Genomic DNA, 144,179 nt, shown 5'->3' on the forward strand with positions numbered 1-144,179 from the left:
ATCCCCCCCCCTCGCCCCCCAGCTGCATCTCTTTTGGTGTCTGTCAGCGGCGCCCCCTTCCCCTCCCCTCTATTTTTCTGGGATGTCTTTTTCTCGCATCCCCCTTTACCCCCCTTCCCCCCCTCTCGCCCCCCAGCTGCATCTCTTTTGGTGTCTGTCAGCGGCGCCCCCCTCCCCTCTATTTTTCTGGGATGTCTTTTTCTCGCATCCCCCTGTACCCCCCCCCCCCCAGCTGCATCTCTTTTGGCGTCTGTCAGCGGCGCCCCCTTCCCCTCCCCTCTATTTTTATGGGATGTCTTTTTCTCGCATCCCCCTTTACCCCCCTTCCCCCCCCTCGCCCCCCAGCTGCATCTCTTTTGGTGTCTGTCAGCGGCGCCCCCTTCCCCTCCCCTCTATTTTTCTGGGATGTCTTTTTCTCGCATCCCCCTGTACCCCCCGCCCCAGCTGCATCTCTTTTGGCGTCTGTCAGCGGCGCCCCCTTCCCCTCCCCTCTATTTTTCTGGGATGTCTTTTCTCTCGCATCCCCCTGTACCCCCCCCCCCCCCAGCTGCATCTCTTTTGGCGTCTGTCAGCGGCGCCCCCTTCCCCTCCCCTCTATTTTTCTGGGATGTCTTTTTCTCGCATCCCCCTTTACCCCCCTTCCCCCCCCTCGCCCCCCAGCTGCATCTCTTTTGGTGTCTGTCAGCGGCGCCCCCTTCCCCTCCCCTCTATTTTTCTGGGATGTCTTTTTCTCGCATCCCCCTGTACCCCCCGCCCCAGCTGCATCTCTTTTGGCGTCTGTCAGCGGCGCCCCCTTCCCCTCCCCTCTATTTTTCTGGGATGTCTTTTTCTCGCATCCCCCTGTACCCCCCCCCCCCCAGCTGCATCTCTTTTGGTGTCTGTCAGCGGCGCCCCCTTCCCCTCCCCTCTATTTTTCTGGGATGTCTTTTTCTCGCATCCCCCTGTACCCCCCCCCCCCCCAGCTGCATCTCTTTTGGTGTCTGTCAGCGGCGCCCCCTTCCCCTCCCCTCTATTTTTCTGGGATGTCTTTTTCTCGCATCCCCCTGTACCCCCCCCCCCCAGCTGCATCTCTTTTGGTGTCTGTCAGCGGCGCCCCCTTCCCCTCCCCTCTATTTTTCTGGGATGTCTTTTTCTCGCATCCCCCTGTACCCCCCCCCCCCAGCTGCATCTCTTTTGGTGTCTGTCAGCGGCGCCCCCTTCCCCTCCCCTCTATTTTTCTGGGATGTCTTTTTCTCGCATCCCCCTTTACCCCCCCCCCCCAGCTGCATCTCTTTTGGTGTCTGTCAGCGGCGCCCCCTTCCCCTCCCCTCTATTTTTCTGGGATGTCTTTTTCTCGCATCCCCCTGTACCCCCCCCCCCCCCCCAGCTGCATCTCTTTTGGCGTCTGTCAGCTTCCCCCCCTCCCCTCAGCTCTGGTCTCCGCTTTCCCGCTGCACAGGGAGCCGGGAGTCGCATTCCTGCTGCTTTCAGAATAAATATTTTGAGTTAAGCTGATTTAATATCAGTTTATCGCTTTCCTGGCACCAGAGAGGGGTGAAATAATTGGAGAAGCCGCGGGCTCTGAGGTCACCGGCACGCACCTGCCCTCTGACCCGCTGAATAAGCCCACGGGCGGGGAGCCAGGACCGCAGCCAGCGGGCCCTCTCCTTCCCACGCCTGCCCTGCATCACTGCCCCCTTCCTCTCCCTCCCCCGGTGTGCCCAGGCTTCCTCCCCATCACCGACCCCCCGCCGCCGTCATCATCGCGGGAGTGCCCACCCCGCAGCGCGGCCCCTCCCAGGCAGCACCAGCGCTTAAGATGGACTGATGGGCAGAGCCGAGTCAGAGGCGCTCAGGACAGGGGCCCCGACGGAACCCAGGAGACCGCGGCTGCAGGCACCACACGGGGGCGCTCCCGAGAGACATCCACACACACAGAGCCCGGCTGATGCCAAGGGAACCTTCAGGGGGACTTCAGCATCTCGCGTGAGACATCCAGAGAGGCCAGCCACGCTCCAGCAGAGGCGCCGGGACCCCCACTGGGACGCCAGAGAGACACCCGGATACTAGCCACACCCCGAGAGACACTCAAGAGACCAGAGCAATCCAGCCACATTCAAGGACACACCGAGGGCGTCTTCAGGGAGCCCAGAGACACCCACGGGCGAGCTAGGACCACGGAGAGGTAAGTGCCCCGCAGAAGCGGTTCTCTGCCCAGAGCGCCCTCGTTAGATATTCACACTTGCCCTGAGACCTCGTCCAGTGGAGTAACTGCTGAAAATACTAGGGGGGGGGGGGGGGGGGGGGGGGAGATGGAATCTAAAGAAAAGATTCCCCAGCCAAATGAATGGGGACAAAATGGTGTGCCATGAAAGTTGGGGAGGGGACAAACACCCCTGTCCCCCCTAGAATTATGCCCATGACCTCGTCTCTGGCTCTCGGTGCTCCTCCTGGCTGGATACACACCTGCGCCAGAGGGCAACCCTCTGCCAGTTACAGGCCTGCCCAGGAGAGCTCGCCTCTGCCCATCAGACACCTGCCCCGGACATCTCGCTCCCGACACGTTCACACCTCCCCTGAGAGTTACCACTTACCAGAGGCCGTGCCAGGATTGCCTAGCAAGTGGGGCCTGGAGCTAAGGTGGCGGGGCCCACCGCAGTGACACTGGCATCTGTAAATGCCCACACAGTGCTGCTGAGTGGCACCTTACAGATTATGGGTGGGCCTAACCCGCTCAGGCCCGACCCTGTCTACGCCTCTGCCACTTACCTGCCTCTGAGGCACCGCTCCGGTACGTATGCACCAGAGATTTCTGCCAACATACCTCTGATATTCCTCCCGGCCCATGAGATTGCTCCTTTTACACCCCCCTCCCAACTGCCCACCCCCATCTCCCCGCAGGAAGAGCTTGCTTCTTCCAGTCACCCGCTGGTTCTAGAGCGCACCATTTGCCAAGGGCTCCCTATGACATTAACCTTCCTGCCCCGGAGACCTCCCCTCTTACGGTGACACACCTGCCCCCAAGATCTCTCCTCTAACAGTCACACAATGGCCCTTGTGATTTGAGGGCGAGGTTGGCTACATTCATTGGGTAGGCCCTGGAGCACGCGTGTGCTGCCCTCCATGAGCAATTCATACATGGCGCTGATGCCTTGGCAGGGAGGGAATGCGCCCTGCGCTTGCTTTCAGTCTGATCTGGAAGATGGTGCTGTCAGGTATCTAGTGGCGTTGCTGTACGGCCACAGAATGAGCCCTACTAGGGAGGGAACGCGCCCTGCGCTTGCTTTCAGTCTGATCTGGCGGATGGTACTGTCAGGTATCTAGTGGCGTTGCTATACGGCCACAGAATGAGCCCTACCAGGGAGGGAACGCGTCCTGCGCTTGCTTTCAGTCTGATCTGGAGGATGGTGCTGTCAGGTATCTAGTGGCATTGCTGTACGGCCACAGAATGAGCCCTACTAGGGAGGGAACGCGCCCTGCGGTTGCTTTCAGTCTGATCTGGAAGATGGTGCTGTCAGGTATCTAGTGGCGTTGCTGTACGGCCACAGAATGAGCCCTACTAGGGAGGGAACACGCCCTGCGCTTGCTTTCGGTCTGATCTGGAGGATGGTGCTGTCAGGTATCTAGTGGCGTTGCTGTACGGCCACAGAATGAGCCCTACTAGGGAGGGAACGCGCCCTGCGGTTGCTTTCGGTCTAATCTGGAGGATGGTACTGTCAGGTATCTAGTGGCGTTGCTATACGGCCACAGAATGAGCCCTAGTAGGGAGGGAACGCGTCCTGCGCTTGCTTTCAGTCTGATCTGGAGGATGGTGCTGTCAGGTATCTTGTGGCATTGCTGTACGGCCACAGAATGAGCCCTACTAGGGAGGGAACGCGCCCTGCGGTTGCTTTCGGTCTGATCTGGAATATGGTGCTGTCAGGTATCTAGTGGCGTTGCTGTACGGCCACAGAACGAGCCCTACTAGGGAGGGAACGCGCCCTGCGGTTGCTTTCGGTCTGATCTGGAAGATGGTGCTGTCAGGTATCTAGTGGCGTTGCCGTACGGCCACAGAATGAGCCCTTCTAGGGCGGGAACGCGCCCTGCGGTTGCTTTCAGTCTGATCTGGAGGATGGTACTGTCAGGTATCTAGTGGCGCTGCTGTACGGCCACAGAATGAGCCCTACTAGGGAGGGAACGCGCCCTGCGCTTGCTTTCAGTCTGATCTGGAGGATGGTGTTGTCAGGTATCTAGTGGCGTTGCTGTACGGTCCACAGAATGAGCCCTACTAGGGTGGGAACACGCTCTGCGGTTGCTTTCTGTCTGATCTGGAGGACGGTGCTGTCGGGTATCTAGTGGCATTGCTATATGGCCACAGAATGATACCTACTAGGGAGGGAACACGCCCTGCGGTTGCTTTCTGTCTGATCTGGAGGACGGTGCTGTCGGGTATCTAGTGGCATTGCTATATGGCCACAGAATGAGACCTACTAGGGAGGGAACACGCCCTGCGGTTGCTTTCGGTCTGAACTGGAGGACGGTGCTGTCGGGTATCTAGTGGCATTGCTATATGGCCACAGAATGAGACCTACTAGGGAGGGAACACGCCCTGCGGTTGCTTTCGGTCTGATCTGGAGGACGGTGCTGTCAGGTATCTAGTGGCATTGCTATATGGCCACAGAATGAGACCTACTAGGGAGGGAACACGCCCTGCGGTTGCTTTCGGTCTGATCTGGAGGACGGTGCTGTCAGGTATCTAGTGGCATTGCTATATGGCCACAGAATGATACCTACTAGGGAGGGAACACGCCCTGCGGTTGCTTTCGGTCTGATCTGGAGGACGGTGCTGTCAGGTATCTAGTGGCATTGCTATATGGCCACAGAATGAGACCTACTAGGGAGGGAACACGCCCTGCGGTTGCTTTCGGTCTGATCTGGAGGACGCTGCTGTCGGGTATCTAGTGGCATTGCTATATGGCCACAGAATGAGACCTACTAGGGAGGGAACACGCCCTGCGGTTGCTTTCGGTCTGATCTGGAGGACGGTGCTGTCAGGTATCTAGTGGCATTGCTATATGGCCACAGAATGAGACCTACTAGGGAGGGAACACGCCCTGCGGTTGCTTTCGGTCTGATCTGGAGGACGCTGCTGTCGGGTATCTAGTGTGTCTTGAAAGAGGCTACCAAGGTTCCTCTAATGCCTATAATCTTCCTGGCTCGAGTAGCGGGTCCCAGGAGCTTCTTTGTAATGAATGTTATTTGTATTCCCAGCTCATAGCTTACCTCTTACCCCATGCTCCCCCTACGCTTAGGTATGTACACATCCAACTCTTGACAGTGACACTTCTGTCCGCTGGCTTGCCAAATCCACCGCTGTCGCTTGATACAGGGCTTGTTTCTTACTAATCTGGTGAAATCCTCCACAGTACTAAGGTCCGCTTGAGCACCTCTCAAGTCCATCACGCAACCACTCATCAGCTAACTACATCTGGTGTGCAGTCTGGTGGGTGTCCCCCCACCAGACAGACTGCACACATTCAACTGATATCTTCACCACCACACCTAATGCTAGGATGCAGCTACCATCCGGCAATTACATCAGCGGCACACATACTGGTGCACCCACGCACCCTACGACACTTACTCTCTCTACTGACCTGGACTGCGGTCCCCGAGGGCGTTCAACCTACCAGCGCTTTGCGCTATATAAATGCCAAATGACATAACACAACATTACCGTGCTTCGTCAAGTCACGACAAAACCACCACAACAAATCTTTGCTCTAACCTGAGCTCTAGTCTCCTGAGTCCTTCTCGTATGTTCACGGAAAACTAGCTAGAGTTCAAAAAAACACAGATCTACTGCCATACAACCACATGCCTTCCCCATAAATCTAATCGTTTTTTCCCCCTCTGAATTTGTTGTTTTCTTATCTAATTTCTCCTTCCTATAACCCGCTCCCCCAACCCTCCTCTTCATTTCCCCAGACTAAGGCCTGACAACACCCCTGACAGGGTCACAATACGCCATCTTTCGGACAAGGCCAGGCACCGTCAGACCACTGTAGAGGTGATGGGTGCCGTAGAAATATTCTATAACATAACACATACACACCTGGGTTGAGCTCCCTCATCATCTGACATCAGGGCAGGGGTTTGTGGGTAGTCTTGCAGGACAAGACTCTTCTAAGCTTAGTGTGTTCCTGGGACGGGGTCTCGGGATAGGGGTCAGTGTGTGCCACATCTTTGCACGTTAATTTCAAGTGCAGGGAGACTTTTCCTAAGACCTCTCTTCTTGAGGTCTAGCCTTTGTGTGCTCTGAAAGGTGTCTCTCAGGTACTGAGGAGTGATCATGTTGAGTCCATATTGACTTTGTATCTTTGGCCAGCGGGCGACTGCGGGGGAGTGGGCTCTTGGCACCTATACCTGTCTATACAGGGAGACTATCTGTCAGTGCCGAATATTTTTGGCCAAAAAAACGAATGGAAATGTTTTTATTTTTATTTGGGGGGTTCCCCCAACCCCCTTCCCTATTATCTAGGACCTAGTCCCCAAACCCACCTGCCCCTTATATCCCCTTACCCACCCATATTTTTCTAGGAGTTTTTTCAGCCAAAAATGTTCAGCTATAAACTTTGTGAAAAAAAAGCCTGGCGATGTAACTACATCATACCCTAAAATCAGAGCAGATACTGATTAAAGGCCTGTCCCGCACATACCTTTTTTGAATTTCATTAATACCACATCCGTCTCCAATTGGACAGCACCATTGCTCAATTACATTTGTAGAGCCCATGTTTCTTCTCCCTTTTACACCCACAATTGGATTTTGCCCCTCCAGCAATAATTTCTGCTCTACCAATGGAATCCAGGATTATACATTATAATAAAATCGCTCAGCGGGTTGAGCGCTTGCTGCTGCGATCTGCAGGTTACAGGTTCGAATCCTGGCAAGGCCAACTCAGCCTTTCATCCTTCTGAGGGTGATAAATGAGTACCAATTTCAGTTGGGTGATATTGTATGTAAATATGGGCTCTGTAAAGCGCTTTGGATTAAGGCGCTATATAAATAACACATCATTATCATTAAAAGGCGTATGGATGGGAGTCCTGGGGGTATGTCCTTATGTGAGCCATCCTCGTAGCGAACGTTTGCTTTTAGCCATGATGACGTGAGCGCCGCGCTTAAGCGCACTTAAGCGCAGGAAGGCCTGTTCACATGCTCAGAAGGGATTGATTCACGCAGAATTTAATGCACTCTCATGTCTCCACGGGGGTCTGAAAAACATTAATGACTGTGTATGGTCGCTTCATGTGCAGCTCACCTCGGGCACGTGAACAGGATGCGGTGCCATGTCTTCCATGCGCTGAACATGGACACATGAAAGATTAATGAAGGCCGCTAAATGATACCAAAGTGCACACCAGGCCTCACCTCTTGCTTGACCCCCACATGACCCTAGGGATTGGAGTAATGAGGATTGCCATATGTAAACAAGGTGTTACCACCACCTCCCTCTTTGTGCCTAACTGGGGCAAACCTGGCACGCCATTATTGACAAGGCCATGACAGGTTTCGGACGGCCGGAAGGATAGCTCAGGGGCAATGCGCTTTTCTTGGAAGCAAGACAACGCAATATAAAATCCTGGTCCAGTGCTTAGAGACTGGTCCCCAGTATTAAGTGTGTTATAAACGATTCATTAATTTAATTACATAAAAAAACTGACAGGTTAATCGGAACAGCACACTGTTGAAATTGGCATGGCAATATCTGATTCACAGAAACATTTTATGATGGCGCAATCCCATAGGAAGACACTCTGTGAACCAGGCCCTCTATGGTTGGCAACGTGGGAATAGCCATAGGAATGTTTAAAACCTGAGGCTTGGCACATTGGGCGCCCTCGGGTATGGCAGGGCATTGAGCGCCCTTTGATTGGCAGCACCATGGAGTAACTGAGCAACGCCCTGACACGGCTGAAAGCACCCTGGGTCATTTGAGAGACCCTGGCAGCGTCTTGCACAATATTCAAAGGAGGTATCATGTAAAGTGAGGGAGGATAGCTCAGGGGCAAAGCACTCGCCTTGGGAGCAAGACGACGAGGTGTAACACAGGTTCAATCCCCGGGACCGTGCTTAGCAACCTCTGGGTTATAAATAACCAATTACAATTAGTAAAATGACTGTGGGGTAGTGGGTTCCTGGCACCTATTCCTGCCTATACAGAGAGACTGTCAGTGCCAAATATGTTTGGCCAAAAAACGAATGGAAATATTTTTATTTTTATTTGGGGGGGGTTCCCCAACCCCTTCCCTATTATGTAGGACCTAGTCCCCACAACCACGCCCCTTATATACCCTTACACACCCCATATCTTTTTCTATGAGTTTTTTTCAGCCGAAAATGTTCGCCTTAAAACTTTGCGAAAAAAAAGCCTGATGGATTTGGTTCCCAGGTGGTATCTGTGCCATGGAGGTGTACGGGCATTCCTGCCTGGTATGTTCTTATCAGACCCGACAGCCATCGCGGTGGGATATGGCACACGCCCCCATTCTGAACCACCTGTAAACCGTGCCCCCGAGTTTCTACGTGTTCTTTCAAATTCTGCCATAAACTCGACCTGTGTTCGGACCGTTATTTCATTGATGTTCTTGGGGCAAACCCCCCCAAAAGTCATTGGCAGAGGGGTCTGGGGATGCCCACATTCAGGATGAAGACACAGACCCTTGCCTGTTTCATAATTCAGCAGCCGCCCCTGCCATCAAGCGCTTGCCACTGCACCTGCGGGCACCCGTCCCTGCACACTGGGCTGCTTGGACAGCGCCAGGGGGCATATGAGGAAACTTGGCATCAGTGGACAAGGGATTAGCGCCAGTGCAAAAAGCAAGGCGTGCTTGCATCTGGGCAATGTGTGCCCGTTTCCCCATCAGTAGGGCACCTTTGCCCTGCTGCAAACATGCATTCAAGGACTGCCATTTTTCACGAGGGTCCTTTTTGCCCTGGGGGCAATTGCACTTCTACTGATGCACATTCTCTGCAATATGGCCCTAGAGTGACCAGTATCGGGGCTGTCCTGGGAAACGCTTTGGTTGCCAAAGACAAACCAGTTATTTGTATAAGGTCAACAGGCCTCGCCTCTCGGCAAATGAAATGATAGGTTATTTATAACGCGCTTAATACCCAGAGGTTTCTAACTGCGGCACCTGTGTTGCCCCGTGTCGTCTTGCTTCCAAGGCGAGCGCGTTGCCCCTGAGCTATCCTCCCGAGTAGCGGGTGTTTTCTCTACAAACACACGTGTAAAATTCTGCAGCCGTTGACTTTCTGAATTGGGGGCGCTTGATCTCTGGCCAGGACAGCTCCGCCCCACCCCCACAGCAAGTAGGCACGAGGCAAGGGCTGGATTTCAGGGGATGCAGCCAGAGCTCACGCAGATGGATGCAGCCGCAGGGGCGGGCCTCGCCCGGGGCGCAGATGAAGCCTGGTGCCCATTTCTGGCCTGCTCACTCTCTGGTGTACCCACGCGCCGGTGCCAGGCCTCTGGTGCCAGGGAGATATGCCCTATCGGGTTATCCATTCGTGCCGTGGACGCGCGTGGTGGGGTGCAGCCCGAGGTGGAACAGCGCTGCCCTCTAGAAGCTTTTATGTACTCTGACAGCTACTTTCACAGCTTTCATCTCCCATCGTCATTCTCGCCACAGGGAGGAGTGAGAGACCGAGGCGGTGTCAAGGGATCAAGGGAAGAGCGACTGTTTAACTTCAGAATAATCCCGTTTTTGTCCTCAGTATTCAAGAAAAGGCGAGTGTCTGTCAGGTGTTCGTGAAGAGTAGCAACGGCGTTTGCTCACCTAGTGAAACTCCTTAAAGTTCCGATTCTTGAGCCTGTGCTGTTGCACATTTATATAAATGCTTTATTTTTAAGTCTACTCTTCCTAAAATAATGTATTTTTATCTTGTAATCCCGCAACCAAGGATATTTGATTGCTTTGCAATTTTATGCTGAACTAGCCCGAGCCACACATGTTTCGCACCTTCAGGCGTTTTATCAAGGCTTCTTAAATGAAGCTTCCGGTAGCATGGTCATGGGCTCTGGCCAGGCTACATGACGTGTCAAACTAACCCCATGGCAACCAGGCCCAGGACAGACTTCTGTCTGCCTGGGCTACTCAGATAACATATTTATCATGTAAATGTGCGAGAAAAATATGTTTTGGATCCAACGATGACGAACGTATGTACTAACTAGAGGGTCTGGTCCCCTGCTTTGCGGGCCTGATTGGTTCATCTGCTCAGCTACGCGGGACGCCAAGGTGGAAGCTATATGATTGGACCTGTGTCTGCGCCTGATTGGTTCATCTGCTCAGCTACTCGGGACGCCAAGGTGGAAGCTATATGATTGGACCTGTGTCTGCGCCTGATTGGTTCATCTGCTCAGCTACTCGGGACGCCAAGGTGGAAGCTATGTGATTGGACCTGTGTCTGCGCCTGATTAGGTCATCTGCTCAGCTACTCGGGACGCCAAGGTGGAAGCTATGTGATTGGACCTGTGTCTGCGCCTGATTGGGTCATCTGCTCATCTACGCAGGACGCCACGATGGAAGCTATATGATTGGACCTGTGTCTGCGCCTGATTGGGTCATCTGCTCAGCTACTCGGGACGCCAAGGTGGAAGCTATATGATTGGACCTGTGTCTGCGCCTGATTGGTTCATCTGCTCAGCTACTCGGGACGCCAAGGTGGAAGCTATGTGATTGGACCTGTGTCTGCGCCTGATTGGGTCATCTGCTCATCTACGCAGGACGCCACGATGGAAGCTATATGATTGGACCTGTGTCTGCGCCTGATTGGGTCATCTGCTCAGCTATGCAGGACGCCATGATTGAAGCTATATGATTGGGCCTGTGTCTGCCTCTGATTGGGTCATCTGCTCAGCTACTCGGGACGCCACGATGGAAGCTATATGATTGGGCCTGTGTCTGCCTCTGATTGGGTCATCTGCTCATCTACGCAGGACGCCACGATGGAAGCTATATGATTGGACCTGTGTCTGCGCCTGATTGGTTCATCTGCTCAGCTACTCGGGACGCCACGATGGAAGCTATATGATTGGACCTGTGTCTGCGTCTGATTAGGTCATCTGCTCAGCTACTCGGGATGCCACGATGGAAGCTATATGATTGGACCTGTGTCTGCGCCTGATTGGTTCATCTGCTCAGCTACGCAGGACGCCATGATTGAAGCTATATGATTGGGCCTGTGTCTGCCTCTGATTGGGTCATCTGCTCATCTACGCAGGACGCCACGATGGAAGCTATATGATTGGGCCTGTGTCTGCCTCTGATTGGGTCAGCTGCTCATCTACGCAGGACGCCACGATGGAAGCTATATGATTGGACCTGTGTCTGCGCCTGATTGGTTCATCTGCTCAGCTACTCGGGACGCCACGATGGAAGCTATATGATTGGACCTGTGTCTGCGCCTGATTGGGTCATCTGCTCAGCTACTCGGGACACTACGATGGAAGCTATATGATTGGACCTGTGTCTGCGCCTGATTGGTTCATCTGCTCAGCTACTCGGGACGCCAAGGTGGAAGCTATGTGATTGGACCTGTGTCTGCGCCTGATTGGGTCATCTGCTCAGCTACTCGGGACGCCACGATGGAAGCTATGTGATTGGACCTGTGTCTGCGCCTGATTGGTTCATCTGCTCAGCTACTCGGGACGCCAAGGTGGAAGCTATGTGATTGGACCTGTGTCTGCGCCTGATTGGGTCATCTGCTCAGCTACTCGGGACGCCACGATGGAAGCTATATGATTGGACCTGTGTCTGCGCCTGATTGGTTCATCTGCTCAGCTACGCAGGACGCCACGATGGAAGCTATATGATTGGGCCTGTGTCTGCCTCTGATTGGGTCATCTGCTCAGCTACTCGGGACGCCACGATGGAAGCTATATGATTGGACCTGTGTCTGCGCCTGATTGGGTCATCTGCTCAGCTATGCAGGACGCCATGATTGAAGCTATATGATTGGGCCTGTGTCTGCCTCTGATTGGGTCATCTGCTCAGCTACTCGGGACGCCACGATGGAAGCTATATGATTGGACCTGTGTCTGCGTCTGATTAGGTCATCTGCTCAGCTACTCGGGATGCCACGATGGAAGCTATATGATTGGACCTGTGTCTGCGCCTGATTGGTTCATCTGCTCAGCTACGCAGGACGCCATGATTGAAGCTATATGATTGGGCCTGTGTCTGCCTCTGATTGGGTCATCTGCTCATCTACGCAGGACGCCACGATGGAAGCTATATGATTGGGCCTGTGTCTGCCTCTGATTGGGTCAGCTGCTCATCTACGCAGGACGCCACGATGGAAGCTATATGATTGGACCTGTGTCTGCGCCTGATTGGTTCATCTGCTCAGCTACTCGGGACGCCACGATGGAAGCTATATGATTGGACCTGTGTCTGCGCCTGATTGGGTCATCTGCTCAGCTACTCGGGACACTACGATGGAAGCTATATGATTGGACCTGTGTCTGCGCCTGATTGGGTCATCTGCTCAGCTACGCAGGACGCCAAGGTGGAAGCTATATGATTGGACCTGTGTCTGCGTCTGATTAGGTCATCTGCTCAACTACTCGGGACGCCACGGTGGAAGCTATATGATTGGACCTGTGTCTGTGTCTGATTAGGTCATCTGCTCAGCTACTCGGGACGCCACAATGGAAGCTATATGATTGGACCCGTGTCTGCGCCTGATTGGTTCATCTGCTCATCTACGCAGGACGCCACGATGGAAGCTATATTATTGGACCTGTGTCTGCGCCTGATTGGTTCATCTGCTCAGCTACTCGGGACGCCACGATGGAAGCTATATGATTGGACCTGTGTCTGCGCCTGATTGGGTCATCTGCTCAGCTACTCGGGACGCCACGATGGAAGCTATATGATTGGACCTGTGTCTGCGCCTGATTGGGTCATCTGCTCATCTACGCAGGACGCCACGATGGAAGCTATATGATTGGACCTGTGTCTGCGCCTGATTAGGTCATCTGCTCAGCTACTCTGGACGCCAAGGTGGAAGCTATATGATTGGACCTGTGTCTGCGTCTGATTAGGTCATCTACTCAGCTACTCGGGACGCCACGGTGGAAGCTATATGATTGGACCTGTGTCTGCGTCTGATTAGGTCATCTGCTCAGCTACTCGGGACGCCACGATGGAAGCTATATTATTGGACCTGTGTCTGCGCCTGATTGGGTCATCTGCTCAGCTACGCAGGACGCCACGATGGAAGTTATATGATTGGGCCTGTGTCTGCCTCTGATTGGGTCATCTGCTCATCTACGCAGGACGCCACGATGGAAGCTATATGATTGGACCTGTGTCTGCGCCTGATTGGTTCATCTGCTCAGCTACTCGGGACGCCACGGTGGAAGCTATATGATTGGACCTGTGTCTGCGCCTGATTGGTTCATCTGCTCAGCTACTCGGGACGCCACGGTGGAAGCTATATGATTGGACCTGTGTCTGCGCCTTATTGGGTCATCTGCTCAGCTACTCGGGACGCCACGATGGAAGCTATATGATTGGACCTGTGTCTGCGCCTGATTGGTTCATCTGCTCAGCTACGCAGGACGCCACGATGGAAGCTATATGATTGGACCTGTGTCTGCGCCTGATTGGGTCATCTGCTCAGGACGCCACGGTGGAAGCTATATGATTGGATCTGTGTCTGATTGGGTCATCCGCTGAGCAACGCAGCACGCCATGATTGAAGCTATATGATTGAACCTGTGGGCTGTGGCTGCTAGTCAGTATTGCTAACCTGTGGTGACTAGGCCTTTATTTGCTGTGTGCCCTGCGGCTTTTTGAGGGCATTCAAGTAGTCTGCCAGTTAAACGTTTGTGTCCAGAGAGCTTCACCATTCCTGCGAAATGGTGAAGCGAGTGCTTCTTTGGGGCCTCTTCTAAGTGCCTCCCCCTTCCCTGCTTTTCTGTTGGGAGGGGTTCAATGGACCCCCTCGCTGCAGCGAAATTGCAAAGTTAGGAGATGTTCCTCTAGTGATTATTCTAAGGGCCTCCACCTGTCGTGGTTTCTTGCTGGGATGGTTTCCGTGGACTACAGCTGCAGTGTAATTGCAAGGCTGTGGGATGGTGCACTAGTGATTATTCTAAGTGCCTCTGTCGTGGTTTCCTGTTTGGGGGGGGGGGCTCTGTGGACCCCTCGCTGCAGTGTAATTGCAAGGCTGTGGGATGGTGCACTAGTGATTTTTCTAAGTGCCTCCACCTGTCGTGGTTTCCTGCTGGGATGGTTTCCGTGGACTACAGCTGCAGTGTAATTGCAAGGCTGTGGGATGGTGCACTAGTGATTATTCTAAGTGCCTCCACCTGTCGGGGTTTCCTGTTGGGGGGAGGGGGAGGGGTCTGTGGACAGTCGCTGCAGTGTAATTGCAAGGCTGTGGGATGGTGCACTAGTGATTATTCTAAGTGCCTCCACCTGTTGGGGTTTCCTGTTGGGGGGAGGAGGAGGGGTCTGTGGACTACAGCTGCAGTGTAATTGCAAGGCTGTGGGATGGTGCTCTAGTGTTTATTCTAAGTGCCTCCACCTGTCGTGGTTTCCTGGTGGGAGGGGCCCCGTGCACTTTCGCTCCAGTGTAATTGCAAGGCTGTAGGATGCTGCACTAGGGATTATTCTAAGTGCCTCCACCTGTCGGGGTTTCCTGTTGGGGGGAGGGGTCTGTGGACAGTCGCTGCAGTGTAATTGCAAGGCTGTGGGATGGTGCACTTGTGATTATTCTAAGTGCCTCCACCTGTTGGGGTTTCCTGTTGGGGGGAGGAGGAGGGGTTTGGGGGCAGTCGCTGCAGTGCAATTGCAAGGCTGTGGGATGGTGCACTAGTGATTATTCTAAGCCCTCCACCTGTCGTGGTTTTCTGCTGGGATGGGGTCCGTGGAGTGCCAGTGCAGTGTAATGCAGTGTAATCGCAAGGCTGTGGGATGGTGCACTGGTGATTATTCTAAGTGCCTCCACCTGTCGTGGTTTCCTGTTGGGAGGGGCTCTGTGGACCCCTCGCTGCAGTGTAATTGCAAGGCTGTGGGATGGTGCACTAGTGATTATTCTAAGTGCCTCCACCTGTCGTGGTTTCCTGTGGGATGGGCTCAGTGGACCCCTCGCTGCAGTGTAATTGCAAGGCTGTGGGATGGTGCACTAGTGATTATTCTAAGTGCCTCCACCTGTCGTGGTTCCTGTTGGGAGGGGCTCCATGGACTGTCGCAGTGTAATTGCAAGGCTGTGGGATGGTGCACTAGTGATTATTCTAAGTGCCTCCACCTGTCGTGGTTTCCTGGTGGGAGGGGCTCTGTGTAGGGTGACCAGATTTAAAAAGTAAAAAACCGGGACAGGGCAACTAACATAAAAGTAGGACTAACTCTTGAAAGTGGCACTGTCAAGGCACTACACTTATGTAGCGTTTGGAGGAGAGGCGGTTTCAGTGTTACTGTTAAAATAAACACATTTTATAATCAATTTCTAACAAACGAACACTATCTTAATTTGTAAAATGCAGCATTTCTTCTTTGCGAGCTATGCCTGCCAGCTATGAAGACACACTACCAAAAACCGGGACCACTGCAGTTTCCAATGGGAACATAATCTTGAGAAAGGGGGACAGAGCAGCAAAAACCGGGACAGTCCCGGAAAAACCGGGACGTCTGGTCACCCTAGCTCTGTGGACCCCTCGCTGCAGTGTAATTGCAAGGCTGTGGGATGGTGCACTAGTGATTATTCCAAGTGCCTCCACCTGTCGTGGTTTCCTGTGGGATGGGCTTGGTGGACCCCTAACTGCAGTGTAATTGCAAGGCTGTGGGATGGTGCACTAGTGATTATTCTAAGTGCCTCCACCTGTCGTGGTTTCCTGTGGGATGGGCTCCGTGGAGTTCCTTTGCAGTGCAATTGCAAGGCTGTGGGATGGTGTGGTAGCAATTGCTGTGCAGTTTGGGCTGCTAGGTTTCTGAGGGTGTGCCACTGGAGGCGTACTTGCCTACATTTGAAAATCAAAAACCCTGAGATGTATGCCCCGCCCACAGCCACACAAGACTGCGACCATTTGCACACGGCCCCGCCCACCTGTTTAAAAAGGAAAACTCGGTTGTTGTAGCTGTCATTAGAAACACGTTTGCAGTTTGCACTTTACAGTGGAATGCAATAAATGTGAATGTCCAAGGACATGCATAACCACCCAAATTGCATAGGACTAATGGCATTCGCCTTCCATAAAAGCAACACACACACAAAACCCAAGAGAGGATGTTTTCTTCAAATAGTCTTTTTGAAAACGTTAACATGTGTCCATGTTTTATACAAAGGTTTTACCTGGGACTTGTAATACCGAAATGGGACATTGCACCTTAGTTGTTATTTTTCCTGAGGTTATATGTCCATTGGTGAGGTGTCCATCTTTCAAACCTGATGGATGTTGTAGCGCTGGCCCTTTAAGGGCGCGCACGCGACGGGGTGACGTTCACTCCGTCGCGTGTCCTGTTAAATAAACGGGGCGTGTCCGGTGGCGTCACAACCACCGGGGAGCCCACACAAGAAACATCTCTGTCTCTGTGTCACGGGGGTTGGGGGGCTCACGGGCGGCAGTGCTTGGACACTGCCAACAGTGGCGACGAGGACCGGACCACTCCCTGGGACAGGCGGAGATTATCGCGTGCAGCGCAGATGATCCCACGTGAGCGCTGCAGCGAAATCTGACCGCAGAGAGGGGAGAGGCACACGCGGCTGGCGGCCATTTTGATGAATAGGCCTCGGATGCTCACTGCTTCGTAACAAAGCCTCTGTGAGCCATCTGGACACCATTTTTGGACCATCCAGTGGCGGATAGCCACTGGAAACAGCACGTGTCAATTTTCAACGGATGAATTGGCATTTTCACTGTTTGTCACCGAGTGAATGGGTGAGACTCCATAGGAAGCCTGCCAAATCCACGTGGAGGCCTGCCCTGCTCAATTTTTGGACTCTTCATTTTCCTGCCTGCTGGCCGGAGCGGTGCATCTACGAGGGGCACATCTGAAGATTGGTGGCATTTGAGACCGCTTCAGGAAACTCCCTGCTGAGGAGAGTACTGGTGGCATCTGGTGGTGAGTTGCCGCCCCATTACTCAAATACTCTGGGGTGCCTGTGGGCTATCCACCATGAGCCAAGCTGCTGCTGCGGCTGCTGCTGCTGCTCCTGCGGTTCAGCCTCCGCCCGCCCTCCTGCCAAGACCTCTGCTTAAGCCACCTGGGTCCCTACAGCCAATGCCTGAGCTTGATATCTCGGGCACACCATCAAGCCTGGGACAGAGGTGGAAGATGTGGATAGACAGGCTCGAGATGTACTTCAGGGCCACGATGGAGACGAGTGATGACAGTAAGATGGCTACTCTCTTGTATTCGGCTGGCCCGGCTGTGCATGAGATTTTTCTGTCCCTGCAACCAGCGGATGGGTCGTTTGCGGCGGCGAAGGATGCACTCCATAATCATTTTCTGCCGATGGCTAATGCTGATTATGAACGCTTTCTCATGGGGACTGCTCGACAGAAGGATGACGAGACTCTTGACTGTTCTATGGGCGGCTGCGCAGACTGGCGGCACCATGTGCATGGAACGACCCGGAAGTCATGATTCGCAATCAGCTCATTCAGGGGTGCGCCTCTGGGAAACTGCGGCGGCAAATACTACGAGAGCCTGGCATCACCCTTCCTCGCATCCTCGAACTTGGAAGATGCCACGAGGTGTCTGAGTTGCGGGCAACTAGAATGGAAGCGAGTGTGCGCCCAGGCAAGGTCGAGGAAGTATGCGCGGTCGCTAGAGGCCGCGGAGCGAGGTGCCCCATGAACACCCAGGGCCTGCGCCCGCCAGGAATGACCTCATCGTGCCCAAAATGCGGGTACGACCTCCCGCACCTGGCTGAATGCCATGCGACGGGGGTGAAGTGTGGCTGGTGTGGAGGCGCGGATCATTTCGCCAGGATGTGCAGAGCTGCAGCTCCGAAGGTAGTGCCCAGGGGGCCTGTTCGAGCCGGTGCATTCCACCCCCAGAGGGCGTCAAACGTTGCCCAGGTTGACCAGGGTGATGAAGGGGCCCCTCAGGAGCGGGAGGAAGAGGAAGAGGATGATGAAAACATTTTCTTTGTGTCCAGTGTGAGCATGCTGAGAACTCGCTCCAAGAGACAGCCCAGATGCGACCTGCTGGTCAATGGGGACTCGATACCAATGCTAGTGGACACCGGTGCATCCGTGAATGTGATGGCCAGACAGCACTATGACACGATGCAGACCCCGCCCACGCTGGCAACGCCAAGGGCACGTATTTTCGCATTTGGAGGCGACCAGCCCATTTCTTTGGACGGTGTGTTCGTGGCAGAGGTTCAGTACGGCGACTCATCCATACGGGCCAGATTCTATGTTATGCTGGTGAGTAACAACACACTGCTGTGCTGTGCTGCGGCTGAAGCCCTGGGCATTGTGACATTCGCTTACTCGGTGTATCTGGACGACATTCAGGTGCTCCTGGCCAAATACAGCTTCCTGTTCGATGGCATTGGACAGTTGGTGGGTGAGCCGGTTCGGCTACACATCGATGAGTCCAGCCAACCACTGGCGCTGAAGCACCGGCGAGTACCTTTTCATCTCAGGGATCTGGTGGATCAAGAGCTGGACAATCTCGTAGGGTTGGACATCATTGAAAAGGTTGAAGGCCCCACCCCATGGGTTTCTCCCATTGTCATCGCACGCAAGTCCAAACAGCCCGACGTAGTGAGGATCTGCGTGGACATGCGACTCCCCAACAAGGCCATAAAGAGAGAATGGCACTTGACCCCTACCATCGATGACATTATAGCGGAGCTGCAAGGGGCGAGATTCTTTTCCAAACTGGATCTCAGAGCAGGCTATCATCAAGTGGTCCTGCACCCCGAGTCCCGCTACATCACAACGTTCACCACTCATCGGGGTCTGTACCGATACAAGAGGTTGAGTTTTGGGGTGTCTTCCGCGGCGGAGGTGTTCCAGAACATCATAAGAGGAGCACTGGCTGATCTGGATGGAGTTCTTAACATCAGCAATGACATCCTGGTGTACGCCAAGTCAGAAACAGAGCATCTGGCACGACTGGCCAAGACCTTTGAGCGCCTTTGCTCGCTGGGACTTACCCTACACAAGACAAGTGTGAGTTTCTGAAGACCACCATCGAATTCTTCGGGTTCGTATTTAAGGCGGATGGAGTGTCGCCTGAACCCCGCAAAGTGGGAGACATAAAAGAGGCGCGTCTGCCAGAATAGTGGCGGAGGTGAGGAGCTTTTTGGGCATGGTCACTTATTGTGGCCGCTTCATCCGGAACCTGGCGTCCCGCTCCGAGCTGCTGAGATCTCTGACAAAGAAAGACACCGTCTGGCAGTGGGGCCCCCTTGAGCAAGCGGCATTCGATGATATAAAGAGTGCCTTGGCGGCGGACGACACCATGGCGTTTTTCGATCCGAGCCTGCAGACGGAGATCGTAGTGGATGCCAGCCCCTATGGCCTGCGGGCAGTGTTGACTCAGGTGGGGAGCGACCAAGAGATTCGGCCCATAGCATACGCCAGCAAGGCGCTCTCTGACAGCGAGCAAAGATACTCTCAGATTGAGAGGGAAGCCTTGGCGGTGTTGTGGGGCTGCAGACATTTTCGCCTCTACATCCTGGGGCGCCCTGTGACCGTCGTCACGGACCACAAACCACTGTTGCCGATCATGGCTGGCTCATCATCCCGACCACCAGTGAGGATAGAGCGCTGGATGCTCGCACTGCTCGAGTATGGCGTATCGCTGATATATCGCCCTGGGGCCAACAATGCGGCAGACTACCTCTCCCGACACCCAAGAGGGGGCTCGCAGGAGGCCACGTCAGCGGATGAAGCCGACGAGTATGTTCGCCTGGTCGTGGAAACGGCCATCCCAAACTCCATGCAGGTGGAAGAGCTGGAGCTGGCGTCTAAGGGCGACGAGTGTTTTGCCATCCTGAGGGAGGCCATGCAGCGGGGTGCCTGGAAGACGGTGCTGGAGGCGGTGGGACGTCGAACATGTGAAGCCAGGGTGGCCCTGGAGCAGTTATGGCGAGTGAGAGACGAGCTGACGTTCTCGGAGTCGGGGCTGTTACTAAGGGGTGAGAGGATGGTATGGTGGCAGGCCGCGGCACCAGCCCAGCGAGAACCGTCCATCGAAACGATGCCAAGAGGGACTAGGCCATGGGAAGTTGTGCACGCGGACTCAGGGTCCACGTCGAGAGGCACTCACTTCCTGGTTGTGGGGGACGAATGGTCTCGGAATCCGGAGGTCGAGTTCATAGAGTCCGTCGCATTTGAGAACGTGGTGGTGGCGCTGGAGAAGATTTTCGCCACCCATGGCCTGCCCTCCGTGCTGTGCTCCGACAATGGGGCACCATTCCAGGGCGAGAGCTTCGCTGAACTCATGAAGGACTATGGTATCCAGCACCGAAGAGTCACCCCACTCTGGCCCCGGGCCAACGTTGAAGCAGAGCGCATGATGCGCACACTTAACAAAGTCTTCAGGATCGCCCAAGGAAAGGGCGAGTGCTTGCAGAGGGCACTGTATGTGTTCCTGCGGGGGTATCGAACCACACCCCACTCGTCAACGGGGGTGGCACCGGCAGAGGCTCTCTTCCAACGATGCCCGAAGGATGTGATACCAGAACTGGGCGACAGGGAGTCCGCCGTGATTGACAATGAACAGGTCGAGGAGGACAGACGAACGAGGACGCAGATGGAAAACATCAGAAGAGGGCTGAGACCCACACACATTGCTCTGGGGGATGAGGTGCTGGTGAAGAATCGCCACCCACAAGGCAAGCTGTCCCTCACGTACGAACCGGCCCCTCTGGAAGTCGTGGCGGTGAAGGGCTCTATGGTGACTGCATCTGATGGAACGTCATCTGTGACGAGAAATGCCTGCTTCTTCAAGAAGATCGGCGAGCCGAGAGTGGTTAGCCCAGACAACCGAGGAGGTGAGGAGGCGCTGGATGAAGGCGGAGGTGAAAGCCCCGCTGTGGACTCCCCTGTTCGGGGCGGGCCAGGGCAAAACACACCAGCCAGAGACGTTGGCAGGAGGTACTCCCTGAGAACAGGGCGTGGGAAACCTGCCCGTCTCACGGACTATGTGACAGACTGAGCTGGGAGGCTGACCTAGAGACATGGTCAGGCCGTGGCAAGCACCCTCGGGGGTTCCAGGGTGGCTGTTAATAAACGGGGGTTCACTGTGTGTGTATTTGGTGTGATGTGTAAACGTTTGATAGTTAGATCCTCTGTTATCCAATTTGTTGTTATGGAAAAGGAGGAGTGTGGCGCTGGCCCTTTAAGGGCGCGCACACGACGGGGTGACGTTCACTCCGTCGCGTGCCCTGTTAAATAAACGGGGCGTGTCCGGTGGCGTCACAACCACCGGGGAGCCCACACGAGAAACATCTCTGTCTCCGTGTCTCTGTGTCACGGGGGGTGGGGGGGCTCACGGACGGCAGTGCTTGGACACTGCCAACAGATGTGATGCAATCCCTGAGGTCGGCTAATTCATCAATTCAAAGAGGACCTTAGATGTTTCTCATTTTATCTGGGGGGATTGAGTCCTCCCTCTGAAAAAAGTGGGTGGACTCTGTCCACCCGCGTGTTCCCTCGACTTGAGCCCTGGCAAACTTGCCAAAAGAATGGAAGATGAAAAAACGCGGAATACTCCTTTCAATCCGGTGTCATCAATGACGTTATTTTTTTGTTGCTTCAGCTTTCATTCTTTCTCGCAAGTTTCCCTTATGTTTTAGTCACCCTTCAATTTGGGGAAACTGAAACATAAGGCGAACTGGCCAAAAAGAACGAAAGCGTAAGCAAAATAAACGCTGTAATACTGCATTTGCGCCGTTTCCGGTCCCGTCCAATCCTCCATCCGATTGGCTGCAAAAGACGGCTGCCGGTAGCCAATCGGATGGAGGATTAGACATGACCGAAAACCCCGAAACTCCAGGGTCTTCCCCAGAGATATGGCTAAAAACCCCGGAGTCTGCAGGGAAAACCCGTGTGAGTGGAGGGCATTTCCTGATGTGGCTCCAGCATTTAAAGATATGCGTTGCAAGTGGTGGAAATACTCCCAACAAAAACGCAATAAGGTGGAAAGGGACTCCCAAAAATGGGAAACAGAACCACGTTTCCCTTTGACATTAGCCCTGCCTCATCAGCTTGAAGTGTTGTCTCTGGGCTGGCTTGGCTTGTTCAGAATGGGTTGCGCATCGGCGCCCCATTACCGATTATGAATTAGCCGCCCTCCTTGGTAATAGGCTGACTAAACATCTACTTGAAACGGCCATTTTCTTTCTGCCTAGGACCTACTGATTGGGATTCGTCCAGGCAGGTGTGTGCATTTTCGGGAAAAAAGGTGCACAAGGGCAGGTTGAGTTTGCGCCCTTCATCTCAGTCCCCTTTTCTGCTTGAGAGACGCCATTTGCATGATGTCTACCTTTTGTTTGACACACCCGAGAGGTGCACATGTTTGCCCCCACTTGGCGTTCTTTGGACACGTGATTTCTCAGGTGATGTCTTTTTTTTGGGGAAGGGTGGTGACATGAGGCCTCAAGTGAAGCTCGGCTTAGAGCGTCGTATGCATACAGTAAAAAGAGTACAGGTTGTTTTAATAGTGTCGAGCGGGCACTGTTTGGGGGTGCTGAACAGCCCAAAGGGTGCAGAGTAAGGACCAACGGTTACTTTAGGCTTTTGCTGGTACCACCTTCTCCAGAAGCGGCTATACGCTTGTGTGGCCACATAACAGTAGATGGAGCCTGTGAGCACACCAGGACTACATTATCAAAAGAGTCAACTGAAACAAAAACAATGTGCTGGTCCCTATTGGGAATGGAGATTCCCGTACAACAATCGCTTCTATACCTGGGGGTATGTGTCAACTCAAGTAAGGTTGACGCAGCCTGCCTTCAAATACTAAAAAAGAAAGTAATAAACTTGACAGGCCTAGGAAAAATCATCTTGAGACATTACTGTGGCTTCAGCTTAATTCCACTAATTAAATTTTATAAAGCAAAGGTGGTTCCAATTCTCACCTACGGTGCCGAAACTTCCTTCAACTTCAAAATCAAAAATTGGGCAGCTTTAGAAGGTCATTTTTGGAAAAACACGCTCCATCTACCCAAAGCCACGCCAATACAAGCAATACACAGAGAGTTGGGTTTAACTTCCATGCTAGTCATGGTAGAGTGGAAAACACTCTCATTCTACAGAAAGTGCATAGAAGAAAACCCCAAAGGTGGCTTTCAATGCATCAAAAAAGCACTTATGGAAGAACAAGATCCGATATTGACCCAATGGCAAACAGAGTGCCGAAGCCTGCTTGCAACTACAGGAGAGCAAGCTGAAACTCTGATTAACAACCCGGATAAGGTTAAAGAAAGCTCTACTCGTGCGATTGGTTTAGAACTGAAAAAGAATGGTTAACATGTAAGACATACGGTAAACCGTGGGAGGACAACAAAAAACCAATTTCTCTGCTTAGCTATTTCAAATTGTTTCCTCATTGGTACTTTAGAGATCAATTTCTCAGATTTCGGCACAACCTAATTAAAACAAGAGAAACAATCTGGTTGTGGAACCATCCAGCTGACTTGCAGATTATGCAAAAATCCTGAGTCAATAGAAAATTTGCATCATTTGATGATGGATTGTCCAACTTTATCAGTGCAAAGGAACACTTTTATGATTCCCATTATTCCAAAATACGGATAAAGATCGCAAGATTTATGGTGGAAGATGCTGCAATCAGGAGAAAAAACGGCAATAACCTTGGCTGTCGTTAAATTCTCCATTGCTATACAGAAGCGACTGTCAGTGTTTGAAGACTTGTCAACTTTGTTTTAACAGAAAAAGCAAACTTTGGAAAAATGTTCTTAAATTGAAGAATGTGATAAAAGGTTGTCAATTGTATAACCATATATCATAAATAAAAAAATAAATAAATACATTTTAAAAAAAGGAAAGGCGCCATAAGTGAGCCTGGGGTGGGGGCTGCTGGAGGGACTTGATTCCAACTGGTAAGGTGGCATTGCCAGTGGAGAAACCCCTAGGCAATCAGCAACGTCACTTTACCAAAATGCTAGGGGTAGCGGAAGTGACATCACACAACCCCTTGACCTCTGATGACATCCCAGGAAGTGATGTAATTTGACCCCACTCTGGATTGACATCACAGGAAGCAATGGGACATGACCTTTCACTCTGTGACAAAACAGGAAGTGGCATCACATAATAATGCCCTAAGTACACTACAAACAATATGGTTACAATATCACTGTAATGTGATATACAGTTCATACAAGGATGCGTCACCATATATATCATTAATATCTGTGTGTATAGGCCCATATTGCCAAATTACTGTGAATACAAGCAGACGTCCAAGGCCAAATGATAATGATGTGTTATTATATAAGACTCGCACACTTTTTATAGAACAAATATACATACAATATCACCCAACCTGTGTTGGTACTCATTTAGCAACCTCAGTAGGATGAAAGGCTGAGTTGGCCTTGCCGGGATTCGAGCCTGCAACCTGCCGCTCACACACACATTGCTGCAGCAAGCACTTAACCCACTGAGCTATAGTAAAATGAGCAATTACACGTCTGAATGTTCACAAAGTCAGAAAGCAAATTACACTCTGTAGTGGATACCATTAAACTGGTAACATATTTGACAGCAGGCCAGTTCATTTGCAGGTCTGGTGCAAAGTTGCTACATGTCAAGCCTGCGTGCGTGGATCTACTTTTCAGGCTTTAGAGGTTGGCCTCACACGGCATCCCGTACTCTGTGCACTTGTTACCTCATACATACATACAAACAAACATCCTGAACAGCGTGCCATGCAGATAGGAAAGATAGACACATTAGAACAAGGCATTCATTGTGGCACAATGAAATCAAGGGCCACTTCATGTGCTATGGTCAAACATTTCTACACTGTACGCAAGCTTTTAGGCACAAGATTGTGTCAAGTGACCGAGCACACTGAGATGGAATGTCTTGTGATGATCGTAACAGAGACAATGGCAGAAAAAACATGCTATAACTGCAACTTTCAAAAAGCAAAATACATAGTCCGAAATGGATGCTTATTCTACTCTAAATGCTTTTTGGAAGCTTTTGTCTGCCAAGTGAATTTGAGGTGTTTAAGAACAGACTAAACCAGTGACTCCCCCCTGAAGTGTGCCTGAAATAAACCTTGAATGAGTCTTCTAGCAATTATTGTATAGAATTCCAGAATGGAAAATTATTCTTTCTCATTTAGGGTCACTGCTCAAAGTGTTACACTTGTGGAACCCCGTTTTTTTAAGAGGCCTGAACAAGAATGCCAGCCACTCCAGAAACAAAGACCCACATGGTGCTGGCCCCAGCCCAGGAGCTTCCATTTAATAAAAAAATGTTTTTTAGGGTTAGCAAGGGAGACCTCAGGGGTCCCATTTGCGACCCCTAAATGACGTCCCTGCTAGGCATCCCCTCAGGTCACCATCATCGTGGTGGCAGGTGTGATGTTTTTAGAGGATAGGTTGCCAACAGGTTGATCCTCTCTTTTAGGGGTCTGCAACCTTCACCTCTCGAGATGCTTTAGACTATAACTCCACCAGCACTCTCCAGCAAAATCAATGGTGACGGATCATGGGAGTTGTAGTCCAAAACATCTGGCGAGCCATAGGTTGTAGACGGCTGCTCTATTTAGTGTGGCACAGATCTGACCCTCCAGTCCGACGTCATTGGATGAACATTTATCTCATGACTATATAGGAAGGATGTTTTGACATTCTGACCAGCTTGCAGTCCTCAAGGACTAGAGTTGTGCACTCCTGTTCTATTTTAATAACTGACTGGTTGCCGCCATTTTGAAGTCCAAGCCGAGATGTGGCGTTATCCTTGTGTGCAGGTCCAGTTGTTTCAGCGTCTTAGTCTCTGAGTGTGGGGATGCATTATGATGGGGTGCAGGTGAGGATGGGGGTTCCCCGACTCTCCACGCAATGGGATTGCTCCAGGATTGTTGGCAAGGCATGGATTAACAGGGTTGAACAACGTTGACTCAGTTCGCACCTTTGCCTCACACCCTGTGTCTGTTTTTCAATGCAACTTTGCATGTTATTTATCTTCACCTTGTGCAGGCTGTGGGTCTGGGAGAGCGGCCAGTTAAGTAAAGTATCAAGCAGTCTCCTGGGGGCAGTGCTAGATGTAGGGGGCCCGAGAAGAACCCATGCCCAGAGTGGAACCAAGTCTCTGGTCCCCACAGTAGGGGCCGCTCTGACTGCTTCTCTGAAATGTCTCTAGGGCCTTTTTATGGGGTAAAGGCAAAACCCAGATGTTCCATGTAAAAAGGCAACATATGCAAAAGAGGTGGGCAAGGGGCAGCAAAGAAATTATATTTCCAAAGAACAGTGACTCAATTGCAGGGAAACGTTAGAGAGGGTGAAGTGCAGAGTAGGTGCATTCTGTGGCCTTTTGCTCCTGGCATGAGAATGTGTCTATACCGCTGTCCCTCCTAGCTCCACCTCCATCCACCACTGTGGTCTCATGCTCCTCTATTCTTTTCCAGTCCTCCCTCCGCCATCTCCCTTGCCCCACTCGCGCCTCCTCGTGCGCAACTTCCCTGTAACCCATCCACTCTCTGCTACTCCTTTATCCACTCCTCATCCTCCATCGCCCCTGGCACGGATCTGCATAGCGTCGGCTGGACTCCCCACCCCACCCCCCAAGGGCGTGCCTAAAGTGCTTGCGTTGCCATGTCCGCCCACATCAGCTTTCTAGCGGGCATCTGTCCTATGCAGGTATTAGTGCAATTATAATAAAGTTTACATGTTAATGTTAAAGGATATTTGTACCGTTCACTGTCACCACCGGAGTGGTCCTCAGGCGCTCTGGCGGATCTGAAAAGGGAAAAGGGTTCAGAAGGTTAGTATGATAGAGCAGGAGAAAAGCAAGAGAGCAGTGATGGGCTGTTGGCAGCCTCAGTTCGTTTTGCACCGTTCGCTAAGCTTAGGTGTGTTTTTTGTCAGTTGGGAGCGTGTCGTGTGCTGTTGTGTGAGGCTATGTTAGTATATTTTGGTGTTGCAATGTGGTGAAATGTGTGCAGTTCGTTGTGCTTTAGAGGTATGGTTGTGATTAGTTAGAGTTTGAGATGTGTATGCAGAGGGGTGAGATTGTTCAGTGGGTTGGTTAGTGGCATCGCTATTTAGAAGTGACGCATGCTAATCTTCACAATAATGTCTAGATGTGACAGAGGCTAATCTTCACAATTCTGCCTTGACGTGACGCAAGATGACATTCACAATTCTGTCTAGATGTGATGAAAGCTAATCTTCACAATTCTGTCTATATGTGATGCAAGCTAATCTTCACAATTCTGTCTAGATGTGACACAATGCTAGTTTTCACAATTCTGTTTAGATGTGGCACGAGCTTGTATTACAATTCTGTCTGGATGTGACAGAGGCTAATCTTCACAATTCTGTCTAGATATGACGCAAGCTAATCTTTACAATCATGTCTAGGTGTGTGCAAGCTGCCATTCACAATTCTCTCTAGATGTGACGCAGGCTGCCATTCACAATTCTCTCTAGATGTGACGCAGGCTGACATTCACAATTCTCTCTAGATGTGACGCAAGCTAATCTTCACAATTCGGTCTAGATATGATGCAAGGTAGTATTACAGTTCTGTCAAGATATGGTTTAATGCTAATCTTCACAATTCTGTCTAGATGTGATGCAAGCTAATCTTCACAATTCTGTCTAGATGCAACACAAGCCAATCTTTACAATCCTATCTAGGTGTGACGCAAGCTGACATTCACTATTCTGTCTAGATATTATGCAAGCTAGTATTACAGTTCTGTCTAGATATGACGTAATGCTAATCTTCACCATTCTGTCTAATTGTGACTGTGGCTAATATATGCATTTTTCTTCTGGACTATCTAGCACAGAGTATAATCTATTTAGTTGTGAGATATTTCTCACTAATAGTTATCTTGATGTGAGAGATGGCTGGGCAACTCAGTGAGTCTATGTGGGGCGACAGTTGCAGAATGGAAGTGGGTACATGCACTTTACCTTCTATTTAAGTAATAAGATAGGAGAGAGGTGGGCCAGTTTTGTGGTTGCAGAGCTAGCTATGCCCCTATTATGTTAAGTTATGTTAATTTATACTGCACCCCCAAACCACCCAACGGCAGTCTCCAGGCACTCAAGTGGATTTGCAAGAAAGAGGACGTGGTTGCTTAGTGAGGGACACAAAACCAACACCGGACGTTGCCGGCCAGTAACCCTGTGCTGCACTCCCAATTGGATATAATCCCAAAAGTGATTTCACAACCTGGTGAGACTCAAACAGTTGGTGCTGTTTAGTTATTCTCAGGCAAAAGTACTTCAGACATTTTACATGTTATCACCAAGTTAATGTTAATAAAGCATACCAATGCTCACACTTTCCTGTCTACCTGCCTAAAAACAGCCGAGTAACACCAGACTGAACGGTGGCAGGTTAGAACAGGTCCAAATAATGCTTATATGTCACACAAACAATTTACACCACACTGTTTAGTGCACAGAGTGGAATACAAATTCAGAAAAGAACATACAATGGTGCATTTCAAAAACAATAGCACAACTGAGCTGACAATGTGCTCAAATTAACCTCAAAGAATATATAATAATCAAGAAAAGATTCAATTATTTCAAATAAGGTTTGTTTTGTTTTGAGCAATATAGTACATTCTGCTCAAAAGGTCAGCAACATAAGAAAACACTCCTATGTGTTTGTAAGTGCCAACGTGTTTCGGATTGTACTAATCCATCTTCAGGGCAGGACGTGTTTAACTTTCATAATGAGTTCAAAAATAATCCTTGTGACTGTCTTTTTTTAATATAATGGTTTTTAGGCGGGTAGACAAGAAAGTGTGAGCATTGATATGCTTTATTAAGATGTGTCCTAAAAACAATAAGAATATACTAATTAGATCTCGGTACGTAACTGGGGAGTGGTTGGAGCTATAGTATGAGTAAAAGATGCACTGACCTCAAAGTCGGAGCAAAATAAATCATTGGTTACTATCCGGTCTGGAGACCACCTGCTATCCCCAAACAATGTAGAAGTCTTGGGTAGTGGCTCCCAACGTGGATATCTGGAATTAGACAAAAAGTCAAGGGAACTCGGGTCAGAATCAAGTAGCGTGTATCTTAGCTGTAGCAAATGATGCTGCCAGGCGTTTAGCTCAGGAGCCTGTAACTAGGTGCGGGAAAGGTTGAGTGCTGATTGCAAAGTTTACGTATGATCGAAGGCCATAGTTACAATAATGTGCAAGGCTACTTAATAATGTGCAAGTCTGTGCCAGTATGTGCTAATATAGGGGTGGAGATGCTGTATCCCCTCGCGGTCACTCACCTTGAGAATCAGACACGGAGCGGGTCTCGAGCAGCCCATCACCAAGACGCACTGCTCGCTTCTGCTCCATGTAAATGGTGCACGTGTGTCCCTGCCATAGACACTATCTTTGTGTGGGACTTATGAAAATTAGCTGTGAATCTGTCTCTCGTGAAGCAGATCACTACTCTGTCAGTGCCTCTATACATAAACTCCTATTCTGTCAGGTTCAGTGTGGCTCTAGTCGGTCATTCATTCAATTCCTTACTTACCTGTAATTGGGAGTGCAGCACAGGGTTACCGGCTGGCAATGTCCGGTGTTTGTTTTGTGTGCTATTTCTTGGATCCTGAGTGGCCTCGAGATCTTCCTAGCTGCACCTGAAGTATCTCCTACTAATTGACAACCGTTACCTATAAACCCCCAATATTACGCCTATTATAAGAGTTCTTGACTTTTTGTTGTGCCTCCCACCTCACAATTTGCTTAGTGAGGGAAGAATGATAGGATAAGTCCAGGACCAGGAGAAACTGGCATCTGTGTGTGCTGACTTGCAGATGTTAGGTCACGTACACTGGCTTGTATCCATATGGGTAAGGTCCCATGCCCTAGGCGTTTTCTGTGTGGCTTTTTGTCATGTTGGGGTGTGTATGTGTGTTTTATGGGTAGATTGGCAGGTGTTTAAGGTTGTGTGCACTGGTTTATTGTGTCTGTACGGATATGGTCCAGTGTTCGGGTTAGGCTGTTGTAAGTGTGTGTTGTGTGTGTTGGCTTTGTGTTACGGTATACGTTTGCTAGATCAGTGGGTATGTATAGTGTTTGCATGGTATGTTTGAGGAGGTAGAAGCGGGTGGATAGTGCTTTGGCTATTCGCTAAGTTTTTCTATGTGGCTAATCTAGACAGTCCTATTTGATGTGGCAAATGATTAATCTCCATAATTCTTATCTGAGTGTGACGCATGGCTAAACTTCACCTGGACTGAGTGTGAACTCCTAAATTGGCGGCACAACAGTAAGTTCAAAACACCTAGATTTGAGATATCTAGATAGAGGGAGGTACACAGAAGTGATAGGGGTACTCTTTACTAGCTGAGTAATTTTGGTATGCTATGCTGTGTAGGTAATATGAGAGGCAGGGATTTTTGGAGTACAGTGATTGCTGTACTCCCCACCCTAACCACTTATCTTGTCAGTCGCTGCTGGTTGACAGCTGGCTACTGGCTTCTCAGACGAACACAGGCAAATGCGGTATGGAGCTGTTTCTTTGGGAGCTGCCCTTTGCCTTGGGACTCTTAGCCGAAGGGGCTGCACGGGCAATGGTCTTCCCTAGCAGGTGTGGTTAAGTACCTACCTCCTGGAAAGAAACAGCCAATCACAGGCACGGGACAGGGGTGGTGAGGGGGCACAGGAGAGGTCACATGTGCAGCAGAAAAATGGGGAAAAACACAGCAAAATAGCCAGCAACGAAGCAGGGGAAGGGATGAAAAAACACCACGAGAAAGCAGGGGAAAGCTAGAAAAAACGAGCATGGGAAAGGATGAAAAAATTAGCATGGGAAAGCATGGGAAGGATGAAAAGAACCAGCATGGGAAAGCAGCCGAAAGGATAAAAAACGAGCATGGGAAAGCAGGGGAATGGATGAAAAAAAATAGCATGGGAAAGGATGAAAAAAACGAGCATGGGAACGCAGGGGAGAGGATGAAAAAACGAGCATGGGAAAGCAGGAAAATGATTAAAGAAAACGAGCATGGGAAAACAGGGAAAGGATGGAAAAAAAAACAGCATAGGAAAGCAGGGGAAAGGGATGAAAAATCAAGCATTGGAACGCAGGGGAAAGGACTGAAAAAACGAGCATGGGAACATGGGGGAAAGGATGAAAAAACAATCATGGGAAAGCAGGGGAAAGGATGAAAAAACAAGCATGGGAAAGCAGGGAAAGGATAGAAAAAAAGAGCATGGGAAAGCAGGGGAAAGGATGAAAAAACAAGCATGGGAAAGAAGGGAAAGGATGAAAAAACAAGCAGGGGAAAGGATGAAAAACAAGCATGGGAAAGCAGGGAAAGGATGAAAAAAAACAAGCATGGGAAAGCAGGGGAGTGGAGGAAAGGAAGGACAAGAAATCAGGGGAAAGATTACAAAATGGAGGATAATACCTGGCAATGGTGAGACCACCTGGGCTTTTGTTGGCAATTACTGGCCCTTACAATTAATACCTGCCATACCATATGATGTGATTACCAGACCTGATGCTGAAACTATCTTCTAAATGATGCTAGTACCTGGGTATATGATAGTAGTACCCGGGAAACTGTGTGAATATCTGGATATGTGATTACAATTCCTGGTAAATTCATATGCAATGCTCACACAAGGGGTGAAACTATTGACTTTGTCAATTTACCCCCTCCTGTTTCTTTTTCTCACTTCTCTGCATGCTCCTGACTGCATCTCCACCTTCTCCTTTTCTCACTCGTGCTTCCCTCTACTCTTTTCCCTACCCCCTATCTCACCACTTCTTTCTTCTATCCCGCCCCCCCCCCCCCCCCACCTCCTCACTCTCTTCTCCGTAGACTACAATACAGTACGAGATAGGCATGCTGTTTTTGGCGTGACTAATGATACAAGTGTTGCCAAAGCTGGGTTGTTCACGGGCCGTGTTTCAGATAGCCCCTCCCCTTTCCCCATACTCCAGCTCTGTGTGGGAGTCTGACTCACGCCTCTGTCACTCACCCCCATCCCTGGACACTCGGCAGCTGCAGCGCTGGTTCTGTTGAGGCAAAGGAGGTTGTCCTCCGCGCAGCAGAGACAGAGGGTGCCAGGGAGATGGGCGAGCGAGCCAGGCTGAGATACTGAGGGGGTACTGGGGGCGCCTGGCACAGCTGGTAAGACCCCTAACGTTACATCCTCCTCTGTTTAGAAAATACCGTTATGTCGCCACTTCCTAAGAGTCTTACATGCTGTGTGCTTGGCCTGCAAGAGTCTGTGTTGGGTCCCACGCCCATGTGGTTAGTTTGGGGGTGCAGCTAGATCTTGCACCTGCCCGTGGCCATATTATCTGGGTGCATGCGCTCATGGAATGTGTTCCTGTTTCACGTGTGTCCAGGACATGATATGATATGATATGATAGTTTATATAGCGCCTATACACAATGTGTTTCATGGCTTCTGGGCGCTCGCGTCTAGGGCATTTATTGGCACTGCACATCCTGGCACATGACTGTGTGCACATGTTCGGGGAATGTCTTCGTACTCAGGCCATGACGTGGGCCGGGGGAGGAGGGGACACATGCCCATGTCTTCTATGTGCATGTCTCTAGTGCATTCCAAGTACACATGTCCGGGGTATGCTTTCAGGGTGCATGTGAGTATCGAACCATTTTAGATGCACATGCCTAGGGCTTATCTTTTGGGCTCGTGTACACATGCCTAGGACTTTTTGGGATCGTGTACCGAGGGCATGTCTTTTGTCTTTACACATGCCTAGGGCTTATCTTTTGGGCTCTTGTACTGAGGGCATGTCCTTGCACGTACCTAGGGCATATCTTTTTGGGGTCGTGTACCGAGGGCGTGTCTTTGCACATGCCTAGGGCTTATCTTTTGGGCTCTTGTACTGAGGGCATGTCCTTGCACGTACCTAGGGCATATCTTTTTGGGATCGTGTACTGAGGGCGTGTCTTTGCACATGCCTAGGGCTTACCTTTTTGGGATCGTGTACCGAGGGCATGTCTTTGCACATGCCTAGGGCTTAACTTTTTGTGATAGTGTACCGAGGGCATGTCTTTGCACATGCCTAGGGCTTATCTTTTGGGCTCTTGTACTGAGGGCATGTCCTTGCACGTGCCTACGGCTTATCTTTTTGGGATCGTGTACCGAGGGCATGTCTTTCCACATGCCTAGGGCTTATCTTTTTGGGCTCCTGTACCGAAGGCATGTCTTTGCACATGCCCAGGGCTTATCTTTTGGGCTCTTGTACTGAGGGCATGTCCTTGCACGTACCTAGGGCTTATCTTTTTGTAATCGTGTACCGAGGGCATGTCTTTGCACATGCCTAGGGCTTATCTTTTGGGCTCTTGTACTGAGGGCATGTCCTTGCACGTACCTAGGGCATATCTTTTTGGGATCGTGTACTGAGGGCGTGTCTTTGCACATGCCTAGGGCTTATCTTTTGGGCTCTTGTACTGAGGGCATGTCCTTGCACGTACCTAGGGCATATCTTTTTGGGATCGTGTACTGAGGGCGTGTCTTTGCACATGCCTAGGGCTTATCTTTTGGGCTCTTGTACTGAGGGCGTGTCTTTGCACATGCCTAGGGCTTACCTTTTTGGGATCATGTACCGAGGGCATGTCTTTGCACATGCCTAGGGCTTATCTTTTTGTAATCGTGTACCGAGGGCATGTCTTTGCACATGCCTAGGGCTTATCTTTTGGGCTCTTGTACTGAGGGCATGTCCTTGCACGTGCCTACGGCTTATCTTTTTGGGATCGTGTACCGAGGGCATGTCTTTCCACATGCCTAGGGCTTATCTTTTTGGGCTCCTGTACCGAAGGCATGTCTTTGCACATGCCCAGGGCTTATCTTTTGGGCTCGTGTACTGAGGGCATGTCTTTGCACATGCCTAGGGCTTATCTTTTTGTAATCATGTACTGAGGTCATGTCTTTGCACATGTCTAGGGCTTATCTTTTGGGCTCGTGTACTGAGGGCATGTCTTTGCACGTGCCTAGGGCTTATCTTTTTGGGATCGTGTACTGAGGGCATGTCTTTGCACATGCCTTGGGCTTATCTTTTTGGGTTTGTGTACCGAGGGCATGTCTTTGCACGTGCCTAGGGCTTATCTTCTTGGGCTCCTGTGCCGAGGGCATGTCTTTGCACATGCCTAGGGCTTATCTCTTTCGGGCTCCTGTACCGAGGGTATGTCTTTGCACATGCCTAGGGCTTATCATTTTGTAATCGTGTACCGAGGGCATGTCTTTGCACATGCCTAGGGCTTATCTTTTTGGGACCGTGTACTGAGGGCATCTCTTTGCACATGCCTAGGGCTTATCTTTTGGGCTATTGTACTGAGGGCATGTCTTTGCACCTGCCTAGGGCTTATCTTTTGGGCTCTTGTACTGAGGGCATGTCTTTGCACATGCCTTGGGCTTATCTTTTTGGGTTTGTGTACCGAGGGCATGTCTTTGCACGTGCCTAGGGCTTATCTTCATGGGCTCCTGTACCGAGGGCATGTCTTTGCACACGCCTAGGGCCTATCTCTTTTGGTCTCCTGTACCGAGGGAATTTCTTTGCACATGCCTAGGGCTTATCTCTTTCGGGCTCCTGTACCAAGGGTATGTCTTTTCACATGCCTAGGGCTTATCTTTTTGTAATCGTGTACCGAGGGCATGTCTTTGCACATGCCTAGGGCTTATCTTTTTGGGATCGTGTACTGAGGGCATCTCTTCGCACATGCCTAGGGCTTATCTTGTCGGCTATTGTACTGAGGGCATGTCTTTGCACGTGCCTAGGGCTTATCTTTTGGTCTCGTGTACTGAGGGCATGTCTTTCCACATGCCTAGCGCTTATCTTTTTGGGCTCATGTACCGAAGGCATCTCTTTGCACATGCCTAGGGCTTATCTTTTAGACTCTTGTACTGAGGGCATGTCTTTGCACATGCCTAGGGCTTATCTTTTGGGCTCGTGTACTGAGGGCAATTCTTTGCACATGCCTAGGGCTTATCATTTGGGCTCTTGTACTGAGGGCATGTCTTTGCACATGCCTAGGGCTTATCTTTTGGGCTCGTGCACTGAGGGCAATTCTTTGCACATGCATAGGGCTTATCTTTTTAGGCTCATGAACCGAGGGCATGCCTTTGCACATGCCTAGGGCATATACTCCTGGGCTCATGTGCTTAGGGCATGTCTTCACACACCCCTAGGGTTTATCGGTTTAAGCTCAAGTAGCGAGAACATGTCTTCGTATTCTATGTGTCAATGACATTTCTCCGAAGCACACATGTCCATGGCATGTCTTTGGGATGCACATACACTCAGGATGTTTTTTATTGCACTTATGACCAGTGCATGTCTTTACAATGCACATGTTCACAATATGTCTTCTTTTTTTTTAACCTTTATTTATCATTTCAGCAGGAAAATACAATAAAATAAACCAACCAAATACCATGAAACAATTAAATAACCAAAACACAACATCAAATATAAAAAACAAGTGGATGAACCTATATACAATCATATAATTAAACCCCTTCCCATCCCCCAACAATAGTAAATACAAATTGCAAAATGAGACCAGTATAAATCAGTAAATGTCCCCCATCTTGCCAGGAGACACCAATTTGGTATTTCTCCTATAAATCACCAGTTCATCCTTTGCAAGTTTGTGCAGCTCATCAATACATTCATCAAGCTATGGGGCAACTTTAGATTTCTAACCCCTCGGGATTAGTCACTTTCCAACTTTATTTCTGGGAAACAGTCAATTCACTTAGCAATTCATCATCTTCCAAAATCGTTGTTTTGAAATCAAGGTCCATGCTCTCACCCAACACATCTACACAAATCTCACAAACTTTCGTCCAAAAACCACCGACTCTAGCACAGCTCCATAACATATGCTCAAGGCTACCGACCTGCTGGAAATAGCCCCAACATTCCTCTGAATCTGAAATACCACGCTTCATCAATCGTTCTGGGCACCAATAAACTCTATTCAAGATCTTAATTTGCCTAGATCTCTCCCCAAAATTTAGTGAGCAGAGCATCACATTCCTGCACATATTTTGCCAAACTGCCGGGGAAATATCGAAGTCAATCCTCCTGCTCCATTCCTCACAGAGGTCATCATTATTCTTGCAATTTGCAACGATCAATTTATATAATGTACTAGCCAACCCTCCTTCCCCCTGTTTCGGTTTAGCCAGAAAAAGATTCAAATCCAAGTTATTTGACCAATCAATTTCACCTATAGATTTCTTCAGACACCTATAATCAGCCTTCAAAAAACCTGAAATGTCCCATTTCTCTTGCACTTCATCTGCAGACATCCACCTTCCATCTCTCTCAAGATCACCGATCCATTTCACTCCACCCAAGAACCATTCTGGCCAAAACAGAATTCTTCCTTTATCTCTTATCTTCGGATTTAACCAAATTGAAGCTTGCAGTGATCTTAGAGCATCAACAACCAACAGTTCCAACAGCTTTCTCCAAGCCTCCCTTAGAAATTCCATAGTAGATAACTTCACCCATCCCAACTTTGAGTAGTCAAGAGTGCTCTCGGAGTCAGTGGGCCAGAAAAACCTGACTCTGCAATAGACCAATCACCTGGATCACCATCCAAAAATGGAACAAACGACTGGGCTGAAAACGCCAAGTGGTAGGCTCGAAAATGTGGCACTCCCAACCCACCAGGATCCACTGGCAACTGAAGCTTACACATTTTAAGCCTGGGAGGCTTGTGATCCCAAATAAACGCTTGAATTGATTGCTCTAATTCCTCCCAATAGTGCGGTTGGATCCCCAGAGGCAACATACTACGAATGTAATTCACCTTTGGGGCTGAAGTCATCTTGAGAGCATTTACCTTACCCCATAACGACAAGTTCATCGATCTTGAAGCTTTTACAAACCTTTTTCAAATTCTCATCAACCATGTCATCCACCAGTGGTGTCAACCAGATAACTGAGTAACGCATTAACATTTCACACCACCTGAAACCCATGGACAAGACCAAAGACTTATCGCATGTAAAGGTGAGAGGCATGACTTCAGATTTCATCAAGTTAATTTTGTAACCAGAGGTTTCATAGAAGCTTGTTAAAAGTCGCATTAAAACAGGAAGTGAATTACTCAAATCTTGTAAGACAAGCAGTAGACCATCTGCATAGAACCACACCTTCTGCATAACTCCCCAACAACTTACACCATGCAACTCCAAATCACTCCTAAGCACAATAGCCAGCGGTTCAATGGAAATGACAAATACAAGTGGCGAAAGCGGACATCCTTGCCTGGTACCCCTTTCTAGTTGAAAAGATTCTGATCTCAAACCGTTAGTTTTCACATCCGCTGTAGGATTTGCACACAACTTAATCCATGAGATATAATCCTTACTTATAGTCATCTCCTGTAGGACCGAATATAAGTACTCCCAATTTACCCGATCAAACGCCTTACATGGAGTAATCTATCAACTTCTTTGGGCCCCAACAGTTGTTCTGAACCTGTTTCTATAAGTCACATCAGTAGGATTGTTTATAGGGTTTGTAGACCACATCTAGAGTTGTATGTCCAGTTCTGGAAGCTGGAGCATTGAGTCTGGTTCTAGAAGACACATTTACAGCATTGCACCCATTCCTTCTCTGCAGTATTGCGTCCAGTTCAGAAAGATGCACCCGGGGGCATTGTGTCTCGTTTTAGAAGACACATTTGCAGAATTGCACCAAGTCTTCATCTGTAGTACTGTGTCCAGTTCAGGAGGCTGTGTCTCCGGCTTTGTGCCTTGTTCTAGTAGACATCCCATTTGCAGTACTGTATCCAATTCAGGAGGCTGTGTCTCGGGCATTGTGCCTTGTTCTAGTAGACACATGTGCAGTAGCGCATACAGTTCTGAAGGCCCCATCTGCAGTACTGTCCCCTATCCAGTTCAGGAGGCTGTGTCTCGGGCATTGTGCCTTGTTCTACTAGACACATGTGCAGTAGTGCAACCAGTTCTGAAGGTTCTGTCTGCAGTACTGCGTCCAGTTCAGGGGGCTGTGTCTGGGGCACTGTGCCTTGTTCTAGTAGACACATGTGCAGTAGCACATCCAGTTCTGAAGGCCCCATCTGCAGTACTCTGTCCAGTTTAGGAGGCCGTGCCTCAGGCATTGTGCCTTGTTCTAGTAGATACATGTGCAGTAGTGCATCCAGTTCAGAAGGTCCTATCTGCAGTATTGTGTCTAGTTCAGGAGGCTTTGTCTTGGACATTGTGCCTTGTTCTAGTAGACACATGTGTAGTAGCGCATCCAGTTCTGAAGGTCCCATCTGCAGTATTGTGTCCAGTTCAGGATGCTGTGTCTCAGGCAAAGCGTCTTGTTCTAGTAGACACATGTGCAGTAGTGCATCCAGTTCTGAAGGCCCCATCTGCAGTACTGTGTCCAGTTCAGGAGGCTGTGTCTCGGGCATTGCACCTTGTTCTAGTAGACACATGTGCAGTACAACATCCAGTTCTAAAGGTCCCAACTGCAGGACTGTGTCCAGTTCAGGAGACTGTCTCGGGAATTGTGCCTTGTTCTAGTAGACACATGTGCAGTAGCCCATTCAGTTCTGAAGGTCCCGTCTGCAGTCCTGTGTCCAGTTCAGGTGGCTGCATCTCGGGCATAGTGTCTTGTTCTAGTAGACACGTGTGGAGTAGCGCATCCCATTCTGACGGTCCCATCTGCAGCACTGTGTCCAGTTCAGGAGGCTGTGTCTCAGGCATTGTGCCTTGTTATAGTAGACACATGTGCAGTAGTGCATCCAGTTCTGAAAGTCCCATCTGCAGTACTGTGTCGAGTTCAGGAGGCTGTGTCTCGGGCCTTGTGCCTTGTTCTAGTAGACACAAGTGCAGTAGCGCATCCAGTTTAGAAGGTCCCACCTGCAGTATTGTGTCCAGGTCACGAGGCTTTGTCTTGGACATTGTGCCTTGTTCTAGTAGACACATGTGCAGTAGCGCATCCAGTTCTGAAGGTCCCAACTGCAGTATTGTGTCCAGTTCAGGATGCTGTGTCTCAGGCAAAGCGTCTTGTTCTAGTAGACACATGTGCAGTAGTGCATCCAGTTCTGAAGGCCCCATCTGCAGTACTGTGTCCAGTTCAGGAGGCTGTGTCTCGGGCATTGCACCTTGTTCTAGTAGACACATGTGCAGTAGCACATCCAGTTCTAAAGTTCCCAACTGCAGGACTGTGTCCAGTTCAGGAGACTGTGGCTCAGGGATTGTGCCTTGTTCTAGTAGACACATGTGCAGTAGCGCATCCAGTTCTGAAGGTCCCATCTGCAGTATTATGTCCAGTTCAGGATGCTGTGTCTCAGGCAAAGCGTCTTGTTCTAGTAGACACATGTGCAGTAGTGCATCCAGTTCTGAAGGCCCCATCTGCAGTACTGTGTCCAGTTCAGGAGGCTGTGTCTCGGGCATTGCACCTTGTTCTAGTAGACACATGTGCAGTAGCACATCCAGTTCTAAAGGTCCCAACTGCAGGACTGTGTCCAGTTCAGGAGACTGTGTCTCGGGGATTGTGCCTTGTTCTAGTAGACACATGTGCAATAGCCCATCCAGTTCTGAAGGTCCCATCTGCAGTCCTGTGTCCAGTTCAGGTGGCTGCATCTCGGGCATAGTGTCTTGTTCTAGTAGACACGTGTGGAGTAGCGCATCCCATTCTGACGGTCCCATCTGCAGCACTGTGTCCAGTTCAGGAGGCTGTGTCTCAGGCATTGTGCCTTGTTATAGTAGACACATGTGCAGTAGTGCATCCAGTTCTGAAAGTCCCATCTGCAGTACTGTGTCGATTTCAGGAGACTGTGTCTCGGGCATTGTGCCTTGTTCTAGTAGACACAAGTGCAGTAGCGCATCCAGTTTAGAAGGTCCCACCTGCAGTATTGTGTCCAGTTCAGGAGGCTTTGTCTTGGACATTGTGCCATGTTCTAGTAGACATATGTGCAGTAGCGCATCCAGTTCTGAAGGTCCCAACTGCAGTACTGTGTCCAGTTCAGGAGACTGTGTCTATGGGAGTGTGCCTTGTTCTAGTAGACACATGTGCAGTAGCACATGCAGTTCTGAAGGTCCCATCTGCAGTACTGTGTCCAGTTCAGGAGGCGGTGTCTCAGGCATTGTGCCTTGTTCTAGTAGACACATGTGCAGTAGCGCATCCAGTTCTGAAGGGCCCTTCTGCAGTACTGTTTCCATGTCAGGAGGCCGTGCCTCGCTATGAGTAATCTATCAACTTCTTTGGGCCCCAACAGTTGTTCTGAACGTGTTTCTATAAGTCACATCAGTAGGATTGTTTGTAGAGTTGTAGACCACATCTGGAGTTGTATGTCCAGTTCTGGAAGCTGGAGAATTGAGTCTGGTTCTAGAAGACACAGTTGCAGCATTGAACTCATTCCTTCTCTGCAGTATTGCGTCCAATTCAGAAAGATGCACCCGGGGGCATTGTGTCTCGTTTTAGAAGACATATTTGCAGAATTGCACCCAGTCTTCATCAGAAGTATTTTGTCCAGTTCAGGTGGTTTCATCTGGAACATTGTGTCTAATTCTAGAAGACACATTTGTAGTATTGCACTCCTTTCGGACGAAGTCCTCTGCGGTATTGCATCATATTCAGAAAGATGCATTCGCGGGCACTGTGTCTCGTTTTAGAAGACACATTTGTAGAATTGCACCCAGTCTTCATCTGAAGTATTGGGTCCAGTTCAGGTGGCTTCATCTGGAGCATTGTGTCTAATTCTGGAAGACACATTTGTAGTATTTCACTCCTTTCTGAAGAAGTCCTCTACAGTATTGCATCATATTCAGAAAGCTGCATCAGGCGCATTGTGTCTCGGTTCTGAAGATACATTTGCAGTATTGCATGCAGTTCTGATAGTCTCATCTGGAGGATTGTGCCCAGTTCAGGATGCTGGACCTGGAACACTGTGTCTAGTTCTAGAAGACACATTTGCAGTAATCCACCCATTTCTGAAGATCTCCTCTACAGCATTGCATTCAGTTTAAAAAGCTGCACCCAGGACCTTGGGTTTTGTTTTAGAAGATATACTTGCAGTATTGCATCCAGTTCTGAAGGTCTCATCTGGAGGATTGTGCCCAGTTCAGGAGATTGCATCTGGAGCATTGTGTCTAGTTCTAGTAGACACATTCGCAGTATTGCATCCAGTTCGGAAGTTGTCATCTAGTATATGCGTCCTGTTCAAGTTGCCAAAGCTGCAGTGCTGTGTCTTCTACGGGAGGACTCCACTGGGTCATGGCCTAATGTGGAGTACTGTGCCCAGTTGCCGTGGGGGTGCATCTGGAGCATTGTATTTAGTTCTAGACGACACATTTACACTATTATGTCTAGTGCTGAAGGTCTTGTCTGAAGTACTGTGTCTAGTTTTCGCAGCTTCATCTCAAGCATTGTGTCCTTTTCTAGATGCCACAGCTGAAGTAGTATGTCTTCTTCTGAGGGCCTAATCCAGGCTATTGCGCCCAGTCCTAGTTCTGGAGACATCATAATCGGGATTACCTCCAGCGGTGGGGGATACATCTTGACTATCGTGTCCATTTCTACAGGTGTCATTTGGAGTATTGCTTAAAGTTCTGGAGACCTCTTCTGGAGCATTGTGTCTAGTTCTAGAAGACACATTCACAGTATTGCATCCAGTCAGAAGTTCTCATCTAGTATATGCATCCTGTTCAAGTTGCAATAGCTGCAGTGTTGTGTCTTCTACTGGAGGACACCTTTGGGCGATGGCCTAATGTGGAGTAGTTCTAGACGACGCATTTACACTATTGTGTCTAGTGCTGAAGGTTTTGTCTGAAATAATGTGTCATGTTTTTACAGCTTTGTCTCGAGAATTGTGTCCTTTTCTAGATCCACAGCTGAAGTAGTATTGTCTTCTTCTGGGGGCCTCCTCCAGGCTATTGTGCAGAGTCCTAGTTCTGGAGACATCATATGGAGTATTGTCTCCAGCGGTTTGGATGCATCTTGACTATTGTGTCCATTTCTACAGGTGTCATCTGGAGTATTGTATGAAGTTCTGGAGGCCTCTTCTGCAGCATTGTGTCTAGTTTTAGAAGACATATTTGCAGTATTGTATCCAGTTCAGAGGTTCTCATCTAGTATATGTGTCCTGTTCAAGTTGCCATAGCTGCAGTGCTGTGTCTTTTACCGGAGGACTCCTCTGGTCGATGGCCCAATGTGGAGTACGGTGTACATATGCAGGGGGTGCATCTAGAGCATTGTGTCTAGTTCTAGATAACGCATTTACACTATTGTGTCTAGTGCTGAAGGTCTTCTCTGAAGTACTGTGTCTAGTTTATGCAGCTTCGTCTCAAGCATTGTGTCCTTTTCTAGATGCCACAGCTGAAGTGGTATGTCTTCTTCTGGGGGCCTCCTCCAGGCAATTGTGCCCAGTCCTAGTTCTGGAGACATCATAACGAGTATTGTCTCCAGCGGTGGGGGATGCATCCTGACTATTGTGTACATTTCTACAGGTGTCATCTGGAGTATTGTGTGAAGTTCTGGGAGCCTCTTCTGGAGCATTGTGTCTAGTTCTTGTGGATACATTGGGAGTGTCATATACAATTCTCAACTTCTCTGGATTTTAGTGCCCATTTCTACAGGCTCCATCTGGAGTAATATTACAGATCTGAGGGCCCCTATCTCTGGTCTGCCCTATAAATCTTCCAAAGAGAGATGAAAGGCTTGGAAACTTCCAAAGTTCTACCTATGAACTTAGAAATGTACAACATTGATACTGTAACATAACATACATCAGGATTAAATATTCTAGAACTAGAGGCGGGTGGCCATTGTTTGCATGACCTATCATAACACATTTTTCAGTGCAATTTGCTTCCCATATAGAAGCCAACGCTTGTAAGTGAAAGGTTCACCATCTGTCGAACATTGAATTACTGTAATTGCGCTCCAATAGAATAGTGAAAGTATGCTCACATGTGGAAGAATAACCACAATAGAAGGCAGCACAGTCAAGGTTTCCTCCCCATATGCTTGCCTTAAAGTGTGCAGTACTACGTCTAGGACACTGCTCTGCCTAACAGCAACATAGTGCAAACAATTAACATCAGGAGAGGGCGAGAAACTACCCCACGAGAAGGCCAAACTCTAGCACTAAGGTAAGGCACAACCCCAGAGGGAAGAGGAGAGATAAACTAGCACCAGGAGAGGAAGAGAATGTAGCACCAGAAGAGGGAGAGAATATAGCACAAGGAGAGGGAGAGAATATAGCACCAGGAGAGGGAGAGAATGTAGCACCAGGATAAGGAAAGAATGTCGCACCAGGAGGGAGAGAATGTAGCACCACGAGAGGGAGAGAATATAACACCAGGAGAAGGAGAGAATGTAGCACCAGGAGAGGGAGAGAATGTAGCACAATGAGAGGGAGAGAATATAGCACCAGGAGAGGGAGATAATGTACCACCAGGAGAGGGAGAGAATATAGCACCAGGAGAGGGAGAGAATGTAGCACCAGGAAAGGGAGAGAATGTAGCACCAGGAGAGGGAGAGAATGTAGCACCAGGTGATGGAGAGAATGTAGCAGCAGGAGAGGGAGACAATATAGCACTGGGAGAGGGAGAGAATGTAGCACCGGGAGAGGGCGAGAATGTAGCACCGGGAGAGGGAGAGAATGTAGCACCAGGAGAGGGAGAGAATGTAGCACCAAGAGAGGGAGAGAATATAGCACCAGGAGAGGGAGAGAATGTAGCACCAGGAGAGGGAGAGAATGTAGTACCCAGTGATGGAGAGAATGTAGCAGCAGCAGAGGGAGATAATATAGCTCCAGGAGAGGGAAAGAATGTAGCACCGGGAGAGGGAGAGAATGTAGCACCAGGTGGGAGAGAATATAGCAGGAGGCGAGGGAGAGAATGTAGCACCAGGAGAAGAAGAGAATATAGTACCAAGAGAGGGGGAGAGAGAGGGAGAGAATGTAGCAGCAGGAGAGGTAGAGAATATTGCACCAGGAGAGGGAGCGAATGGAGCACTAGCAGATAATGTAGCACCAGGACAGGGAGAGAATGTAGCACCCAGTGATGGAGAGTATTTAGCAGCAGGAGAGGGAGAGAATATAGCACTGGGAGAGGGAAAGAATGTAGCACGAGGAGAGGGAGAGAATGTAGCACCAGGAGAGGGAAAGAATATAGCGCCAGGAGAGGGGGAGAATGTAGCACCAGGAGAGGGATAGAATATAGCACCAGGAGAGGGAGAGAATGTAGCACTAGGAGATAATGTAGTGCCAGGAGGGGGAGAGAATATAGCACCAGGAGAGGGAGAGAATGTAGCACTGGGAGAGCGGGAGAATTTAGCAACAGGAGACAATATAGCACCAAGAGAGGGAAAGAATGTAGCACCAGGAGAGGGAGAGAATATAGCGCCAGGAGAGGGAGAGAATATAGCACTGGGAGATACTGTAACACCTGGAGAGTGAGAGAATGTAGTACCAGGAGAGGGAGAGAATGTAGCACCAGGAGAGGGAGCGAATATAGCACCAGCAGAGGGAGAGAATGTAGCACACGAAGACAGAGATGATATAGCACCAGAAGAGGGAGATAACATAGCACCAGGAAAGGGAGAGAATATAGCACCAGGAGAGGCAGAGAATGTACCACCAGGAGAGGGAGAGAATATAGCACCAGGAGAGTGAGAGGATATAGCACCAGGAGAAGAAAAGAATGTAGCACTGGGAAGGGGACAACATCTAGCACTAAGGTCAAGCAAAACAAAAGCCCCATTAGAGGGCATAAAACTAGCACCAGGAGACTGGTGAGAACATAGGCCCAGGAAAAGATAAAACCTGGTACTAAGACAAGCCGAAAAACCTAGCACCAGGAGATAAAAGAACAATTATCAGCAGGAGAGGGCAAACATTCTAGGCAAACAATCTGGCACCAGGAGAGGGGAGATGTTTTTATTTAAATTTCTAAAATTTCATGAAAGATACAAACAACAGCACAATGCAATTATTTATTCCATTCAAGAATTCAATTCATTTAACCCATAAAACACATTCAATCCATCCATGTACACAGTTGAGCTTTACATTCAATAGAACTGTATACAACCATTATAACAGAGGAAAATTGTAAATAAAGCCATGGATTCAAAATTGGAAAAACCAGTGTTTGCTTTCAAGAAAAGACGTAACTTGAAACAGAGATTGGCTAGAGCAAGTAGAAAAGAACATACACCCACGGTAACAATTGGGGATGTTGTCAAACAACCCGTGGTGGGCCATTATCCTTGCACTTTGTGCATGGCATGTAAATCCTCTTTGAAAATTCAATCATTTGAATATGGGGAAATGACTTGGGAACTGCGGACGTTCACCACACGTAAGACCAAAAACGTCATACATGGGATTTTCTGCCCATGTAATAAACTATATGTGGGAAAAACATCACGAGAAGTGCACGTTAGAATGAGCAAGCACCGTTCCAAGACCCGCAATATAGTCTACAATGCACCGCTGGTGTCACATTTTGTTGATCTTGGACATGATGTGTCAGAATTGAGATGGTTCTGTATTGAGAAAGTCCAAGGTATTACTGAAGGTGAAACAGCCAATAAATGGAACTATAAAGAACGGCTTGGGATTGTTCTGCTCAAAACACTCCAGAATGGTCTCAATTCTGTTGAGAAATGGGACTTGGGAGTCTAGAATTGATCCTGATACCCATCTCTACTGTGGTTTTTAGTTTTTATCTTTTTATATTCATTTGTATTTTTTTGTACCTTCTATTAATAAATTCTCACTGCTTCAAAACTACCTGTCCTACCGGAATGGGTGGAATCTTACTGCTTTGGGGTGTTCTTCACTTGCGCCTTGGGTCGTGTTTTCTGTCCTGTCTCGTGCTGTCTAGGTAGTACGGTATATAACCTTCCCACATTATTGAGACTTGACTGCCAACGTTGGGTGTTTGTCTGACACTTTTAGACTGGCACGAGTGAAAAGCATTTTTTCCTGCCCCGATAACACCATACCCTATGCACACATGGGAGTGAAGTCCCCTTACCAAGGGCCAGAGACCCCGTTTTGTGCATGTGCCGCTGGGCCCAGGGACAGCATTCGGCTTCTGCTCACTCCAGTCAGCCTTAGTGGCAGCAGCGCCCCTGGGAAGAAAAAGAAAAATTTGGCGTGAGCTGGCTCCCTGGGGGCTAATGGCGCCCGGGGGGACTATGCCGCCCCGGGCGGATGCCCGGCCCGCCCTGCCCTAAGGCCGGCTCTGTCAGGAAGTCTAGCAGCACTATGCAGAGACTGGTTCACAGCAAGAGTAGAGAAAAGGCAGCAGGACGCTTTTACGCCCCCATTCCATGATCCAGTCACCACCATACTATAAGATGCTGATGGAGGGGAAACTCTCCCACCAGGAGCCGGTGGGGGCTGGGCGCGCTCTCTGAAGAGAAGCCATCCCCTTTCCAGGAAGTGCAAGACAAGACATGGGAGCCCAGGGGACCAGGGGGAGAAAGAAAGCGCAAAAGAGAGTTCCTACAAAGCACTCTTTCGTGTTGGGCTCGGCTCTTTGTTGCCATGGGGCTGGCTGGATTGAGCGAGGGAGGCGGGTCGGGTTTGCGATTTTGGTTCCCCAACAAAAGAACCCATTCTTTTGAGTTGGTGACAGGTGAAGCGAAGGACAGACAGAGAAAGGCAGCAGTGTCTGGGAGTGGGGGCGGGGCCCAGAGAAAAATGCTGCGACTGCGGGGAAGTGAGTCAGGGGTAGAAAGGCAGACCCCGAGGACGAGACTCCCAGAGCCAGACCGCACGCGCTTCACTCTCTGGCTATTGTCTGAACTCAGGGAGAGGAGGGAGGGGCGGGAGGAGGACAGGAGTTCAGCCAGGCCCTGCGTGCTTAAACCACAGCATACACACCCACTCACGCGCAGTTGGCGGGTGTCACCCTCCTACTCAGCTCAACCTCACGGCACGACCGATACCCGTCCATAGACTTCAATAGGCACGGGCCACCCAAACCAAAAGCCTCTCATTGCACCCGCCCTGGCCACTCAAAAGGTTGACCACAGCGGCATCCATTCCAGACTTCCACCCCCTTCCAGACCAAAGAAGGGGAGGAGGAGACCATTGGGGGTGAGCAGAAGGGAAGGGACTGGCGAGGAGGGAGACTCCCTCTTCCCGCTAAAGAGAGCATCTGCCCCCCTTGCATTGCTGCCTCGCCGAGGGACCTCCATGGCCCTGAATGCTAGCAGCATCCAAACACGTGGAGAGTATTACACAATAATAAAGGTTACGTCATCGCCAGCCTGAGGTGTAGTGCTTGTGTGTACAATGCAAAAACCTTAGGAAACTCCGTGCGGCAACTTCAGATTTTAAAGTTACAGTCAGCAAATGAAATGCGGAGGAATAGTCAAAGCACCAGACGTCTGGGGTGTGTACTTACACAAGCATACATGGGTGATAGGGAACTAGGCCCCAATGGTTACTGCCAGTGCTTGCCACAAAGAGCCCTCTATTCCTTCATTCTTACGCTGCTGCGCCATTAAACAGGTGCAAAACAAACGAGGTGGTGGCTGGAAGGTTTGGAATTAATCTTAACCTCTGGCATTGCTCTGTGCCTGCTGGGCCGAGTGACCCAAGCTACTCCTCACTGATGAGGCCCAACAAGGCCGGAACATGTCTATGGATGCTTGTGGTCTAGTGCAGAAGGGATGGGACCTAGCAGTTTGGGATGGACTGCCACTTTTGGGGTGGAACCAAGCCTGATTTGCATATGGTCTTTCCCTTTAATGGCTTGGCAGGCAAAGAACGATGGTCTGGAGGGTTGCCCAGAGCAATGTCAGAGGTTAAGGTTCATTGTAAACCTTCCAGCCATCACCTCTTTGTTTTTGCTGTGCCATTAAACAGGGTCAGATTTAAATGCCTGCTCCTGGTTCACAAATCTATCCACTGTAAGGCCACTCGGCCTCCTCGACTACCCTTGTGGCTCCTCGCCCTCCCTATGTTTCTTCTCTTCCTCTCTTCTTGCATGGAATTCTCTTCCCCCCGGACATTGGTGGAAATGGAAAAAATGGAAATGGGCTGGAGTGGGGCAGTGTTTGGAGGCGGGGCGGAGTTCTGAGGGGGTGGAATTCAGAGGGTGGAGCTGGCAGTTGAACTCTGCTCAAAGGAAATGTTCAAAATAATAGTTTTAAAATGTCGCCATTTTTTTCATGCTGCGTCTTTCCAATAACTGTGCTGGCAAGCTATAAAAGTTGCTCACCTTTTAATCCCAGCAATCTATAGTGCAATATTCCCTGGAAAACAAAATATCCAAATGGGAGAGATGTGCTTTGATGAAATGTTTAGGTGGTCTTGTGGGTAAGCGTCACACTGGGAATGTGACAACCTGGGTGAAAACATGGTAGCCAAACACTTGAGCAAGAGTGCCCGCCTTTAAAAACCCCCAAGGAGTGCTGTGTCTGCCCACATGTATGCTTTCCTTTCCTTGTGCCCTGAAAAGCAGCACAGGACGACAATCAGGGACAGTAACTGTTCCACTCTCCAGGATTGCAAAATCTCTTGCCACACCCTGGGCACATATTCATGACTCGTCATCTCCCCTCCCCACCCACCCTGTTTGGCTTCCAACAATACTCTGCGTTATATAAAAAAAAAAATACTGTGCTTTATAAAGGTGGCTTGAAAATGGGTGTGAGGGGGCTGGGGCATGAGAAAAGGAGTGCAATAGGTTGGGGGACAAAAAGAGAGGTACAAGGGGGCTGGGGGCATGAGAAAAGGGGTGTGAGAGCTGGGGCCTAAAAAAAGGTGCATGGAGGATCAGGGCATAGACAACAGGTGTAAGGGAGCTGGAGGCTGAGAAATGTGGTGCTGTGAAAAAGAATGGGATTGGGCTGGGGGCCATGAAAAGGAGTGAGAGGGGCCTGGGGTCCAAGAAAAGAGGTTCAAGGGGGCTTGGGGATAAGAAATGCAGTGCAAGGGGGGCAGACAAAAGGAGTGAGAGGGAGCTGGGGTCCTAGAAAAGAGGTGCCATATATTTATTTATTGTTCATGTGTATAGTGCCTATACACAGAGGAGTGTTTCAAAGGGCTCAAGGGGGCTGGGAGCCAGGAAATTAGGTGCCAGGGGTCTGGGGGATGAGACATTGTAGTCATCATTTATATAGCACCATTTCTCCATTTGTATGGCCTCAATGCGCTTTGTGGTTGGAACACCCTCTGGGACCGAAATCCAGGTATGGGAAACACTCTAAGAGTAGACTTGAAGATGCGTGTGTTCATTCTCCTGAGGTTAGGATTTAGGAGGGCTGGCTAGGCTCAAGTAAGCAACCCAAGAGGTCTGGTATGTGAGCGGGTGCTTTCAGGGGTCAGAACTGCGCTAGTGCAGGAATTGATGTGTGCCCAGCTAGACAGAATTTGTTGTAGGTTGTCGCTGTGTAATAATGGCAGAGGTGTTGAGGCACACCAGGAGTTTAAGTGCGATACATTATGTGAGCCGCTAGACCAAATTTTAAATGGCTGTAGCTGCCTTCTAGAGTGCATGGACGGAGAGCCGTGCATGCGGCAGGTGTCCACAGACGTGGTGCCTTTATACATACCTTAAACTCGGACGGAGTTTATCTTCAATGTCGCTTTGTCAGATTTTTCTGGCACTGTGGTCGGGTTAACCTTAAGTATGATGGGCAGGGGTACTCAGCGTACACTACAATATTACAGGATGAGGGCAGCCTTTAAAGAATGGTCGCCTGTGTTCCCATAGGTCCCCCAGACCACGCCACTGCTGCATTACATACGAAATTCCCAAGGTTGCAGGGGAGTGGTATCGACAATATATAAAATGATATTGGCAGACACTCATCGCGGTCCCCCCCAAAGCAAAGGGCACTGGGAACGAGACAGTAGGATCACCCTTGGGGATAAGCAATGGGCAAGAATATGTGGAATCACGCATAGAGGGGCATTTAGTTCGAGGTTGCAACTGATTCAACTTAAGACACTCAATAGGGTCTATGTCTCACCTGCGCGAGCGCATAAATATGATGCAACAAAGTCTGATGCCTGCCCGAGGTGTAAGAAGGATCAGGCGGACATGTCCATATGTTATGGGAATGTGTTGCTCTGGGCCCCTTTTGGGGGGGGTATTCAAGATCATTTTGGACATTATGGGACAGAATGTTCCGCGTGCGATGCTATGTGGCATGCTGGGGTAGTCCATTGGTTTACCCATTAAGTGTTGTAAGCTCTTGGCATCCTGTATGATTATAGCTAGGAGATGCATACTCATGAAATGGACACATTCCTCCCCCCCCCAGAGGTGAAAGGGTGAACAAAGGACTTAATTCGGCTGAGAGATACCGACAAAGACTGCGCTGCCCTGTGCGGACTGCGGAATAGACCTAAGGACATGTGGGGCCCACTGACAGCGTATCTGCTGGCAAGAGATGCAGATACGGTAGATATGCTCCCACACATGGCTAACGGAGGGGCGAGGAGGTGAATAACCAGTGGGTCGTGTCGAGTAAGTCCTGAAGGTTGTTTGTTGTAGACTGCTGGTATTCAGCTGGTGGGCCTGTACTTCATTGTTGTACATGTGACATGGTTTGAGATGGTGATGTGAACCGGTTCATAAAGTTAATAAAGAGATGTTAAAAAAAAAAGTCTCCCGAGGTGATAAGGCTGGTCGTCCGAGTGCATCTTCTAGTGGGAGTCGAAGGCTACCATTGGAAAAGTCCTGGCTAGTGGGATTCTTAGAGTGCAACAAGCAAATAGATTATATAGAGCATAGCTACTATGTGTCTTCCATTTCCTAAGAAGATTAACCAGGTAAGCGAATAAGTGCAGTGCAGGGTATGCTTGCATGTAATCACCTATGACCTACGATAATATTTCCCAAAAGAAACAGCTGTCTAAGTGCGTCGTGTTTTAAACGCCCCAGGAGTGTCTTAGTGCGTCACTGTTCCTATCCCCGAATCCATTCAAGTGCATACCATGTTCTGTACCCCAATTTATACTGGCACACTTCCTCTCTACCTCTAGTGAGCCTAAGAATCAGGCGTTCTGAGTGCAGGGGTACGCCCCTTTGATAATTGGATAGGGCAATCCATAAAAGTCCATAACATGTCCTGTCCCCAAATCAAACGAGGCGCGCCCCAATTGCTACCTCTAGTGATCCGTGTAATCAAGCATTCTGCATCTTTATGGCAAGCCCCCTCGGATATTAAATGGGGGAGTGTCTGCCGGTGCAGGGCCTGTTGTTGTTGGGCCGTGGCGGGAATTTGGATGCCGCCCTGGTGGACTGCTGTCCATATGCTTTTCAGTGGCAACGTTCAGGTACTATTCGATTTTCAGGTGTTGTCCGGTAACCAGAGTGCACCAGTTAAAGTGTTGGAGGTCCGGGTTGGGTAGGGGGTGATGTGTGATCATCTGCGGGAATGGAATAGGGTGGGTTTATCACGACAGCAGCCGGCGTCTGCTGTAACGTGAATTGTTGATGTTTTGGTGGGCCTGGGCCAGTACTTGTGTGCAGGGAACTGTCAAGCATAGTGCAGAAAGGGGGATTCAGGAGGAGGAGGGGAATATCCATGTTTTGAGGGCTTTTCTAAATGTGAGGTCGTTGTTAATGTGGAGAGAGAGAGAGAGAGAGTTCCAGATGGTGGGTGCTTGGATGGCAAAGGAGGAGCCTCCCAGTCTGGTGGAGTTACAATGGGGATAACGAGGAGAAGTGCTGCGGATCTAAGGTTACTGGATGGTTGGTAGCATATCAGTTTTTCTTAGAGGCATTTGGTACCAGTGCTGTGGATGGCATAGTGAGTAATGCACATGGCTTTGAAGGTGGTCCGTAGACCAATAGGAAGACATTGTAGGACTCTTAGTGCAGGGCTGATGTGTTCTCTAGGTGGGAGGCCAATGAGAAGATGGCCCACAGCGTTTTGGATTCTTCTGAGTTTCCTAAGTTGGAAGGCTGATGCGCCTAGGTAGAGGCAGTTTGCATAATCTAAACAGAAGAGAATGATGTTGAGGATGGCAGCGATTTGGAGTGGGTAGGTAATGTACGGGAAGATTCGCCTGAGGATCCGTAGGTTGAAAATGCAGGTTCTGGATATGGAGTTGATGTGTTGGGAGAGGGATAGATGTAAGTCCAACATGCATCCGAGGTTTTTCACCGAATTGGAAGTTGTCGAGGTGGGGAGACCTAGAGAGTGAGGCCAGGGGGTAGGTTGGGGAAGGAGAGCGTTTCTACCGCATACTAGGATTTCTGTTTTTATGGGGTTAAGGAGGAGGTGGTTGGTCGTCATCCAGTGGTCAATATGAGAGTGCTATAAGGCGGGGTGTTGAGCAACCTGTCGTTTGAATTCAGAGATGATTCTGTGCAGTTCCTTGGTTAGGTTGCGAAAGTTCAAGATTCTGTTCCCATAGATGTTTTTTGGGGCTTTTCTAATGGGGTGAGAGGAGGCTAGGGCTGAGAAAAGCAGTACGAGGGGGCAAAAAATGTACCTACCTTTAAATGTGCCACAGCGCCACCGCATAACAGGAGCATGTTCCTTGTAAGTCAGGCGGCCGGGACAGGTGGGAAGTCAGGTCAACATGCTCCTTTTGTGTCATTGGCACTTCGGGAGAGTGGTTTTTAAAAACCTTTTTTTTAAAAGGAGATTTTGCGGGCAGCTGAAGGGGCTTGTGGCTGGCTGCTGCTTTGCGTAGGCACTCTGCCGAGATGAAAGGAGAAATCAGATGCCAGATCTCGGACCCGGCACGGGCCGTCCCATTGACCAGCGTTGCCTGTGGAAATCCGAGAAACAGTCCACACGGATTTGTTCAAAAACAAACTAAAAGCCTACCTCTTCGCCTTTGAGTTATCCTCTTATCCTACCTCTCACCTGCCTGCTAGCTAACATTATTCCCTGGCCTCTAACCTGCCTCTGTCCCTTACTTCCTATGCGTCCACTCTAGCACTTCACCCATCATGGTCACATCCCAAGCATAGCTGACCATACCGCCTACCTGCACTTAAAAATGTTCAATGTCTGTTGTCCTTAATCTAAGTATCTCCAGTAATGTATTGTTCCCGGTGACTTCCATTTACTCCCATTTACAACCTGGTCAGAATGTCCCTCAAACTCACCCAATTGTAAGACACTTAACGCTTTTTGTCAAGTCAATTTCTTATCTATTGTACGTTCTTTTGTGATCAAACAGGCATTGCTCCTCCTGTATATAAATCAATTAATTACAGAATTGGAAAAAACATATGCTAATCCATGAAGGTAGCTAAGGTAGCTGCAGTGGAGGTACCGCCTGCCTTCTCCTTTGCTGGATCCAACGACCGGCACACACAATAACTTGGAAACACGAATAACTTGGACTTAGAAACAACAACAGCCTTTCTTTGAAAGGCTGCATGAATATTTATTGGTAAAGGGAACCGAATTAGCAGGGGATAGCCCTTCATATAGGTCACGTGATTGAACTCACCACATAAACGGTGATCAGAGTGGCAGTGCCCTGGGGTTGTCGCCCCTGTTTAGCCTTGCCTCGTCCCCCCCCCCGTTAGTGCACCCTTATGCTGAGCACTGTGATGAGGAAAAACGGTGCCATTTCAATGTGATGCCAGCACAGTGACCGTGCAGAGTCATGGTCACGCTGCAGGGGGCGAGATGGCCATCCAACCTCTCCTCTGGCACCTCCAGCGCCCACCACACAATTCCTGCAACTGGGGCTGGGGGCACTCCAGTGATTGTATTCCTCTTGTTTGCAGACTGATCCCGTCCAAGTCTCTGGACTTGGCTTCCCACTTACACGGTGTGTGTGTGTAAGCCACTGTCAGTGTTGCCAACTCCTCAGTCAGGAAAGTAGCTAGTGGCTGTCCTAAAAGTAGCTAGAAGTAGCTAAATGATATAATTGCTTAATTTGCATAATTGCCTTTGCATGCTGTCTATTGGACTTTGTAGGAGAGAGAACCAATGACGTGGAACGGACAAAAAGTGAATAAAAAACACCCTAAATATGTTTAGAAGGCAAAAATGACCCAAAAATACACACTGGCTGAGTTGCTCTCTTTGTTTGTTTTTTATTTTATTTTTCTTATGTTTGGGTTTTAATCGTATTGGGAGCCCTGAACAAGTTACAGTAAACCATGAGCATACCATTTTTTAATACAATTTGCATTAAGTTATCTAAAATGGAAGAAAAAGACAATAGAAAAAAACTGGCAATAGAAGAAAAAAACTGGCAATTGAATAAAGCTGGCAATGTGGGAAAATAGATGGGAGTCTGGCCTTTATTCAAAGTTCATTGTTTTGTTTTCCAGACCCTCCTCCACACACACACACAAGCCACAAGCTTTGCTGGCTCACAGAAAAAGTGGGTCATCGTCATCATTTGCGTCAAGGCACGCTATGGCAGGTTCAGTAAATGATGGAGCTGACTTAAACAAGTAAGCAGCTGATGTGCCAAATTGCTGCAAAACACTGTCAGGCAGCGGGTGCTCATAGCAGGTTTCACCAGACAGCTTCAGTCCATATTGGATGTACAGGACAGAGTTAAGGGTCTGCAAGGACATCCAATTTCAAAGTTTCGTTTTTACCACACTCATCTGGCTGAATACTCTTTCGACTTCAGCATTCGAGTGTAGCAATGGCAACACAGACAAAGCAGCCATGGCAAGTTCTTGAAATGGATTGATATCCGCTGAATCCCTCAACTTCCAAAGCTCACTGCAGAACCACAGTCTGCTTTTAGTCTTCTTCTATTTACTGAGGCGGATGACAAGCCATTGCTGGACAATCTTGTCTATCTCTGCAGGGTAGTATCCAAGCAGCTTGGCTATTTTGTCTACCTCTCCAGGGCTCTCATTGTGTTTTAGCGTGTCCTGCACATTGAAAACAGACATATACGGCAATGTTGTCCGGCAGCCGCACCCTCAACTCATTGGTGAGGGAGATGGTGAAGTATGTACACCGCTTTCGGACATTGCTTTCATCCTCTGGCGCAAGGCGGAGCTCAGCTGCCTTGGACACAAAAAAGTACCCAAGGTATGGTTTTGGATAGATGTAACCAGAGGTCGAAGTGGGCGGGAGCGGTCGGGAGCGGTGCTCCCATACTTTTCATTTTTAAGTTTCACCGTTCCTATACCGTTATTTTAAAAAGGAACCGTTCTGGAATGGTTTAGTTTTAAAATAAAAGTGTAGGAAGAAGTTGAAGCTTGCACTTCAGTGCACTGCACTGCACATTCCCATAAATAGCAGGTGTGTTTGTTTGGGGGTTTGGATTGTGTGTGGAAGGGGGCACGGGGATGGGGTTTATGGGGAGCGGGACAGACCAGTGGGGAACATAGTTCCACTACTTCTTTTCGTACACTTCATCCACTGGATGTAACCATCTATTGGCCTTTTCAGTACATCAATGTTTGCCAGAGGATTGCGCACCCTTCTGCTCACAGACTTGATCAGGCTAACCAAGCTGTCAAGTGGCTTAAGAGGATCCACCTGCTCTCCCTCAAAAGCCTTGATGGCCAACTGTACCTCGCCCAGCACTGGATTTAAAAAGTCAGATATAATATGTTTTGCGGATAACTCTACATGGAGTATAACACCTCAAACATGTAGCAGTGTTCACTGGACTTGGTAACTGAGAAATGCAGCCTAAGCTCCTCCCACTGGTCAAAAATGCATGAAACTGCAGGTTCAATGGAGAGCTAACGTGTGGCACACACCTTTGTTATCTGTAAAGGTTTCTGCCCACAGTTGATGGTTTCATATACGGCCTTGTAGGCCTCCTTGCACTTGGAAGACACTGAAAACCAGTTATAAGTCTCCCGTACCAAATATTGCATGCCACAGTGTCATTGCAAGCATGAGCTACAGCAAGCTGCAGAGAGTGGTGCACACAGTGAATAAGGACCAGATCTTTCAGGTCATATTCCTCCTTCAGCACTTATCGACTCCATTGTTAACCCCCGTCATAACAGAGGCCTTGTCAGTCCGTATCCCCAGGAGTTTCTCTTTTTTGAGAGAACACTTCTCGAGGAAAGCCACAACAGCACGGGCTATAGATCTGGAATCTCCTCCCTCCAACTCAACAAGTCCCAGAAATGTTGACACAATTGTCTGCTTGGTGTCACTAAAGTACCTTATCACAACCTTCAGGTACTTAGAAACACATCTGTGGACTCATCGAGCAGGAGGCTGAAACGCTAGCTTTTTCAGAAAGTATGGTGCTAGAACACCATTAATCATTTCTGTGCACTTTGTCCGGTGCATTTTGAAATGGGTAGCTGCAGCGGAGTCTGAGAAAGCAGCTCTTCATGCTTCGCCAATGTGATCACATGCCTGCATGGAACAATGTTCAGCGATAGCTAATGCTATGATAGCCTCAGCCTTTTTAGCAGAGTCAACTTTTTGAACCCTAAATGGCAGCTTGATTTGGGTGGGACTGTAAGGCTTTGCCTTTATAGTATGCTTTTACGTCGCTATGTGTTTTTTGACATCACTTAGTTTGGCGTAGAAATCAGCCTTACAATACAGGCAGTATGCCCGCGTATCTCGCGGGCATCAGTGATATGACATCACTTGTGTGGGGCCTGGCTGCAAGGAGGGGGGTATTGGTTGGTTGGGGGTACTTCTATTGTTTTGGAGACATACACCCTTTTCTATTTGTTTGGAAACTTGCAAGTCTCCAAACCAATAGAAAAAAGTGTAAGTCTTCAAACCAATGGAAGAAAGAAGCTAGATTCGTCGCTAGTCGCTGTGCAGGTAGAAAGTCGTTAGGGGCGTGCTTTCTCGCTAAATATAGCAAGAAAGTCGCTAAATTGGCAAAACTGGCCACTGTTCCCCTAACGCACAGGCTGTGAGAGTGAGGGAGGAGAGCAGCTCTAACTTCAGTAGTCGGATGCCTCGCGAGAGCAATACTTACGGTGAACAACGAGGTCTGATTAAAAAAGTAGCACCAAGCACCTACAGTGAGTACCCTCTGCTCTCACGCAATGATCTGTGACGTTTTATGTGTGACTATTTACACTATGTGTGTATGATTGATCATTCCGAGTGCTTCTAAAGGGCAACAGCACACACATTATACGGCTAAAGCAACCAAGCAGGGGCTGGCATATAGGCCCATAGAGGAATGCCCAAAGTGCAGGCAGAACATTCTAGAGTGGGTTGAAATGGGCCAGCATGAGGAGTTACTGCTTGTTAGTTTGACCAGTCTTACTGAACACATAGGGCCTCATTAAGAGGTAGGAGGTAGCCATGGTGCTAATAGCACCATGGCTACCCCCTTACTGCATTCCGGGTCCGGGCTCCCGAAATAGGAATTTACCGGGTCATTCCAATCTTGGAGGACCCGGTAAGTCCCCATTCCGGGAACCATTCCGCATTCCCATTCTAGCCCCCATAGGGCTCAATGGGGATGGAGTAACGGTACCGCAATTTGCTGTACCGTTATTAGCTCTGAAATCCCTTAACGTAAAACCAGGCGTTAATGAAGGGACCCGCTAAGGGACCTCGGAATAGGGTGGTAAGGGATTACCTGCACCAGTGTCCTTACCGGTGCCGGTAATCCCTTACCACCTACCTCTTAATGAGGCCCATAGTCTTCTGTGTGCAAAATTTGCAACACGTATTACCAAAAAAAACTCCCCTTCAGTACTACTCCAACAGTCTGTCGCAAAAGAAATGAATCGCAAATGAATCGCCAATTGCCAACGATGGTGACTTTTTTGTTGGTCACCGAGACAATTGTATGCCCCAGACTCAGAATGACCCTGAAATCAAGTCCCCAAGCTTTCTACGTATAATGATATGAGATCTGTGATTGTTACATTATAGTGCCAAGTTTTGCACAATAGGCTATCAAGTATGCCAGTATGAGATCTGCACCTTGCATATGCTATTTTATATCTTAAAACTACTTCTTATCATGGTTATATTGCACTCTAAAGACTGTGTGTATTTATATGAGACATTCAATTTATTGGTAAAAGGAATATGCCATGCATAAAGTGATTGAGATCAGAGAACTAATGGCAGGAGACCTTCGCATATTGTCTCAATAAATGAGCCAATTGCAGTTACAAATGTTTTTATGTTTCTACGTTTCATACATGGCGCGTTGCTGCAATGGATTAGTAATTTGTTTGGAATTTGTAACAATCAGGAATATGTAAGTAGAATGCTGTATATTGACACAGGACATTCCAAGATGTCTGCCTGTACGTACATGAACCATACTCAGCCACGGCACAAATTAGTCACCAGCAGCAACAGCAACATAGGACTAACCCTGCTACAAAGGAATCGGTCTTACTGTTTGTACTCAAACCCGACGAAGCCCATTTAGGGTGAAACGCGTTTCTTCTTGCTGCCCTATTGTGAGCGAAGATTAAATAATAAAGGACTATTTTCTTGCAGCCAAATCTGTGATCCTTTCCCTTATATCACAGCCTGAGAGCTGCTGCATTTCGGACTGCCTGTCAGCCCAACTTCTTTCCATACACACATATATATATATATATATATATATTCAGTACTGTACGAACAAATGCAAGCAATTGTCGTTAGCTTTGTGGTATGAAATAAGTTGAAAGAGGCAGATTCCTGAACTGTCTACTATCCTATATGTTGTCTGAGAAAAGGACTTCAGAATAACAGTCTGACAGCTGCCATCACAAGTGTCAATGGCTGTTGTTTTTATTAAGCTGCATTCCACACTATGTGCTGGTTTTGGCAGCAGACATTGTGACACCACAAACAAAATGTAATGAGTTATTACATTTGTATAGTTATGTCATGTTCTTGCTACAGGCAAATAGTGATGTCACAACTGGACTGCAATGAGAATATGTGTTCCATATATATAAATACTAGAAAAAAGTACCCTTTATTAGGTTCTGTATACAGATATGATGACACTCTCATCAATTGTTGAAAATCTATGATCCTGTAGGTCGCTGTTCCAAGTCCCTTATCGCTTGATGGTCTTTGCACTCTGAAGTAAACTGCACTGAAAATGGGTGCGTGTGACTGGCTGACATACCCCGGAGCAGACGCGGAGGTTAGAGTCGGCATGCTGCAATATACTGGGACCTTCTGTGCACTCTCCCCACCTGTCGCCTCACCCTGGTGCGGTGCAGTGCATTGCGCTGCAAATATCTCATAAACAGTGCGTCCTAGGGCCTTGAAACATGGTTTTCGAGGGACTGTCGAGTTATGCTCCTTGCATCGAGCCGCTTGAAATGAGCTTTGTCTGGTCCTTCTACAACCACATTGATGTTTTGCTGTTTTAAGACAACCGTCCCATGTGTGAAGGGGCTGAAATCCAGGAAAGGGGCGCAGTGTCCAAATGTCATGTAGCCAGTAATGCCTGTAGGACCTTAACAGGTAATTTATACAACATTTGGTGCAGATTGGTGGAACGGTGTGGAATTGTAAAACGAACAAAGTAACAGATTTTCTGCTGTATACATACAGAGAGATTTTATTTTCAGGCTTCCATGTATTATGCAGTCTTTATGACACACTCTTTCCTTTTGATTTTCTTTGTACCAGACTCTCGGAAGAAAAAGCAGGAATCAAAATGATTTTCGTGTGGCTCCTCCTGCTGCTCACAGAGGTCTCGTCTTCCGCACACGAGGTAAGTCCCTTTCAGGACACCTTTCACACAGAGAGTGGGACAAGGGATACCCTGGCCACAGTGACTGACTGAGAAAAGTTCTCTCAGACCAGCCGTGGGCGGGAGAACCGACACCCTGGTGAATAGGCACTTCCTCCCAGGACCCTCCTGTGCCGGTACTAAACTTCCTGTGAGAGAGGGGCGGTCCTGATAACCCTGGGCCAGGGCACAGAGACCCTCAGGAGAGATGGTTTTATAGAACAGTGCAACCTGAGGGATAGCTCTTCTGCTGAGAGGCCTGAGACTCGAGACTGCATGTGACCTGAAGAAGAGCTGCTGTCTCAGGGTTTACCTGTATGATTGTATGATCGATGTAACCTGAGCACAGCCACTGTCTGAAATTGCACCTGTATGCTTGTTTAACCAACGAGACATCTGTTATCTGAGGCCTGAACCTGTATAACCTGTGTAACCATAGGTATAGCAGTTGTTTAAGGTTGTACCTTTGTGTTCTGTGTAACTTGAGGGACAGTTACTGTCTGAGGATGCACCTGTATGTTCTGTGTAACTTGAGGGTCCGCTGCTGTCGGAGGCTGCACCTTTAGAGTCTGTGTAACCAGAGGGATAGCTGTTGTTTGAGGCTGTACCTGTATGTTCTGTGTAACTTGAGGAACAGTTACTGTCTGAGACTGCACCTGTATTATCAGTGTAACCTGAGGGGCCGCTGCTGTCTGAGGCTGCCCCTGTATTATCAGTGTAACCTGAGGGACTGCTGCTGTCTGAGGCTGCACCTGTATAATCAGTGTAACCTGAGGGGCCACTGCTGTCTGAGGCTGCACCTGTATAAATAGTGTAACCTGAGGGGCCGCTGCTGTCTGAGGCTGCACCTGTATTATCGGTGTAACCTGAGGAGCCACTGCTGTCTGAGGCTGCACCTGTATTATGAGTGTAACCTGAGGAGCCGCTGCTGACTGAGGCTGCACCTGTATTATCAGTGTAACCTGAGGGGCCGCTACTGTCTGAGGCTGCACCTGTATTATCGGTGTAACCTGAGGGGCCGCTACTGTCTGAGGCTGCCCCTGTATTATCAGTGTAACCTGAGGGACTGCTGCTGTCTGAGGCTGCACCTGTATAATCAGTGTAACCTGAGGGGCCACTGCTGTCTGAGGCTGCACCTGTATAAATAGTGTAACCTGAGGGGCCGCTGCTGTCTGAGGCTGCACCTGTATTATCGGTGTAACCTGAGGAGCCACTGCTGTCTGAGGCTGCACCTGTATTATGAGTGTAACCTGAGGAGCCGCTGCTGACTGAGGCTGCACCTGTATTATCAGTGTAACCTGAGGGGCCGCTACTGTCTGAGGCTGCACCTGTATTATCGGTGTAACCTGAGGGGCTGCCACTGTCTGAGGCTGCACCGGGATGCCCCATGTAAACTGAAGGATAGCTGCTGCCCGGGGCTGTACCATTGTGATCTGTCTAATTTTAGGGTTATCTGTCATCTGAAACCTAATACTATAAGATCTGTGTAACAAGAAGTATTGTTCCTTTCTGCGGCCTGAACCTTTATGAGGTGTGTAAACAGACTTGTTGCTGTTGATTTAGCCTGTAGGATCTGTGCAACCTGAAGGGGAGCTGCTCTGTGAAGAGTGACCCAGTGGGGCCTGTAGGACCAAAAAGGTCTTGAGTCCAAACCCCAATCGAAACACCTCACTTCATCCCAGTATTTTAGCTTAATGATGAGGAAAATGTGGGAACTGCTTTAATGATGGAATCTGTGATGAGTTGTCAAAGGCTTTAAATGGCCTTGTGTGCTCTGTTGTCATGGTCATGATCTTACATATCCACTTATTCTCCTGGTCGTAGGGCTTTCATCTTCGATTGAAACGTGGAACAAGGACATACCGAGGTGAGCGGGTCTGGCGGGGCAGCAAGCATCAAACAACCGCCACACTGTGCCGTTGTGTTGGGCAGCTGTGAGTGGAGCTATCTTCTGTGGTGCAATGGGAGTGGGTGGACGGGTGGCGTTGCTATGACAAACAAGGCATTCAGAACAGTAATTGTCCTATGGGTGGAAATAAAGGCAGGAAGTAGACTGGCAAATGTTGAGAATCATGGAATGGAATAGGTCTGAGTCAGGAAGATGTTGACAGTGACTCAAACCAGAAGAACTTGAACAATGCTATGCCATACATGTCAACATTCTGGAGGGAGATTCTGCTACAGAAAGCGTGCACTGGGGTATGAATTATTTTAGGTGTCAGGTTGTAAAAAACAGCAACATTTTTGATAAAACCAGCCGGGAGTGTCCCGCCTAAATAGGGAGCGTTCGCATATGCCAGCAGTCTGGCCACCGCTGGTGTTAGAGCTGAAGCATAGAGGACACAGTAGTGACCCTGTTGGCAAAGGACAGGATGGGAAAAGAGGCCCAAGAGACCCCAACATCCTCTCAGCTAGGCCCAGACAATAGCTCCTTGTCCTTACATCTCAACCAGGCCACGCCGATAGCTTCTGCCCTTAGCTGCCAAACCCTCAGATGGCCACACCAACTCTCCTAGTTTGGTGCCCTTACACTCATGAACATGGCAACCAAGTTTCATGTCTGGCACTTCTGAACAGTCAACCAGGCAGAGCCGAAGGCTGCCATGTCAGACACCTCCAAAATCCCCACTAAGTCCCTTCAAAAGCGAGTTTTCCCTTGTTCCCAAAAGTTCCAAAGGCCATAGCAATCCTTAGCCTCTGAACTTCCAAACTAAGCTAAACTCTGAAGCTTGTTGCCCAGAGGCTCCTAGTTTGTCACCTTTGCACTAAACATTCCATGTCTGGCCCATCTGAACTATCAAAAAGCACCTCTGAAATCTTAACTGGGTGACCTCAATTGCACCTTGTCCATTGCACCTGAACTTCCCATTAGGCCATCGCAAACTCTCTGTTGTCTGCATCGTTAACCCAGACAGAGCCAACCACCCGTTTCCGGCTGTCATTGAACCATCAACAAGACTGTGCCGAATGCCCCCTCTTTACTGCCATACAAAACCACTTGAGAGTAAGAGGAAGTGCTGAGCGTTGGCAGATGCCCAGTGTGGCCGGAGGAAAGGAACACACGGAAAATAAAAACAATCCCAAAGGCCCTGTCATGGAGCACAAACAAAAACATCTCCAAGACCCTGCCATGGAATACAGTAAGGAGCAATCGTAAGGTCCAGCCATGGAGCACAATCAAAAACATTTCCAAGACCCTGCCATGGAATACAGTAAGGAACAATCGCAAGGCCCGGCCATGGCGCACAAACAAAAACATCTCCAAGACCCTGCCATGGAATACAGTAAGGAGCAATCTCAAGACCCTGCCATGGAATACAGTAAGGAACAATCGCAAAGGCCCAGCCATGGAACACAAACAAAAACATCTCCAAGAACCTGCCATGGAATACAGTAAGGAACAATCACAAGTCCCGGCGATGGAGCATGAATACCCCCTCTTTACTGCCACACAAAACCACTTAAGAGTATGAGGAAGTGCTGGGCATTGGCAGATACCCAGTGTGGCCGGAGGAAAGGAACACACGGAAAATAAGAAATAATCCCAAGGCCCTGTCATGGAGCACAAACAAAAACATCTCCAAGACCCTTCCACGGAATACAGTAAGGAACAATCGCAAGGCCCGGCCATGGAGCACAATCAAAAACATCTCCAAGACCCCGCCATGGAATACAGTAAGGAACAATCGCAAGACCCTGCCATGGAATACAGTAAGGAACAATTGCAAGTCCCTGCCATGGAATACAGTAAGGAACAATTGCAAGGACCGGCCATGGAGCACAAACAAAAACAACTCCAAGACCCTCCCATGGAATACAGTAAGGAACAATCATAAGGCCCGGCCATGGAGCACAAACAAAAACCTCTCCAAGACCCTGCAATGGAATACAGTAAGGAACAATCGCAAGGCCCGGCCATGGAGCACAAACATAAACATCTCCAAGACCCTGCCATGGAATACAGTAAAGAACAATCTCAAGGCCCTGCCATGGAACACAAACAAAAACATCTCCAAGACCCTGCCATGGAATACAGTAAGGAACAATCTCAAGGCCCTGCCATGGAACACAAACAAAAACATCTGCAAGACCCTGCCATGGAATACAGTAAGGAACAATCGCAAGGCACGGCCATGGAATACAGCAAGGAACAATCGCAAGGCCCTGCTATGGAACACAAACAAAAACATCTCCAAGACCCTGCCATGGAATACAGTAAGGAACAATCGCAAGGCTCGGCCATGGAGCACAATCAAAAACATCTCCAAGACCCTGCCATGGAATACAGTAAGGAACAATCGCAAGGCCAGGCCATGACGCACAAACAAAAACATATCCAACACCCTGCCATGGAATACAGTAAGGAACAATCGCAAAGGCCCTGCCATGGAATACAGTAAGGAACAATCGCAAGGCCCTGCCATGGAACACAAACAAAAACATCTCCAAGACCCTGCCATGGAATACAGTAACGAACAATTGAAAGGCCTGCCATGGAATACAGAAAGGAACAATCTCAAGGCTCTGCCATGGAACACAAACAAAAACATCTCCAAGACCCTCCCATGGAATACAGTAAGGAACAATCGCAAGGCCCTGCCATGGAACACAAACAAAAACATCTCCAAGACCCTGCCATGAAATACAGTAAGGAACAATCGCAAGGCCCGGCCATGGAATACAGTAAGCTACAATCGCAAGGCCCTACCATGGAACACAAACAAAAACATCTCCAAGACCCTCCCATGGAATACAGTAAGGAACAATCGCAAGGCCCTGCCATGGAACACAAACAAAAACATCTCCAAGACCCTGCCATGAAATACAGTAAGGAACAATCGCAAGTCCCGGCCATGCAATACAGCAAGGAACAATCGCAAGGCCCTGCCATGGAACACAAAAAAAAACATCTCCAAGACCCTGCCATGGAATACAGTAATGAACAATCGCAAGGCCAGGCCATGGCGCACAAACAAAAACATATCCAAGACCCTGCCATGGTATACAATAAGGAACAAACACAAGGCCCTGCCATGGAATACAGTAAGGAACAATCGCAAGGCCCTGCCATGGAACACAAACAAAAACATCTCCAAGACCCTGCCATGGAATACAGTAAGGAACAATCGCAAGGCCAGGCCATGGCGCACAAACAAAAACATATCCAAGACCCTGCCATGGAATACAATAAGGAACAAACACAAGGCCCTGCCATGGAATACAGTAAGGAACAATCGCAAGGCCCTGCCATGGAACACAAACAAAAACATCTCCAAGACCCTGCCATGGAATACAGTAAGGAACAATCGCAAGGCCCGGCCATGGAATACAGAAAGGAACAATCTCAAGGCCCTGCCATGGAGCACAAACAAAAACATCTCCAAGACCCTGCCATGCAATACAGTAAGGAACAATCGCATGGCCCGGCCATGGAATACAGAAAGGAACAATCTCAAGGCCCGGCCATGGAATAGAGAATGGAACATTCTCAAAGCCCTGCCATGGAGCACAAACAAAAACATCTCCAAGACCCTGCCATGGAATATAGTAAAGAACAATCACAAGGCCCGGCCAAAGAATATGAATAGATGTTCTGTAATTAACATGGGATACAAATAAAAAACCACAAAATATGGAGGGGAAAAAAAGTGTCTCAATGACTTTCCATTGTACGCCCAACACAACTATTCCAAACTCACTGGCTATACATTGCCAATTCACTGCGAAAGAATATCATTTTCTCTAGGGGACTCCTCTCCCATTCCAAAGACCACCCACAGTACCACCGTGACCCCAAGGACAGAGTCCTGCAACAGATGATAGGCAACATGCCTGTAACCATGGCAGATGGGCCTGGGTCTCCTAGCAGGGTCCTGGTGACAAGGGCCGTGTTTCAGGACCAGTTCAAGCTCCCGAGTCCCATGAAGTAGCTTGCAGTGGGCAGATGATCAAGGGATCTCACAGTTCACGCCTCGAGGAGCTTTCAAAGGCAAGATCCAAAGGTCTAAGTTAGGTTCTAGATTACATTCTAGATACTAGGTGCATCACTAAGTCACTATCACAAGCAAGAGATGACCGTAAGTCGACAGAGTTCCAGGTATTGGACTTTAGTGTTGCTTCAAAGATTCAACAACCTTTGGGAACCAAGCTCAGGGTGTGTAAAGGAACTTCTGTGAGAAGTCCTCCTCTACCACACAGTCACTGGAAGAACAGCATTTAGTTCATTCAGTGGTAAAGCTGGAAACTCACGAAATTAGAGCATACACATTAGGGTGTCACACACTTAAGTCAGAGAACGGACAACAATTTGAAAGGTTCTGTTTGCGATTTCAAATCTTGGGGACCTGTACATTTGTCTTTTTCGAGGTTTAGATCTATTAGCATAAACCTTTGGTTTTAAGATTGAAAGAAAATAAATTGTGTTGGAGACATGGTGTTGGAGGGCAGCATTTGATTTTGTTGGCTAGGTTGTAGTGTCAGGGTTAGATTTGACTTTGTTGGGTTTGTCTTAGGTTGTGTGGTCAGGATAAAAGGTAAGTGCCGGTTTTTGTTGGGCTGGTTGTTAGGCTGTGTTGTGAGTTTGAAGATTAGCGTTGTAATTTGTAGGACTTAATGTAAGGTTCTTGGGCTCAGTGTAGGGTTGTGGCATTTGTTTGAAAGGGGTCTTGTGGGCCTGGATTTTGATCATGGTCTTTGAATTGAAGGTTGACATTGAGTGTCTGGGGCTTGGTGTTGGCCCTGAGCGTTAAAGGTGTTATTAGCTTAGGGATGCCTGTGTGATTTGATTGTTCTCAGCGTTAGCATTGAGTGATGAGAAAGGAGTACGCACTTGACACAGCAGGAGATAGGTTAACTCGAGGGTTTTTGTTGTTAGGGCGCTAGGTTTAGACATTAGGGCCAGTTCTGTAGTGTTGGGGTGACTTTTTTCCTGTTATCCTGAAAATGTACCACTTTGTCTTCCACAGAAACCTGCAGGGACCGCTCCTCTAATCAGATTTACAAGAGAGGAGAGTCTTGGCTGCGGCCCGCAGTCCGCCGGGTGGAGTTCTGCCGATGCGATGGGCAGATCCGGTGCCATGCCATCCCAGTGACAGGTGGGTGTCTGCCCATCTGAATATGAGCCCATCCTTTCCAGAAAAGTTCAGTGTTAGAGCCCCCTGCATGCATTTCTTCGGAGCGCCCCTCGTTCCCTAGGTTTGCGCGTTGCGGGCCCATTCTACACATAGTTGGCTAAACCTGGACCCACTATCTAAAACATGTAAATGGGATCCTGACAATGAGCCTTTTAAACAATGGAAGGACAGGCATGATTGCAAACACCTAAATGGTGCAAAATCCCATTTGCCCCAACATTGGCCATAGCATCCCTCATCCCTCATCCTGACCCTACCAGACATCATGGCTCCGTACTGACCGCAGTGGATATCAGGCCACAAAATTACACTGCCCCACATAGTCCTTACTATTGACCTGGTCATGCATCCCTCGTGCAGATCCTTCCTAACACTGCACTCCATGCTGGTCCATCAAGGCGCCATTCCACGTGTTGGCCCTGCCAGACATCTGCCCCTACGTCCTGACCCTGCTGTACATCTTCTACCATACTCGCCTTGCCAGACATTGTCCTCGGTACTGGCTCGGCCAGATATCGGCCTGCGATCTGATTGCGCCAGTCATCACCCCCCCATAAAGACTGTGCTGGACATTGTCCTTCATACAGACCCCAGCAGATATAGACCTCCATGTCTTACATCGACTGACATTGCTGTCGTCTGTATTGGCCTTACCAGTTATCGTCATACGCACTGATCCTTACCAACCTTATGCTCCAAACCTGCAATGCCAAACATCTTTATATTGAGCCTCATAGACATATTGTTCTGGTGAGGATCCAGCCGAACATCAACCTCTATTCTGATCCTAAGTCCTTCATACATACCCTACCAGAAAGATACCTCTATTCTGACCCTGCTAGACATTGTCTGGCTATGTCCTTCATACATACCCTACCAGAAAGATACCTCCATTCTGACCCTGCTAGACATTGTCTGGCTATGTCCTTCATACATACCCTACCAGAAAGATACCTCCATTCTGATCCTGCTAGACATTGTCTGGCTATGACCTTCATACATAGCCTATCAGGAAGATACCTCCATTCTGACCCTGCTAGACATTGTCTGGCTATGTCCTTCATACATACCCTACCAGAAAGATACCTCCATTCTGATCCTGCTAGACATTGTCTGGCTATGTCCTTCATACATACCCTACCAGGAAGATACCTCTATTCTGACCCAGCTAGACATTGTCTGGCTATGTCCTTCATACATACCCTACCAGAAAGATACCTCCATTCTGATCCTGCTAGACATTGTCTGGCTATGTCCTTCATACATACCCTACCAGAAAGATACCTCCATTTTGACACTGTCCTCTTCATTTACCACACCAGTTACCACCAAACTCACTGCCTCTTAGAAACATCGCCCCCTATAGTTACCCTGGCAGTCATGATCCCCCACACATATTCTGACAGACATCATCCCTCGTAAACATCTTGCCCCGATATTGTTCATCACACTGACACGGCCAAATATCAGCACTTGTATTGACCATCCTAGACATACCTTCTCATACAGACCTATGTAGGCGTTGTCCTCCATACTGACCATAAAGGCAGATATTGTCCCCCATACTGACCCTTCCAGACACCATCCCCGATACTCTGCGGCAGCCCTCAAACCTTCCTCTTGTAGCCGTACCCACTCTCCTGCCACCAAATGAACAAAGTGCAGATACCTTCTGTTCTGCCCACCCTCATGCCCCAGAGAATGTCCTGCCTCCATGCCGCCCTTTCACTCCTATACCCACTCTCCCCATTTATAACGCTCCAGTTATTTAATCTCGGGAGGATAGCTCAGGAGCAGCGCGCTCACCTTGAAAGCAAGATGATACGTAGCAACACAGGTTTGATCCCCGGCTCCGCACTTAGAAACCGCTGGGTATTAAGCGCACTATAAATAACCAATTGAGTAAATAAATGCCCTCTCTTTTGCTGGCTTGATGTTGGGTTTCCTTCCATTTCAGACTGTTCTGAGCAGAAGTGCTACAATGGTGGGCGCTGTCAGCAAGCATTCTACTCCTCTGAATTCCTATGTCGGTGTCCGAGAGGCTTCGCCGGGAAGCTCTGCGAGATAGGTGAGTTCGGGGAGAGTGTGAGATGGGCCAGCGAGAGGTGGGTGGTACGCAAGAGTCGAATGCTAGGGGTGAGCAAGGGAGATTCATGTAAACATGTGAAAAAGGGAGCACCTCAGTGGGAACTGCAAGGCAGAAGATTGGCCTTTTTCAAGGGAATGAGAGACGTTTGGTGTCACGAGGGCTTTTGCCTGCCCTGATCATACCAATAACACCATGTAGGGAAACGTATGGATGCACCCACCTAACCCCATTGTACCAAAGGCATAGGTGATGCCACCACAACCTATGGTGGGAGATGAGGCGAGGGCTGGGCCAGGGAGACCGCCATTGCACAATGGACCCCACTGAGGCTCCTGTGAAGAGAGGCAGTGTGTATCCAAACTAGGGGAGTTGGGAGAAGCTGGCATGCCTCGTTTCACCAGGGCTACTGAGGGGAGCGAGGTGGCTGTCGTGCCTAGGGGATGGACGTAGCATGCATGACCTCACCATGGCTTGTAGGCGGGAATCAGGTGGCACCTGGCAGGGAGAATATAGGTGGTAAAGTATGAGTAATCTAAAATGGGCTCTTTTGGAGAGAGGAGTTGTGTGCCTGGAGAGTTAGGAGAGCGTACCAGAGACTCCTGTGGGCGCAGAGGGGTTTACTCAGCACTTAGCAAGCCTCATGTGAAGAGTTGAGGTGGGTACACGGCTTGAGCAAAGTACACAGCATGAGTGACATCATAAAGCCTCCTGAGGGGAGGGTTCTGCACTAAAAAAAATTTTTTAAAAATGTGAGTGGATGTTCCCAAAATGGGGAACTCCCGTCCCCTGCACACTATCTATAATCTGTATATACAGAAAAATAATTTGGCAGTGTGATGTACTCTTATAAGGCAATGTGTTGTAACACTGTCCTAGAGAGTCACCCAATGAGCTTCATATATTTTAGGTACATTTATATAGTCTTAATCTACTGTGAGTAAAATTGACTAACAAATTTTAGTCAAAGCAAGATATAAATGAAAAACAGTAACAAGTTTTTTAACACAAGAATTTGACTTTAATCCATAATGTGATCACCCAACGCGTTTCGAGATTTCTCTCTTCATCAGGGGTACATAAATCGAGAATTTTCATAGTTTCTATTAAAACAAAGAAATAATATCAATTTTAACAGAATGATATAAGTGTGAATTAGTTAGTAACGAACAATCAGTTCAAATTTCAGAGCATAAACTTTTGATTACTGCTGTGGCAAATATCCTTATTTTTGTGAACTCATCATCATACAGTTTCATAACATTTCCATGGAATCACAAAGTATTGATAAGGCATAATAGTTATGGTTTGCAGTTTTATAAATGCCATTGCCTGCATTTTTCAAAAAATCCAGCATTCTAAGAATCACAAATGAAGAAAATTTAGCTTGCTAACCTTTTGTGAAGTATAAAAAGGGGTCCTCTGGAGGTCTTGTCTCAAGAAGGAAGATAACATCCAGGGAGTTTGGTTAAGGAATACGGGTTCAGCAATTACACGTGGTTGCCTATACCAAGGATCATAAATTAAAAAAGAGCATATGGTGGTTTATGAGTAGTATAAATGTATATACAATAATTAGGAGCTAACAAGGTTTTAGTAATTTTCTGAGAAAAATACAGGAATGCATAAAAATGCTTAACACGTAGTTGTCTATTACAAGGATAGTGAATTTGAAGGAAGCTTATGGTTGTTTTAAATGAGCATATGTATATATCAAATGAATTGGATATATATTCTTTTCTAAAGAAAATATAAGCGTGCATAAGAGAAGCTAGCCTTGTAGGAGTGCTTAGAGGCGCCAATCAGGAAGTAGGAGTAGATTGGTTGCAGACAGACCAATGTTAATTGTAATATCTCAGGGAGAACACCTTGTAACTGTGAAGAAATCGAGCAGAGTATTGTTGTAATAAAGTGCTCTAAGTTAGATACGTGGCTAAATGAGCGTATGCCCATAGAAACTTACTTGAAAAGCGTTTTCAAACGATGTTCGGAACAAGACGCGGTAGCAGACGCCGTCGCGCTGGAACTTGATTGTCTACGGCGTTTGTTTACTATTTATAACATCATAAGAGTGACGTAGGCACGCCAATGAGTGCCCATGACAAGTAGTTCTCACGAGTAAATGCGCACGCGTAGTGCGGCATTTTTCTATAGGAAAAAAACACAAAAGCCGAACAAGATTGCCGGCACAAAGTAAAAGAGCCTAAGATTTTCGATATATTACCCATAAAAAATCGGGCCAGATCTGTTTTAAGATAATGTGGCAAACCACCATATGCATAAGATATATGCAGTGTCTATGGTGATTCGCGACGCATGCGCACGATGAAAATTGCATGATTGATCAAAGCAAAAGTAAAGGTGTTCGAGTAGGAAACCATACCAAGACAGTATTGGAGTGCATAATTTGATAATATGCCTATGGTCACAAAATGCATAGGTATTGGTAGGGAATAGTGTTTCAGTAGTATTTCAAAATTCTCAAGGAGATGTTATAAAATGGGATTATGCATAGGATAATCCAAAGTGCTGTTCCATATAGGGATTCACAGTCTGTGAGGAGTAATTATATCTCCACTAGGTATTGACATAAGATTTATACAGATATTATTGTATACATCTGGCAAAGAGACAAAGAAATGTTCTTATTCTGTACATGGTAAAACATGGTAAGAAGGGATAGCCAAAGGTAACAACAGGATGTTAATATTATGTAACATTTATGAATCTTTCCACAAAGAAATTCTCTCCACAAGGAAATTCAAATGCTGTCCCATGCAAGGATTCACAATCTGTCTATATTTGTGTATTTTTCCACCCATGTGTAGTATCTCAGATTACAGTGCAGTGATGTAGTTACTTGCTAATTAGGTGTTTACAAAAATGGTCCCAAATAATAGTCCTCATTAATACCTGGCGGGTTTAATGAGTCAAGGCGATGGATCCAATATAATTCTCTTTGGGATAGTCTTTTTTCGATATCGCCACCTCTGGGTAGAGGATGTAGAACTTCTAATACTACTACCTTCATTTGTGCAACATTGTGATTATGGTCTCTAAAATGTCTGTAGACGGGTGATTTGATGTTTTTGGTTCTGATGTTTGATTTATGTTCCGTCCATCTTTCTTTGGCTTTCCTTGCTGTTTTGCCTACGTAATATTTACCACACGGGCAACGTAGCGCATAAATTACATTTTTAGAGTCACAGTTTCATAATGCTTCAATGGAATTTTCTTGCCTGTGTGTGCATGTCTGATATGATCTCATTTGATCACATTGGAGCAGTGTTGGCAGTTGAGACATGGGAAGGTTCCTTGTTTAGGTTTACTCAAGAATGTTTGAGTGTTTTTTTTTTGTGTCTCCGCTTTGATAAGTCGGTCTCTAAAGTTGCTGCCTCTTTTAAATGTTAGCATTGGTGGGTCTGGAAAAAGGGAATTCAATTGAGGATCTGTTTTGATTAGATCCCAATTTTTATGAATTATCCGCTTGATTTGAAAGCTTTGGCTGGAATATCTCAGGGTGCGTATCAGATTTGTTTTGACTTGTTTGGTCTTTTGAGTCAAAAGTTCTTCTCGGCTTTGTACATCTGTTCTTCGAATTGCTTTGTCTAATAACTCTTCTGGAAAGCCCCTGTCTATAAATCTGTTTTTGAGAGAGGCGTATTCATCCTGCAATTTTTCAGTATCAGAGGTTATTCTTTTAAGTCTAAGCAATTGACTATAAGGTAAATTGTCCTTAAGATGTTTGGGGTGAAAACTGTGGAAGTGCAGAGAGCTGTTCACATCTGTGGGTTTTCTGTAAATCTTTGTGTTGAATCCCTGATTGGTGATTTCGATTGTCATGTGTAGGAAGTTTATTGATGATTTTCCAATTTCGATAGTGAATTGAATCCTGTTGTCACATTGGTTGAGATATGTCCAAAAGCAGATTTATGGACAGGGGCTTTCCAGACGAGTTATTGGACAAAGCAATTCGAAGAACAGATGTACAAAGCCGAGAAGAACTTTTGACTCAAAAGACCAAACAAGTCAAAACAAATCTAATACACACCTGAGGTATTCCAGCCAAAGCTTTCAAATCAAGCGGATAATTCATAAAAATTTGGATCTAATCAAAACAGACCCTCAGTTGAATTCCCCTTTTCCAGAACCACCAATGCTAGCATTTAAAAGAGGCAGCAACTTTAGAGACCGACTTATCAAAGCGGAAACACAAAAAAAACCACTCAAACATTCTTGAGTAAACCTAAACAAGGAACCTTCCCATGTCTCAACTGCCAACACTGCTCCAATGTGATCAAAGGAGATCATATCAGACATGCACACACAGGCAAGAAAATTCCATTGAAGCATTATGCAACCTGTGCCTCTAAAAATGTAATTTATGCGCTACGTTGCCCGTGTGGTAAATATTACGTAGGCAAAACAGCAAGGAAAGCCAAAGAAAGATGGACGGAGCATAAATCAAACATCAGAACCAAAAACATCAAATCACCCGTCTACAAACATTTTAGAGACCATAATCACAATGTTGCACAAATGAGGGTAGTAGTATTAGAAGTTCTACATCCTCTACCCAGAGGTGGCGATATCGAAAAAAGACTATCCCAAAGAGAATTATATTGGATCCATCGCCTTGACTCATTAAACCCGCTAGGTATTAATGAGGACTATTATTTGGGACCATTTTTGTAAACACCTAATTAGCAAGTAACTACATCATTGCACTGTAATCTGAGATACTACACATGGGTGGAAAAATACACAAATATAGACAGATTGTGAATCCTTGCATGGGACAGAATTTGAATTTCCTTGTAGAGAGAATTTCTTTGTGGAAAGATTCATAAATGTTACATAATATTAACATCCTGTTGTTACCTTTGGCTATCCCTTCTTACCATGTTTTACCATGTTCTACCATGTACAGAATAAGAACATTTCTTTGTCTCTTTGCCAGATGTATACAATAATATCTGTATAAATCTTAAGTCAATACCTAGTGGAGATATAATTACTCCTCACAGACTGTGAATCCCTAAATGGAACAGCACTTTGGATTATCCTATGCATAATCCCATTTTATAACATCTCCTTGAGAATTTTGAAATACTACTGAAACAATATTCCCTACCAATACCTATGCATTTTGTGACCATAGGTATATTATCAAATTATGCACTCCAATACCGTCTTGGTATGGTTTCCTACTCGAACACCTTTACTTTTTCTTTGATCAATCATGCAATTTTCATTGTGTGCATGCGTCGCGATTCACCATAGACACTGCATATATCTTATGCATATGGTGGTTTGTCACATTATCTTAAAACAGATCTGGCCCGATTTTATGGGTCATATATCAAAAATCTTAGGCTCTTTTACTTTGTGCCGGCAATCTTGTTCGGCTTTTGTGTTTTTTTCCTATAGAAAAATGCTGCACTACACGTGCGCATTTACTCGTGAGAACTACTTGTCATGGGCACGCATTGGCGTGCCTACGTCACTCTTATGAGGTTATAAATAGTAAACAAACGCCGTAGACAATCAAGTTCCAGCGCGACGGCGTCTGCTACCGCGTCTTGTTCCAAACATCGTTTGAAAACGCTTTTCAAGTAAGTTTCTATGGGCATACGCTCATTTAGCCACATATCTATCTCAGAGCACTTTATTACAACGATACTCTGCTCGATTTCTTCACAGTTACAAGGTGTTCTCCCCGAGATATTACAATTAACGTTGGTCTGTCTGCAACCAATCTACTTTTACTTCCTGATTGGCGCCTCTACGTACTCCTACAAGGTTAGCTTCTCTTATGCACGCTTATATTTTCTTTAGAAAAGAATATATATCCAATTCATTTGATATATACATATGCTCATTTAAAACAACCATAAACTTCCTTCAAATTCACTATCCTTGTAATAGTCAACTATGTGTTAAGCATTTTTATGCATTCCTGTATTTTTCTCAGAAAAGTACTAAAACCTTGTTAGCTCCTAATTATTGTATATACATTTATACTACTCATAAACCACCATATGCTATTTTTTAATTTATGATCCTTGGTATAGGCAACCACGTGTAATTGCTGAACCCGTATTCCTTAACCAAACTCCCTGGATGTTATCTTCCTTCTTGAGACAAGACCTCCAGAGGACCCCTTTTTATACTTCACAAAAGGTTAGCAAGCCAAATTTTCTTCATTTGTGATTCTTAGAATGCTGGATTTTTTGAAAAATGCAGGCAATGGCATTTATAAAACAGCAAACCATAACTATTATGCCATATCAATACTTTGTGATTGCATGGAAATGTTATGAAACTGTATGATGATGAGTTCACAAAAATAAGGATATTTGCCACAGCAGTAATCAAAAGTTTATGCTCTGAAATTCGGACTGATTGTTCGTTGCTAACTAATTCGCACTTATATGATTCTGTTAAAATTGATATTATTTCTTTGTTTTAATAGAAACTATGAAAATTCTCGATTTATGTACCCCTGATGAAGAGAGAAATCTCGAAACGCGTTGGGTGATCACATTATGGATTAAAGTCAAGTTCTTGTGTTAAAAAACTTGTTACTGTTTTTCATTTATATCTTGCTTTGACTAAAATTTGTTAGTCAATTTTACTCACAGTAGATTAAGACTATATAAATGTACCTAAAATATATGAAGCTCATTGGGTGACTCTATCGGACAGTGTTACAACACATTGCCTTATAAGAGTACATCACACTGCCAAATTATTTTTCTGTATATACAGATTATAGATAGTGTGCAGGGGACGGGAGTTCCCCATTTTGGGAACATCCGCCCTCTTTTTTGTTCTAGTACCAACCCAGATGCCAAGGTTGCGATTATCTCCCCTGCACCTCAAATCTCCTCAATCTAATAACCAAAGACACCTAGATTACCTTAAATCTTGATATAACAACTATTTCGAATTGCGGTGTGCATAGTGTTGAACACTTGGTTGTATTCTGGGAGGGTTCTGCACTAACATGTTACAAGTAAACGCACATAGTCTCCAGTGGGGAGCGAGCGTGTGTGCCCGGCCTGAGGGTAGCGCACCATGCGCAGGGCTTTTTGGTGGCATAAAACACAAGTGACCCCAAAAGGGCTTCTGTGGGTACCTGATGTGTACCCACAGAATTGAATTCACCAGGGGTTCCGTGGAGAGAAGATGTGCGCGGCCAGCCGGGGTACGCACATGGCATAATTGATCATGGATCTTCCCTCCCTTAGATACACAAACCACTTGCTACCAGGACTCCGGCGAGACATACAGGGGCACCTGGAGCCAGACTGAGACGGGGGTTGAGTGCCTGAACTGGAACTCGACTGCAGTGCAACAGAAACGATACAACGCCCGGAGAACAGACGCGACACTGCTGGGGCTGGGGAACCACAACTACTGCAGGTGAGTGAGTCAGCAAAGAAGATGGCCCCGGTGGCATGCAGTGGTGCTCACAGGGGCGGAGGCGGGGTAAGGCCAACCAAAATCTGTAAATTCCCACTCCGCAGCGCTGTGTGGCCATTCACAGATGGTAACATCACTGCGGTGGGCCCCACCACATTAGCTTCAGGTCCCACTTGTTAGTCAATCCTGGCTACGCCTCTGGGTGCTCACTCATAGCTACACAAAGAGTGGCTGCTGTTGAGGTGGGAAGTGAGCCACCGGGCTCTTATTGCAGGCCAATGAGCCGAAATAAACAGTAATTCCCTAGTGACGAATGGGGAAGAGCTGATAAATACAAAGGCGTATCATGCCACAACATGTGGTTTGATAAGAAGACAAAAACACAATGAGCATAGAAAGAGGGGAGACAATGTAGGCACAACGTCACATCTTGCCAGTGGCGTCACCAGAAATCAAATTTAGGAGTGGCACAGAGGGGGGCCGAAGACAAAAGTAGGGGCGCCACAGACAAAAGTGGGGGGTGGCGCCTATGAAAGGTAATGTGTGACGTCACAAGCACTCCTGCAGAGAGGCTTTTGTGCACACCAACTACCCACACCCCACTGCACCCCCGCCCCATCAGAATGCAGGAACAAAACCATTCAGTGACTAATGGCCCATCAATAGCAGTTTCGTGCTCTACATTCTGATGGGAGGGGGCTGCAAGCTGCTCTGCACACTATGGAGGTCGCTGTGCAGAAGCCATACCGATGCCAGAATGCATACCAAGATCACTGCCTTGAGACAAAAGGAGAGTATTTGCCATGTGGTATGCAGACATTTGCCTTTGTGAGTGTCACAAATAACACCACGAACGTCACTGCTCGCCTTAGTTAGGGAGGTCACAAGAGAGGGCCCAGGATTTCAGCGGGGTGGAGGGGCCAGGCCCCTCCAGACCCTCCCCAAGCGACGCCACTGCATCTTGCACAACGTAAGGTGTCATGAAGGAGACATACAAATACGAACTATCAGAAACGATGGGCTGATATGAAAAGTGTTAGCGATTTGTGAAATGTGTTGTGTAACAAGGTGTACAAATGTATGCAATTAGCAAAGCGCACTACTGAAAAGGGCAACTCGGCGCACTGAGTAGGGCTCATGGAACAGGACCGGGCTGTGCCAGCGCTAGGCGAGCACAGCTAGGGGCACACAGTCTTCCCCACAGCACATTTTCCGGCACGAGGGATGCACTTGGGTGCCCCATTGGCAGGGGACCTAGAGGAGAGGAAGGAAGCCACATGCAGAGACCCTGCTGAACCTGCATGGGGTAGCATGAAGTGCACTTTAAACCTAGCGTGACAGGAAGATTAGGACATTGCACTCGAACCCATGCCATGAATACACACAATCCACAAGCTATCGCATGTGAGTGGATCGGTGATGTCACTTACTGAAAGAATTCTGTTTGTTTGTTTGTTTGTTTTGTTATTTATAATGCGCTACGAACCCAGGGGAACTGCGCAGTTTACAGGGATATATATGCATTTTCTTAGTTACACAATGGTAATACAATAATAATGACTCGACGACATATACAATACAATATACAATGACATCAGATTCACACAGAAGAATATACAGTAATGTACAGCAATGGAATTTCAGCATTTGTATTATCTAAATGATAGTTTCATGGGTGCTTAAGTGAAGGTAATAAGAGGTGGGCACCTCAGAGGGGGTGTCTACTGTGGGGTATTTTTAGAGATGAGCCAGTGTTTAGTGTCCTTCCTGAATTTATGGAAGGACTGGTCTGCTCTTAAGGCGGTGGGCAGAGAATTCCACAGTTGAGCTGCCAATACGGGGAAACTACTGCCCCCTGCTTTTTTTTTAGTTTATACCTAGGTACTTTTACGAGGCAAGCGTTAGAGGATCTGATGTGTTGGGCGGTGTCATTCTTGGAGAATCTTTCCGCTAGGTAAGGAAGGGCTGAGTTATTAAGGTCTTTGTAGGTTAGGGATGCTGTTTTTAAGTTGTATTCTCTCGCTGATGGAGAGCCACTTATTGTCTCTTGTCATGCCAGAGATGTGTTGCCTTCTGGAGATACCCAAGGCAGTTCTAAGAGCATTGTTCGGCAGGATCTGGAGTTTGTTTGTGACGTAGTTGCTGGCACCTAGGTAAAGTGCATTGCAATAGTCGAGATTTGATAAAACTAGAACTCTGGCTATGGTGGTACAGCTCTGTGTGGAAAGGAAGGGTTTGCAGGCATAAATGAGCTTGCATGTGTATGCTGTCGCAGAGGCTGTCACACTAACCTGTTTACGCATATTCAGGGAAGAGTCTAGGCAAAAGCCTAAGGTTTTGACCTCTTTGGCCACTTTAATGTCATTTCCATCTATGTTAAATGATAGTTATTGGTTACTCATTGGCCTTTCCTTAGCATTATTGGAGCCCATAGCCAGGCTTTAGGTCAATGCCCTGTTTCTATGGTGGTTTCACTTGGAGCAGTCACCCAATATACAGAGGACTCGGCATCTTCCTATGCGGGCTACTTCTCGTTTGGACCTCTGCAGAGGCTGGGGCAAAAGGGATGCTGACTGTGGCAACCCAGCCCGTGTGACAGCACTCACCTCCTGCCCTTAGATCTCCAGGAGTGGACCTTTCATCCCAAGCCCAGACACGGTCTGTCTGTACAGTCCCCCACCACACAAGAGCGAGAATGGAGGGGAAGTTAACCCCTTACCCACATCAGGGACAGAAAAAGGTCAGCAAGGGTTTCCAGCGGGTGCAGTACCCTCTTTCCCTTGGCACTACTTCATCAGTGACTGGTTAAGCACGAATACCCACACAGGTGCACCTTGACTACAGTGGCACAGAGATTTCAAAGACTAGTTCATACAAGTAACACAATAAGTGTCCCTGAAAGAGAGGTGAATGCAAGCACAGGCGGTCGATTTAGTGGGCAAATGTGCTCTGGCAGCTGGTGGTTGCTCACTCGGTTGGTGTTTGCTGTACTGGAACTCCACCATCACAGAAGAGCTAAGTGACAGTCTGTGAGACAGTCTGTTTCTTTACCTGTCACCCTGGCATTGTGTGAATCTGTTTGTCTGTGTGCAGTGTGTCAGTTCTAACAGAACATGTACCTTCTGTGTCTTTCAGAAATCCAGACAAGGACTCAAAGCCTTGGTGTCACATTTTCAAAATGGGATCCTACACCTGGGAGTACTGTGGCACTCCGTCCTGCACCAAGGGTAGGTATCACTGCACCACCACCACTTGGCATATACACCTTGGACACGTGCCAACACACAGTCTTTATGCTATAACAGCCAACAGCGCATGGGCAGTACAGCACCCCCACACATAGTGTGGATGAGTAGTGAAGCGCAAATCTAACATTGTAACAACCGATCATAGGCCTGGGGCAAGCACTGCCCCCCGCCAGCCCCCAGATTGCACACAGGCAGGCGCAACGTCATTGAGCTGACTGGGCTGAAGGCCCGCCCCCCCAAATGTTAACTGAGGGGCAGGGCTTCCGTGCCCTTTAACAGTTCAAAGGATCAGGAACATGCTTCTGGGCGCATTTTGTTTCTTCCGAGGCAAATCTACTATCTGCTCGGAAGTCTGAGTCACAGTCCGCTGAGACACACAGGTTGCGTCCCAGGCTCTGCATAATCTTATGCATAATCTACTATCTGCTCAGCTCGGATAATCAAGCAGTGCCCGTTTCCCCGAGTCACAGTCCCGCTGAGACACACAGGCTGCGCCCCTGGCTCTGCATAATCTTATGTATAATCTACGATCTGCTCGGATAATCAAGCAGTGCCCGTTTCCCCGAGTCACAGTCCCGCTGAGACACACAGGCTGCGTCCCTGACTCTGCATAATCTTATGTATAATCTACGATCTGCTCGGATAATCAAGCAGTGCCCGTTTCCCCCGAGTCACAGTCCCGCTGAGACACATAGGCTGCATCCCAGGCTCTGCATAATCTTATGCATAATCTACTATCTGCTCGGCTCAGATAGTCAAGCACTGACCGTTTCCCCAAATCACAGTCCCGCTGAGACACACAGGCTGCGTCCCAGGCTCTGCATAATCTTATGCATAATCTACTATCTGCTCAGCTCGGATAATCAAGCAGTGCCCGTTTCCCCGAGTCACAGTCCCGCTGAGACACACAGGCTGCGCCCCTGGCTCTGCATAATCTTATGTATAATCTACGATCTGCTCGGATAATCAAGCAGTGCCCGTTTCCCCGAGTCACAGTCCCGCTGAGACACACAGGCTGCGTCCCTGACTCTGCATAATCTTATGTATAATCTACGATCTGCTCGGATAATCAAGCAGTGCCCGTTTCCCCCGAGTCACAGTCCCGCTGAGACACATAGGCTGCATCCCAGGCTCTGCATAATCTTATGCATAATCTACTATCTGCTCGGCTCAGATAGTCAAGCACTGACCGTTTCCCCAAATCACAGTCCCGCTGAGACACACAGGCTGCGTCCCAGGCTCTGCATAATCTTATGCATAATCTACTATCTGCTCAGCTCGGATAATCAAGCAGTGCCCGTTTCCCCGAGTCACAGTCCCGCTGAGACACACAGGCTGCGCCCCTGGCTCTGCATAATCTTATGTATAATCTACGATCTGCTCGGATAATCAAGCAGTGCCCGTTTCCCCGAGTCACAGTCCCGCTGAGACACACAGGCTGCGTCCCTGACTCTGCATAATCTTATGTATAATCTACGATCTGCTCGGATAATCAAGCAGTGCCCGTTTCCCCCGAGTCACAGTCCCGCTGAGACACATAGGCTGCATCCCAGGCTCTGCATAATCTTATGCATAATCTACTATCTGCTCGGCTCAGATAGTCAAGCACTGACCGTTTCCCCAAATCACAGTCCCGCTGAGACACACAGGCTGCGTCCCTGGCTCAGCTGCCAGTGCCGTAATGTACTCGACAACAGCTTTCTTTTGTCATCATCAGCATAGCCTTTCTTATGCATGAAGGTGAATTTCCAATTTAAAGACCACCAGTCACCTTGCAAATCTGTGACAGTTAAAGCGAGCAACACAATAAAGCACCCTTTGAAAAGGGGCTAATACCCATAATGTCTAATCGCTTGATATGCTAAAAAGTCAAGTTTGTTTTCATGTCCTTAGTTGAATGTTCCTAAAACCATACATAACAACACGCTGGAGGTTTGTGACGAATCTCCAAACCTAAGTGAGTTTATGGCACAACTTATTTCATTGTGCGTCTTAAAGCGCTGAAAATAAAGTGGGTAAATAGATATTTTGCCTTTTGCATCTTCTAGTTTTCCATCCAGGGTGTGGAAAATAAAGGTGCACTGATATTATTTTGGCCCAACATGCTGCTGCTAGAAGGATTTATGCAATGTGTGTATTTTGCATGTAAACTCTATAGGACAGTATTATTGTAGGTATTGACACCCAAAACTACTTAGATATGTGTTCCAAGTAAAGCATGGAAGAAGGTGGTCGTGCCCAAAATGCAGAGTTGGTTAAAATCCCTGCTTCGCTGTTTAGCGTGAGTGTGTTATCCCGGGCAAATGATGTCATCTCACCATGACTTCAACTGCAAAAATTGGAGCGCGTGTAAGTGATTACATTTACACCCTCACATTAGGACAGTTCTAATTAAGTGTAGGGACAAATTGGTGTTCCCTTGTGCTCCTCTGCTGGTGGCTCCAATACTGTCACATAGAATTGCATTATTGCTGCACTGGCCCTCCCCCAGTCTCGTAACACGTGATTTGACAGGCAGACATAGTCTCACCAGCCAGTCAGTGCACCAGAGATTCTAGTATAGCCGACTAACTGTGGTGAAACCAACATTAAATGTTCTCCCCTGTTGCTACCAGCCGCTGAAGTTGCTTGCGCCTCTAGAGTACTGACCCAGACTCTGCAATGTCCTGTTAAACTATGAGATGGAGTCTTTCATTGCACACCATCAGCCATTTTCACACTTTCTAGGGCCTTCAGGATCTGCAAGAAGTGGGTGTTTTCAGACTTAAAGGAGAGAGTTAACTGATTGTAACATTGAAGCTGCACTAGAATCGTCTCATTACAATGAGTAATGAAGTTAGATGCCCCTACACAAGTAGGTCTGCCACTCCTCCACTGTCTGTGAAGTTAGCACCTCTCCCAACATTTGAAGGGTTAGCCCCCGCCTAAATTTTAGCCTGGGTGTACCCCTGCATGTGCGTACTTGCATTTTGGTAGGCAGAGAGGTGAGGGAAGCCTATCACCAAAACTGGCAGTGTTAAAGTTTTACTGTCTTTGTTCAGGAAAATGTACTTGAACAAACGCAGTAAAACTTTAAAGCTGCTACTTTCAAGAAAGACTTCCATCGCCTCTGTATATTGCGCATTAAATTATACTATTTGATAGTTGGTCCCCACACCAGACCATGGGGGCTGGGGGCGGGGTAAGTGGCCCCTCCCATCACCACTTAGCCCCCCGAACCCCCAAAATGTAGGTTTTGTTGCGCCCCCGCACACAGGCAACCACTGGTACAAGTAGTAAGCACAAAGAACACAAGGGGTTATTTCCAAAAATAAAAATGCAATCAATTCTTAGGGAACATCACCGTATCCCATATTAGAACCCTGGGCCGGTGAATACCCCTTTCCTATTGGTCAATTTGCAGGCCATAACAAACGGTATAGCTGGCAGTTTCATTATAGCCTGCAAATTTGCCCTTTGCTTTCTTGTAGCTCGGAATGTCGAGCACTAACAGTGCTTCACCACCCTCTAGTGGACTTCTTTAAAATAACATTTGCCTACAAATGCCATGCTTTTTTTGTTTTGTTTAAATGCATGACGGCTGGGGGCCGCAGTGCGCAGTGAAGTCAGAGAGGAACCCTTTACTTGTCAGTCACTCCCCCATTCTGTGAACCCGAGCACTCGCCTCAGGCTGTGTTCCCTCACTTACCTCCCGTGTGCCCCCTTCCTCCTCCCTGTGCACTCACTCATGGGAGTTGCTAGGTCTGGAAAAGACTGGGGCTAAGCTGATGTCGGAACTGTTGGGACTGGGGGCTAGCTAGTCTTTTGGCTGTAGCTCCTGAGATTCTATCCGGGGCTACAACCAAAAGATCAGGGGCTGTAGCCCCCCCCTTAGCAACGCCCCTGCACTCACTCAACCCCCTCAACTATCCTTTCTCTGCTATCCCTCACTCTTCCATGGTCCTCGCTTGCCTTCCCTGTACTCCTCCGCTCACCCCTTCATGTGCTCTGTCCCACACTCGCACCTGCTAACTCCCTCCTACTGTGCCCCTTTACTGACCCTCTGTGTGCCCACTCACTACTTACTGAGTATCCCCTCTCTCATCACCCAACTCCCGTCTTCGCTAACTAGCTCCTCTCTGTGCCCACCCACTGCTCACTCTGTGTCCCACTCCCACCACCTCACTCACCTCTTTCTGTGCCCACTTTATCCCCACTGTCTCCCTTCACTCCCCCTGTCTCTGGCCCTCCCACCTATCGGGAGCTCCAGGATGAAGGAAGCGAATCTTATACTTATCAATAAGAATTGAAGTCCCCAAAAAAACAATAGTAAAACACATATTTTTAAATGAACTCTTTTCTCTTTAGCCATGGGTTCTAATAGCTTTTTGTCATGTTGGTTTTCATGTTTTTTATAAACTTAAATATTCCACGTGGAATATTTAAGCTCCCCCCCAAAAAATAAAATATTTTAAAAAATATATATTTTTACATAAATATTTTGTGTGTTTTCCCATGGGTTCTAATAACTTTATAGACTTCGGCGTCGGGCCGTACCGTTGTTATGGGCCCTCATACCTTGTTAAAGGCCCTTGCTTTGCTCGGGCCATTAACTCGCAGGAGCACTACACCGCACGCAGCGCCGTAGCCGTGGCACTGACACCACCAGAATGCCGGTAGGGCCCACGGTCCACGGAGCAGCTCTACCTATAATCATGCGAGCTCCACTCTGGGAGCCTCATAATTACAGTGCCACTGGCATGGCGAGACTGCCTCATGGAGTGGCACTCCACAAGACCCGCTGGCAACAACACTGCGTGTAACAAAGGGGGGCTCAGAGCAGAGCGCAACGCTTCCCTTTAACATGGAAGCACTGCAGCGATCCTCCCTGTCTACTACGATTAGAAAGATCACCTGGGTTGCACAAAAGTAAGGCGACCCGGGTGAAATAAAATTTTGAGTAAAATAAAAAATAAACCCCACTGCCCACGCTTCAACACGCAGACCCGGGTCGTTCCTGAAATACGCGACCCAGTTCTTCACAAAATTACACCCTTTGTGTTGTCCCTGACAAGCTCCTCACAGAAGGGCACCGCCATTTTGAAATAATGGAAAACATTACTACAGGGTGCGCCTGCTATGAGGAGAACCCTAGAAAATGTATGAAAATAAATACTTGGCCAAAACACCATGCATGGCAAATTGTTTCGACAATTTTCCGTTAAGCACTTCATCAAGAAAGTGCCTCATTTCCTGCCTCTTAAACAAACAATTCAGGAACAGGGTATGTCCAGCCCCCAAGCGAGTGACATTTCCTTCAAACTATTTGGAAACACAAGCGTCCATGAATAGATAGAAAAGCCTAGGGGAAAATAAACTGAAATACAAAACTAAGACACCACCTAGAGTCCCCTCCAAAGCACCTGGACACCATTCTATAAATTATTCTGAACTAGAAACATTAGACATTAAATATCAGAAGCTAACACACCCAAAATGTCACTAAATAGGCTACAGCCATTTTCTGTACTTGATCAGCTGAGAGACGACCGGGTCTGAATATCGACCTGCCACTGTCCTCGATAGCTGCCTACAATGCTTTTCTGCAGGAGTGAGAGCCTCCTCTGGCGGTGAGTATCTACCTGCCACTGCCCTCGATAGCCCTCCTCTGGCGGTGAGTATCGCCCTGCCACTGCCCTCGATAGCCGCCTGCGGCGCTTTTCTGCAGGAGTGAGAGCCTCCTCTGGCGGTGAGTATCTACCTGCCACTGCCCTCGATAGCCGCCTACGAGGCTTCCCTGCAGGAGTGACAGCCTCCTCTGGCGGTGAGTATCTACCTGCCACTGCCCTCGATAGCCCTCCTCTGGCGGTGAGTATCGCCCTGCCACTGCCCTCGATAGCCTTCCTCTGGCGGTGAGTATCTACCTGCCACTGCCCTCGATAGCCACCTACGAGGCTTTTCTGCATGAGAGTATCTACCTGCCACTGCCCTCGATAGCCGCCTACAATGCTTTTCTGCAGGAGTGAGAGCCTCCTCTGGCGGTGAGTATCTACCTGCCACTGCCCTCGATAGCCCTCCTCTGGCGGTGAGTATCGCCCTGCCACTGCCCTCGATAGCCGCCTGCGGCGCTTTTCTGCAGGAGTGAGAGCCTCCTCTGGCGGTGAGTATCAACCTGCCACTGCCCTCGATAGCCGCCTACGAGGCTTCCCTGCAGGAGTGACAGCCTCCTCTGGCGGTGAGTATCTACCTGCCACTGCCCTCGATAGCCCTCCTCTGGCGGTGAGTATCGCCCTGCCACTGCCCTCGATAGCCTTCCTCTGGCGGTGAGTATCTACCTGCCACTGCCCTCGATAGCCACCTACGAGGCTTTTCTGCATGAGAGTATCTACCTGCCACTGCCCTCGATAGCCGCCTACGAGGCTTTTCTGCAGGAGTGAGAGCCTCTTCTGGCGGCGAATATAGACCTGCCACTGCCCTCGATAGCCGCCTACGAGGCTGTTCTGCAGGAGTGAGAGCCTCCTCTGGCGGTGAATATAGACCTGCCACTGCCCTCGATAGCCGCCTACGAGGCTGTTCTGCAGGAGTGACAGCCTCCTCTGGCGGTGAGTATCTACCTGCCACTGCCCTCGATAGCCCTCCTCTGGCGGTGAGTATCGCCCTGCCACTGCCCTCGATAGCCTTCCTCTGGCGGTGAGTATCTACCTGCCACTGCCCTCGATAGCCACCTACGAGGCTTTTCTGCATGAGAGTATCTACCTGCCACTGCCCTCGATAGCCGCCTACGAGGCTTTTCTGCAGGAGTGAGAGCCTCTTCTGGCGGCGAATATCTACCTGCCACTGCCCTCGATAGCCGCCTACGAGGCTTTTCTGCAGGAGTGAGCGCCTCCTCTGGCGGTGAATATAGACCTGCCACTGCCCTCGATAGCCGCCTACGAGGCTGTTCTGCAGGAGTGAGAGCCTCCTCTGGCGGTGAATATAGACCTGCCACTGCCCTCGATAGCCGCCTACGAGGCTGTTCTGCAGGAGTGAGAGCCTCCTCTGGCGGTGAATATAGACCTGCCACTGCCCTCGATAGCCGCCTACGAGGCTGTTCTGCAGGAGTGAGATCCTCCTCTGGCAGTGAGTATCAACCTGCCACTGCCCTCGATAGCCGCATACGAGGCTTTTCTGCAGGAGTGAGTGCCGCCTCTGGCGCTGAGTATCTACCTGCCACTGCCCTCGATAGCCGCCTACGAGGCTTCCCTGCAGATGTGAGAGCCTCGTCTGGCGGTGCGTATCAAGCTGCGATCAGGGTCACATCGAAAGCTCAGCAACCCTCCGTTCTCAGGCACTCTTAGTCTCATGAAAAGAGAGCAACCCCCAGAGCGTAATCATGTATTCATCCCAGTGATCCAATAACTCAGAAACCACATAACCTGCCGACAATAAAAGCCTCGGGTATTTTCCAAACAATTCACCCCTCCATCTTGCAATTCAGGGTGTGGTACGATGACGAGGGTCAACGCGCACAGCTAGATAATGCCTTCACAGTAAGCCCAGATGAAGATGCCGGCTGATATGCCACAAAAATCCCCTTCATGTCAGTGACAGAAAGCCTGACAACCCAGGTGCAGCAATGCGTGAGCAGCCCAACCATGAAATGTGCCCGGCCCAATCTCTCGAACACATCAGCAAACTGCCAAGCGATGCAACTTGTTTCCTTCTACTGTAAAACAACTGAAGAAGTAACGTTTGAAAGAATCTGGTACACCAATCTGCCACTGGGCAACAACATGCCCACGATCAGCAAAAAAGACCTTTCCAAAACATACACAACCCGCCCCCTCTGTGTTACGGCAATCCCAACATTAGCCAACACCAGCCTAGAAGCCTGTGAAATAATGACAGTAACTGGGCACAGGAAGGAGTCCTCTATCCAAGGCTACTGGGAACCCCCAGACAACCACAAAAATATCCATGCTCCACAATCTTGCACAAAAGAGCAAGCAACCAGAATCCCAGAAAGATGACGAACAGCATGGTTCAGTCCCCATTGCCAATGCGTGAAACCCTAATCCCGCCACCCTCATTCCTGCCTGGACAATTGAAAAACTGCACACTCAATTTCCATGGCAATCTGCAGTTTAACCTGAAATAATTATCATTCTTTTCTTTTTTCCTCTGCACCCACTGCATGGTTTGTTCCTTAAATCAATTAAAGGTGAACTGAAAAACATTTAGTATTGTTTCTCTGTTGTTTAATGTATACAAACTACAGGACACAATAGCTTTGTATACCATGCCCTCGGGCCATACCGAGCATTATGGACCCTGAAGACCTTGTTAAAAGCCTACGCTGTGCTTGGGCCTTTAACTTGGTCATCAGGGTCCATAACTCCCGGTACGACCCTCGGGCTAGGTCTATAAAGCTTAAATAGAAATCGGGCCAAAACATTAATTAGGCAATAATGCAGTGTTAACTGGGTACTCTTCTAGTTCCTAAATCATCTGATCCAGAGTGATTCCTTGCTCATAACAATCCACCAATCTGATGGCCTCAAGATATGCTGTCACTGGGGCGATAGGCGGCGCTTCAATCCTAGGCACACTCTTAGATGTAGGATGAGGTAGGCCAGTAGCGCCGCCCCCCCAGCGACTTCCCCCAATTCTTATTAACAGAGAAGGATATACAATCCTATAAAAAGCCCTTCTCAATTCTTCAAATATTGTCCGCAATGAAACAAAGGCCTTCTACATCTACGGTATCTCGTTATCAAATGTAGTGTTGTTATGCCCTGAAGAATTCTGTTTCCCCCACAAAACATTCTCTGGAAGAGGGATGTTTGTCTTAATATTGTATCTGCGCTGAACCCTCTTTCTGGACATTTAGATCCGAAGTGAAAGACTGGCTCTTTGCCCGGCAACATTAACTTATTATTCAGCTGCTACTGTACCTTCCACACGCATCAACCACCACCTTTGCTGGGCCGTTGATCTTACTTCTATTATTCAGGACCTTTGTGAAACTAGTATTCCTGGCCCTTTGATTAGTTACTTGCTGTACCATTGCTACTGTACCTTCCACACGCATCAACCACCACCTTTGCTGGGCCGTTGATCTTACTTCTATTATTCAGGACCTTTGTGAAACTAGTATTCCTGGCCCTTTGATTAGTTACTTGCTGTACCATTGCTACTGTACCTTCCACACGCATCAACCACCACCTTTGCTGGGCCGTTGATCTTACTTCTATTATTTAGGATCTTTGTGAAACTAGTATTCCTGGCCCTTTGATTAGTTACTTGCTGTACCATTGCTACTGTACCTTCCACACGCATCAACCACCACCTTTGCTGGGCCGTTGATCTTACTTCTATTATTCAGGACCTTTGTGAAACTAGTATTCCTGGCCCTTTGATTAGTTACTTGCTGTACCATTGCTACTGTACCTTCCACACGCATCAACCACCACCTTTGCTGGGCCGTTGATCTTACTTCTATTATTTAGGATCTTTGTGAAACTAGTATTCCTGGCCCTTTGATTAGTTACTTGCTGTACCATTGCTACTGTACCTTCCACACGCATCAACCACCACCTTTGCTGGGCCGTTGATCTTACTTCTATTATTTAGAACCTTTGCAAAACTAGTATTCCTGGCCCTTTGATTAGTTACTTGCTGTACCATTGCTACTGGGCCTTCCACACGCATCAACCACCACCTTTGCTGCGCCGTTGATCTTACTTCTATTATTTAGGACCTTTGTGAAACTAGTATTCCTGGCCCTTTGATTAGTTACTTGCTGTACCATTGCTACTGTGCCTTCCTTTTATTACCATGCTTCTACAGCCTAGGGAGGTTTCTTCCCGGCTTCCTGTATTTATTCCTATTGTTGCCATGTTGATCCATCTGTAACCGGGTCTTCATGCCTTTGTCGTCTTCTTTGTGTTTGTACTTGCAATGATCACCTATGTTCAAGCGCCCAGATACCTCAGGGTTAGGTGCGCTCTACAAATAATAAACTAAACAAAACGGTGTATAGTCCAATATTACAGCCGTAAGTCCCGAAAAATAATTGATTGGAGCAATTTGGCTTTAGCAGATAAAAAAAAAACAGTTTTCTATACGTGGAATGTGAATTCTCCCCCATTACCCAGTTTAAAAAACACATCCTTTCCTGTCAGTCTGATTAGGGGGGAAAGTACTGTGGAATAAGCATGACGTGGCAAAATGTGCATATTGCAGAAATGTATTTCCATACTTCACTGTGGCGAGAGCTTTGCCCATACTGTAGATGGATCCAGTAGTCCAGCATCCTTGGTTATCAATGACCGATGGTTATAGCATTTAAACAGAGGCAGAGGTCCTCAGATGTCTTTGTCCATCAAAAAATAAAACAAACCAGAAATGCGGCTGGGATGGTTGAATAAATGTACTTCCGATGTCCGTCATCAACATCTTGCTCCATTGCGGCTTCAGGCGTCCTGGTAAATGCATATGCTTCTCTGGAGGGTCATTCTTCTCAAGCCCCGCGTCTTTGCACAGACATGAAGGATGTGTTGGCAAGTCTTAATTTCTTTAGGACCAAACGCATCAACACAATATGCAATGATTTCATCAATACACCAATACACCAACACAATATGCAATGATTTCATCAATACACCAATACACCAACACAATATGCAATGATCTCATCAATACACCAACGCATCAACAAAATCTGCAATGATCTCATCAACACACCAACGCATCAACACAATCTGCAATGATTTCATCAATACACCAATACACCAACACAATATGCAATGATCTCATCAATACACCAACGCATCAACAAAATCTGCAATGATCTCATCAACACACCAACGCATCAACACAATCTGCAATTATTTCATCAGTACACCATCCTCCATTTAGAGCTTTGTGGATTAACAATGCACTGTGCATTGTTTTACAAATTCTACTTATTTTTGCCTTCTCCAGCATACACCTGTGTCACATGTTATAAGGAATGGTATTCAATTAATCATAGAAACCTCTCGGTCATGCCTAAAATTAAGGAGTCTTTGGTACCGTGGCGGGTGGTTAATTTCGAGCCATCAACTGTCTCCACCAATTTAGCTAATTCCTTCAGCTTTCATGGGCTCTCCGATTCCTGCTAATTCCTGTTCATTCAGAATCCAGCAGAAAGAAATGTATCGGTCTCTGATTCTTAGTTTCACTAGATGACACCCTTTCACCTCTTGGCTAAACAATTTGCCAATCCTTATAACTGAGCCACATCATTTCTGCCATGTAATTCTGGAAAAATGTTGGACAAATAACCCTTATCTGAATATTATAAATATTCGCACCCGGCCAAGAACCATTGACCAATCAGGTGGCTGCAACAGCGGGCGAGAATATACATTCTCTGCCCACTGTTCCAGCCACGCAAGTCCCTTCCCTGTGTTATGTGGGCAGGCAACAGGGACAGCCTCTCCCTGTTTCCTACCAACCCCTAGAACTCCCCAACCAACCAAAACCTTTCCCCACCCTCCCTCCTTCCCCACTTACCTGCATGACCAGAGCTTTGAGCTCCGGTCCGCTGCACTGACCGCTCCAGCAACAATAAACTTAGTCTCTTTTCTCTATGGCGGCAGCGATCTTTGTTTCTTTTACTTATTTATTTTCCTTCAGAGATTGGCAATCTCCGGAGGAAAAACAAAGAAAGCTATTCGCACTCCGGATAAACCATGGGTTGCGAATGGCTTTCATGCACCGGTGGGAGGGTGGCATGGCCCGTAACGGACTACAGCCTGGGGCCGAGGCCGGCCATGTACTGACTTCTGCCGGGGCATGAAAGCCATATACTTGCTTGGTGTGAGATCTCTTCTTCTCGGCAGAGGTTAAGGAACCTCAGATAATACCAATGTACATTTCTTCATTTTCATCACCACCTTCCATTTTAGAATTAGACTCCCGTATAAGGGCTGTTTAGGCCTTTCCCTTATTTCTGAACAGGATATTATCTAACAGGCTCTGACCTAACTACAATGGCGGCGTAAGAAAGGGTGAATCCCAATTTTTTGTTTAAGGGGGATTGAGCTAGAGTAGGGACTAGTTATAAAGTGTCAAAAATACACACAAAAAAGCTCAATTACCCCTCTTTTAGTCCACCTTTTGAATTAGATCAGGGACAAGGAGAGGAATACTGATAGATTATCTATTTCATCTATCTGAAATTCACATAGAACAAACATTTTTTTCCAAAGAGTAAGCAAAGTAAAAACACATTTTTAATCAATACATTTTTGACACATAAATGTATGGTGGGTGTTTTCCACAAGGCACCTCACACACTTAAAACAAATTGATAGTTAGAAAAATCAAATACTAAAAGGTCCAGCAAAAACACATTTTCTACTAGTGGTGTCTAAAGTTAGTATAGTGACAGTTGTAACAGATCGCCTTGACAAACTGTTTTCAAAGTATTGATTGTCTTACAATTTAGGGGGAACATACCCAAATTGAAAGGCTGTGCACCGATTGTTTGTTTGTTATTTATTTTAATGATTCAGTAGGCGAGGTTAATAAGTGCGTAGTTAAGATTTTAAGGTCAAAGAGTTGATGTTTAGGGGGCCCAGAGGTGAGGGTAAATAGTCCAGGAGATAAGGGGCAAAGGTCCCGGAGAGGAATGTACATGGACTGTGAGATGACCAGGTGTCCTTTTTCTTTTTAGTTACAGATAATGACTGCTTCACCAGCCGTGGTACTGCATACAGGGGAAGTCACAGCATCACAGAATCAGGTACTACCTGCCTCCGATGGGATTCTCCAATACTCATCAGCAAACTCTACACAGCGTGGAGGATAAACGCCCGAGAGATGGGGCTTGGAAGTCACAATCAATGTCGGTGAGTAAAATGGAGGCAGTCATGCCTCTAAGAGTTCAGTTTATGAGATCAACGCCATCTTCCAGATCATTGCACCACCATCTGGTACATCACCCCTTGCCTACATCTCTCACAGAAAAGCTGTAGTAATCTCACTCACAGAGATCAGTCACCCAACATCTGTAACACCTTCACCACCAGAGACCACACATTGTGAAGAGCTTTACCAGCAGTACTCAACGTTTATCTGAGGTAGAGATAGGGGACAAGCATTATTCACGTATAGTGGTCGCTCTCTGAGTCCATGGCTATATTCCCCTTTCTGTTTGCTCTGGAGGAATACCTTTATTGTGCCTAGCACCTGCAGAAAGGCTCCAGGGACCTCAACCTCCTCCAAAGTGCTAAAGGCACAAGGAAGACCTTGTAGGTGCTTCCATAGGGTTGCTTGCACAATATGTGTTTTAGAGTCCCCCATAAAGCTAGGGATCAACAGCAGAGACACAGGAATTTCCTAGCATAACCTCTGCACAGCAGGTAGAACATCGGAGTGAGGGTACTGTATGGTCTTTCAACATAGCTGGCATGAATTTCCCTTACATTGCTAATATTCTGCAAGACAACCTGCACTGTCAAAGTGAGCCACACGCATTACTATGCATCTAGGTGTCAGGCTTTCCTAACCATCATGGGAGAATTCTTGGGGAAGATCAAAGTTCAACATGCTCTTCTCCACTGGTCAAAAGCTGTAAGGCTGTTGTTCCATTGTAGATAAAAGGGGGCAGGGAGTTAACAAAGTCCAAACACATCCTTTCTGTCATCAGAACTCACCTGTTGCAGTCCAAAGAGGAAACACAAAATAAATGTGCTTTAGACTCACCCATGATTAAAAGGACTACTTTCCCCAACTGATGTGAGTGAGTTTCCACAGTTGGTTGGATTGCAATCTTGCTAAATAAATTAGACAAAAATGTAGGCGGATCTCTGTTTACCCCGATTTTGAGGTGCAGGACTGGCTAGTCTTAGCCTTCAGTGTACCCATTGTTTTAGCTGTTGGTCTAGTTCTAAACACAGGGAACCAATACATATCCATGTGTCTTATGTGCATGGGTTTTGTGTTCTGTGATTTTGAAAAGGTTTCATGTCACAACCAATATGTGTTACATTGGAATACTCTCCGAAGAGGTCATTTATGCAAGTCATTACTACTCAGACATCAGTGACCTAACCCCAGCTACCATGAAGTCCTACATCAATGAGATCAGAACTCCTACACCTGTGACTGCAAGGATGTGGTCTGAGCGATTGCAAATCCCAAAACAGCTACACTCAGATCATTTTGTGTAGCGATGTCAGAGTTGTAGCCTTCATCGAGAAGCTCCCCATCTGATCTTCTCTTCATGGTGGTTCACACAAAGGTAAAAATAGCGCCATTCCAGAACCTCATCAAAGCATTTCTTCTTTTACAGGAACCCAGATAATGACACCAAACCCTGGTGCCACATAATGAAAGATGGGAAGACATCCTGGGAGTACTGTGCAGTACCAACCTGCAGTAAGAGAGCACTCTTTATAATTCGCATTTCCCCGTCGCAAGCTATCTCCTTCTACCTGTTGCACTAAGAAAACTATTACCATGTCTCACTTCATTTTGCCTAATGCACCATTCAATCTATGTGCTTCCCTAATTGTGATGTGCAGCATAGTACAATCGGTTAGAGAGCGGTAACTTTAGAGTGTGATACATTGGTACATTATACCATTGATGTGATGTATGGTTAGGGTGTGCTAATGTTTGCATGTGATATCATTGGGGAAGCGATCATGCTATTGCAAGATAATATTCATGTGCAATGTCATTGGCTTGCAAAAAGGTTACTATGTAACAAGGTCAGTGTGTGATAATATGAATGTGTAATTATGTCAGTGTGCATATATCAGTGTATGAAGACATGCATATATATCAATATATATGTGTCACAATCCAAGGGTGCAATAATTATCATATACTATCATAAATGTGTGACAAATGGGTGAAAATATTATTACTATGTGAATATGATAGTGATATGTGATAATAGCTGTATGTTTGTGATGATGTTACTGTGCCATGTTATTAGTGCTAAGAGAGTACCTGTTAAGGTATGCCTGTTATAACATTAGACTCATACTGTTATAAGTTAGACAGTTCTAAACTGTTCCCTCTGATACTTTTACATTTCTATTTTACCTGTGATCCACTGAATCTAGCAACTGAAGTTGGAGCTAATATTTCTTTTAACTATTCAAGCTGCAATATTGCTTTTTTACCCTGTTGGCTCCTGATATACATCAGATATTTTCCAGAAGAGTGTAACTTTTGTAAGTTCCTCTCACTTTAGATCATATGAGCCTTATAAATATATATTATTGTGTGCGAGTTACACCTTTCATTTTGTGAATACTAGAGATGTGTAGTGGAAGCACCTTGTACATAAAATGTAGGCTTTCTGGATTTCAGTAAAATCCAATTTAATCCGATTGCTGCCCCCTCCCTCCCCAGAAATAATGTTCCCATCTAGGGGTTTATTTGAAAATATCAAGTAGATGACATTAGTGACCTTGCTACACATGGATTATTGTATTAAATTGAAAATTAAAAGCAATGTAAGCATTGCCATCCAGTGGACATTTTCATAGCTGAAGATGATCCAAACTGAAATAGGCCATATGATAGGTTCCACATAATTGTATATTTGATGGACCATATATTTTCAAAAGTGCCAATGTGGAGTTACTTATTGTTTTCCCAAAGCTACGGGGCTAAAAAGAAAAAAGTCTATCAGCCACTTGTCAGAGAGGATCTGAATGGACTATTGGTCAAATTGCTCCTTGTATTCCAATGATCAAACACTAGTCTCTATATGTTTTAATGGGGAAATGGACCAAGAAAATGTCCCTTCTATTTCCGTAATGCAAAGTTTTCAGCAACATTTAATTGAACAGTTCAGTTAACGAGTGGGAGAGTTAGTTCTTCATTAGCAATCACTAATTCTCATCAAATTAAACATCTGGTTCTTTTTTATGATTCTAGAATCAATTTAACCATCCTCTTTCTAAATATGCAAACTTTATCTTTTTACCAAGGACTTAATTGTAATATATGTGATGAGAAGCTTAGTTCTCCATAAGTATTGTTTTAAAAACAAATGCTCAATTATTTGCCCTGTATGCAGCTTTGAAAATCAATATACAAATAAAGCTGCATTTGTCCTCTGTGTGCCTTCCCCCTCCTCTCCTGTACACCATGATTTATTTTAACGTTGGTGAATGCATGTCACATGGTTCACTGTGAAATTAATTCAAGCTCTTATCTTGCCATATGTCAGTTAACTGGAACCCATCAAGTCCTTATACAAACATTCTAACAAATGTGTAGTGCCCCTTTCTAGTATAGATTCAGGAGTACAGGTCTGAGAATGCAAAGAGATAACAAGAGCAGCATCAGCATAATGTGTGTTTCTTTTGCTGCAAAAGAATTATACATAATGTGCATGTAGCAATAAAAGATACTTTTTGGTCTACACTAGAAAGGCAATGTGTCTGCAATTTGTTGAGGGAAAGAATGGGTAAACACTGATTAACACTGATTGTGAACAATTTTGAAAACCCTGAAAAACACTCCTCCAGAAGTGGAAAAACCAACACTGAAAACAGGAAACCCTATATAAAAACAAATGTTTTGAAGCACAACCACCATGTTCACCGTGGACTAGACCATGCGTGTATATTTCGGTCTGAATCCAAGCATTGAAACCCCGTAATATCTGTAGAGATCCAACTCTTGAAAGGCATCATAGGGTAGATTAACCAAGCCTTGACATGCAAGAGATGCACTGCTCCCAATCTGGGCCTGCTCACAGAGACTCTTTGCGTAAAACAGAAAGCGCTCCTGAGTGCTGCAGGATACATTAACAAGCTAATTCAACTACCCGTCTGTTGAAGTATACTACTGTAGCACCAACGCTAACATAAAGCTGCACTGTCCCCTAGCCCAGGTGCACTTATTCTCTATTTGGGATGAGCCAGAGCATTGCAGGAATGCTATAGGTTTAAGGGGTTCATGGGACACTCCTTTCCCCCTTTTTGACGCCACTCAGTTATTTGGGGTCTATGCATGTGCAGAGATGAAGCCTTCTTCGATAGTTGGTCCACTCCGTGCATCTCAAAAGGGTTTAGCGATACCAAGCCAAATTCTGTTGCCAGCAGCCAAACTGCAACTGAGACTTCCCTTCACAACTTGGATCCCACATACTGCCCCTCATCCCCCAGTTGAGGTAACTATGGTTTGAAAGAGTCAGAGGATACACATTAGTACAATTGGGGAGTTTATCATGTGACATCACGAGAAATAATGTGCGGTCATCTGTTAGGGGCAAAAATGTGGGTGAATAACCCATTCCCTGCTATATCAGGCTGACTGCTTATCCGGCACGCTCAGGTTCACTGTGCCACTCTGCAAAGACCTCCAAGCTTAGCAGAACTCGGCCGCTCGCTTACCAATTTCCAGTCAGGAAGCATAGTTGGCACCAGTTTGTGGACTGCCTGCCTCTAGTTGCTAAAGGTGTGGCATAATGTGTGGCAGCCGTGACTGATAACATCAGCATGCGGTGAACGCAGTTTGAGACAACACTACATTGCTGTAAACCTTGCAACATTACATTGCTGTAAACCTTGCAACATTACATTGCTGTAAACCTTGCAACATTACATTGCTGTAAACCTTGCAACATTACATTGCTGTAAACCTTGGCTCTAATAGCTTTACTGTTTTGTAACATAACATTGTAATATGGTCTGCGAGTCCTGCAATATTATTGTGTGTGATAACCTGTTCATGATAATGTTTGTCGTGTAATGATGTTAAGAGCGTAACATTATTAAAGTGTGATTTTGTTAGTATGTAGCACTGTTTGTGTGCTATCGTTCAGATGTGGAAAAATATGTGTCTGACAACTTACGTGTGCAATAACAGTAATTTGTTATAAGGCCAAACTGTAAACACTTCAGCAAGTTATGTGTTTCATACTAACAAAATCATACATGCTATGTAGGGTGTGATAATTCTAGCATATAAAATATCACTGCCTGATAACATTACTGTGTCTTAACGTTATCATGACAGAAATAGCGTGTTACAACATTAGTGTGTGGGAATGTCAATTTGTTAGAATTGTAGTGTGTAATAACACTAGCATTTTAACTACTTCAATGTGTGAAGGCTAGTATTTCATAAAATAAGCATGTAATAACCATTTGAGATTGTTGGAAAGTGATGGCATCAAACTTTGACACAATTAGATTGGAATATTTGAGTAGTATGTCACTTTATTAGATTAGTATGTGATCAAGTTATTGTGCTATGACTTTAACAAGTGATGCCATTAGCATGTGTTAATAGTTTGTGTGTTTATGATGTATGTGTGTGTGGTAGCATTTATGTGCAAGAATGTTAAAGTGTGAACATTTTAATTTGTTATAGTGTTAGTGTAGGATTGCTTTATTATACAATGTTGTGTGATCATTGTAGAGTGATGATGCTAGATTGTGATAGTATTTGATATTGCTATTATCGTGCAAGAGTTTTAGCATATGGCAATGTTAGTGCATTGTAATGAGGGTCGGACTGGGCCATAACATTGTGTGGGGCACCAATGAAAAAGTGGCCCACAGTTGCAAATGGCTATTCATTCTTTTTGTGACCCTTTTTGAATAGCACCCAAGGGAGAGTTTTTTGATAAAATGTGATGCAAATTGTGCATTTTAAAGAATATGCATTCAGCAACAATGGTCAAAACTACTAGCCGCATAGTGAAGTAACTCATCAAACTGGCCCACATTGGGCAGAAAAGTGGCCCACTTCCACCAAAAAAACGGGCCTACACCAGCATTTTGTGTTTTCGGTTTGGCCATGGGCCTATTGCCCTATAGCCAGTCCGAGCCTATGTAATGTTAGCATCTGAATGCCTTAGGAGGTATTGGAAGTCCTTGGAGCTGTCAGCTGTATAGCTCCTATTTCTATGTAAATCATGGGCTAGGGGGTGCTGCTGTGCCGTTGGGTTTGTAAGGCAAACGGGGGTTACTTTTATTCCTTAGGCTCCCGTTGTTAACCCAATATTGGTGCAATGAATGCTGTGCAGTATATTAAATCTAATCCACTTAACTGAATAAGTGGGACACAAAAATAAGGCAAATATAATGATGAAGAAACAAGAAATCAAGCAGACAACAAAACACAAGTCATTGTTGAAGTAAGACAATTGTGTATTTGATTACTCACACAGATTTGTGGGTATCACTATTTGTGAGGTGGCTATCATTCCAGACATGAGAGTCTGCAACCCATGTCCGTGATAACATCAAAACATCAAAACATGGAGTGTGGACAGTAAAAAAGTACAACCTATTAAGTCGAACTCATTGGAAAAACATAGGCAACAAAAATAAGAATAAAAATTGCAACAAAGTATAAGTTGCAATGGCTGTAACACACACCTGATACTTTCCTGTTCTATATTCACAGACAAAGTATGTTTAAATCCAAGTGGTGGTGTTGGATAAAAAAGAAAGACATACAGATAAGGAGGAGGATTGATAGGCAGAAGTAAGGAAAAAGAGAACATGTAGTTGACAAAAGCAGCAAAGTAAAGACAGGAGTATGTGTGCCTGTCCTTGCTCTAAATTAGGAACAAATCCATAAGATCAACATAAATTCGGCTGCTGTGGTTGGGAAGTGATTCCTAGTTCTTCCCAATGTAAGATCTGGGTAGAGAATGCAAACATTAAATTCCTGGTATTTCTTCTCCTATTGCTAGCCTCGAATAGCCCGATTAGATTGAAGGCAACCAATACCAGGAGCAGTGTTTGACTCCTGAGCCAACTGGTGCCATACCAATAGGGCACTCCCTCTGTGTGCATGGGAACATGTATAAGAGAGCATAAAGACACACCTGGAAAACCAGATAATCAGTGTATAATAGTGTGGGGTTTAAAAAAACGAGTATGCAGCTTCTAATGTGTTGCAGAAAAACAGTTTAAGCAGTTAAATAAAATGCTTCTAAAAACAGTTTGTCTTGCAGATAGGTTCTTGCTCTCGTGTGTTTAAACTCCAGCAATGCACAAAATACATTTTTTTAATTAAGTGTATTTGGTTTATTACAAACCTTTCACAATCAACGAAAAGATTTTTGTTTCACAAAGAGATCATTACAATCAACATCAGGCAAGTACAAAAACAGAGGTCAGATGCAAGGGAAACCAGGAGAACCTTAGTAGGCTAAATCTAATTTAAAAACCGTTCGAATTAAAAACAGAATACTTAAAACAAGTTTTTGTTTTTGAACAATAATAATAAGTTTAGATAAATAAATGACTATAAACAGTTCCTTATCAATTAATGGCTGTAAAGAGTCACTGCTGGCTATTTTACAAGAAAGGAATTTGAAAAGCTTATTAGCACCCGGGTCAATCAGGTTCCGCGGGTCGCAGGCTAAAATTGCTGATCTCAGCCCACGTTCCTCAGAACGGCAGGCCGCCTCCCCCACCCTGTACTGCCATCTTGTCCCCACCCTCCGTTCCCTTTTTAAAATAAAATCATTTCAACCCCCCATCCCTAGTAGATTTACCTGATTGGTGCAACGTCGGCGCCTGCTGCCGCCACAACAGCTTCCCTTCTATTCACTTTTCCGGCTACCATGGAAATGGAAGATGGGCTCCGTATGAAGCCCCGCCCTTCCACAACCATGACGGCCATTTTGGAAAGGTTTTTTCATTCATTGAACGGGAGGCATGCAAGGTCCAGTTCAATGAATGAAAATACTTTTTTTTAGCACCCCGAGTTATCACTTTGATAACCCAGGGTGTTAATAGCGTTTAACCCCGGTATAGCCCATGGAACGCGTTACTGACGCATTATTATTGATTTAATTAGGTGCTGCAGTGACTTTTGAAATTCTACCCTGTGCTGGCTCGAGCAGCAGATATTGTGACGTCAGAACTGAAAAGTAAAAACCGATTACAGTGCAGTAGTAATGTCATTTTTCTAATAACAGGTCTGTAGTAATGTGAGAACTAGCCTGTAGTAAGAAAACTACTTAACAGGCTTTTATACAGGCATTGCAGGCACCCATGTATTATAAGTCTAGCATGATAGCATGTGATGACATTTGCATGTACTAATCATACCACAGGACAGCATTAAGCTATGATAACATTAGTACATTAATATTTGACGTGAGAGAGAGTAGAAACATTAGCATATAAATGTAGGATGTGATAATAGCATGTGATTTCATAGTGTCTTAGCATAGTATGTGATCACACTTGCTTATGACATGGGCATGTGATGATGTCAGTGTGCGGTCACTACAGTGTGTTAGCACATGAACATGGGAATTCACTGTTGCGATGATGATGGCCTCCCCCTCATTATTGTCTCTGCTGTTCTCTCCGCAGGTACCTGTGGGCAAAGGCAGCCAACACAAGCCACGCACAGGATCAGAGGGGGGCTCCTTCCGGACATCACCTCGCACCCATGGCAAGCAGCAATCTTTGCCACCTTCCGTCGCGTGCCAGGGGAGCACTTCCTGTGTGGGGGCACCCTGATGTACTCCTGCTGGGTGCTCTCGGCAGCCCACTGCTTCGATGAGAGGTAAGAGCAGCGGCTCAAGCCCTTGAGCTTCCCTGTATGTGCCCTCGCCTGCACCCTGAGTGTGTGTTCCGTGTTCTGCTCTGTGCCATGTAGTATTGTTCCCGGGTTTATACCGTATTAGATATATCGCGATGCATGATGACAGAGTAGAGCTACATTTATAACTTTGGAATAGAATTGAAGTAAAGCTACTTTCATGGCAGAGCTGGATTCCCATGAATGAATGTGTTTTATATAAAGCTCCTTTCTCAGGGACTTCGCTTAGGAATCAAGCACCATCTTTGGAATTTTACTCCATTTTACAGATTGTACTTTTCTCTTATTATGTCCACACTTCCCCCAGTCACTGAATTCCTTGGGCTTTTCCCTCTTGTCTCAATAGCGTACAATGATTTCTTCCTGTGAGCTTTTGCGGAGGGTAGAAAGAAGATGTATGTCTCTCAGAATGATGTGGACGCCACAGGAAGAAATCATTGTACGTGATCCAGACATGGAGGCATGACCACATACAGGATGTTGCACCACACACATTCGCCCAGAAACAGATACTTCCAAGCGATTCTAGGCGAGCCTCGGGGACCCTCTGCCGCTGTGCAGAGCCTTGAATTGAGCCTACCAGAAAAGGGGGAGATTGAAGCTATTCAACCCTATGGAAAACAAGAACATACACAAACACTGAAAACTGATGTACTCAATGAGGTCCTCGCCAGTAGGGGTATCAACTTGGAACCCTAAATATGCAAAGTCAGGTGAATGGCAAGCGTGCCTCCGCAGATACGCTCTGAGAAGGTTGAGCTGAGAAATGGCGAAGCTGCACAAGTGAAGGAACCCCACCGGGCTCAAACATCTAGCTAAGGAGAAACCTCTCAGAAGTAGCCTGCTCCGGGTATGTGTGGTCCCCAAACCTTGACGTGACCCGAACCATCATTCATAACCTAAAGCGAGAATGCGCTCGGCTGCCTCTTGCAGGAACCGTAGGGACATTGGAAGCGATGACCACAGAACCCTGCAGCTTGGCTCTTGCCACAGAACACACTTTGTATTTCTTTGTCGGCACTATACGCCATGAGGAGTAGTCAGCAATAAACCAAACGGCCTTGAGTAAAAGATACTCTGAATAGGGCATATTGCATCGCATAAATGCCAAAGAACAGCTATCCTTGGGATATCAGGTGGAGCTAAAGCGCTACCTATATGCCAAAACCATTGTCATGGGAAGTGCAAGTAGGAGAGAGATGGGATGTAAGAAGGGTCATAAAGCTTGTGGGTTTTGTTTGGATTTTTACCCACCCATCGACTGCCCATGGCCATGCTAGTCCTTTGACCATTCCCACCCACTACATGCACCTTGCCACCCAATCACAAAAAAAACATTTTCCGGATATGTTTGAGCTAGCACTCTGCTTTCAGATAAGTGTTGTGCACAGTAATGTCTTAATTGCAGCTATTAACCAGCTTCAGGTGTAATACGGATGCCACCAGCTACTTGATATATAAAAAATATGCACACATTTGTATCATTTCCTTGCATTGGCTTTGTGTCAAAACAAGCATTGGCAACCGTGTTGGTCCTGGTATAGCCCTTGGGTATTTACCAGGCAATGAATAGTATGCCCAGTTACTAATACCAATTGCCAAATGTTGCCATCTTATTAGCAGGCAGTACCATTATTAGAGTGCATGGAAAATGCCTAGGCCATGCCTACACAGTTGGCTTTGCCGATACTTGCATTTACTATGCAACTGCATCCTTTGGCAGTGGTGCATGGATGAGGCGAAGATTGACCAGTCCTTCAATGGCTGCGTGCTTCCATGAGGGATGGGTTCTCAGCCTCACCCTGATTCTATATACAGCTGGAGAAGCATTTATTCCAGCCTTCACCAGATCAAGCGGATTTGGCCAAATGTGCAATTGCCTTGCCATGCAGCTGATCTTGCCCCCACCCACAATCTGCTGTGTCCCCAAAATTGGGACAAAGAGATTCATGAGAAACAAAAACCAATTTGGAACGAAAATGAACTGATCTATGAAACGGAATTGGTCCCTAAAGGAATATAATCATTAAAACAGCACATTATTGCGTGATGATGTTAGTGTGTGGTCTAAGAATGGCTTCTTAAAATGAAACGCACAGTGATTACTGCAATGACGATCACTTAGTCATAGTTGTCATTGGATGCCCCATCGTCAACGTGTATTATGTGAGGAGCCACATCCATCTTTGGCATCAGAAATCGTGGGTCAGGAACTGTAACTGTACTCACCCTCTGACACCATGGACCATTAAGCATATTTGCCTTTTTAATCTCTGGTCTTACATGGACCATTAACCCCTAAAGTGCTAGGGATGTGTACATAATGGCCTTGACACTAAGCTCCCACTTCTAGGGACCCAACCTATGCACTGTGTTCAATTCGGGGAATTCTTCTCTATGGGGGAGCCACCCCCTTTAAGGCTAGGGAGGTGAGCCCGCTCAGCAAAACCCTCCCCAGGGGTTTGGGAAAGCAGGACCTCACTGGGAGTGACTCCCCTTTAAGGGACAAGGACTCCCATTGCCATGGGGAACTCCCTATATGCAAGGTATTATCTGACTACACGAGCGCAAGAAATACTGACAATGCCTCTATGTGTTTGGCTCAAGGTAATGCTGACAATACATCTATTTGTATGGCTTAAGGTAATGCTGAACCATCCACCTGCTTGACAACCTATGGTGAACCACCCATTTTGAATATCAGAGCAAGAATAAAACCTTGAATGGTGGAGATGTAGGAGAAACCCAATGCTGTGGTGAGCATTAGACGTGAGAACGTCGACAAGGGGCGCAGCCGCGCAGACCAGCGGAGCCGACTGCAGCACGGAAGAAAGCAGACACCCAATGGGGACACTGTCCGCCAGACAAGTGCATGGGGCCAGAGAGGCAGAGGCTCCGCGAAGTGATCCAGACATGGAGGCATGACCACATACAGGATGTTGTGGGCCCAGAGCCCACAAACAAACTCAAAGTCTAGTGACGAAGGGAGGACTTGGTCCTCTGTTCTCAGACTGAGAGTCAACAAGAAAGCAGAGATCCGAGATGAGCCGAATGCAAAGACCTGTAGTATCCAGTACGGAAGAGCAGCAAGCCATGGAGAACGCTGCCATTGGTTATGAGACGGACCCTCACTGGAGCAAGCAGCACAACACAGCATGCACGTTGGTTGGCCAGGTCGGAGGGAGGTGAAGAGAAGAAATAGTGCGTGGGGAAGAAGTAAGGACTAACCTAGCCCCATCCAAGGGTTACAGGGACCTGAGAGCACACGAGAAAAAGAGAAGGGTTGTGGGAGCCAGAGAAACCCGAGCAGCATAAACCTTTAGAAGGGTCACAGGGACCCGATAAAACTAAGAGAGCCAGAAGCAGAGAGGGTTCATAGAAACTCTTAAGAACTAAGTGAGATATTGGGTCGGGGGAACCCAAAGGAGCCACAGGCACACGATAAGCAGAGTGAAAAGTAGATATCACAGGAGCACGGAGGCACCCAACAGCAGGTTGAAGTGGGGAGAGATTGACCAAGTTGGTGGAAAGGGATCAGGGAAATATCCCTACACCTAATGAAAGTTGGACATTTTGTGCTTCCAGGAATGTGAGACTTTTTGTTCGAACTTTGGGTAACTTTGAGGAACTTTTGATAGACTGACAAGAACTGTTTTCTTTGAGGGTAATGGTTATTTACGCCTAACCATTGGATCCAGAACCAGGAGAGATTTTTGCGACAACCATAGATACCTTTGTGAATAACCAAGAGTGCAGGGCACTAAACATATTTTCTTTTACATTTTTGCTAAGCGATAGGGCCAGTTTAGTGGATAGGTTGGGACAGAGGACTATTTTTATCTTGACTATAGACGAGCACTGTAGTTTTGTTTTGTTAGGAAGGAACTTCATTTTAGTAATAGGGTCAGTGCAGCATTTTCTTTTAATTTAAATAAAACTATGTGCAAATGTGTCCTCTGGTCTGCGTCCTTATTCTGGTTTGTCACAGCACGCCTTAAAGTTTCAACGCGATTCGCACTGCAAAATAATTCCTGCCACATGGGAAGCTTTAAATGCTTGAATCCAATAATTTAGACGACTGGCGGCCTTGGTGACCTCATGAGCCAATTACTGTTGTCATTACCTAGAACGCTATGGCTTACAAATTGCTCTGACTGGACTCTATTGTCTATTAACTGGCTCCTTTTCTTCCAGGTTTAACGTGAACCAGTTGACGGTGGTAATGGGACGGACTTACCGGGCTTCACCATCGGACGTGGAACAGCGGTTCAATGTGGAGAAATACATCGTCCACCCAAAATTTGACAGCAACACCTTCGACAATGATATAGGTATGCAAAGACCACCTCTGCCTTCACTCTCCACTTCCATTCTACCGACTCTTAAATGCGTGCTTCCGTGGATCTGCACCTTCCCCTGCTCCTCACTTCCCTCAATCTGCTGCTCTCCACACTACTCCTAACTTCTCCATCTCAATGCTCTATCTTCCTCTCCACCTGCTCCTTAATCCCCATTCTACTTTACCCGCTGATCCCCACACCTCCTGACTCTCACTGCACCTGTTCCTCCGGTGCATGCCTGTCACTCACCTCCCCTTCCTCTATGCCTCCCTATGGCACAACGTTTCCTCACTTCCCAATTCTTCTGCTCTTCCGTAACCCTGCTCTCAGCCTCCGACAGGCCGATAGGGCATGATGGCATCGCCCGAGTAAACTGTTTTACGTAGGCCCACAAAACCAGCATACTCTGGTTTAAAAAATGAAAGGGGGGGGTTCCAAAATACCTGGGGAAAAGCCCCAGAAGCCATGTTCACTTGTCCACAGACAGGGTGAGCCGAGTGGAAGCACCAGTAGGAATGATATTCTGTCACTCCATTGCATTGGAACATACCCAATAACCCACCGCTGGGTTAACCACTCCCAGAGTTGGCTAAATTGGACCTCTATGTGCCCATTTCCCGTGGGCCAAAAGTGCCCATGGTTCCCCATCCGAAACCTGGCAAGGTTGGTGCCATCGGGTGGCTTCCAATGGTACCCCCTGGTTATTACATGCAGCAGGCTCAGAGGACCTCCCGCTCAGGGGAGGTGGTTGGAGAACAAACGCACCAGGTTTGGTCTGCCACTAAGAGACCAGAGGGGGGGGGGGGCAATCCTAAAAATGGAACGGAGGCCCTACCTGACAACTTTACCACTTTGTGACGCGTTCCCTGAATGAGGGGACCTTGAGGGTCTGCGGTTTGTATCCGCACAGTGTCCCCCTAGCCAGGACTCCAGCACTGGAAAACAATATCTACTACTAGACTGTTTCAGCAATGGCATCCACCCATCCCACCTCATACAGCTAATGAAAGCCATTTCATCGAAACCTGTTTCAATGAGAACCCATGTCAACACAAGCCGCCTCCCTGAAAATGCACGCATTGAGTTAAATGTAAAACTCGCTGTAATTGGATAACAATAGTACAGCAAAAAGCGGCATCTTAAATATCAGAGTAAAATGCATGCATTTATATAATAAACAGTCCTCGAAAACAGGGTTTGAAAAGCAGACGAGAAGAAGGAACAAGAAGAGTAAAGTAAAGGGGCAGGCCACTAGGAGCAAAGAGTGGCTAGCAAGGGGTTTGGCCATCATTTAGTAATAAAGAAGGAATTAATATGACTAAGTAAAAGGGAAAAGAATGAACAGCAAGCCTACACATTTGATGAGATTGCATGAGGTGCATTGGTCCAGAATTACACTTGAATGGGCTGGCTTGCCTGGATATGGTGCTGTTGAGATGGGCTTGGGGCGAGATGGCCTTCAAGGAAATGCCTTGGCGCCCTCAGCAATTGGACCTTCAAGGCTGCATCCATCACTGGGAGTCTAGCTGCCAAACAAACGAGCATTGGTGGACTCTCCCCTCCTAGGACCCGCAGAGTTCACCTCTCTAGGAGCGCGCTGCAGCCCACCAGTCCTGACATAATGTGAAGGTGCCGCAAGGAATAGGCTCACACACATGGCATTTCCCAAAGGAGTGAAAGCGCACATATAGTGAGTACACAACCTTCCTGTGAAACCTAAATGCCATGATCTCTCCCAAGGTTTACAGGTTCCCTCGCCCTGATCCTGCACCCTTTGACTCTCCGCCCCTGATCTCGCTTCACCTCTCTGCTCAAGTCTCTTCCATGCCTGGCTTCCTGCTTCACCACTCTCTGCTTCTCCGCCTCCTCTCTCTACACCCCACCTTCTCACTCCTGCTCTTCCATGGTCTCTTCCGTGATCCCCTGCTTACCCACCCCTTTGCCGCCACCTCTTCTCCAAACGCGTTCATACTTTCACACTTCCTTCTCAGTTCTGTTTACATAGTCTCATTTTGGGCATCTCTTTCTGTACTCTTCATGTCCTTGGCTTCATCTTATCTGATCTCAGCCCAGGCTTCCCCTTCGCTCTCTTCATGTCAGTCACGCCTCTCTTCCCTTCCTTCCTTGTTTCTTTCTTTTGTCCTTTACTGTCCTCTTCTGACCCATGCATGCCCCTTTCTTCTCCTGCCATCTTCTCATCCCTTCCCAGCTGCAGGCCTATAGTTCCTCTCTTTTTCCTTCAATATCTAGGCATCCTCTGTCACCTCGTCATCATCCCAAAGCCCTGCTTCCCTTTCGGCACCAGTGGTCTCTCCTCCCCTCCTCATTTTGCCATGGGTCGCTATTGTTTTAACCTCTATTCTGTTCTTCCCTCTTCTCATCTTCTCCTACTGCCCTCACATCAGGTTACCCCTCTCTGATCTCAATCAAGGCCTCCACTTCCCAACTTTCCATGCGACATGCCGACATTCCCTCTCTTCTTATGGGGGCCTCTCTTTGGATCCTATTTTCTCTCCGGTCATATCCTTCTCTCCTACTCTCATACAAAGTCTCCACCTCCATGGTTACACTCATCCCAGGCATTACCTTCAATTGTCTTACCCTGGGACTCTGCTTCCATCTTTTTACCAAGCTCTCTCCACTTCTCTCCCAAGACTTCTCCATACCTCAGGCTTCTCTTCCCTTTCTTTCCCCAGCAATGGTTTCCTTTTCCATCTTCTTGCCACCGGCCTCTCTGCTCCCTTTTGTTTTCATTGTAGGCCATGGCTTCCCTCATCTCCTTATAAAAAGGCTGCTTTCCACCTTTGGCCTCTGTGTCCCTCCTATTCTCACTGCACGCCCCAGCCCACTACCCTGTCATCCTCACCTTCCATCTTTTTATCCCATGCCACTTTTTCCTTCCCAGAATCCCATGCCCCTTTTGCACTGCCTAACACACATCTCGCCTCTAGCTTCCCCCGCCGCCTACTATAGACATCTGCACGTATCACCAAAAGCCTCATCTTCTCAAACCAGCCTCTCATTACTTTATAGTTCTGCTGAAGCTTAAGTCGGTCACCGGAACATGTGCCACAGACTCACCGAGTGTCCGCACCGCTTGCTTGCCGGATCCGAAGGTGCAGCTCGCTGACTGGACAGAGTGCGAGATCTCTGGCTTTGGAAAACACGAGGAATGTAAGTGTTCTTCAAACAAAAGTGTGAGTAAGGGGTTGAGTTCAGGAAATGAGTGCCGTCAAGTCCTGGGGCTGTTCAGAAGCACAGCCTTTAGTTCGACCTTATCCGCATATTGTTTACCTCTGCCTTTGTACACATTCAAAATGTCTGCCACAGCCTCCTCACTCATTCGTCCTCTATGCAAGCGCCTGTTCCAACGCACTCACCACCCCAGTCCATGGCTTTTCCCCACCTTATCTCTATATCAGCCTGTGGTTGTGCCCCGCTTTCACTGCCTCTGCCAGTGCCATTTCTACACTGATCACCTGCACCGGAGCAAGTCTGAAACGTAGACCGGAACGTGTGGGTGGCTGTTTAACATGTCCACGCATTCACCACCTCAGTCTGTTCAGCATCTCTGCCAAGGACTACCCCACACATTCACCATGTCTAGGCATGTTCGTTCATCTACTAGTCACCTCTACTGCTGATCTGCCACCCACCTTCACATTTTCAAGCCCACAAAAGCATGCACATCTGAACCCATAATACGCATACACTGAACTCTGTGGAGCCTTTCAGCTCCTGTGCTGCCAGATGTGGGCTCTCAGGGACTAAGAGGGACCTTCAGTGGTGATATTCTTTTTATGATTATTGTAATAAGATGTGATGCACATATCTGGGATTCACTTCTCCCCTTCTTCTCACCAGATTCCCCCTTCTTCTCTGAGCGTCTGAAGGAGGGCCGCGTACGCCTCTTTCCCACCAGTATCTGCACCCCAGCCCGGCTAGCCAACCGCACCGTGACCGAGAACATGCTGTGTGCAGGAGACACCCGGAACCTTGACGATGCCTGCAAGGTAAGCGCATTCAGCACCGCAAAGGTTAGGGAGTTGGGAGGGGCAATAGGCACCTTCAGATGGAGGATGTGGAGACCTAGGGGTCTCCCCACCTAGGACCAGACATCTCAAAAGATACATGTGTTAAAAGATGCTAGGAAACGTGCCTGGAACCTGTGTCTTCACCCGTGGCTGAACTGGCCAAGCTCATGGTGCCATGTCTGACTTTCTGCAGAGAAACTGGATCTTGCACCAGAAGGCAATTCGTACCATCATGGGGACAATGGGCGAGTGGAACAGAATCGCCCCATAAAGGAAAGAATGTGCTTGGCTACTTAGTGGACTGTGTTGGCATGATTCAAGAAGTGATTTCAGCCCACAGATTGACCAATAATTCGAATACAGTGCATTTATTTCTAAACATGCTTTGCGGTTTACCTTATCGGACTGTTTGGCCATTGTACCATAATTCATTTTATGGTAGAAGAGTATGTAAGCCAGGAGGTCAGGCTATCGTAGCAACCCAGCTACAATGATCGCACATAGAAGCCCTTCCTTTTTAATGACAGACTGCACTAACTCATGAATTAAAAGCCAAAACACATCATTTGTACAAAGCCATTTTTTGCCTTGGAGATTGCACACCTTTGATCTGAACCTTCTGCAATGTTGAAAAATCATAGAGTTGGGCTTGTAAGGAAGCCATCACAAGAGGGGCGTGGCCTGGAGCCAGAGCCCGGCAGCCAAGTATGTAGCGGTGGACTGAGAGCGCAACCTGAAATGACCGTCCTGAGTGTATGGTGGCATGGGGGCTTGCGGGTATCAGTCGGATCCGCTGATTCCTGTCTGTTCTCGAGTTTGGAGCCAACTTCCGGCAGTCCGGGCTCCGACTCGAATTCCAAGATGGCGGCCCAGTCCCAGAGTAGGAAAATTGCGGGAGGACACTTGCGGTGGTGATCCGCCCGACTGCAGCCTTGTGCCGGAAGGGAGGGGGGCCCTGTTCTGAACGTGTGGCCGCCCCCCCTTTCTAACACCCGCAGGGGCCGTGCTTCCACCTGATTGCTGCTGCAGGTCATGGGAAGCTCTGGTGTAGGAGTGGGTGTCCTGGAGCCCCGGCAGAGTTGGAGGACGGTTCCCTCTGGACTGTGATAGCACCGTAACAGCTGGGAATGAGGAGGAGCGTGCCATAAGCTGGGGGGAGGCAGTGGATCCCTCAAACGTGGGTTCACAGCCCCATGGGAGAGTGCTGCCATGCTGGATGGACCTGGGTTCTGAGCTGCAAATGTATGGGTAAGGCAACCGCTACAGTGTTCACCCGGGACTAGGGCCATCTGCCCTTGGAGGGTGCTCAGTTGGAAGCTGTTGGGACACAGCGAGTAGTGTGGGAGCAGTAGCAGCGGATCAGCTGACGTCATAAGGGCAGCTCCCTTCTCTCCCTCAGTGTATGGCTAGCGTGGAGTCCCGGGAGGAAGCAACCCCATTTAGCCTGCTTGATCTGCTTGTTCAAGTCTATCCCCAGGGGAAATGATAGTGAAGCATCCCAACCAGCCCGCAGTGGCTGCTTTGGTGAGAAAGACTGCAGGAGTCGCTCGGTGGCGCAGCAGCTGTGAGCCAGTACAGGTCAGCTAAATGGAGCGGCTACAGGCGTCTGCAAGTGCTACTTGGCAACAGGGGATGTGGCAACTCCACTCAGTGCGATGGCAAAGACCCCCAAAGCAAAAAAGCAGGTGGACATTTCCACCTTGCTAGCGGCAAGCACCGCAGAAAAGACAAGAAGAGAAGAGCGCACCGAGGCCATGATCCACACGGAGAACTCTGATCCGGCCCCAACACTGCCTGTGCAGGTGGTGACCAAATCTGATCTGCAGGTCCTCATGGCAGTGATGACGAGGGAATACCAGAAAGGTACAGACGCGCTCTTGAACAATATTACCAGCCTGGATAAGCGAGTGGAGGAGGTTGAAAATAGAACAGCTGAGGTGGAAACAGCCCTGTGTGATTAGAGCAACGCCATCGGCGTGGGAGCAAAGAAGATAGCTGCACTGAAGGCCAGATTCTACCCTCTTAAAGGAGAAGCAAGAGGATGCAGAAAACCGCTCTCGCCGGCGCAACGCTCGCCTGTGGGGCGTCCCATTTGCAGTGCCCGACGCAGATCTGGAGAAATTTGTCTGGGACTTCTGCTTCGTGCTAGCTCTCACTGACAGCGCCCCAGTGGAATTGGACAGAGTACACCGCACCTAGCCACGTCTCCCACAGGCCTCCCTCTGACGTCCTTGCAAGGGTCCACTTCTGTAAAGTTAAAGAAGAGATAATGAAAGCAGCCAGGAACACTCCTCGGATCCAATTTCTGGACGCCTCAATAGCAATGTAACAGAATCTGGCCACCAGCACGCTAGTGAAAAGGAAGAGCTTGAAACCACTCGTGGAGTGGCTGAGGGAAAGGAAGGTGGCATGTCGCTGGGGGTTCCCCACGGTGTTGCTATTTACAGTAGAGGGCAAACACTGGAAGATACATACCATGAAAGAAGAGGAAAAGCTCCTGCACCCATCTGGCCCAAACGAAGAGGGGGACGGTAACAACGTGCCAGGTCCAACTTCCCAGAGGGGGATCTCTGAGTCCTAGACCCAGATGAGCAAAAGGTGGAGACCAAGGGGTCCGGCCCACAAGAAAGGTGTCATTGACTGAAACACAGAGGCCTGCGAGAAAGCCAGAAATCCTACACATGCAAACCCCTCCCCTCTTTTCTTGAGGTACGGGTGGACTGAGTTGAGCTCTGCATGAAGGAGGTGTTGGCGGGGCCTCTTGAGACCTGGGCAATGAGCACGAGGAGGTGTTGAATTGGTGGAGGGCCTGGCAAGCATCTATGCCTGGGAAACACGGCGGCGCTGGCTCTATCCCGGTTGGCTCCCAGTGCAGATGGTCGATGAGAGGGGTGGACACTCCGGAGGGACTGTTGTAGCAACACTGGTGACTTCTGGGACTTTGGTTTTTGGGCTGGGCCAGTTGCCCCAGTTAACGTGGGCTATGCTCATGCGTTTCTTTTTCTCTAGTTGGGGCGTGGGGAAGGGTTAGGGGAGGGGGGGAATGTTCTGGGTAGTGTGACGCAGCACGCAGCCACTCACGCAAAAGCACATTAACACACAGACAAAGGATCATCCCTTCGGGTGGCCCTGGGGAGGGAGTCCTGTGTCGGGGGAGGGGTGCAACTCACTGGAAGTTACACATGGGGGATAGTTCAATCATGGAGTTTAGCATGGTGACCTGGAATGTGCAGGGACTCAACTCCCCAGGAAAGCGCAAGTCAGTGGGACGCAAACTGACTGAGCTGGCCGCAGACATAGTCTCCTTGCCATCAATGAGCGGCAGGTAAAATTAAGACAAATCACTAGGAGCTATTTTACCACCTCAGAGCAAAAGAAGAGGGGGGTTGCACTGCTTTTCAGTGGGGAAGTAAATTCTTACAGAGGTTAGAGTGTAGCAGGAGCCCATGGGATGGTACATATTGGTGAAGGGGCACCTGCATGAACAGACCCTTACATTCGCCTACATTTTACTGCGCAAATACCACTCAAGACTGATTCCTGCGCACAATCACCCGGACATCATTTCATTTGCAGAGGGACGAATTGTGGTGGGTGGGGATCTCAATCTGGTTCCTGAACCAGACACTCATAAAACCCTCCCGTCCACCAAGGAGGACTATGCAAGAGCGATAGGGTTCGCTACATTTATTCGAGAAGCAGGGTTAATGGACGTGTAGCAACTATCCAATGCAGGCACACTCGACTTCACATACTACTCTCACGTGTATAAAGGTCTCTCAAGAATAGATTTGATATCGATGTCTAGCAAGCTTTTCCCGTGCCTCAAGGGGGTCAATATCTCGCCCTGGGTTATATCGGACCACGCTCTTCCCAGTCTGACCCCCAAAGCCTTGGAAATTGCAAGACTCACTCTTGCAAGACACAGCAATCAGGGGGGAAATTTCTACTGCCTTGGCTAATTATTTTAGGGAAAATTCCTCTGTCGGTTGCTCCCTGTCAATCGTCTGAGACGCCATAAAGGTGGTTATATGGGGGGAGTTGATAACAAGCTCGGCAGCACTTAGGTGAACCTGGCAGCTACAGCAAACTCAGCTAGAGGAAAGGGTGCATAAAACTAACCAACCTGGGAAAGCATGGAGGGATCTTAAAAAAGCAAAATCCTTTCTAGAACCGCATTCAGCCGACAAATTGGCCCGAGCACTAGCACACACCAAACAATGTTACTACAAACACAGTAACAAAGCAAGCCGGTTACTGGCATATAAACTGAAAGAATACACACTCAGAATAATATCCGCGCATTACGGGGCCCGTATGGATCCCTTCTGATTTCGGAGAGGAACACGTCAAGAGCGATGATGGATCACCACAGGAAAGTTATGACTGAGACCCCAATTGATAGTGTGTTAGTGTCCAAATACTTAACCACACTCCCCCCACCCACAGGGATTCTCCCAGAACAGGGAATCCCCTCGAATTCCCGATCTCCCTCAAAGAGGTAACTGAGGCAATTAAAGCATTGAAAAACACAGCACTGGGCCCGGACGGTTTTACTGCCCAATTTTACAAAATATATGCACATACTTCAGACCCTCACCTGACAAATCATTTTAACTCCTTTTTAACCACCGGGAGCATTACACCATCCATGGAGGAATCCCTGACATTTCTTATACCAAAGCCCGGGAACAACGACGTAAAGATCTTCTCCAAAATGCTGGCAAGCAGGCTCGCTAGGATCCTGCCGAAATTGGTGCATCCTGACCAAATGGGTTTCATACTGGCCTCACCACCCAAGACAATATCCGACGCATACTCAACCTCATTGAATGCGCCTTAAGGGAGGGAGTGGAACTGGCAGTGGTCTCGCTAGATGCTCACCAAAGCGTTCAGTCTACTCAACTGGGAGTACATAGGCAGGATGTTGGCCCATTTTGGGTTTGCCCCGAAGTATACAAAATGGGTCTTAGCTAACTATCAGCATCCTACCAAGTCTCTTAGAAAAAACGGGATCCCATCCCCCAAAGCTAGAAATTTCACGGGGTACTCACTGGGGCTGTCGCCTTTAATGTTCACGTTGTCAGTGGAGCCGTTTGCCACCAGGATCCACGTAGACTTGCGGATACATGGTTTGCTAGTAGGTCACCACTACAAAGTCTTCTTGTACGCCGATGACATCCTTCTCTCACTCACCCACCCGGACACGTCCTTAGTATCTCTATGGTGGGAAATCTCGTAATTCGGGAGGAAGCGTCAGGCTTTAAGGTAAATATTTCTAAATCCAACACTCTGGGGTAAACATCTCCCAAAGGTGAAGGGAAGCCTTGACAAGCAGTGGGCCGATCCCATGAGAAAAGACCCATATTACCTATCTGGGGGTCCGGGTCCCGAATAAGGTTGAGAAGGTGTACCAGGCCAACTTCCTGTAACTATTTACAGACCTCCTGAGTGATCTAGACAGGTGGCACAAGCAAGAGGTGTCGTGGTTGGGGAAGATCGCAGCACTCAAGATGAACCTAGTTCTGAGGGTCCTTTACGACTGTCTATTTCTGCCCATGAATATCCCCAAGAGGGCACTTGAGGAAACGACAAAAAGGGATGATGAGGTACATATGGGAGAAGAAAAAGCCTCGAGTAGCAAGGAAAGTCATGCTCCAGGTGATCAACAGAGGCGGCCTTGACATCCCAGACATCTCCAAGTACTGCCTAACAGCGCAGCTGTCTCACTCTTTTGCATGGCAAGAGAGTGACAACCTGCCCAGTTGGAAACAAATAGAGGAGGCATATAGCTTAACTCCTTTCTCTGCTCTACCCCATCTGAGGCCGGCCTTGGTCCACTGGAGTCCACCAAGAACACGGCTGGAGGAGGTTGGTTTGACGGTGGGGATCCAGCTGCACCCCCGGCCCGCTCACAACCCCGATTTCATGCCAGGAGTCGGATCGGCAGTGTTCCATAAATGGTATGAGGGAGGCTTGGCACGAGTGAAAGATTTCTTTAATAATGGGGCACCCCTATCCTTCGAAGAATGCAAAAATAGGTTTTGTCTCACAGAAACGGAGAGGTTTAGGTACACTCAGATCCAGCACCGGATGTCACAACGCGAAACAAAAACACACCGAGGAAGGGAGCTCAATGCATTAGAACACACCCTTATGGCAGCCACACCTAGGGGAAGAATCTCATCCTTATACAGGAATAAGGAAGGAGCAATAAAAGTATGCTAAAGGTGGTACATCACACCAGAAAGTTTAACCAAAAGCAACCCAGTGCTGTCTCTGCAGTGCTGGAGGGGATGCAAGGCCACGGGGTCACTCATCCACCTCCTGTGGTCCTGCCCAAAATCAGCCCAATTCTGGAAGGAGGTCCTGGTGCAGATTCGACACATTATGGGGCTAACAATTCCCTGGGACCCGGGGATGGTACAGCTGGGAGACACGGGGGCGGGGCCTTCCCATTAACTGGCTAAATGGCAGATTTAATCACCCACCTCCTTACAGCAGCAAAGATCTCTATCGCGTGCTTCTTGAAGTGCGCGTAGGGATCAGCGATGACTATTTGGTGGGTGAAATGCTGGGATTCAGCAGTGGCAGAGAACATCACAGAAGCGCGCCCACATCTGGCCCCCCCTTCCTTGGGTATAGACACCGGTTCCCGGGGGTGGCGCGGAAACCGTCAACCTTAAGGTGATGCTTGACGAACTAATCCTCGGGTGGGTGGGAATGGCGCTGTGAGGAGAGGCCCTGAACTTATCTGTGAAGGAACTGTTCTCATGACGCTGGTTTATTCCACCTGACTCAAGGCCGGAAGGTGAACTTAGAAATGTGTGTAAGGAAAGACACTGCATTATTTGTTCTTGGCAACGTAACTGTTCTTGCTGTTTCCTATTGCCTCCCCGGCTTATCTTATATTTGTCGTTAATTTGTGTTATTTCTTGTTTGTTTTAACTTGGAAAAGGAAAATAAAGTTGAAATTGAAAAAAGAAAGAAGCCAACACAAATGACTTAACCAGATGATGTCTCTCTTTCAGGGCGACTCAGGGGGTCCTTTAATGTGCCCTCACAACGACCGCATGTATGTGACAGGCATCATCAGCTGGGGCATAGGCTGCGGAGCGAAGGACACGCCCGGAGTCTACACCAACGTTTCCCGTTACATAGACTGGATACGGGAGAACATGAAGCTGTGAGGGGTGTGTTGTGTTCCCTGGGGCCCCAGACCTCTCCCCCTTCTTCACAGAGAAGAGTTTGAGGTCACAGGGGCTCCTGCAGGCTGTGCCCTGCTGATGGGAGCTGGGCAGCCAGAACACTGCCTTGTACCTAACAGGGGCCCCTGTGGGGCTGTCCTCCTCTGCATGAGGAAGGATGTGAACTGCAAAGAACTGGAGCCATGGGAGGAATGATGGACATTTGGCGCCCTCTGCCCAATTTATGATATGATAGGTTATTTATAACGTGCTTAATACCCAGAGGTTTCTACGCGCGGACCCGGGGATCGAATCTGTGGTGCTCTGTGTCGTCTTGTTTCCAAGGCGAGCACGTTGCCGCTGAGCTATCCTCCCGAGACTTAGCACAAGAAATGAAGGATTCTTCCATTAACCGCGAGGGACATTCAACACTAACCTGCTAGGTACGGCAGGTAACAGACTCACTGGGAATTATTTAGGGAAGATCACCACTAACCTGCTGTGAACTGCAAGAAATGTCCTTGGGCAAGGCCCCGCAGAGGGAACTTGAGCACCGCAAGCATGTTGTAGAATGGATCAAGAACTGCGAGTACTGCAAGCACAGATTGCCTTAGTCTGGGGCCCTTTAGAGAGAAACGTGAGAACTGAAAGCATGGAGTGTCTTAATCTGCGGCTTCTTTAGAGACATGTGACCATTGTAAACCTGGAATGCCTTAATCCTGTGCTCCTCTAGAGAGAGATTTCAGCAGTGCAAGCATACACAGCCTTGATTCACTGGCAAATGTCCTGGGGCGGGCTACTTCTCAGGTCCTGTTCACAGACTCCTTAGACTTAGAGCAACCCTCTCTCATGTTTCTCCGCAGGTCCATTTCCGGGCCAGATTCTCCAATGAGCAAAACTGACTCATACCTATGGGTCCCCAGAGTTAAATGCTCCCCCCACCCCGGCAGGTTCCAGCCCTTAGCCACTATTTGGTGTTTACATTGTCACTAGCCTGCAAATGCTCCCCTTTAGTGCTGTTTATTCAGAAATATGAAATCACAAATGGTTACAATTGTTCCAGAAAGGGGTGGAACATGTCAGCTCCCACATCCTGTAGAGCATGCCAGAGTTTCCTATTGTTCCAGGAAGGGGCGGAACATGTCAGCACCCAAGACCTCCTGTAGAGCATGCCATAGTTGCAATAGTTTCCTATTGTTCCAGGAAGGGGCGGAACATGTCAGCTCCCACATCCTGTAGAGCACACCATAGTTTCCTTTTGGTCCAGGAAGGGGCGGAACATGCCAGAACCCAAGACCTTCTGTAGAGCATGCCATAGTTTCCTATTGTTCCAGGATGGGGCGGAACATGTCAGCACACAAGACTTCCTGTAGAGCACACCATAGTTTTCCCACATCCTGTAGAGCATGCCATAGTTTACTGTTGTTCCAGGAAGGGGCGGAACATGTCAGCACCCAAGACATCCTGGAGAGCATGCCGTAGTTTCCTATTGTTTCAGGAAGGGGCGGAACATGTCAGCACACAAGACCTCCTGTAGAGCACACCATAGTTTCCTTTTGGTCCAGGAAGGGGCGGAACATGCCAGCACCCAAGACCTTCTGTAGAGCATGCCATAGTTTCCTATTGTTCCAGGATGGGGCGGAACATGTCAGCACACAAGACCTCCTGTAGAGCACACCATAGTTTTCCCACATCCTGTAGAGCATGCCATAGTTTCCTGTTGTTCCAGGAAGGGGCGGAACATGTCAGCACCCAAGACATCCTGGAGAGCATGCCGTAGTTTCCTATTGTTTCAGGAAGGGGCGGAACATGCCAGCACCCAAGACCTTCTGTAGAGCATGCCATAGTTTCCTATTGTTCCAGGATGGGGCGGAACATGTCAGCACACAAGACTTCCTGTAGAGCACACCATAGTTTTCCCACATCCTGTAGAGCATGCCATAGTTTCCTGTTGTTCCAGGAAGGGGCGGAACATGTCAGCACCCAAGACATCCTGGAGAGCATGCCGTAGTTTCCTATTGTTTCAGGAAGGGGCGGAACATGTCAGCACACAAGACCTCCTGTAGAGCACACCATAGTTTCCTTTGACTGGAAGAAGACACAAGAGATCTAAATGCTGTGTGGATGTGAAAGTTAAAAACAGCTAATTTATGAAATAGAAGATTACAACATCCTGGTTTATATGGAAATGAGTAATATTTGTTTTAAATACTCAGTATATTACACTACAGATTTCTTTAAACAGTAAAAAAAAATTAAACGAAAGGGGCCCCAAAGAATTGGTGCTTCCATCCACAGAGGACTTATTCCATCACTGCTTCTTGCGTTGCTCCTGGGACAGTTAGATCTCACTCAATATTCTACTCTACAGAAGATGCACTGATCTGAGACTCACAGAGCACAACTTATACTTCCTCCCTGGACAGCCCTTTGCAGTGAAACTCACTTGAACCCTATACAGCTTTACACAGAATGTACCCGCACGGAAACCGGTGTGACCGCCGAATGGGACGCCCCATGACCATGGCTGGATGGCCCTCTCCCTTCACCCTGGGATTGGAGCCCCTATCGGACCAGCGTGCCCCTTTATTCCTGCCACGAAAGGCCCTTACCCCTGTGGTGCCATCACACTTGTCTTTAGCCCCCCGGCCCTGGCACTCCTCAACCCGGATTGAAGTGAGTTGTTCAATCCTAAATCTAGATCCCCCCCACCAATGCCCTCTCAATGCCTGCAGTCCCCATTCCTTACACTTCTGGACCACTGTCCCCCTCCACAGAGTCCTATCAACTCCACTTTGGGACCCTGAGCCGTTTGTTTGGGGATCCCCTCAATTCCAGCATGGGATTCTTATCCTCAACTTGGCGTTCCCAGCCCCAGGGATGCTCACTCGGGCTCCCATGTCACTTACCCCACACACCCCACTCAGGGTCCCTTCTCCATTGGCCATAGCTCTACCCGGGGGTTCCGAGCTCCAGGGTTGCTCACTTGGGCTCCCATGTCACTTACCAGAACCGCCCTCCCCCCTCTCAGGGTCCATTCCCCATTGGCCACAGCTCTACTCAGGGGTTCCGAACTCCAGGGTTGCTCACTTGGGCTCCCATGTCACTTACCCCACTCAGGGTACATTCCCCATTGGCCGGAACATGAGTGTTCCGAGCTCCGGGGTACCCTCTCTCGTGGCTCAGTTTCCCCCACACCTCAGGGTCCATTCCCCATTGACAATAATAGACTCGAGCTCTACTCTAGCTCAGCACACCTGAAGTTAATTCTTTTTGCACATTTTAAAGTCGTTATATTTATGTTATGTTGTATTTAATCTGATTTTTTTTAAATGTACGTTTACTGAAAAATCTTCACAATAATCTATATTCCGATTTTTCATTTTGAAATGCTAATAAAAAGTCTGTTTTTTCTAAAAGTGCTTTTCAGTTTCTGCGTGTTGTACTGTTTGGCCATAGTATAATAATTCACTTTATTGTGTTTATAAGGCAGGAGGTCAGGCTATCCTAGCAGCCCAGAGCCAGTGACCCCCACCTAAAAAACATTCCTTTTCATTGACTGCCTCCCCGAACTCATGAATTTAGCAATACACAAGGACTCCGTCAGCAAGGAGGACTGCAGGCGTAGGCACCTAAGTGCAGTTAGAAGGATGGTACAGGCACAATATGTAGCCTAACTACAAGCAAAACAGTACAGGATGAAGGCTACAGCATAGGGTAACACCTCACTACACACCAGGGACAGGAGAGCATGGATCCTTGCGACTATCGGGTTCAACCCAACTTCCTGTCAACACTGAACAAGTGCAAAGACCAGCAAACGGTTCCATGTAATAATGTCCCCGTAAAAATGTCTCCTGACAAAAACGTTGCTGTTGCAACTCTTGATTTTGTACAATTTCTTTTACAAGGGGAGCAGGGGACCTCCCTGCAACCCGTCCCCACAGATAATGTCACCATATATAATGTTGCTAATGGCATTTCCCAGAGACATTCTGTATGGGGACATTATTACCTGATACCCAGCAAACACGTGGTGCAACGAATGAGGTGCTAAGCTACAGTGATCTGGTGGTGTAAGGTGCAAACGCATGACAAGCCAAGAATGCACAGACGCATGGACGCTGCAAGCAAAGGGTGCAATGATTTACGTGTGCATTGGGACGGTTTCTGTTTAAAATTGAAGCTGTATTGTTAGAAAAAATGACTTGCGTTGCAACTCACTGACTTTAAGCACACAGGTCTTAGGATGGGGGGGCACAAATAGTTTGAGGTTTCAAACTATGTTTACTCTTTTCTGTCATCTTAAGTGTGGATTTAGTTATAGAATGTTGTTTTATCTTTGATTGTTGTTATTTTGAGTATATCGCCATATTGTATACTTTAAGGACATTAGTTGATTTTAAGTTGTACGGGTTTTCTATATTTGTATGTTATGTCAAGGTGTGTCTTCATTTTTTGTGTTACATGTTTTATGGTGTGAACGGTTTCTTGTAAACTGAAACACACAGTATTAATACATTTTTTTTAAAAAGGGTGCAATCTATTTAAACACTCTGACAAACCTCACATGAAGACCGAGCGAGCAGGGGCCCTACCAGGAGGGGGCACAACCTAACAACACCACAAAGAGCAACAGGGGACCTGCATGGATGGGACCCACCTTCCTGCATGCGCATCAAGAGAGAGCAAGGGGCGACCTGCGTGGATGGGACTCACCTTCCTACATGCGCATCAAGACAGAGCAAGAGGCGACCTGCGTGGATGGACCCACCTTCCCACATGAGCATCAAGACAGAGCAAGGGGCGACCTGCGTGGATGGGACCCACCTTCCTACCTGCGTGGATGGGACCCACCTTCCTACATGAGCATCAAGACAGAGCAAGGGGCGACCTGTGTGGATGGGACCCACCTTCCTACATGCGCATCAAGGCAGAGCAAGAGGCGACCTGCGTGGATGGGACCCACCTTCCTACCTGCGTGGATGGGATCCACCTTCCTACATGAGCATCAAGACAGAGCAAGGGGCGACCTGCGTGGATGGGACCCAAGACTGTAAGTGATTTCAATCCGGCACACACCCAAGTCAACACCTAGCATGTAGTGCACAACTGAAATCCTAATTTATTTGTGTCTAAAAGTTCTTCATTCTGAACGATATACCACTCATATCACACCCTTCTCCTGGAACCCCCACGGTCACATTGAACCAGGAATCCGGCTGGTTTGCAAGGGTACATATTTATTTATGTATTTAAGATTTAATCACAATAGGTTTTAATAGGTACACCACACTCACCAATGGGGTGAGGTAACACGGAATAATCTCTTTAATACACAAGGAGTAACAGTGAGCAAACAATTCAGCACAGAAAATAATACTTGTGTGTGGTTTCAGATCGGATAGAACTGTGGTTAAAGGTTCCCCCTGCACACCCCTCAACCCCTCAATAGGCAATGTAAAGAGATAGGAGGAGATAGCAGGTATTCAGGAATGGCAGAATTCAAACAGAATATCAATACCACTTTCCCCCTTTCAAACACAAGAGAAAACGGAATTGACTGTCAAGCTGTCAGAATGGCTTTCAAAGTTATCCTTAGAATGGACTGGGCAAGAACACCAAATATGGTCAAAATTGCTGAAATTGCTATAATTTCTTATGGGAGCTGCATTGGATAGTTGCACACAAACACAAGCAATGATTTAATACCAAGAAACAATTTGAAATCTCAAAATTCAAGTCGGAAGCAATGAAAAGCTGTTTTGCACATGTAAGAATTTCCCAGAACGAACATTTGCGGCAAACTTTTCACTGCACGATATTCGCGATAACAGGAGAATACCACACAGGAACACAGTCACTTGATGAGAATGACTGCCTGCGGAGGAAACTCGCCTTCTTCAGATGAGAAAAGATCAACGCAAAGATAGTTTTTACAGTACTAGTTGTGGAGGAAGATAGGATGGTTTGGATAGAGAGGTCAGACAATTCAAAAATACTTCTAACAATACAGGTTCTGAATACAAGATAGGATGGGTTTAAGATAGGGATTGACTATGCAAAATACATATGCCAGTGACACAATTCTTCCTATAAATACTCACTGGATATGTTTTTAAATGGAACCATCAGGATTCTGGTCACTCAAGATTCTGGTCAGGGAATGGGATCTGGTTTAGGAAAGATGGCTGGGCACATCAGACTGGATCGGATCTGCAAGGCGCTCTTGTCACAGCACGACACAGGACTGGACAGGATCTGCAAGGCCCTCTGGTCACAGCACAGCATAGGGCTGGATTGGATCTGCCCTTCTTGGTTATGATGATATTTATTTTCCGCAGGGATACAGCCTGACTGTATTATGATGCTTCCCCTTAGGTTTGTGTGGTTCTGGTTCTGGCATTTTTGAGGCCTGGCTGAAGTGGTTCAGCTATGCAATGGGTTTCTGCTTTGCCAAGTTTCTGGAGTCTGGAGCAAGGAAGATGTAGAGTTCAGCAGCAGGGTGCTCTGCCAGCATCAGGATAGTGAGTGAATCTGTCTGTCCTTTTGTGTGGTGAGCTGTGTCTATTTATGCTATGAACAGACATCATAAAGGGGTCTGGGTTGGTTTAGGCTAAACTTGCCCCTTTTGACAGGTGATTGGGTCACAGTCTACTCTCTGCCTTGATAGGAGGAGAGAAACAGAGCGTCACCTTTATGGTGTGATTTTACGAGGCTGAGAATCCACCCCTAGCCCCTGGAACACAATCTACTTTTGGCACAATCCATATTTACACATGTGCAACCTCTATGACAATCACATATACAGATTACATATTTTAAATAGCAGCTACTCCTCAAAACCCCGTAGCTGTGGTATTTTGTCTCAGCTTTTCACAGAATTGTGTCCTTTTCATCAGGAACACAATGTCCAATTCTTAAGCAAATTTCTACAAGTGTGCGCGTTTAACATAGGCATAAGTATATAAAGTTTCATACTTCTAGCGGAAATACATTTTGCGTAACATCACATTTCTTGCCGTTTCTTTCCAGGACATGTCACATGATTTTGCCACCTCTTGAAACGTGAAGCCAAAATTTAGATTCACAAATCTGTTACTTTCATATTTTTCACAATTTTGACTGGCAAGTTATAAGTCTTTAAAAAAAAATGTTCTTTGTTAATGTTCAGCCACAGATGGTTGTTTGGGTCCACCTCTTTTTGCCTCCCTGCAGTCCATTTACGACTGTCCTCACACTTCGCATTTCCTTAGTTGCAGCTGGTCATTGTTTCCTCATGCCTCTGTAGAGCAGGTTCTTTCCTACCCCATAATTAGAGCATTTGTGTGATTTCCTGCTGGGGGGAAAGACCTTCCTTCTGTGAGAAAACCTGTTATTCCAGTTTGGTAGCTTCAGCCAGGTTTATTTTAATTGTTACTTCTGTTGAATTTTTCCCCCTTAACTTAAAACAAACTTATTGTATCAAATCACAGCTAAAATACTTATTGAAGTTTTTAAACCATGGGATCAAAACAATTACAATATGGGTTACTCTCAGTAACAGGCCTCTTAGATTGCAAACATTTGATTTCAGTTTATACATGTTAAAGTTTAATCAGGTAGGCTCCTGACAGCTGTCATTCAGGCAGCCCAGGGTACTGCACCCAGAGATTTTTGACAGATCCACAGACAGGCCACTTTTGCTGTGGAAATCTCTTGATGCTCTCAGCTGTTCAGGACTTTGTAAGTTCACAATGATTTCTTAAACTAAGTGAATTGTAGCACCCAGCAAGAATTTTGGATGTTTGAGGGTGTTCTGTACCAGCATTCTGAAGTTTCAGCAACAAAGAAAAAGGGATTTAAAGCAAGGTTTTGGGGTTTCATTTAGCAACACACTACTTTTTCCTTCTGTACTCCATTTTCACTTGTTGTGGAGCCTAGTGACATATTTCCGGAGTGAGAGCTCTGATCCACCACTGACAACATGGGTGGCAGATTGGCAGCCATCTTTTTGTGTGCTGCAAAGCGCGATTTTCAGAGGTTTTGGTGCACACAAGGGTTATACGGCCATTTGGCTATTTCTTGCACCATCTTAACACAGTGATGCAACATAGCAGAGCAAAAGTGAGTCAGTACATCCCACAGAGCCCCCCTCCCGACTTGAGTTTGACCGCCCATCAAGGAGAAGTCGGGAGATTGGGATGTTCTTTCTTTCTTTGGTCCAGGTGAAGAAAGTCGTCTGCTTCTCCCATCAGTGCTGGATCGCCATGCTCTCCTCGCCGGTTCTGGATGGGAGTATGGAGCGATACTCCGGGCTCCTTGGGTCTTTCCTCCCGGTCCCCTAGTGGTCCTCCTTGGTAATTAGAAATTCTTGGTTCCAATGCTATGAGACAGAACAGAGCATGGTTATGTAAATTTCCCCACTACTACTCGTATAGTAGGGCAGATGCATACATTGAATACAATTTACAATATTCCCCGCCTCTATTTACTAATGGTTTTAACAGGTGGATTCTTCTAGGTGGCCGGAAGGTCCCCCTCTGGGTTTCTGGTCGGCTCCTGTATTTGCCGCAAAGTATGCCTGCGATGGCAACTCTTCAGCTGGTTTATGTGGACCCACTTGTTTTCCCCCTCTGCCAAACTGCCCTTGGAGATGTGGATTCTGTAGGTGACTGGTGAGATTCTGTCTACAATTTCAAAAGGACACCGCCAGGTTGGGAGGAATTTGCGCTGTTTGGCTTGGTTCCGTTGGAAATTGAACTAGTAGACCCAGTCTCCTACTTGGTATTCTTTTTTAGTTGTCTTAAGGTCATAGTGGGTCTTCATACTGTCTGCAGATCTTTCTAGATTCCGCTGAGCATAGGGAAAAGCGTGTTGAAGGTGTTTTCTAAGATTCTCAACACACATGAGTTGTGGAGGCGTTTATCAAGGTCTGCTCTTGGGTTCTGTAGAGCAGATGCTGGGGTAGCACCATCCTTCGTCCAGTCATCAGCTCAAATGGAGACATTTTTGTTGCAGAAGAAGGGGTAGATTTGATGGCCATCAGGACAAGGGGTAATCGAATGTCCCAACTTGGCCCAGAATCTGCCACAAACTTTTTCATATGCTCACAATCGTTTTGTTGTATCTCTCAACTCCACCACTAGAGGCTTGTCGGTAGGCAATGTGTAGTTTCCTTTTGACCCCAAGTATCTCCCACATCTTTGTCATCACTTCGCTAGTGAAGTGACTACCTCGGTCTGACTCAATCCTTTGGGGTAGTCCAAAACGTGAGAAGATGTGATTGATCATCAGGGCAGCTGCTGTTTCTACCTTGCAATTTGGGGCCGGGAGACATTCCACCCATTTAGTGAACAAGCATTTCACGGTCAACATGTACTTGTTCCCCCTAGAGGAGCGAATCACGGGCCCAATAAAATTGACTTGTAAATCTGACCAAGGCAGTGTCATCCCCCTCACGTGGAGGGGAGTACGGTGTGTGAGTGATGTTGGCTGAAATTGTACCCACACAAGACACCCCTTTAAGTATTGGTCGAGATCCTGCCCCATGTGTGGCCAGTATGCAACCTCTCGCAAGATTTCTAATGTCGTATGAAACCCCCAATGACCGGCTGTGGCCGCATCATGGGCATGACTTGGCATCAGGCTTCGGAATGAGGTGGGGACCACCCACTGGTCATGGCCAGCTATGGATCTCCTCACCAACAAACCATCTTGGATTCGGAACATTTTTGGACATTTCATCAACACTCTGAGGTCCTCTTTCCCAATGTAATCGGTATCCGTCAGGGTCCTCAATGTGTTGATAAAACTTACCAATTATTGGATCCCCTTTTTGAGCCGTAATCAAATCAGCATCTGGGGTCTCCTTACTCCATTGTGTAGTTGAGAGTTCATTGTGAGCATTTGTCTGGGACATAGTGATAGCAGTGACCTGGATTTCTCCCACCAGGGACTCGATCTCAAGTAGATCCCCTTGGATGGCTCCGGTTTTGGCCAGCTGATCAGCTAGATCATTTCCAGTTTTGTCTGGTCCCTCTACTTTAGAATGACACTTGATCTTTTTCCAGTAGATGGTCATCCCATTCAAGGTGACCAGATCATCAATATTTTGTATTAATTTCCCATGTTTTAAAGGTTTATTATTAGCACATAACATGCCTCTGGTTTTCCAGTTAACCAGGTGCTCCACGAACCCGTTCCGTACATAATCTGAATCAGTGATTATGACCACTTTGTGGAGTTGGTGTTGGACGGCAGTGAGGATGGCTTGATGCACAGCCATCAGCTCTGCCACTTGACTACTTCAGGGACTGATTTTGTACCCAGCGGAGGGTTCTGGGGCATCATTCACCCATGCATTCCCTACGCCGGCCACAAGTTCCTTTTCCCCGTTGTCAACATGGTAGGAACACCCATCCACATAGACAGTGGGTATTCCCTCACACTTGTCCTTGATTTATGACTTTCATCCTCGAGACAGTTTTCTCTGGCACAATCATGCAACTCAGCCAGACCTTGTGCAAGGGTACTCTTCTTGTTTTGGCCATATCTGACCTCCACAGGAAAGCCTTGCATTGACGGAATCCAGGAAGTAATTTATGAATTACTCACATTTCCGGCCCGGATTCTGTCACTTTGAAGATATTGCAAAGGTTGGTGTGGAGTCTTCACTATGATGTGTTCCCCCTGGATAAACGGGCGGTAATTCTTCAATGCCCACACCTTTGCCAGGAGTGCCTTCTCACAATCGTTGAATTTTTCCTCCACAGAGGATAAAGTCTTACTCGCATAGGAGATTACTTTATTGACCTTGTCATGCTTTTGATATAATACTGCAGTCAAGCATGTATTTGAGAACCCTGTCTCCAAGAAGAACTCCTTGTTTTTGACAGGGTAAGCTAGGCAAGGCGCTTGTGAGAGGCTTTTTTTGAGTTGTCTTACTGCCTCGGCTTGTTCTGGACCCCACTCCCACTTGACTCCCACTTGACCCCCCCTTCAAAATGGATCAGGGGTCTTGTGATCTCTGCATAATCCTCAATGAACTTTATGCTGTAATTAGTTAGTCCAAGGAGGCTCCTTAGTTCCCGCAGAGCTGTGGGGTCTTTTATTTTCTGGAGGGCTTCCACTTTCTTTTCCTGGGGCCAGAGACCCTGTGGAGTTATCTCATGCCCCAAGAAATTGACACGGTTTCTGCACCACTGTGCCTTTTGGAAAGAGAGTTTTGCTCCAGCAGCCCTCAACTGTGTCAGAACATAACGGATCTCCGCTATATGTTCCTCCACCGTTGAGCTTTTTACTAGAACATCACCTACATAGGCCAGGTTACCCCTTTCACCCAGATCGGGCATGTCCTTGTGCAGGCCAAGCTTTGAAGTTTATTAGGTCCAAACGAATGGCAAAGAGATTGAGAATGTCACTGCCTAAGTAAAATGCAGCACGGACATCTTGCACGACCCAACGATTATGGACTATGCTCTTGTTGCCTATGGAAATTTGGAGCATACACCTGCTAGGCAGCAGATGTTTGGAATTGGGTGTTTCCAGGTCCATTTCCCATTTGTCTAACAGTTTAAATGTGGGAATGGCTGGATCTTTTGAGAGTTTGCGGAACGTGGCCTCGCTGATGAAGCTCTTACCATTGTTCACACACACTCGGGCGAGAACAGAGTCCTTCCCCTCATTTAAGCTAATAGAGATGAACAACTGTTCTCCAATTTTCAGAATATCAGCCAAGCTTTGAGCTGATTGCTCATCATTTTGTACTATAGGAGTAGGATTTTCTGATTGTGAATTTGTATAGAATTTCAGAGTGTTTCCTTCCAGTGTGGAATGCCACCTTAGACTGGAAGGAAGGTTGATTCTCAGAAATAGAGAGGACTCCCCATCACCAGTTTGTTGTCCTACTGCAATTACTGTCACGTCTTGGATTTGGTTATTCTAGAAGTGGAAGTCAATTTGGTCAGGTTTTTGTTCAACCATGTGGCATGTGCCATTTAAACTAACATGGTTGACATGGTTGACACATTTTATTGGTCGGTTAGTCTGGGTCCAGGGGACCTTGTTTACGCAATCTATGAGGGGAGACAATCTATGCAGGATGTCAATCCCTAGTAAACATGGTGTGCCCTCTGGAGTCCCAACTATGACCGGGTACTTCACCTTGTGTTGCCCAATTTTAATGTCTAAATCTGCAGTCCCCTCGACAGGAATTTCCTTCCCATCAAAGTTCTGGAGTTGTCCAGGAAGAGGGGTGAGAGGAATTTGGTATTTCTCCCCCCTTTCCGAATTCAGCTGATCAAAGGCCCTTTTTGACAGAAGGGTGGCTTGGTATCCAGTGTCCACCAGTGCCAAAATTGTACATTGCCCCTGCATTTGGACCGTGGCATAAAATCTTCCCTCCTTTTCCTCAAGGGGGCAAAGATAATAATGCACATTTTTGGCCAATTGGTGGGTTCATTTCTTTGCTTTGAATACTGACAGAGAGGTGATTTGGGCAGAATTCTGTTTGGGATCTTGGGAACCTGTAAGAAGAAGGTGACAGCTGGATATGGGAAAAGATTTAAACTCCCCTGTTTCCTGGTTCTGATTCTGGGCTGCCCCCCCTTTTTGGAGGCAGTCACCAAAATGGGTTTGAACAAGGGAATCTTCGTGCTGGTCATTCTGGGGTTTGATGATGGGCGGTTTTCACTCGGTCCCCACATCTACCAAGTCTGGATTGGGATCTTTTGGGACCCATTTTTCTTTGGGAGAAGTCCCCCCATCCCTGAAGGAGAAGATCCTTTTCCCAGAATCCTCTGAGGACCCCTCTCCTTCAAACTGGAAGATTTGCACCTCATCCCCAAAATGGGCCTTTTTAGGCTCTTTATTTCTCTTCCCCACCCTCCGTTCCTTGGGTTGCACGCTTTCTGGGGCAGGAGATTTTGGGTCTGGTTCCTGGGTTTCCAGGGACTTTCCACAAGTGGGGAAGGAAGCTTCCTCTAAGGCTTTACACCCCCCTTCCCCTTGTGCCTCCTCCCTGGGAACCGGTGGATTGTCAGGTTTCTTCCCCATAATTGTTCTGGAGCACCAGACCCTGGATTTGAGGAGTTCTGAGTCGCCATGCTCATCTGAGGGTTCTGTTGAGCCCTCAGCATGCGACCCAGATCCTGTGCCATTTTCTGGACCTGGCGCTCTAGTTGGGACACCCGGTCTGGCTGGTACAGGGTCCTTTGGTCTACCCTGGGTTGATCCCACCCTTGGCCTCCCCTCTCCCGGATTAGGCTGTCTGGGCTCAGGAAAGTGGGGAAAGATAGAAGGGTTGTTTTGGGGGTTGAAGTTTGGCGGGTACCAGGGAAAGCAATTTGGTCCGGCGTTTGGGGGATTGCTGCCTTCCTGGGAAAAGTGAGAAGGGAGGTTTCCTGGGTTTCCTGCTGTCTGGTTGGATCCCCCAACCTCCCTTTGGGTTGGGGGAGTCCATAAATAGCCCAGGATTGGTCTATTTCCCTTGTAGTGTGGGCTGATGTAGTCAGGGGAGTTAAGGGTCCCATTTGTGGAGTTACCTCCCTGGCTTCCCATTTGGGATTGGCCCGAGGGCCATCTGGGTTTGGGGTTGGAAGGGTTCTGCGGGGGAAGGTTTTTAGGCCCCCCCCCCCATCTCCAGATCTAACATGGGGGCAACCTTCACCTCTGCCACCTTAGCAGCAGCAGGGGTGTTGGTTGGTTTGGTGCTTTTGCTAATATTTTTACTTTCCGGCGGCTTCTGCACTTCATAGATGCGCGTTGCTTGTTCAATGACCCAGTCTAGTGATCTTTTCTCATGAAAGTCCCTCACTAGCTGGGTCATAATGTATTTAGGGAAAGCATGAAAGAAGGTGTTCACAAATTCCTTACAGTCAGTGCGCACCCTTCTAGTGGTCTGCGCAAAGGTGTGTTTCAATTCCTGGACAAATTCTTGTGGGGCCTGGTCTTCCCCACATTGTAAGTTGTAGGCTGCCTTGCGGGCCTTCTGAGGGTTCCTATGAATAGAAAAATGTTTCAGGATGGCTGCGCTATAGGTGGACCATCTGGAATGGTTCTGATCCTCCAACCCCGCAAAGAAGCTGGAGTACTCAGGGGAAAATGTTCACTTTACATACTGAATACAGCTTTGGCTGTCCTTCAGGTGGAAAGTCTCCATCATCTGCTCAAATAATTCGAGGTGCTCCCAAACCGAATATTTGGCATTTTTGTGGTAGGGTGTGATGACGCTCCTAATAGCTTTATTTGCTTCAGGGGATCCTTGAGTAAAGCCCTCTTAACTTTGTTAGCCTTTTTAGTTCTGGTCACCCTGGTCCACTCATCCTCTGACTCAGAGGCACTGCTACCAGAGGTGGCTTTCTGATCTTCTAGACTCTCCCGGATTCTGCGAGCTTGGGAATGGCTGGCAGAATGTGGGAGCCTAGTCTCTTGGGACCTCTGGCGCTCAGAAGAGTCTTCTGACTCTTCCTTGCTCCCAGGATTGGTTGAGTACCCCCCCCACTTTACCGCCTGATCTCTTGGTAGGTTATATTTCTGAGGATCCAGTTCTCTGATTTTCCCCTCACTGGAGTCTCCCTGATCAGAGAAGATGGCCCTAGCACTTAGGAACCTGTGCATAGATGCCCGCCCATCCATTTCTGGGAGGCACTGACCTATAAGGCCCATGTTGCCCCTTGTGTTGAATTCTACCATCCCCGTGGCCCTTGGTTCATATGAGCCAGTGGACATGGGGGTAGCAGAGTCCATGGAATTGAAGGGATTTACGTCTCTGGTGCCAGGGTTCCTGAGGTTATGCTCAGGGGTTTCCCTCTTCCATCTGATCTCATCTCTTTCAGCCCCTACTCCCTGATGGCATGCAAGAATCTGACCCGTTTGTTCCTCTATTAAGGCCTTTCTGGTCTCTATAAGTTGTTCCTGCATGGCTATCTGTCGATGGAGCCCGTCATTTTTTTTCACCGAGAGCCTCATTGTCCCTCTGTGCTTCCTGTCTGCATTGGGAGTATTGGGCCAACTTTTGCTGCAGGAGACTCACCTCCTGAGTTCGGTCTTTACTGGCCTGATTATTCTTTGCCAGAGCATCTTCCACCCTCCTGGTATGCTCTAACAGCTTTTCATAGTCCATTTTAAGTTCACCCAGTCCCTGAAGGGCCAGGTGATTTTCTTCTAGCTTGGTTTTTAAATGGCTGACCTCCTGGCCTAAGGTGTCCCTTTCCTGAGTTAGAGTGTCCCTCTGTGCAGCCAGGTCGTCCCTTTGTTTTCTAATGGCACAACATTTCTGATGCTCCTCATCAAAATCTGTTTTGAGTGTGGAGATCCTTCAGTATTAATTTATTATTTTCCTCCCTTACTTCATCAAGCTGCCTTTCCAGGGTGATTATCTGCCCTGCGCAGGCTCTATTATAATTTAAATGCTGCTATAGATTTTGTTGGCTCTGTTGTAGAGAATCCAACCTTTCTTGGCACTCTTTCTGCAGTGTCAGTAATTTGGTATCCTGCTCTACCTTCTCTTGCTGCAGGAGATCCTTTACTTTTGTCAGGTACTGTCTGGTTTCTCTCTCTGATTCTTGGCTCTTTTGTAGCCTTTGCTCTGCAGAGTCCAAATCAGTTTGGGTTTTCTCTAGGGATTGTACTTGCCTCTTTGCCAGATCTAGGTTTTCAGCATATTTTTCCTGTATTACTCCAATGTGGAGGTACAGGTAAGCCTCTAATTTGGCAATTTTACATTGCTCTTCTTTTACCTTTGGGGCCATATAGAATTCAGTCAGACAAGTTTATTCGGATTTCAGAAAAAATCCATCAAACACAAGAAATACAATATCACCACACCTAAAAAGAATTACGGTCTGTGCTCCATATCCAAATGTAATAAATCAGAGGTACTAGGAGGGAGATAAGGGTCAACCATAAGCCCCCATTACATCCCATATTGTCCCTTTACTAGTTCAGAGAGTCACAAGACTAATTGCCCACTCTTGGCACTCGCTCACAACCTCCTGCGGGCCTTTTTCCCAGAGGTGTACAGTTTGCTCCAGACAGGACATTACTATGGGTGATAGTTCCAGGTGGAGCAACTGCTCCCAGATAGGGGCACGAGCTGATTACAATTCCACTATATGGGGGCCCGCACATAACCCTCAGAGCTTCTCATAACCTCCCTGGCCATTTGATCATTCCTAAAAACCAGTTTAACAGAGTCAGAAGAGTTTATACCCTCGCCAGCAAATCTAACACACCCCACCATAGCTTCCCTGGCCATAAAGGGACAATTCCCAGCTGTACGAAGCCAGTGGAGACATTTGTTAGAAAGGGCATCCCTTGGTTCTCTACTGCCCAAAGCCAGTTTAGGTACCCCATGCAGAAAAATAGTAGCAGTTCTTTGCCCCCCCATATATATGACTCTTGGGGCTGCGCACACTTGAACAGTTTCCATGTGCTCCAGTCCCTCCCTCCCTGAGGGGATTTGTTCTCAAGGAGCTTGGGGGACCCTCCGCCAGCAGAGTTGGCCTGGTACACCCAGGGGGGTGTCCTCTATCAGCGTTAGAGTGCGTCAACTGCTCATCCAGAATAAGGCTCATTAGTGCATGAACAGTCCCTTCGCAGGATACAGTGTTCAGAGGTTGCTGTGGGGGGTTGGGTCCCTTACCAGCAGGAGGCATGCTGGAAAACTCCCCCAGCGAGTCCACTCCACCGTTCCCCTCCCCACTTCTCCCCTGGGCATCGATCAGTACCAAAAGTAGTTTTTTAATGACAGCTAGTTCAGAAAGCACCTGTGCGCAGGGGCAACTTCCGAGAGTATGCACCTCCTTGGGTGTTGGAGCAGAGGAAGGATGACTGCCGTGGGTGATGGACTTGAGCACCCTAAATGGTGGTAAGTTAAGAAAGGAACTGTACCCTAAGGTCAATGCAGGTTGGTTCTCACTCCAGGAGCTGCAGATGGGACTGGGAGGGTACTTAGCTTCGGTTGCTCTGACATTTTCTATGTCCATTGGGTCCAGAGTAGCAGCAACAGTGGTTGGGGGGGGCAGTCAGGCATAGGTCCCGAGATTAACGGGAGATCAAGGGGCAAGCATGGACTTGCAAGGGGTGGGCTAAGTGGGGTGGTAACTGGTACAAGTGCCAGGGATGCTGGTGGAAGAACTAACACATCACGAGCCCCCTCTATGCAAGTCCCAGGAGCATTAGCCAGCAGCAAAGCATCTAGATTCCCAGTTTCGGCGGGAAAACATTCCTGGCAGGCAATGGTTTTGTGGTTCAGACTTGGGGGGCTGACATTGCAGCTCAATTCACTAAGTGCCTGGTGTAATGGACCATGGTCCTGCCATATATCTAATTCTGTGGCAGTGACTTGTTGTTTGATTTCCTGCAGCCAGACTTTCTCACCACTGACAAACAATTTGTGCAGTAGGTGTTCCAATGCAATATTGATTTCCACTGGGGTCGCCATTCCGAAAATATTAATTTCCTTCGGACTTATCTCAGGGTTACTTTACTTTTGCAAAACAGGCATAACTCCTTTGAGTATTTCTATTGAAGGGTGTTTTTACAGTGTAGCACAGTATGGTAGCCCAACAAGGTGTATGTACCAGACTAGCTATCTTCAAAAAAACACGGCATATTATCTTAGGCTCATGAAAGCCATTAAGCCGTTTCTTAATGAGGGCAACATGGCCACAATAGCCAGAGCCATCATTCTATCACGGCTTGATTATGGTAACGCTCTCTTGTTAGGGGCTTCATCCAAGAATCTATTCACCTGCCAGGTGATTCAGAACAACGCGGTCAGGCTAGTTAAAAATCTGAATAAAACAAATCACGTCACCGCAGACAGACTAGCTCTGCACTGGCTCAGAGTAGAGGAACGCATAAAGTTCAAAGCTCTCTGCTTGGTTCATAAGTGCCTTTATGGCTCAGCTCCGGATTACTTGAAAAAGAGCTTAGTGCTCCACACTCCCAGCAGAAGTCTGCGCTCGGGGGGGGGGGAGTGCCTCTTGAACGTACCTAAGTTCAAGCTGAAATCCGGGTTGGGCAGTTCCTTCCTGGTGCAGGCCCCTAGACTGTGGAACAGCGTTCCTGAAACTCTTTGGTCCGAAGTAGACCACCTTGCATTCAGGAAGGGGTTGAAGACGCATCTTTTTAGATGATGAATCAGGGAATTAGTGATCAGGGGCACTTACTGCCGTAGTAATAGGTATGTATTGTTTGTTGCACAGCTTTTGTTGTAAGTCCAAGCGCCCTAATGCCCTCGGGCTACCGGCGCTATACAAAAATAAAATACATACCTACATACATACACCGTTAATTAGCACGCTGTATTAGAATGTCACAAGTGGTATGTCTAATTCAGGATCCCGGACGAGTCCCCAAGCTGTAAGTGATTTCAATCCGGCACACACCCAAGTCACCGCCTAGCATGTAGTGCACAACTGAAATCCTTATTTATTTTTGTCTAAAAATTCTGTATTCCAAAAGATATACCACTCATATCACGCCCTTCTCCTGGAACCTCCCCGGTCACACTGAACCAGGAATCAGGCTGGTTTGCAAGGGTACATATTTATTTATGTATTTAAGATTTCATCACAATAGGTTTTAATAGGTACCCCACACCCACCAATGGGGTGAGGTAACACGGAATAATCTCTTTAATACACAAGGAGTAACAGTGAGCAAACAATTCAGCACAGAAAATAATACTTGTGTGTGGTTTCAGTTCGGATAGCACTGTGGTTAAAGGTTCCCCCTGAAAACCCTTCAACCCCCGATTAGGCAATGTAAAAAGATAGGAGGAGAGAGCAGGTATTCAGGAATGGCAGAATTCAAACAGATTATCAATCCCACTTTCCCCCTTTCAAACACAAGAGAAAATGGAATTGACTGTCAAGCTGACAGAATGGCTTTTAAAGTTATCCTTAGAATGGACTGGGCAAAAACACCAAATATGGTCAAAATTGCTGAAATTGCTATAATTTCTTATGGGAGCCGCTTTGGATAGTTGCACACAAATACAAGCAATGATTTAATACCAAGAAACAATTTGAAATCTTAAAATTCAAGTCGGAAGCAATTAAAAGCTGTTTTACAGGTGTAAGAATTTCCCAAAATGAAAATTTGCGGCAAACTTTTCACTGCGCGATATTCACGATAACGGGAAATTTTGCTATTAGCCAAAAACTGAGGGAGTTATCAGTGTTTTAGTAGAGGTCGTTTTTTGGAGATAGGCGCAAGAATGGAAAACAGGAATGCGCTTTTAAAATGACAAAAGGGTTTCTTACACTAGAGGATGACTATGAACAAGACGAATCCCACACAGGAACACAGTCACTTGATCAGAATGACTGCCTGCGGAGGAAACTCGCCTTCTTCAGATGAGAAAAGATCAACGCAAAGATAGTTTTTACAGTACTAGTTGTAGAGGAAGATAGGATGGTTTGGATAGAGAGTTCAGACAATTCAAAAATACTCCTAACAATACAGGTTCTGAATACAAGATCGGATGGGTTTAAGATAGGGATTGACTATGCAAAATACATATGCCAGTGACACAATTCTTCCTATAAATACTCACTGGATATGTTTTTAAATGGAACCATCAGGATTCTGGTCAGGGGATGGGATCTGGTTTAGGACAGACGGCTGGGCACATCGGACTGGATCGGATCTGCAAGGCGCTCTGGTCACAGCACGGCACAGGACTGGACTGGACTGGATCTGCAAGGCCCTCTGGTCACATCACGGCACAGGACTGGATTGGAGTGGATCTGCTCTTGGTGATGATGATATTTATTTTCCGCAGGCAAGCAGTACAGCGCAGCCCGGCTGTATTATGATGCTTCCCCTCAGGTTTGTGGGTGTTCTGGTTCTGCAATTTTTGAGGCCTAGCTGAAATGGTTCAGCTATGCAATGGGTTTCTGCTTTGCCAAGTTTTTTGAAGTCTGGAGCAAGGAAGATGTAGAGTTCAGCAGCAGGGTGCTCCGCCAGCATCAGGATAGTGAGTGAATCTGTCTGTCCTTTTGTGTGGTGAGCTGTGTCTATTTATGCTATGAACAGACATAAAGGGGGTGTGTGTGTGTGGGCTGGTTTAGCCTAAGCTTGCCCCTGCTATGAACAGACATCATAAAGGGGTCTGGGGTGGTTTAGGCTAAACTTGCCCCTTTTGACAGTGATTGGGTCAGAGTCTACTCTCTGCCTTGATAGGAGGAGAGAAACAGAGTGTCACCTTTATGGTGTGATTTTATGAGGCTGAGAATCCACCCCTTGCCCCTGGAACACAAAATCTACTTTTGGCACAATCATATTTACACATGTGCAACCTCTATAACAATCACATATACAGATTACATATTGTATATAGCAGCTACTCCTCAAAACCCTGTAGCTGTGGGATATTGTCTCTGCTTTTCACCGAATTTTGCCCTTTTCATCAGGTACACAATGTCCAATTCTTAAGCAAATTTCTACAAGTGTGCGCGTTTAACATGGGCATAAGTGAGGGGGCGCTAGAGGTCCGTCCAAGATGGCGACATCCCTGTGAGCTCCCAGCACACACCCGAATGAATCCTGTCTAATCGCGGCATCCCTGATGAGCATCAGTCAATATTTGCAGGTGTAACGTCTGAACTCCCCAGGACTGGCCCGGGGGTCGAAAGAACGGTGAAAATCCGAGCTTTCCCCATCAAGATACCACCGTCGGAGTGGGCCGCACCAGCCGGGCACATAGAGTGCAGAGCTACACCACACGTAAGTAGACAGCCGCGGTGCTGTGAGATGTGAGAAGCCGCAGCCGGAGAGAAGGAAACTCTCGAGAGCGGGAACAATCGCTGCAGTGTGTGGAGCAAGAGCACCCGTGACCCGCTGCCAGCACTGACAGCAGCCGGGGCCGCGCGCCCCCCCTCCGTGCCGAGTCGCCCACGACCTGATGCTCTACATCGCACGGGGACGGAGCGGGCGGCGGCTGAAACATCCTTGCGTCCCGGCGGAGGGGCTGGAGCGGTCTGCCCCCTCGCTGAGATGAAACGAGGCCGGAGCAGATGCCAACTTCCAGCAAAGAGATGAGGGGGAGAGGCGTGGCGGGGGCGGTGTGGTCACGAATTTGAGGAGTGAAGCGGGGGCAACAGTCACCACAACCAACAATTTACACCCGCGTTGGGACTCGTGATAAAAAAGGCCATAAGCAGGGGGCACCCGGCAATATTGCTGGAAGCACTAGCCCAGTGGGTGCCATCCCAATGCTATGAGTGTTTCCCACCTCTATGGACATATAAGAGGCGCACCGCTTCACCAAAGTACACACTGCCTACCATGGATCTATAAATCCATACCACACGCGCCATAAGCCTCCAAGAGCGACACCTAGACCCCCCCAGCGCCAAACCCCAACAAGAAAGGGAACAATAGACATCAACTCAAATGCAGAGTCCGCCCTGACCCTCCCGCACTATGCCAACCTAACTGGGCAACAATCAGTAACAGGCGGGCAGCGCTCTGCTTTGCACTCACCATAAAGAAAACAACATCCCCTCCGTCTGCCAAAACGAAAGGATAATTGATTCTTTTTAAGAACAGCAAAGTCTCCAAACCGAAGTTCTCGCCTCCGCCCTCAAACAGTGCGGTCCCTAACAACATTCAGGAGGCATACCCTACCTGGGCCACCATGGGCAAAACTGACAAATCCCAGAGAAAACTTAACTTCGATGCAGGCCCAGTGCCCAAAGCCTCCAGATCGGAGAGCCGCCCGGAATCCCCGTCAAACCTCCCGGAAGAAGAAAATCCTCAACAACCAGACATCCGAGAAATGCTAATGGACTTGAAAGCCGGAATAGGCAGTCTGGACAGCAAGATAGACACACTATCATCCAAAGTAGACCTTCTCCAACACCATCTTGACAAACAAAGCGACAGATTGGACAATGTCGAGCAAAGAGTCTCAGATCTCGACGATGGAGCTGCCTCACTTACCACAAGAGTCACCACATTAGACGGTGAAATGAAAACAGTCTTGGCTAAAAATGAAGACTTAGAAGGGCGTTCCAGACAGAACAACATACGGGTGATTGGAATTAGAGAACAGCAGTTACAAACCAAAATGGAGGAACATATCGAAAAATTATGCATAGAATTGTTTGGACGTACTGAGCTGTGCCAACTGTTTGTAGTGGAGAGAGCCCACAGGATCCTGTCCACCAGATCCATCCCAGGCGCACCTCCTAGACCGATCATAGCCAAGCTGCTAAATTTTAAGGACAGAGATACGATATTGAGGTTGGCAAGGGAGAAAGGCAAACTCCAGTACGATGGCGATGACATTCAATTCTTTCATGACTTCTCCCCATCAGTACAGGCCCAGCGAAAGTCCTTCTCCTATGTTAAGCATAGACTCTGCGACAACCAAATCCCCTATTCAATGCTCTTCCTGGCGAAACTTCGCATCCAATATGATGGAGGTACACAATTCTTCACTAACCCCGATGAAGCCACACTATTCCTGGACAGACAAGGCAAAGCAGCCAACCAAAACGCCAGACCTTCGAGGAAAGAAAGAGTGGGCAGAATCCCTACCTGAAGAATAAATGACACACCTACGCACGCCTAAATCTAAACTTGCTATCAGGGCAAAATCAGCATTGGGAATGGGAGCCGACTCTTGGAGGGACACCCGCGCCCCATGCACAGCATGCTTCTAGTTCAAGGTGGTGGGGGTTCCCAACGGACAAGTTGGGGGTTGTTTGTGCAAAGGGAAAAGTTTTGTTGTTGATGTTCAAGATATGCGCCATCTGCCACCGCCCGGCCACCGCCCCAGTTCCTCAGCCCACAAAAGCTCTTCATACTCCCATAGACTCGGAGATGGTACCACGAAATGCTGTCAAAACGGTTGAAGAAGCAAAAATCACTTGAAACCAGTCGCCTCCTCTCCCTGCTGGCACCAAATAACACATCACTGTGATGATTCAAGGTAGCAACATGGAATATTAGAGGGGGCAATCACCCAGCCAAGACAAGGAAGGTCCTGCAACTCCTCAGACGCCATAGGATAGAGGTGGCAATGATCCAGGAGACACACCTCCTCCCCCAGAACGAACACCACTAGGCCTGAAACTGGGGCTGTCACCGTTATTTCTCATCGTATTCATTGTACGCCAGAGGAGTGTCAATCCTCATCGACTCATCACGAAGCTTTCACCTGATCAAGACTGAAAAAGACGAGGAGGGGAGAGCCCTCGTGGTACAAGGGGTGGTGGCAGGTGAGGAAATAGTCTTCGTCAACTCTTACGCCCCTAACACTGATGGAGCAAATAACTTTGATTGGGTGCAATCTAGACTGGCACAAGTGGGCAACACAACCATAATCTGGGGAGGTGATCTGAACACACACCTCGATCCCCGGAAAGACAAGTCACAATCAACATCGGCGAATCCATCCAAGGCCAGCCTACAAGTACAAGAAATCTGCAAAGCAGTCGATCTAATAGACATATGGAGACACCAAAACTGGGAAAACAGGGATTACACATATCACTCCAGCGTGCACAACTCAAGCTCGCGCATTGATTATCTATTGGTCTCATCCCACAGCAAGTGGCAATGGGGTCCCTGCCAGATACTCCCCAAAACCTTCTCTGATCACGCCACTGTTATACTTGATTGCAGTCTACCAGATACCAATCCGAAGCCACCACACTGGCGCTTCAAGCCGGGAGCACTCACTGACCAAGTGTTCACAACAGAACTACGAGAGGAAATTGAGACCTACCTGCAGGGACGTTGTGGGAATCACTTAAATTCTTTGTAAGGGGGGTGTGCCTATCCAAAGAAAAGGGACTCTTGAAACTAATTCGCTGTGGACTAACCACCAGCGAAAATCGTCTAAAATCCCTAGAACACCGACAACACACGACCAACGAAGCCCTCAGCCGTGCAGAGCTGAAGAAAGAACTTCTCAACTTTAGGACCCTAGCTGAGCGTGAAATAAAATTCTTGGGGCACAGACACAAGGTCAGGCAATACGGCAAAGGCCAGAAACCAGGAGCGCTCCTTGCCCGCCTGATTGCAGCAGATAGAAAGCCCAATGTGGTAGAACGAATCCGATCCCCACGAGGAGACTTGGTGCACAAAGAAGGCCGAATTGTCGAGGTGTTCCGAACGTTCTATCAAGAGCTATATAGTGCCAACCACCCATCGGACACGGAGACGATCCGTACATATCTCAGCGACACTGAGCTATATTGGGTAGAGAGATAACTCCGGGAACCCCTAAATGACCCCATATCACTTGAAGAGATTCAAGAAGCAATAAAGAGCTTACCCCCGGTCCTGACGTACTGATTGGTGAATTCTACAAATTCTTCGCCCCTACCATAGCCCCCCTCCTTTTAAAGGTCTATGAGGAAGCAAGTGAGTGCGGCATTCTCCCCCAAACTCTAAGAGAAGCTAATGTAGTTCTCCTGCATCAAAAAGATAAACCCCCCCCGAGGATTGCAAATCCTATCGTCCAATCTCTTTAATTAATCTCGATAACAAAATCCTCCTAAAAATTCTGGCGAATAGATTACTACCACTAATGCCTGCACTAATACTCACAGACCAAGCGGGATTTGTACCCGGACGTAATATCACGTTCGGGATACGCAGAATGTTCAGGGTGATGGCAGCACTCGATCCCAACCAGCAGGCGATAGCGGTGCTTCTAGATGCCGAAAAAGCCTTCGACTCTGTCGAGTGGCCCTTCATGTTCGCTGTATTGCAGCAACATGGGCTCGGGAAACAATATATCAAACTGGTCTCCCTCCTCTATAATCAACCCCAATCTGCGATTACCCTAGGAACAATAAAATCTGCATATATAAATCTCCAACGCGGCACCAGACAGGGATGTTCACTATCTGCCCTGATCTTTGCATTAGTAATGGAGCCTCTAGCAGCCGGCCTTCGAGAACGACAAATTCAAAGACGGCTTAATATTGGCCCCCATAAACTAGTAATATCCCTATATGCCGATGATATTGTCCCCTACATACAAACCCCAAGTGAAAATCTCAACCCCATCATAGAGTTTGGGACGGTGTCAGGGCTAAGTCATAGAGAAGTCATAGAGAAGTCATAGAGCTTGGGACGGTGTCAGGGCTAAAAATCAACCACGTCACATCCAATGTATTTCTCCTAAACACCAACACCAGTCCCTTTGCGGGTGATTTTAATTTTAAATGGGAAACCGCTCATGTCCAATACCTGGGGATCCAGATGTCCCTGAATCACCTCGAAATATTCAGAGACAATTATGAAAGCGCTCTCAAGGCACTACGCGAGAGGGTAAATAGGTGGAAAACTCTCCCACTGACCCTGATCCCTAAACTCCTATATTTGCTCTCTAAAATTCCCATCCTATTATCCCAATGCTTCCTGGGGACCGTGAGGAGCCTAGTGCTAGACCTAGTCTGGGCGGGCAAACCAGCAAGGGTGGCATACTCATCACTCACGCTTCCAGTGATGAAAGGTGGCCTTGCACTCCCCGATGTTGAAAAATATTACTGTGCAGCCCAAGCCCAATATCTCAGTCATTGGTACTCAACTCAGTCCATAAGACCACACGTACAGATCGAACAAGCCCTTGCCTCGCCGGACCTGCTGAGAGCCGTAATTATTAGCAAGCAGGCGGTACCTCACACAACACTAAATATAGTGCAGTCCACATACTCCATTTGGCAGAAAATGGCTGATAAATACAAAGTGCAGACTAGATACTCGCCCCTAGTCCCCATCAAATTTATCCCAGGGATACCCCTTACCACTGAAAAAGTATTCCTCAATTGGGCAGACAAATGCAAAATAAGCATGCTAGGCGACCTCTTCGTCCATGGAACCTTCATAACGTCCCAACAGGCGAAAGAGAAAGGCAGCACCACCTTCCTAGATATATTTATATACTTTAGGCTTCGATACGCCATGCAAGAATTCATCTCCTTGTTCCCTCAAGAACCACCAATTTGGCAACTGCTACATGGAGTGATACAGGCACAGGGTGAAGGAAAACTGGTGTCATCAATATACAGAAATCTGCTAACGGACACGTCATCAACGAACTCCAAAACAAGAGAACGGTGGGAGAAATCATTGCAAACATCTATCCCAGATGAAGAATGGGATTACATACTAGGACAAACACAAAAAGTGGCACTAAACTCACGATTCAAGCAGATCCACTTCAATCTTCTACACCAAACCTACTATACGCCCCAAAAAAGGAACAAGCACCACCCAGAGCTAAATGCCACATGCGACAGATGCGGCGCACCAGTAGCCGACTTCATACACCTCACTTGAAGCGGCCCACCAGTAGCCAAATTTTGGACAGAAGTGCTCCGTGAAATCGAAGCAATGATTGGTGAAGAGATTAGACCAGACCCAATCATGGCGTTACTAGGGATGACAAAAACCTTAGCACAACCGATGAGGAAACTAACAAATATGCTTCTGGTGCTGGCAAAAAGAAGAATAGCCATGGCTTGGGGCCGGGGCCCAGCTCCTACATTGGCAAACTGGAGGAAGGACATATTCTACTGTCAGGAAGTAGAAACAGAATTCATGAGAACACTGCCACTGCATGCGAGGCCTCCGGACATATGGGGCCCTTACATACTATATCTGCTCTCCATTGCTGACTCCCCCATAGCTTTGCCAAACCCAACACAAACTGGAACCAGTGGGAACTAAGGACCAGGACCAACACACCATCTAAGAGGACTGAGGGTCGACAAACTACAACAACAGAAGGGCAAGGGGGGATGGGGGTGGCGGGCGCGGGAATGGTGAGGACTGGGCAATGACGCAAGTTACTTAGCCTGCAGTTCAGGCTAGTTTGTATTGTTGTAATTGGAAAATACAAAAATAAAGTTTTTTAAAAAAAACATGGGCATAAGTGTAGAAAGTTTCATGCTTCTAGCGGAAATACATTTTGCGTAACATCACATTTCTTGCCGTTTCTTTCCAGAACAGGTCACACGATTTTGCCGCCTCTTGAAATGTGCAGCCAAAATTTTGATTCACAAATCTGTTACTTTTATATTTTTCACAATTTTGTCTGGCAAGTTATAAGTCTTTTAAAAAAATGTTCTTTGTTAATGTTCAGCCACAGATAGTTGTTTGGGTCCGCCTCTTTTTGTCTCCCTGCAGTCCATTTATGACTGTCCTCACTTCGCATTTCCTTAGTTGCAGCTGGTCATGGTTTCCTCATGCCTCTGTAGACCAGGTTCTTTCCTACCCCATAATTAGAGCTTTTGTGTGATTTCCTGCTGGGGGGAAAGACCTTCCTTCTGTGAGAAAACCTGTTATTCCAGTTTGGTAGCTTCAGCCAGGTTTATTTTAATTGTTACTTCTGTTGAATGTGTCCTTAGCTTAAAACAAACTTGTATCAAATCACAGCTAGAATACTTAT

The 144,179-nt window shown here is 47.5% G+C and overlaps 1 protein-coding gene across 2 annotated transcripts; it reads left to right on the forward strand.

The window, feature by feature from the left end:
* Positions 1-1,437: 1,437 nt before the first annotated feature.
* Positions 1,438-120,195, forward strand: PLAT (plasminogen activator, tissue type). Of its 2 annotated transcripts, none has more exons than XM_069617661.1 (14): positions 1,438-2,164; positions 59,657-59,741; positions 61,584-61,626; positions 66,725-66,853; positions 68,850-68,960; positions 76,232-76,406; positions 79,542-79,633; positions 92,337-92,511; positions 93,957-94,042; positions 100,981-101,176; positions 105,407-105,543; positions 108,586-108,726; positions 109,417-109,565; positions 116,618-120,195. In XM_069617661.1, exons 2-14 carry the CDS (start codon positions 59,685-59,687, stop codon positions 116,774-116,776), a joined length of 1,650 nt encoding a protein of 549 aa, XP_069473762.1. In that variant the 5' UTR covers positions 1,438-2,164; positions 59,657-59,684; the 3' UTR covers positions 116,777-120,195. The 2 variants fall into 2 exon arrangements, with proteins under 2 accessions (XP_069473762.1, XP_069473763.1); XM_069617662.1 differs by lacking the exon at positions 1,438-2,164 and adding an exon at positions 32,166-32,318.
* Positions 120,196-144,179: the final 23,984 nt, after the last annotated feature.

This window comes from Ambystoma mexicanum, chromosome 10 (assembly GCF_040938575.1).
Source record: "Ambystoma mexicanum isolate Mex_15411 chromosome 10, UKY_AmexF1_1, whole genome shotgun sequence".
In the NCBI taxonomy this organism is placed as follows: domain Eukaryota; kingdom Metazoa; phylum Chordata; class Amphibia; order Caudata; family Ambystomatidae; genus Ambystoma; species Ambystoma mexicanum.

Coding starts and splice junctions, on each gene's coding strand:
- PLAT (XM_069617661.1), top strand. CDS start 59,685: ATGATTTTCGTGTGGCTCCTCCTGCTGCTCACAGAGGTCTCGTCTTCC. Junction 59,742..61,583: donor TCTCGTCTTCCGCACACGAG/GTAAGTCCCTTT, acceptor TCCTGGTCGTAG/GGCTTTCATCTTCGATTGAA. Junction 94,043..100,980: donor CTGTGCAGTACCAACCTGCA/GTAAGAGAGCAC, acceptor TTCTCTCCGCAG/GTACCTGTGGGCAAAGGCAG.